General features: G+C 45.1%; 6 protein-coding genes across 7 annotated transcripts; 4 read left to right on the top strand and 2 right to left on the bottom strand.

Moving 5' to 3' along the window:
- The first annotated feature begins 9,789 nt into the window (after positions 1 to 9,789).
- SYS1 (SYS1 golgi trafficking protein) lies at positions 9,790 to 24,368 on the top strand. Its single transcript, XM_035122151.2, has 4 exons — positions 9,790 to 9,920; positions 11,248 to 11,508; positions 15,368 to 15,435; positions 16,764 to 24,368. Exons 2-4 carry the CDS (start codon positions 11,347 to 11,349, stop codon positions 17,002 to 17,004), a joined length of 471 nt encoding a protein of 156 aa, XP_034978042.1. The 5' UTR covers positions 9,790 to 9,920; positions 11,248 to 11,346; the 3' UTR covers positions 17,005 to 24,368.
- On the bottom strand, positions 24,345 to 33,859 carry LOC118088374 (neuritin-like). The gene is made up of 3 exons (XM_035121976.2): positions 33,769 to 33,859; positions 32,239 to 32,401; positions 24,345 to 24,570 (listed from the first exon to the last, which is right to left on the bottom strand). Exons 1-3 carry the CDS (start codon positions 33,809 to 33,811, stop codon positions 24,345 to 24,347), a joined length of 432 nt encoding a protein of 143 aa, XP_034977867.2. The 5' UTR covers positions 33,812 to 33,859.
- Positions 33,860 to 40,651: 6,792 nt separating this feature from the next.
- TP53TG5 (TP53 target 5) lies at positions 40,652 to 44,366 on the bottom strand. The gene is made up of 2 exons (XM_035122145.1): positions 44,254 to 44,366; positions 40,652 to 41,015 (listed from the first exon to the last, which is right to left on the bottom strand). The coding sequence occupies exons 1-2, from the start codon at positions 44,364 to 44,366 to the stop codon at positions 40,652 to 40,654; spliced, it is 477 nt and encodes a 158-aa protein (XP_034978036.1).
- A 22,197-nt stretch (positions 44,367 to 66,563) lies between these two features.
- DBNDD2 (dysbindin domain containing 2) lies at positions 66,564 to 93,290 on the top strand. Its single transcript, XM_060277274.1, has 4 exons — positions 66,564 to 67,097; positions 84,980 to 85,135; positions 85,267 to 85,413; positions 92,520 to 93,290. Exons 1-4 carry the CDS (start codon positions 67,055 to 67,057, stop codon positions 92,720 to 92,722), a joined length of 549 nt encoding a protein of 182 aa, XP_060133257.1. The 5' UTR covers positions 66,564 to 67,054; the 3' UTR covers positions 92,723 to 93,290.
- Positions 93,291 to 99,118: 5,828 nt separating this feature from the next.
- Positions 99,119 to 114,246, top strand: PIGT (phosphatidylinositol glycan anchor biosynthesis class T). The gene is made up of 12 exons (XM_035122149.2): positions 99,119 to 99,617; positions 100,387 to 100,564; positions 101,544 to 101,671; positions 102,840 to 102,940; positions 103,205 to 103,291; positions 103,926 to 104,013; positions 104,110 to 104,207; positions 105,393 to 105,558; positions 105,835 to 106,035; positions 107,842 to 108,007; positions 108,308 to 108,391; positions 110,274 to 114,246. Exons 1-12 carry the CDS (start codon positions 99,443 to 99,445, stop codon positions 110,524 to 110,526), a joined length of 1,725 nt encoding a protein of 574 aa, XP_034978040.1. The 5' UTR covers positions 99,119 to 99,442; the 3' UTR covers positions 110,527 to 114,246.
- Positions 114,247 to 114,931: 685 nt separating this feature from the next.
- Positions 114,932 to 133,550, top strand: BLCAP (BLCAP apoptosis inducing factor). Of its 2 annotated transcripts, XM_035122155.2 has the most exons (3): positions 114,932 to 115,039; positions 118,293 to 118,424; positions 130,816 to 133,550. In XM_035122155.2, the coding sequence occupies exon 3, from the start codon at positions 130,949 to 130,951 to the stop codon at positions 131,210 to 131,212; it is 264 nt and encodes an 87-aa protein (XP_034978046.1). In that variant the 5' UTR covers positions 114,932 to 115,039; positions 118,293 to 118,424; positions 130,816 to 130,948; the 3' UTR covers positions 131,213 to 133,550. The 2 variants fall into 2 exon arrangements, with proteins under 2 accessions (XP_034978046.1, XP_034978047.1); XM_035122156.2 differs by lacking the exon at positions 118,293 to 118,424 and having other exon boundaries at positions 114,935 to 115,039.
- Positions 133,551 to 142,618: the final 9,068 nt, after the last annotated feature.

The following is a 142,618-nucleotide window of genomic DNA, read 5'->3' as shown; positions in this document are numbered from 1 at the left end:
ACCCTTCGCCTTGCTCCTTGCGCCTTGGACCCTTGCTTCGCCTTCGCCTTGCTTCGTGCCCCGTGGACTTTCGCCTCTGCCTTGCTCCTCAACCCTGCTTCTTCACCACCATCTTGCCTCTGGTCCTTACGCCCGCCGACCGGACCGTGACAGGGAGATATGTGAAGTACTGTAGGTAGGTTTGATTAAGAAAACAGGATTCATCCAGATTTCCATGCTGGCACACAATGTAATATTCAAAGGCCCATTGTGAAGTTGTTGATGTTGTTTAGTCATTTAGTCGTGTCCGACTCTTCATGACCCCATGGACCATAGCACACCAGGCACTCCTGTCTTCCACTGCCTCCCGCAGTTTGGTCAAACTCATGTTTGTAGCTTTAAGAACACTGTCCAACCATCTCGTCCTCTGTCGTCCCCTTCTCCTTGTGCCCTCCATCTTTCCCAACATCAGGGTCTTTTCCAGGGAGTCTTCTCTTCTCATGAGGTGGCCAAAGCATTGTAGCCCCAGCTTCAGGATCTGTCCTTCCAGTGAGCACTCAGGGCTGATTTCCTTCAGAATGGATAGGTTTGATCTTCTTGCAGTCCATGGGATTCTCAAGAGTCTCCTCCAGCACCCAAATTCAAAAGCATCAATTCTTCGGCGAAGAATACTTCGGTGAAGTATGTCAAGTTATTCATATCTTCCACTTTGTTCAAGGACCTCAGAGTGGCAAACATAGTTCTACCTACTCACCTAGTGCTTACATGCCAATTAGGACAACTTCCAAAGATCATAGACTGCAGTAACATTTATTTTATTATCTTTCCTCCAAGGAGCTCAGTGTGGCGTACACTGGTCTCCCTCTCCTCATTTTATCCTTGCAGCAATCCTGTGAAGTAGGTTAGGCTGAAAGAGAGAGTGGCTGGGCCCAAGGCCATCCTGTGAGATTCGTTGTTGAGTGAGGAACTGAACTCTGGTCTCCCAAGTCCTAGCGACTAGTCCATCACTCTAACCACTATTCCCTAAAGATGACAGCAGTTGTCAGTTAAGTGAGACATAGCTTCAGAGGCAGCCTTCCAACATCAGTGTTGCTGCGTTTTACCTGGACATGGCACGGGTAGGGAGGGAGAGAACCATGTACAACAACTTAGAGGAAAGGTGGAATGTAAATGATGATGATGATGATGTTACTGCTGCTGCTATTTCCAGATCACTTACAGGAGGAGGGAGGACAAAACAAGGGCCATTTAGTGGATTTTTATATGACTGGTTCAGATAATGTTTATTATCATACTATAAGTTTTCATAGAGGTCCCATTTGGGAGCAAAGGGCAAGGAATAAATTTGTGGATACTGTTATAGAAAATTATATGAGGGGAGCAGGACACCATTACTAATGAACAGAGAGGGGTGACAGAATTTGACAGCTGCAACTACCCAGAATCCTGTGCAATGCCATCTTCCTCGTCTCCTCACCCCTCCCGCTAGGATGCGACCCTGCCTGAAGGAACGCTTAAGGATCTGCATATGCACACACGTCTCAACGTTAGCATAAGCTCACACATTTCTCTGTATTAGAATTGCTGTCTTATTCCTGATGTATGCTAGGATCTCTCTGTATTAGAATTGCTGTCTTATTCATGACGTATGCTAGGATCTCTCTGTATTAGAATTGCTGTTTTATGTCTCAGAACCTTTATATATCAGGACTACTACCGTACCTTTTGCATAGAATTCTCTGTATTAGATATGTCTCCTGTAAAAGGAAATGCTGCATAACCTGTGCATGACCCCAGCCCATCCTGATTCAAAAGACACACATGGACAAAGATGGATTAACTGGGACAGTTTATTCAAACCTCCAGAAGTGTCACTTTTTACATAATCCCAGGGATCATCCTTGCGTGCCCTGGGGTAAAACACCTGCCGGATGGACCCCAACCCCTCGGCAATTGCCAGGAACGCCCCCACCTCAACTCCCATCTAGACTGATCAAACAAAGGGAAACCCATCAACGGGAGGAGAGTGATTGACATCTCACCATATGAAGAAATAGCCGTCTCTGCACCCAGTTAATCCCATCACCACCCATCCTCCTTGTCCTTCCCCTCTCTCCCAGTAAAGGGATTTTCACGTGGGGACAGGAGGGTATAAGAGGGAGGTTCACCATTTCCCGGGGTTCCTTCCTACATTCTTTGAGGCAGGGATCCTACAGCTGTAGTTCTTTCTTTCCTGTAATAAAAGGATCAGTTTGTTTTTCCTGACAGCATCGTGTGGTCTCTGTCATTTCCTGGCGGAGCTGAACTCAGTGCAAATTTTGGAGCTTTCGACCCGCGTCTGTCCTTCCTAAAAGGCTGCACATTTTAGGGGCAATTTTCCATAACAATACGAAATGCAGTATGGTAAGATTTTTACTTATTTTTTAAATTGCACAGCTGCAGGATACTGGAAGTGTAAGAAACCATACTATGGAGAAAAAGGCAGCCATTGTGCTACATGCTCTGTGTGATGAAATGCCAACATTTCCTTCAGACTAAGTTGCAAACATAAATGAATCACATTGACAAAAATGTGCTCTTGGTAAACAGCCTTCTTTTTGGATTTCCCATGCCTTGCACTTCCTTAAGCCATTCCAGATTTCAACTAGAGTTCTGAACTTCGTGTGAACCACACCTTAACCACAGAGCCTATGGTCCTGCAGAAGGGTCATATGCCCACAGTCTTCTTCCAATGACACCATGTAACCACAATGGGGAAATGCCATGCCGTATATGTGGTCATTATGCTTATACTGGTTGCTGGAAACCACAGGAGGGGAAAGTGTTCTTGTGCTCAGGTCCTGCTTGTGTGCTTCCCACAGGCATGTGGTGTGCCACTGTGAGAACAGGATACTGGACTAGATGGGCCCAATCCAGCCGTCATTGGCCCGATCCAGCCGTCTACCAAAAGGTACTGTACAAAAGAGGAATCATTCCCAATTATTCTTTCAGATCGCTTGTGACGATCACCCCAAATTTAGGGACAGCATAGAAGGAGTTAAAGGGATTAGCCAGTTAGAACCCTAGGGGCGGAGTTAGGAGGACTATATAAACCCCCCCTGGGAAGAGGAGGGGGTTGGTTTTTGGAGGTTTGAGGAAGGGTGGTGGGGAGTTCTGAGAGGGGCAGGGGGGGAGAGTCTGAGGGGAGAGAGAGGTAGTGAGGTATGAAGAAGGGAGAGATATTCTAGAACTGTGATTGATTAAAAACTGTAGGTATAGGCCGGTATAAGACTTGTTATTAAAGATAATAAGAACTATTAATTTGGAAACCACATGCTTATGTACTAAACTTCAATAAACACAGTTTGTTCCAACATTATCCCTGACTGGAGTGAATGAAGAGATTATCAGGCATATACTAGTTGGTGGCAGTGGGTAATTGATCAGCGGTTGGTGCAGGTACCAACGGACCGTCAAACGTCTGGGGGTTCTGTGCAGGTGGAGTGAACCGCCACACCACTATGACTCAAGAACACATATAACTGTACGATTCATGTGCCTCTTGCACATCAGGTACATTTTTTGAGTCTTATGTTCTTATGTCAGATTGTTTGTCCTTATAGCTCAGGGCTGACTATTTTGACCTTCAATGGCTCTCCAGGATTTCAGCCAGTGGGACTTCTCATCACCTGTTTCCTGAAGCAAGACCTGCCCTACCACCAGGCAGAGTGAGCTGGCAGGTACTGGTTGGGAGAGGCAGGAAGTGGTGGCAAGATGTAGGACAGAGCTGTATGTGTGTGTGCCCTACGTGCCTTAAGATAACCTGGAAGAAGATGCTGGCCCATCACCAAGAGACAATTGCCAGTCTGGTCAAATTCCATAATGTAATAGAAAGGGGGTGATTCCTTGTTCTTCTTCTCATTGGGCCACAGAACCTGTTCTAAGGTTCTTCAATGGAAAATGCAGGCATTGAATCTTAGTGTGTGCCCTGCCACGGAATTATGGTCTGTCCCACAATCAGCCTCTAGATGCCTGGGATAAATGGGATAAAGCCTTTTGAATTTGAGCAGAAGGCACAACTGGTGGCTTGAGCCATGATATTAATTACTTCAGCTCTGACAATAGGGCTGGATTAAGACATGCTCAGAGCAGGCCCTTAGCAATGTCAAGTTTAAGAGACCCCACTGCATTAAGCCCCCCCCCCAATGTATTATTCTAATGAAAATAGAATAAATTTGCATATATGCTAGTACATACACAATGATGCAACTAAAAACTATCTTACTAGTAATACTTTTGCACTTAAGCAGCCACTCATAATCTGAGGCCCTAAACTGTAGTTTGTGCATAAAACTGACACTAACTGGCAAAGTAAATGCAAGATCAGTACAGCACAGAAGGTGGAATCATCTTCTTTGACAGTCGTCAAAGAAAGGATTAACAACATTAACAGTCTGATCCTGTGCATCTTCATTCAGAAGTCCATCCCACAGGCAGCCGCACGTAGAACATGCATGAGGTTACTTTTTCAGATGTGTCAGTCTGTGACTACCTATCTGCCAAAGGAAAGAGGAACAAGAAACAATTATTAAGGCCCAACACATTATGAGTCACAGCACTGAAAATCAAATCTCAGCAAGGAGCCGCTAAAACAATCTTGCTCAATATTGCCCAGACCACACACAATTAACATGTGAGCTTCCCCTTGATGAGATTTATTCAGCTCTCACTTCCAGGAGTCAAGTGATTCAAAATATTCAGAGAGGATAATGCTATCAATGGCTACTAATCCTGAGGGCCACTGTCAGAGGACATCACCTTGTCAAAAGCAGAGACATCACCTTGCCAACAAAGGTCCGTATAGTTAAAGCTATGGTTTTCCCAGTAGTGATGTATGGAAGTGAGAGCTGGACCATAAAGAAGGCTGATCACCAAAGAATTGATGCTTTTGAATTATGGTGCTGGAGGAGACTCTTCAGAGTCCCATGGACTGCAAGAAGATCAAACCTATCCATTCTGAAGGAAATCAGCCCTGAGTGCTCACTGGAAGGACAGATCCTGAAGCTGAGGCTCCAATACTTTGGCCAACTCATGAGAAGAGAAGACTCCCTGGAAAAGACCCTGATGTTGGGAAAGATGGAGGGCACAAGGAGAAGGGGACGACAGAGGACGAGATTGCTGGACAGTGTTCTTGAAGCTACAAACATGAGTTTGACCAGACTGCAGGAGACAGTGGAAGACAGGAGTGCCTGGCATGCTATGGTCCATGGGGTCACGAAGAGTCGGACATGACTCAACGACTAAACAACAACTGTCAGAGGAAGTATGATTCTGAATAACGGTTGCTGGAATCCACAGGAGTACCTGGGCAGTTACCTTTCCACAAGGGTTGACATTGATGCTGAAATCCAGCATCGCCTGAGCTTGGCAAGTGCAGCTTTTTCCCGAATGAAGTAAAGAGTACTTGAGGGCTGGGACAATCGCAGGGAAACCAATATACTTTTTTACAAAGCTATTGTACTACCAACCTTACTGTATGCTTGTGAAACATGGATTACTTATAAACGCCATCTCCAACTCCTCGGAAGATTCCATCAGCGATGTCTCCAAAAAATGTACCTGCCGGTATCACTTGGGAATACAGGTGAACTAATGTCAGTGTACTGCAAGAAGCAAAGATCACACATGTCGAAGCAATGATTCTTCAACATCAGCTTCGCTGGACTAGTCATGTTGTTCGGATGCCTGATTATCGTCTTTCAAAACAACTACTCTATTTAAACTTTAAAATGGAAACAGTAATGCTTGTGGTCAACAAACGAGATATAAACTCTCTCAAGGCAAATAAAAAAAATGTAGTATAAACACCAACAATTGGGAAACACTGGCCTGCGAGCGTTGCAACTGGAGAACAGCCTTTACCAAATGCGTCATGGGCTTTGAAGACGTTGGAACTCAGGACGAAAGGGAGAAATGTGCTAAGAAGGAGGCACGTTTGGCAAACCTTCACCATGATAAACTCCCACCCGGAAACCTATGTCCCCACTGTGGAAGGACGTGTGGATCCAGAACTGGCCTCCACAGTCACTTATGGACTAACCATTAAGAGCGTCTTCATGGAAGGCAATCTTACTCTGCTACGAGTGATCACCAAAGAAGAAGAAAGCTCTCTCAGCTCCAGAAGATACTGAAGTAACACTACAGAATATGGGTGTGAGCAAATGCAAAGCACCCTCTGTATTGTTCGTTCCCATTTGCCCCCACATCGGATTTATGGCTCCCTCCCCCTGCATTTTTTGTTGCAATAAAACTAACAACTGCCCATAGGAGACAACAGAGAAATCCAAAACAATACCCCAGCTATGATTCTGGAGAATTGCATCTCTCCCAAAAAAAGAATGGGGGGGGGAATAGAAGCAGAATTTCTAGGGTTGGAGGCAGTAATGCTTCTGAGTTACTGGAAACCACAGGATGGGAGAGTGCTCCTGTGCTCAGGTCCCGCTTGCAGACTTCCCACAGGCGTCTGGTTGGCCACTGTGATAACACAGTGCTGGACTAGATGGGTCATTAGCCTGATGCAGCATGCTCCTCTTATGTTCTTTTGTTAAGAGTCTTTCAAATTCAGGTCTTTTTCGGGTGGGGGTGATTGGTGAGAAAGATCCCCCACCCAATACTTCCTATACAGAAGAGAAATCAGCTGTTTGGTATTAACTGTCCTCTCTTTGCAGATGGGTGATGGTGGGTGGTGGCAGCTGAGAGATCTTATTCCTGTATTACATGCAGGTAAGGCGCTTCAGAGAGAAAAAGAGTGTCTCATGGTAACCTTGTAAAGCAGTTAATTAATAAGGCCGCAGAGCAAACAGAGTGCTGGCACTGACAGAAAGTTGTTTACAGCAGCCCTGCAATAGAGACCAGTGTTATTATCTCGAAACAGTACTGCAGTTGCAGGAGAGGGAGGGCTGAGCCTGTGTAACTTATAGCAACCCTGTAAGGTTATGTACAGTACTTAACCTTTATCAATCCCATTTTGCAGTAGGAGGGGGTGGGACTGAGAGGAAGTGGCTTACATAAGACTGTAATGCAGTAATCATACTTAAGGAAAAGGATGGAGGCGCACAAACACACTATATTATGATCTCCACATTTCAGATGGAGGCTAAAACTAACTGAAAGCTGGTGGCTTACAACAAATCTCTAATAATAGTGCTTTAAAGAACGGACAGCTGCTCAGTCTTTGCTGGTAAAACAAGACCACACATCTCAGTCTCCATTACAGTACTACAGAGTGGAGAATCATTATTCAGTAGGGCAAATGTTTCACTAACTGTGCATTCAGTGCATGCCTACTCATAGTGGAACGCATTTTTGAATAAATATGCACACGGTTATAAATCATGTGGAATCATATTTCAGTAATGTTGAAAACAAACAACAGCAATAAAAGATGATACACATGCATACAGTGAGGGGAAAAGTATTTGATCCCCTGCAAAATTTGCCACCTACAAGACACATCTGACCTCTGTAATTGCCAAGAAGGGTTTTGCCACCAAGTACTAAGTCATCTCTTGCAAAGGGATCAAATACTTATTTCACTCATTATAATGCACAACAATCTCTGACTTTTGTCTTCTGGGTTTCTGGGGTTTTTCCTGTTGTTATTCTGTCTCTCACAGCTACAATAAACCTACCATTAAATTTACGAACCGGTCAATTCTTCGTCCGGGGGCAAACGGGCAAATTTAGCGGGGGATCAAATACTTTCTCCCATCACTGTACCTCTAAGAGAGCACATCAGAATTCACAAATCCATTAAGAAGATAATGCCCTCTTCCAGATTTATTTTGTGTTCCTGTCTTCAAGGATGCTCTTACTCATTTCACTTTATAGTCCACGGAAGGGCAGGATACCGGAAATGTCTCAGACTGACTCATGCCACTATTGTGTAAACAAACCATAGAGCTCCCGATGCTCCTATAGTGCTACTGATTGTAATTTCATGGAGATTAAAGAGGGGTGGGAATGTGGGGGAGAGTGCAACCATGTGTGCCACCTCAAGTTCCTTGGAGGAAAGGTGGGATATAAATGTAATAGTAAGCAAATGATGAGAAAGATAATAAAATACGAGTTGGAGATGACCTTGGGGGGGGGGTCATCTGCATCCTCAGCTCGAGGAAGATCTGCAATGCAGGATACAGCTACAGCAACCCTGGTGGGGGGCATCAAACCACTATAACAAATACAAGAACAAACCAATACCCCCAGCCACCCATTTAAAAGAACACAGAGTGTTAATCAGTCAAAGCCAAGTTTTTGCCCGGCACCTAAAGATATGTAATGAAGGCACTAGGTGAGTCCCCCTAGGGAGAACATTCCACAAATGAGAAGCCACCACAGAAAAGGCCCATTCTTGTGTTGCCATCCTCCAGACATCTCATGGAGGAAGCATTCAAAAATGGGCTTCAAGTGATGATCTCAGGGTCCAGGTTGGTTCATATGGGGAAAGGCAGTCCTTGCATTATCGTGGTCCTTAGCTGTTTAAGGCAAAACCAACACTTTGAATTGGGCCCAGAAACTAATTGACACCAGGTGCAATTCGGCCAGGATCAGTGTGATATGCTGAAACCGTCAGCCTGGCTGCTGAATTCTAAACCAGTTGCCTTTAGAATTTTTGGTGGGGAGGGGGGGCATGCATACCCATAGGTGGAAAGGGTGAAAGCCCCCAAACAACTCAGGGAGTATATGCTCTGTGGTCACAGCATGCTGGCTGGAGATACTGGAGAATTCCTATGAAAGCAAAAACGAAGCGTAAACTGTTGTAGTTTTCCATTTCTGACCACAGATGCACATGCAAACTCAACAGTTTACGCTTCCTTTCTGCAATTGAGTATGACTGATGTTCATTCAGATTGTTGTTGCTTTAAAGCAGGCATCCCCAAACTGCGGCCCTCCAGATGTTTTGGCCTACAACTCCCATGATCCCTAGCTAACAGGACCAGTGGTCAGGGAAGATGGGGATTGTAGTCCAAAACATCAGGAGGGCCAAAGTTTGGGGATGCCTGCTAAAGCCTGCAGATGTAGCAGTTGAAGTTTCCGAAACGTCTTCAGAGGCAGCCCCATGTATAACGAGTTACTGTGATCTAACCTAGAGGGTACCTGATAGCAGAAAAAACGTAGTTTATTTATTCAATTTATATACCGCCCTTTATCAAAAGTTCCCAGGGTGGTGTGCAACATTAAAAACACATTACAGAACATCCATGATAAAATAATAAAACACAATAAAAAAGCATACTGGCAGACAGCCTAATACTGTAATAAAATATTCCTCATAATGACGCATATCACAGGTTGTCCCTGTCCAGATAGGGGCGCGGCTAGGACACCAGCTGAAGCTGATGGCAGGCACCTCAAGCTGCTTCAAAACGACTGTTTTTATTTTATTTTATTTTATTTATACACCCATACAAGTGCCCCAGCCACTCTGGGCGGCCTGTAACAACCTCCCTTCCATCGTGTCTAGGAAACTGCCTGGAAAACCTACGCCTAGTTTAGCTCGGGTAAGTTTACACCCTGAATATTATTCTTGGGGTTGTTGTTTTTTTAATGGCGTCACCTACCGAACCTGAGCATTTCAGAGGGCGTCACAGCGCGCAAACAGAGAACTACGTTTATCCGCTTATGATTATAATATGACGTCACTTCCGCCTCGTAGGGCGCCCCTCTAGGCTCACGTCGGTTTCTCCGTGACGTCACCGGCCTCCGCCGCTGTTCTAGGCATCCGGAGGCCGGCTGGCTCTATGGTCGGCCGAAAAAAAAGAGTCAGCTGAGAAGACGGGCCTGGCCGGCCGGGAATGAAGTTTGGACCCTGTGGCGGTTTCTCGAGGCTGTTTTGGGGCTGGGAAAGTGCGGGGGTGGGGGCGGCGGCGGTCCGGGGACCCTTCGGCGTTGGCGGGAGAGAGGTGAGTGACAAAAGCGGCGAGGGCTGGCTGGAAACCTGAGGGAGACGGGGCGGGAGGGGCGGGTTTGTGGGAGCCGGGTTTGAGGAAAGCCCTGTAGGTCCCTCTCTCCTCTCGGCCTCCCTCAGCGCCTGGCACAACTCTTTCAACACATTCGCGACAGGCAGAAAACCCGCAAGTCTGGTTTCTCCCCGTTAAGTGATGCAACGACGGGGGAAGCTTTACCTGTCGGGTTTCTGCCTGTTTGCGTTTAAGGAAGCCAACGCACACCCCCTGGAAGCTCTTCTCAGAAAAGGCTGGCCCATGTGTCGGCCTTAAATCTTTAACCTCAGCCCTTTTAAAGCTTCTGTTTCTGTGGATCACAGCAGCAGAGGAAGCTGCTTTATCCCCAGCCGGAACTGTTACCGGTAGGTCCACACAGCTCAGGGTTGCTGTCTACACCAGGCACCCCCAAACTTCGGCCCTCCAGATGTTTTGGACTACAATTCCCATCTTCCCTGCCCACTGGTCCTGTTAGCTAGGGATCATGGGAGTTGTAGGCCAAAACATCTGGAGGGCCGAAGTTTGGGGATGCCTGGTCTACACCGTCAGCAGCTTTCCAGGTTGAAGGGGGTTGTTGTTATTTATTTAGGTTTCATGGGGGATATCGGATCTCAGAGGATACTAGGTTATCTCAGAGGCTGCACGACACGCCTCCAGAATTGAAGGGAATTTACTTCTGAGCTGTGCTCCTGACCTGCTTGTGGGCTCCCTGTTTAGGTAACTGGTTGTGCCACTGTGGGGAATGGGATGCTGGTCTAGACATCTGACCCAGCAGGGATGTGATCCTACGATGGGCTTTAGTTATGACCCAGTAAGGCAGTTCTTATGTTCTTTGTCGAGAGAACGGGATCCTGCTCAAATATTTGCTGTACCCATTTTAACATGGCTGTCTTGTTCGTGTCAAATGTATTTTCACCTGTCCCAAACTCCTAGGGTTGGATAGGTTTAAAATCTCTTTCAGAAAACAATACTAATTCTGCAAAGCTCATCTAGTGAGTACAGTATCCATTTACTGGCTCTCTCTCCCATTTCTGTGTTATCACTCTCAGTATTATCTGTGCAACATACACTTAGGCCCGGCTTTTTGTTTTTGTTTTGTAATCTGTCTCTGTTAGGTTTCCCCGTGCCTCTCTCAGGGCTACACTTGGGAAACCACACCAAAGAATAGTAATGTGAATGCCAGAAGATGCCTAAAGTACACTTTGGGTTTTGGACAATGGGTAGCTTGGAGGGCCCTTCCATAAGCTTTGGTTGGAGTAACATGTTTTGTTTTGTTGTTCACTTTCAGGTGCTGATGCAACTGGCCTCTAGTCAGTGAGATGTGTGCTTGATGCTTTAAGACGTCGTTGGATTTTGCCTAGCCAGTGGGCAGGCCCCTGCTTCAGCAATGGCTCCACAGTTCCGCAGTTATGTTTGGGATCCTGCTCTTATCCTTTCCCAGATCACACTCATGCAGGCAATTTACTATAGCTCACTTGGGCTTTGGTTGGCTGTGGTGGACAGTCTGGTTCACAACAGCCCGTCCCTTGACCAGATTTTCAACTACGAGGTAGGACATTATTCATTTTGGGAAATCCTGACAGCTAGAAGATTTTGAAAACCAACCTTGCTGGCTTAGAGGATTGTTGTTTACGTCTCCTACTTTTTGGTATCCAGGGGAATCCTTGAGTCAGTCTTTCCCATCCCTGGGTAGAAGTTGGAGTTAAAAGTGCAGATCAGAGTGAATGGAGAAATGTTGGAAGGAAAAGGAATTGATCAGTGCAAGAGACACTGTCCCTGTTTGGGTTGTGGTGCTTGTAGATCAGGAGTGGAGGGAAGTCATGTGAGTGTGAACTCCAGTGTGAATAACAGTGGAGGGGCAGGACAGTATGTCAGACTTTCCCACCACTCTTGACAGCCTTCTTCAACCTCCAGCCACCCCTTCCTGTTCTACACACACCATGATCATCTTTATCAGCTTCTCAGTCCAGAGGAAGGGTGATCTGGATTGTGTGTTCCCCTTCTTAATCTCCAGTATTTAAACAAGTATGACATTAACAGTTTCACAGATTGCATTCTATAACATTTGTATTTAAATTTTACATACTTTTGTATGCAGATTTTTGGCTTGCAAAGATGAGTTTATTACAAGATCTGTCAGAAATGAATTTGCACTTTTGCAAATGGCTGCCTTTGCGATAGCAAAATTAAGATGATTTTGTATGATCGTTTAGATATTGTTTATTGTGGAAAGGACATGCTGGGTATTGTTATTGCTAATAGGAATTGATATTATAAACTTTATTCAAAAGTTTATTACCTTGTTTTCCCATTCAAAAAGAAAAAGGAAATGCTTATAAAACAAAGGGCACATAGTTCAGTATTAGAACTTCTGCTTTTCATATGCAGAAGGTCCCAAGTTCAATCCCCAACCCCTTAAATTATGAATGTCCCCTGTCTGGGACCCAAAGAGTCAATGCCATTTAGTGCAAACAATACTGTACTGAGTTTGATGGGCCAATGCTCTGAATCCGTATAAAACAGCTTCCTGTGTTCTTCTAACAATCCACTATTCCAACACTATTACCAAAATAGAAATAGCATCAAAGAACAAGAACCCAAAATGGTCTGTTGTGTGAGACCTTGTAAACGTTTGTATGAAGTCAGTTGAATATTTCTCCCTGAAAGGGCAGTTTCCTCCACCTACCTTCATGTGGCTTTTTCACTATAATGGTTATTCCTAGTGTTTTGTATCATTTATACAGAAGAAAACTCTGAATACAACAGGCCCCTCTGGCCACTAATTCACTTTTATCACTACCCAAAGTTTCTAGTGATGTCAGATCAAGGATTTGGATTTAAATGTTTAAGTAGAGACATTGTTACAGGGCAGATCAGCCTTGGGAAAGATCTGTGGTGTTCTTTCTTTGGAGTGAGTGAGACAGCCTGGGATGGTTACATGCCCATAAAACAGTCTCTTCGATGGAGTCTGAAAAGATAAGACAAATCTAGAGAGTCCTCTGTGCCTTTCCTTTGCCTGGCTGCATCTGTCCTTGAGCTATGATCATGCCTTTTGCTTGCCTGGGTGGACAGAAGAGTGTGTAGAAAACTCTTACCTGGATGGAACGTAGCCTACTATAAAAAGTGAGTTACATCAGTTGCTCCAACCACTTTTGTCTCCAACCACTTTTGCTCCACCACCAGCATCTGTCTCCTAGAAGGTTGCCTATGAAGGAATGTACCTTGAGGCTGAAAAAGACTCTCCTGTTACATAATTTTATCAATGGCTGTTGGCTACGGCATCAGGCTAGCCACTGTTTCAAACTGAATCCGAACTACGTGGCCCCTGATTTGATCCAATTGGGCTCCTCTTAACCTGCAACCAGCCCTGGGGGTGAAGTGGCCATGACTGGGGAAGGGAGCCAATTCATTTCAACAGCATATTCCTCCCCAACCTCTGCCATAACTTCCTCTTTCTAGCCCCAGCTGAGGCTTTGAAGTACAGTAGAGTGAACACAAGCCTTGGGTGCCCTAAATGGCAGAAGAAGACCTCTGTAGAGGCAAAAACCCAACTGCTTGTTTCTGTCCCAGTTATCTCTCTCATAAGAACACAAGAAGATTCATGCTAGGTCTTCTATTTAGTCCAGTGTCCTGTTTCCCATGGTAGCCAATCAAGAAGCCCATGAGCAGGGATATGAGAACTACTCCCCTCTCTGAAGCTACTGAGTGGAAGTGAGCCTGTAGTGGATATTGTGAAGTCATAGAAAGTGTTAGGCTGGGAGGAGAGAACCTTGTCTTAGTCCAGGGGTCGGGAACCTTTGTAAGCCCAGGAGCCACATTCCCTTTGGGAGAAGCATTCTGAGGGCCACATGCTGGTGGTGCTAGTGATGGGCAGGGTGAAAGGCAGACGTGGGCAGAGCTGTGGATGTGAGTTTTACCTTTGTATAGGAGGCTACTGTCCAGCTATACAAGGTTTCTCTCATATTTTGGGTGTGTGTGTGCATGGGACATTACAGGTGTGAAGAGAGGAAACTGAAGTCATTGGACCCCACTGGAAGCCCACTCTCACAACTGAATTCCACCCAGGGAAATTAGAGCCAGAGCTTCTCATGGCTGTCACCATCAGATTGGCTTTGAGCACCACAGTACTGTAATGTAGGTTTCATTTGGGATTGCCTGTGCTGTCTGCAACTCTGCTGTTTTCCAACTTTTGTAAGCAGAAATGACCAGCTTAGAGACTCTGTGGAGCGTGCCTTATTGCAGCCTGCTGACCTTGGCAAACTGCATGAGGTAGTGCTTTATGATAGTCTGGATTTTGGTGGCAGTTGTAAGTTTTGCTGGAGCATTTCAATTCTGAGTTGCCGAAAAACTGCAGTTAGTGTACTGTGACAGTTGGCCATATCTTCAGTCCTTTCTATGAATATAACTGGTGACAGAGGCTCATGTGGACGTTGATTTACGGTATCTTGGCTGGATTGCATATGTTGAAAACTTTAACCACTGAGTTGTATTTTAGATCAGGGGGTTCCAGACAGTGGTGTGTAGACCACCATTGGTCCACAAGCTTCTTGCAGGTTGTCAATCGTATGTTTGCATTAAATATTCATATTGATTTTTAGTTGTATTTTTAAGGCTTTTTATTTTTTATATTGTATTTTATTGTATTGCCATTTGAATTCTATGGAATTTCAATTGCAATACAGAAAACAAGAAAAGAAGCAAGAAAAGTACAATTAAAGATATCACAGTAACTTAGCAGAGTGTATTACAAATATTACAACTGGCAGGGGAAAAAAATCATTTAGTGGCCCACCAAGAACATCAGCAATTTTCAAGTGACTCAGTGCAGGGTGGGCTGCAAGTTTGGGAACCACAGCTTCAGATCCTTTGGAATTTTACAAAATCAAGAAAATGTTGTGTGTAAGTTATGCAGTTTCAGATAGGGAGGAACGAGTTTTAGCCTCAAAACATAGACTGATCTGTTCTGTGGAAGCAAATGGAACCCACTTCATCCATAGTACAACTTGTGCAAAATATATAATACCATTAGGCATTATATCAATATCCCTTGTGATTTTACTCATTTACTGGGGGGTTATTGTTTTGCTTCTAGTTATGGTACGTATTTTTGTGTTTTTATATTGTAAACTGCCTTATGATCTTCGGATAAAGGGCAGTATATAAAATTAACTAACTAACTAACTAACTACCAACAACTCCTCAGCCCTGGCTGATTTTTGTAGATATAATTAAACTTGTACATACAAACTTGTACATACTCTTAGAAAAAGAAATTATTTTTCTGCCTTGAAGGTAAATGAAGCATTATGTTGACTGGAATGCATGGATGGGGAAGAGGAGTCAAATCAATCTTGAGTTGGTTTCCAATTTATCCCAGTGGCTGTTTTTCTCCTTGTAACCCTGTGCAGGTTTTGGGGTTCTCCACCTCACCTGGCAGACTTGCCATGATGGCTTTTATCCTGAATGCACTTTCCTGGTAAGTTGGCTTTTTGGATGTGCATTTCTGACACTTCTGATCGCCATTTTGTTTCTTTCAAGTACAAACATTTTTTCCAGGAATCAAATATCCTTTGCTGAAAACCGTAGTATTCTCACAGTCTGTGTTGTAATGCAGAAGCAGGCATAGCTAACATGGTATCCTTTAGATGTTTAGAACTACTTCCAGCGGTGCCCAGCCAGCATGGCCAATGGTTGGGAATGATAGGAGCTGCAATCCACAGTGTTTGGAGGGCACCACCTTGCCTAGACCTGTGCTAAAGAACGTTGCAAGAAAGCTGCTTGTAGGGATTGACTAACCTGTCTTAAGTCTCTGGCTGCCATTGGCTGAACTGCTGAGACTCTATAGATGGACAGGGCATAAAAGTCTGTTCTTGGGGGAAATGGATGGAACATGAGGGAAAGGGAAAGAGGAAGCAGGAGCCTAAGGAGGCAACAGGCAAAAGGAAGGGGGGAGGGAATCTTGGAAAGCAGGTTTGGAAGAAAGAGCTGTTCAAAGGAATGAAAGCAAGAGAGGGCTAGAGGAAAGTCTTAGAGAGGTTTAAGAAATTTGGGGAAAGAGAATGGGCAAAAAGAGGATAAGGACACGTGATCAAGAGCTGCAGGGTTTGGAACAAGTTGGTGCTCCACATTTCTTTGAAATATCAGCCAAATAGCTGCTGTCCTTTAAGGCATATGAGCATGAGTATTTATAGTCTTCCACCTTCTCACAAGAGAGATATGTTGTACCTCAAGAGCAGCCAGGAGAGGAAGAGAAGTTGCCAGATCAAAGGTTTTCAGCCATAAATATTCCTAACAGCCTAAAAATACCTTACATGTAAATAAGAAGAACAGAGAGCTATAGCCTTAGAGTTTCAGGGTTTAAAAACTTAATTAAAAAGTCCTCACATGGAGCAAGCTTGTTTTCTCCAGCTCTGGAGGCTGGGACCCAAGCTAATGGATTTAAATTACAAGAAAAGAGATTCTGATTAATAAACACCAGGAAAAACTTTCTTACAGTAAGAGCTGTTGGAAAGTGGAACAGACTCCCTTGGGAGTGGTGGACTCTCCTTCCTTGGAGGTTTTAAAGCAGTGGTTGGGTATCCATCTGCCATGTATGATCTCATTGAGATTCCCGCATTGCAAGGGGTTGGACTAGATGACCCTCGGTATCCCTTCCAACCCTACAATTCTATGATTCTAAGATAACTCTTGTACTGCTTAGTGCAGGATAAATATAAAAATGTCCAGAAAGTTTCTGTTGCTGAATTCCTTCTTTCCTGAATTGTACAGTTTCAGGTAAAATCTTTTCTCCCCTCCCCTTTACAGTGCCATAGGCTTGCTGTATTTCATTCGGCGAGGAAAGCAGTGCTTGGATTTCACAGTCACCATTCACTTTTTCCACCTGCTGGGCTGCTGGATTTATAACGCGCACTTTCCAACTGCTTTGACGTGGTGGCTTGTACATACTGTGTGCACGGCACTCATGGCTGTGATTGGGGAATACCTTTGTATGCGAACAGAACTGAAGGAGATCCCATTAAATTCAACCCCCAAATCAAACGTATAGACTCTCGGAAGATGCTGTCTCTCTCTCTCTCTCTCTTCCCCTCGGCTTCCTCATCTTGGTGCCAACACAGGATACGTGAGAATGTATTTGAAGCAACCCAGCAGGTCTGTTCTAACTTTTAAATAATCTTGCGTGAAAGGTATGTGATACATCCATGGGTACAACATGGGACAAATCAGATTTTGATAAAGCACACTTTGTTGCTTGTGTAGGCACATCCAATTTGCCCATGCAGCTCAGAACAGATTCAGTGTTGGACAACAAAGCAACAGGAGCTGGGCTGATTTTGTGAAATGAACACTGTGTTGCCGGACCTGGAACTGTCATTATCTTCATTATGGACAATACCAAGACAGTTGACTTCACGCAATGCACAATAAAAAGCTCCATTCTGCTCCCTCCCCAGTACATCTCGTATCTATTTTCCTTCCAACTGTCTTTTGAAATTTTAAAAAAAATCAAGGAGATCAGACAAAGTAGGAAGTATTTCTCACTTGGCTGCTGTGATTATAGAAGGTTTGGCTAAAGGTGAAGAGGAAAGTGACAATATTTATTGGATTGTAGAGACTGATTTTTGGCAAAGCGAATAAAGACTCTCATTGTCCATTGCGGTTTCGGAGCTTATTGATCAGGTGGGGTTATCCTGTTATTTTATATGACAACAGGGGAGGAAAGGGAGCCATCAGACAGGAATATCGTCCAGGAAGTCACATCTCGAAACTTTAAACATACCATCTTCAAGGAAGAAATGGCATGCAACAAGTTGGCCAGCTGGTCAACAAAGAGGCTAGCTGTGGGCTGGAAATGCTTCAGATGAGCCTTCTTGTTTATAGTATTACCATGAATGTACTTCCTTTTCTCTTATCATCAGATTCTAGTATTTATAATCAAGGGCACTGTCTTTTTTTGTTATAGGAGGCTGTGTTGGCATATAAAGAACAGGACTATTAATGAGTTTTTTAAACTGAACCAGTTTAAGAGAAACATGCAGCTTCAGTTGTCTCCTATGCACAGAGGCCTAAGTAACGCCTGATGGCCTCTGTCATACACAGTCAAAACTCTCCTATTTTAAAAGGGATGGAAGGTTTGGAATAGAGAGTTAATCTGTAACAGCCGGTTGCAGCTGTCAATGGAACTATGGGTTTTTCCACAATGAACTTACTTATTTTCAGACATGCCACTGAGCCTTTCTTTGTACATAAATATTTGTTGGTGGTATTGGTTTGTATAAGTTATATTGGTAAGTTAATGCTTGGTTTGTAAATGGTTAGGGGGATAATTTTGCATATAGAACTCGATAAATGTCTCTCAAAAGCTCTTCGTTTCTGTTTATGCCTTTGCTGAATTTCATCTGGCAATCCTTTGCCCACAGAAGTTTCTCCCTGGATTAAATGCTTTTCTTCCCATCCTTGGGTATTACATTTAGCAGAAGGCAGGTCTTTTTTTATGCTGTCTTTATGATTGGGGGAAATCTCCAAGTCAAAGTGCCCCTTTTCCAGTGTTCATCATTTATTTATATATTTATTTATTTATTTATTTATTGAAATATTTTTAGACTGCGGCTTTCATAAAAAATATAGCAACGTGGTTTACAGTTCAGTGTTAGGTCACAAACATGCTGTACCCCAGGGCTGGCTAACATGGTGTCATCTTCATGTTTCTGGAGTCCATTTCCCATAATACTCAACTGGAGCTGATGGGAGTTGCAGTCTACCCACATCCAGAGCTCACCACATTTACTTTCCCTGGTACACACTGTGTTCAATAACAGTTGCATATTGCTGCTTTGCCACTAGATGGCACTGTTTGCTTTTTAGAGCCTGCTATTATGTGATGGCGCTGTGGGTTAAACTGCAGAGTCTAGGGCTTGCTGATCAGAAGGTCGGCGGTTCGAATCCCTGCAACGGGGTGAGCTCCCGTTGCTCGGTCCCAGCTCCTGCCCACCTAGCAGTTCGAAAGCACATCAAAGTGCAAGTAGATAAATAGGAACCGCTCCGGCGGGAAGGTAAACGGCGTTTCCGTGCGCTGCTCTGGTTCACCAGAAGCAGCTTTGTCATGCTGGCCACATGACCCGGAAGCTGTCTGCTGACAAACGCTGGCTCCCTCGGCCTATAGAGCGAGATGAGCGCCGCAACCCTAGAGTCGGACACGACTGGACCTGATGGTCAGGGGCCCCTTTACCTTTACTTTTTATTATGTGATAGGAAAAGCTGCAGTCTAGCATTTCTCAGGCAGTGCTTTAATGAAGTGGGGCAGACCTCCAGAGCCACCCTCCTTACATCAATGCAGCTTACCTGGATGGGGCAGGGCACCACAGGGTCTTGGCAAGGTTAGGGCTGCACACGATGGACTGGTGGGAGTGCAGGATTGGCTCCACTGTCCTGTCCTACCGCTAGGGTAAGCGGCAGCAACAGCGGGTTTGGAAGGGCAGTTCTTTTCTATCACATCAGTTGCTACTGCTTATACTGAATCCAGCTACTATGGTATTGCCAGGTAGTGGCTCTCTAGTACCCCAGCCAGAAGCATTTCCTGCTCCTGCTGCTTTGGCGGAAAGGTCAACACACTCAAAGCAGGGGAGAGAAGGAAAAGCCCTGCATTTAATACAGTCCTAAAACAGCAATGGTGGAAGCCCCGGCAGGCCAGTTGAGCTGGACTAGGCATTGTGCAGAATGCACAGGTGCATGCTGGGACTCCGAAGCCTATGGAAGGTCTCCTTTTCGAAATGTCATACCCAGCCATTTAACCTGAAATCTGCTTCAAGTGCTAATTGGAACTTGTACGCAGGCTGTGTGCCTTTTTAGTTACAGAATTCAAAACCACAGAAAGCTGGATTCTGCAATGTCTGAAAACAGAGGAAATACAGATATTTTGTATAATTCTGCCATTTTTAACCATTTTGCATAATTTGTTTAGTTTTGCATGTCAGGAAAGGGGGCAGAGAATTATACACAATGATAGGCACGCTGCTCCCAAGTCACTAACAATCATATTGAACCAGCCCTCTGACTTTTGGATACTGCAGCATGCATTTTGACCATATACATGTTCAAGCATATCTTTGCAACCATGAGGGCTAGAAACTTCTTCTTTTGAGAAAATGAAATATGTGTGCATTTGAGTGAGAGAGAATCAGACTATTGTTTTCAATTGGTTATCACTAACTGTTATTGGGGGTAAGCAGTGGCATAAGCAGAAAAACATGATTGCAGTTATTCTTAGTCTCCTACCTTCATTTCTCCTTTGGACACCCCTACCATGTCATGTTTCCACCACACTTTCATAAAGAAAGACATGTATAAAGTACTTTTCTCAGCATGCATATAATACCTTCCCTCACTGCTGAACAGTCTCCAATTTGCTCTTCCTGAAGAGCATGCAGATTCTGCCTTGCCAGCAAATGGTAGTGAGAAATGTCAAGAGAAGGATAAAAATCAGACAGAAAATTCCAGAGAACTGGAACTTTGTAAGATGTTCCTTGGAAGAACCAAACAGAATGTCCCCTGCCATGTCACTCAAGGAAATGCTCCTGAGAGCCAGTAGGGAAGCCTCCAGGGATGGAAATGGGGAAATGCAGGAATGTTTTCAGAGAAAGAACACAAGTGAAAAATAAACCATGTAGGTGCTCAGATTGTGGACAAAGATAGATGGTCATCTTTCATGGATGCTTTCATTGAGATTCCTGCATTGCAGGGGGTTGGACTACGTAGATGACCCTCAGGGTACCAACTCTGCAATTCCATGGTTCTGTAATCAGAAAGGAAAATACTTCCATTTCTATGTTGTATACATATAGGAGAGTTAATTTATCCTTGTTATGTTTGTTGCTGTTTTATGCAGAACAAACCTGGGTGCCAGCCTGTTCCTAAATGATTTTGAGTTCTGAAGCTTACTTTTGACTAGACATATAAGGGTTTGTTCTGTGAATCTGCTTTCTATCATCTTGATCCCGTGAAGCCCAGTCTCCTGTGTGTTTGTGTGTATAAGAAAGTGAGAGCAGTTATCCTCTGCACTGCCACAGAGCAAATAAATGGCAGATGGCTTCCCTTTCTTAATGAACCTGGTCTGATGTAGGCACTTGAGGGGTTGCTCCCAGAGAATGTTTCTGCAACAGCTGCTTCTAGTGCATCATCCACCAGTGAACTCAAGCTAAATTTTGTTTGGTGGTGGGTCAGAGACAGGGAGTAGCCTTGCCCAGCCAAGTGATTTGCGCTTTGATTTCTAGGGAAAGTGGGATGTGGCATTTGACAGTGTAAATGGACACAGTAGGATTTTTAACAAAATGAAAAAAATCCTTCCAGTAGCACCTTAGAGACCAACTAAGTTTGTCATTGGTATGAGCTTTTGTGTGCATGCACACTTCTTCAGATACTTTTTCAGATACTTTCGTACTTTTCTTCAGATACACTTCAGATTCTTTCAAAGCTCATACCCGTGACAAACTTAGTTGGTCTCTAAGGTGCTACTGGAAGGAATTTTTTTTATTTTGTTTCGACTACGTCAGGCCAACACGGCTACCTACCTGTAACTAGGATTTTTAAGAGCAAGAGATAATATAGTAGAATTACAATGCTAAGCAGTGTCATATTCCAGATGTCCCCCCCACCCTCCACAAAAAATGTCTCTGGATGGATGGAACCAGGGTGTCCTCCTGTTTCTGCTTTTTTAAAGTCAAGTGCAACAGAGAAGCCATGTTTCTTCAATCACATGTTTCTAGCCCACAATGTCTAATGAGGGGGGGGGGGGCTATCAGCTTTTCAGAACAAAAGCCATGCTTGATTGAGGGGGGTTGGAACTCACCCCCTCGCCTTCCTTACTTCACTGCATTCTTGAAGGAAGTACAAGATCTAGTGATGGCCACCAACTTGCATGGCTTCCAAAGGGGGTTAGACAAATTCACGGAGGCCAAAGCTTACCAATGGCTACAAACCATTGTACTACCTCCAGCATCACAAGTGCTATGCCTCTGAGTACCAGTCGTTTGGAGTCACAAGTCAGCATGTGCCCTGGTCTTGCTTTGGGGCTTCCCATAGGCATCTGGTTGGCCACTGTAAGAACAGGATTCTGGACTAGAGAAGCCTTTGGTCTGATCTAGTAGGTTTCTTATGTTCTTAATCACTTTTCTCCTAGCCTAGCTCTGACACAGTGAGTGAGCTGGGCTGGGGAGAAAAGCATTAGGATCAACACCATGCAGGGAGGAAAAATAGGAGAGGGTTCTGCTCCCCCAACTTGGATGTGCCTTTTGTGATTAAAAACCAGGTTTCCTGTAGATGCTGCTTTAGACATGGATGAGGGGGTGCGTGAATAAACAAACACGGCTGCTCTCACCATCTTTCACTAGTCCTCAGCTGGCGGTGGCCATCGGCACTTTGTAGCTGTGCATGATGCTCAGTATGAGACTGTCACCAATCCCCACCTCCATTCTAACCTTCCTCCTATGCCTGTAATAGCTATGCCAAACTGGCAGGCAGAAATGAGGAAAGCCATTGGATTAAGAGCAGGGCAGATGCTTTACATGCCAATGGTTTTAGGTCAACCCATGTTGTCTCTAGGTAAAGGGTTCTGGTAGCAGGTGGTGGGAAACTTCTGGAGAACCTAGAGAGCCACTGCCAGTCAAGAGTAGACCATAATGGGCCAAATGGGGAAATGTTGACTCATATGTTCATTACAAATTGATAGATGGAGTGTGGAAGGGGCTACAAGCAATTGGGCTGGAGGCTGGTGGGTTGGCTAGCATGGTTAACACCAGAGGTGGGGATTGGATCTGGCCAGCAGGCTAGATCCAAAACTCCCACACACACTGTGGGTCACTTTGCCACATGAGCAGGGGGCTTGATGTCATATGATGTCAGGTGAATCCACTTCAAAGGAAGAATCAGGAGCATTTTTGCAGACGGGGCTTGAAGTCAATATTTCAAAGGCTTGAACGCCAATCTTCCTTTGAAACCTTGCCATTCAAGCTGCATCTGGAAGGAAAGACAAGAAGGCTTGGCGGGCCTAATTAGGCTCATAAGCTTGAGGCTCTCCACTGCTGGTTTATACTATGCTAGAGAGGTGGAGAAACTCAAATGGGTCTTAGAGCAACAGGTATGGTACGCACAACTACTCTGCTAACAGGACTGGAATACTGCCAAATTGCAGGAGATCATTCTCGACCTCAAACACGTTCAGACATATCCCTCAGTTTCGGAAGCACTGACAGTACTTACTCTTTTCTTGCATCACATCTTGGGAAATGAAGAAAAAGTGGTTTTCGGGAGGAGGATTGACAGTTTAGATTGATCGCTTGTAAATATGTGCAAAGCCAGCATGAGTTCCTTCTTTGGCACTCAGGTGCTGTTTGTTGGCTTCCCATAGGCAACTGGCTGGCCAATGTAAGAACAAGATGCTAGAAGGCCCATATATTTTTATGTAGCCCTGAGGTTCTATCCACCAGCTTTAGGTCAGAGCTCTTGATCAGCACCTGAAACCACAATCCAACATAATATAGTGCCATTTATCTTACCATTCTTGTGCAATCATTTGTCCAAAAAACACCTTAATAAATCAAACAGGTGTGTAACCTGATTAGCATATTAAAACGGCAGAGTGTCAGTAGACATTTTGGGGATTGTTCCAGAGATGGAACGCAACCATTTGAATTTGTATCTCTGGGAAAATCTGTTCCTGGTGGGTTTCTAAGAGCTCAAACTGCCCTTTTTAGTTCCCCAATACAGTGGTACCTCTGGTTAAGAACTTAATTCGTTCTGGAGGTTCATTCTTAACCTGAAACTGTTCTTAACCTGAAGCACCACTTTAGCTAATGGGGCCTCCCGCCGCCCCCACCACCGCACGATTTCTGTGCTCATCCTGAGGCAAAGTACTTAACCAGAGGTACTATTTCTGGGTTAGCGGAGTTTGTAACCTGAAGCGTTTGTAACCTGAAGCGTTTGTAACCCGAGGTACCACTGTATTTACTGTTCTAGGAGGTTGTCCAGGATACTGTCCTTAGGAATGGTTGTGTGGGAAGAGATCAACACAATAGTTTGACTGGTAGTTTTATCAAAGAACATCCAAAACAGCAGACCAAAATAAGGAAAGTAGGGGTGCCCCTTCGCTTGTGCTGCCATTTCCTCCAAGTTCAGTGATTTAAAGCTGAGATTCACAAGCAACTTCTTGTGGGCAAAGTCAAACTGGAACACTTGCCAGGCTTGTTCTTGACAACCCAGATCACTGGAAAATGCAGTGGATTTCCCTCCATATTTATAATGTAAGCAAGCATTCACTAAACAAACACAAAACCCCTAACAGTATTTATCAAAGATCTGGAAATAAATATATGTACATATGTGGAGTGGTTCCCTTTATAAATTAAGCCAAGTGACCATCAAAGTGATGCTTAACAGCGAAATAGATGGAATCTGCAAGGAGCTGAAATTCTGGGAGTTGCTGGAGGCGCAGAGGTCAAAAAGGCTGCCTTGGAATTTGATTTTCCTAGATTCCTTTCTCAACATCTCCCAGATAGTTGCTGCCTCCCTCTGGCACTCCCAAAGGGCAGCCACGGCACAGGTGTGAAACTCTTCCCAATATCTGTAGCAGGAGAAAGAGAAGAGTTAGTTTCTTTTCATAAAACAAGGAAGCCACAGTTAGAAATCTCTTATTTGTAAAGCAGAACATATAGCAGGGATCATCAATGCAGTGCCTGTGGGTGCTCACCAATAGCTCTTATGGGACCCCATGAAATGTTTCAGTAAATATCCCCTCAAAAATCCACAAGCCACAAAAGGCATCTTGCTCTTTCTGCTCAATTCCTGTTTGCTTTGGCTTGGCCTCTCTCATATGCTCCCTACAGCAGCCATTTTGTGTAAAGCCACACCCCAATGCCAGCCATTTTGTGACTGGCACCCATGGCACTCAAAATGTTCACTGGCTCAAAGAGGTTATATCCACCCCTGACATAAACCCTGAATAGTTTGTTTGTTTGTTTGGATGGTTGGTTGGTTGGTTGGTTGGTTATGACCAGAGTAGGCACAGTTCTAGCCTTCTCAATGTGATTCTGTCCACCTTAGAGCAAGAAAAAAGGGACAATCCAAGTCCAGCAGCATTTCTGTGATATACTCACATGGCTGCCATGAATATGAATTCATGATTCCTGTGCCAAGTTTATCCCCATAGGAACAAGTTCTTCTATAGGCAGTCCTTCCTGAATAACTCCTAGGATACCTAACATTTTGCTTTTGTGCATATGAAAGCAGCCTAAGTGAGAAACATTAGGATGGATGTTGAAAGAACCAAATTTCAGGGTGCCTAAGCAGTTTTCATACAGGATAGGATACCCTGAGAAGGTTGAGCTAGCTCAAGGGTGGAGACCTTCAGGTCCTGGGAATGAATGTGGTCCTCCAAACCTCTCTCCAGGCCTCACCTCCTCTCCAGCCACCCTCTCTAGCTGGCCCTGCTCCATACCCTCCTTGAGTGTTTTTGCCTGGCTAGAATGTGTCTTTGAATGCTGATAATGCCTCTTGTTGGCTAGAGAGGGGTGTATAAGTGCACAAACTAGCCTACCATGTAAAATTAACATCAGTTTCTCCACCCACTTTTGCCTCTGGCCCCACCCCACTACAGGCACTCAAAACAGGGTGCACACTAAATTGTTGGTTAACCAATTCCAGTTCTTCCAATGAATACATGGATTCCAGACTAAATAGCTTGAGCTATAGTGGATTTTTAAAAAGTGGGCGGAAGCGGGACATAGGACAGAGTCCCGACTGTACTCCCTTGCTAGGCTGTTACTATAATAGCTTCACTGTGAAAGTGAATTGTATCCTTTTTCTGGCCTTGCTGAAACATTTTCCTTCTGGAAATGTTTGATTGTAATGTTACAATGGGTCCCTCCAGACGTCCTTTTTATTGTGCATTCATGATTTGTGCCCATGATTGTATCAGTGAGGTTATATGTGATCTCACTTTCAGTGCTATTTGTGCTATTTATTTATTTATTTATACCCCACCCATCAGCAACCGTTTCTCGGTGGGCATCCTGCTTTGTTTGCAATCGGTGCATGTCCTGTAGTGTCCAGCTGGAATCCTGTAACTTTATCCTGTAACCACAAATGTGCAAGGGTATTTGCTCCACTTTCGTTGTGCTATTGCACAAGAGTGCCTCTCCAGAAAGCAGTAAGGTGGTAACATTGGGGAAGTGTCGCTACTGAACATCTAATAAAGCTGAATGTGTGGGTGGTCCACTATAAATCCATCACTAATGCACAACTATTGCATTAATGACATGTTGCCAAACACACCCACCAAAAACCCACCAGTCTTTCTCACATAAGTGGAGCATTTTGCCCTAAGCGGACCCTGGTTATACGAAAAGCATCTTTTGTCCAAGGCATCCTTACACAATAATGAAACAAGGCTGGTGTGTGTGTGTTTGTGTCTGTGTGCATAAAATCTCAGAGAACATTTATCTGATTGCCAGCTGTAAAGAGCTCATTAAATAGAACTATTGTGGCAGAATAAATGTCCTGAGATAATAATGAGAGAAGCTGCTGCCAAACAAGGTAAACTCATTTCGCCTTAGAACAAGCCTTGCCTCTGAAACCTGCAACTGCATAATTGCAGGGGGCAAAGGAGAAATTTAGTGCGTTAACAGCTAAAAATTGTATCTGACTTCAACAAAGGCAGGAAGAGCGAGGCCTGAAAACTGAAGTGTCTACTTTGAAGGACATTTTTTGTGTGTACTGTATTTGTTTCTCTTCACTCTTTCTCCCCCCCCCCACCCTTCCCCACCTCAGTTGGGTAATCACAATCCCCAGCATGCCTCGGTTTTTGCAGCCTCCATCTGTTCACAAACACAGGCCATAATCACATGACCTGTCAGTGTTGGACTCTGGGGGAATGTTGCACAACAAAAACCAAACAACAAATACAATCAACTTCATAGCAGACTGCTTTCCGAGCCATCAGTTATTACGATCTCCATATCTGTCACTGACCAGTCTTTTCTCACTAGCAGAGAGAGGGAAACATGGAACAGGAACATCATGGGGAGACAGTATTGTTTTAATTCCATTATAGCAGGAAAAAATGGCAGGGCAGATCCAGGATGACAGTAACTCAGGTCTTGCAGCACAATGATAGGTTGTGTATATTCTGCATTAAAGCGAAACAAAACAAGAAAGCCTAGCTCCGCATCAAGAAAATGTGAATCCAATGGTCTGTATAAAGGATGTTAATTAAGGCTTGCATATGCTCATATAGTTTGCTTCATTAATTCTGCTTCTCCAATTCATGAGAAGGGGCAAAGATATGGATAGGCAGAGTGCTGAAGCCCTGGTTTCCAATCCAATAAAATGCGTCTTCCCCATATTTCATCATTTGTGGTGAACACATTTTCAGACCCAACTTCATAATCCTTAAAGGCTAGAAATTTCAATAAAAGTTGAGGTTCTCTAGGGCGGCGCTGTGGTCTAAATCACTGAGCCTCTTGGGCTTGCCAAGCAGAAGGTCGGCGGTTCGAATCCCCACAACGGGGTGAGCTCCCATTGCTCTGTCCCAGCTCCTGCCAACCTAGCAGTTCGAAAGCACGCCAAAAAAGTGCAAGTAGATACGGTAAAAAGGTACCGCTCTGGTGGGAAGGTAAATGGCGTTTCCGTGCACTGCTCTGGTTTCGCCAGAAGTGGCTTAGTTATGCTGGCCACATAACCCGGAAAAACTGTCTGCAGACAAATGTCGGCTCCCTTGGCCAGTAAAGCAAGAGGAGCGCCACAACCCCAGAGGCGTTCACAATTGGACTTAACTGTCAGGGGTCCTTTACCTTTACCTTAAATTTCACATGTGTACAGGGTAAGCACACAGAACCTCTAAATATATGTATACAGCCCTGATCTGGTTCCATTTCCTAATTCTTAAAACATGGTTGATTCTGTATAAGCTGTTGTTGTATATGTACTGATTTGTTGCGAAAGGGGGGGGGCTTGTTCCCAGGTAAGTGCAGTTAGGGTTGCATCTGAACAAATTAAATCACCCCATACCATCACCATGGGAACCCTCACCTGCAATCTAAAGTTGTACAGCCCAGATACAAAGTTTTATATTACTACCTCAGTGAGGTAATTCTCCCAAGAAAATGAGCAAAAGTGTGTGGGAGGGGGAGAATTTTTGGGGATCACTACTAGGGAGAACCAGAGCAGCCCTTTAGCTATACTACGGAGAGTTAGAAATTGGGGTTTAAAAACAGCAGCAAGAATCTGGTATGTGGCTGAGCTTGCTTGCTTGCAGTGATTAAGAAACTGAACTACAAATCGGAAGCTCCCAGTTTGACTCTCTCAGCCTCATTCCTCTCCACTTGAAATAAATATGGAGGCTAATATACTGACTTACTCTGCAAAGTTGTTGTAAGAAAGGGAAAGGCCGTACAGCATCTTATATCCTAGGGTTCAATCTCCAAAGTCTCTAGGTAGCGCTGGAAAAGGCACCGGCCTAAAACCTTGGAGAGCCACTACATCAATACATAGTCCAACTTGCTATAAGGCAGAGAGAGAGAGAGAGAGAGAGAGAGAGAGAGAGAGAGAGAGAGAGAGAGAGAGAGAGAGAGAGAGAGAGAGAGAGAAGCACTTTGAACTCTTGAAAGTTCTTTACAAATATTATAATTATGAATTCGGAGGGGGTAGGCTGTATGCCTGCGCCCCCTTCTAATTCCTGGATCCAGCATGGATTCAATTCCTCGAATAGCCAGGCTAGCTTCCTAGTGAGGTACAGGCCATTAAGGTAACAAAGGAAGTGGCTCTGTGCTGTCCCTCAACTCGCTGGTAGTTAGAAAGACAAAGACCAGGGCTGAGAGTTAAGGTGTGTGAGGTAGAAGCAAGGCTGCAGGCAGGCGGGCAGGCGGGCAGCTGGGAGACAGAACCATGCCTGATTTCTGCTGGAATCCAAGGCTGTGGCTATGGGAGAAGCAAGACCTTCTTGTTAATGCTTGGAACCCTTCCATTGTAGGCTCAGGTTGTAGATATGTGTAAATAAACCATAGATCATAAAGACACCATAGACTCTGCTGTACCTCATTCCAAAGGAAACACAAACCCTGGATGAGCGCCTGGAACCTCAAACTGCTCAGAGATTGGGGTAGCGTGCAATATTATTACAATGACTATTCCCAAGGCTCAAACTCCAATTTAGGCGCAGTGCCCCTTAGAGGTCATCTTCCCTTCATCTTTCCTCCTCCAATACTTTTCTTGTCTCCTTTATTAACCTCCTGCCCAACCCTACAATATGTCTTTGCCCTCTCCCTAATCTGGCTTCTCCTTTTTCTTATTTATTGCTTTTTCTGCCTTTCCAATCTCAGCATCTTTCCTTTTGGGGGGCTATCTGGTTTTATGCCTTCCCAGAGCTTCGCCTCTTCCTTGATTGCATTCCTGGACAATGGCACCCATTTATCTCAGCAAACTTATCTCCTCCATCTCCCTTGCTTGCTTTTAATCAGGCCCAGACCTGCTCCAGGCTGAGCTGCTTGATGCTTTGGTACCTGATTGCCTTCCCATCTATCCTGATTTGATTACAAGTAAACAAATGGCTGCATATATCCACCTTAACCTCAAGCTTCTCACTTTGAAGCTGCCCCTCCTTGAAAAGGACAAATGCATTCAAGACTGACTTGTGCCTTTTTTAGGCCTCTGCCCCGAATCAGTGCATTTCATTGATTATTACTATCCATAATGGTTACCATATGTTTTATTTGTTTGTTTGCAAGCTCTCTCATCCACCCATCACCATAAGGCCCCAATGCAGCTATAGAATGCAACTATAGAAAATACAATTATAAAAACAGATAAAACAATGGAAATGATAAAAAAACACACCACAGAAACGTTCTAAATGGAAAAGAACAGATGCAGAGGACTTTAGACATGCGTGTTGCATCATCCCAGCAAGGCAAGGCGTAGTTCCTAGCTTCTATTATCCTGATAAGCCACTGAGGGACAACCTGGACCCCTTCTTCTGCCAATGCCATTAAAGGTAAAGTGTAAAGGGACCCCTGACCATTAGGTCCAGTTGTGACCGACTCTGGGGTTGCGGCACTCATCTTGCATTATTGGCCAAGGGAGCCGGCGTACAGCTTCTTCCAGGTCATGTGGCCAGCATGACAAAGCCGCTTCTAGCGAACCAGAGCAGTGCACGGAAACGCCATTTAACTTCCCGCTTGAAGTGGTACCTATTTATCTACTTGCACTTTAACGTACTTTTGAACTGCTAGGTTGGCAGGAGCTGGGACCGAACAACAGGAGCTCATCCCACCGCAGGGATTCGAAATACTGATCTTCTGATTGGCAAGCCCTAGGCTCTGTGGTTTAACCCACAGCGCCCAATGCCATTATCCCAACTTAAATCTCCCTCTCCCCTGAAGTCTCCTCTCAACTGCAGAGGGATAAAAGATAAATAATAAAGCCCTAAACAGCCTCGGTCCAGTATACCTGAAGGAGTGTCTCCATCTCCATCACTCTGCCCGGACACTGAGGTACAGTGCTGAGGGCCTTCTGGCAGTTCCCTCGCTGCAAGAAGCCAAGTTACAGGGAACCAGGCAGAGGGCCTTCTTGGTAGTGGCACCCGCCCTGTGGAACACCCTTCCACCAGATGTCAAAGAGAAAAATAACTACCAGACTTTTAGAGGACATCTGAAGGCAGCCCTGTTTAGGGAAGCTTTTAATCTTTAATAAATTAGTGTATTCTAATATTTCTGTTGGAAGCCACCCAGAGTGGCTGGGGCAACCCAGTCAGATGGGTGGGGTACAAATAATAAATTATTATTATTATTATTATTATTATTATTATTATTATTATTATTATTCCAAATTGGGGAGGGGGGTGTCAGATCCCCAAAACAGTGTGTATGCCCCCAGCCCCACTTTTCCTGAGAACAGGCAATGGGGGGGGGGGCAATGAGCAACTTAGTAAAAGCAGGATGGAGTGAGATGGCAAGAGCTAGGATTTATTTAATGGGGCTTGGAAAGAAGGGAAGAACAAGACATGTACGGTGTGCATGAAACTGCAGCGTCAAAACAAGTGTTATCCCACACTTTCCAGTGCAATTTTCTATTTTGGAGAACCGGGTTTGTTGCCCAAGAGCTCCAAGTCTGCTTTAATTGTGCAACCTGAATTTGCCAGTGTGTGTGTGATTCGATCCCACTTGGAAAAGAGCGACTGTTTGCATGCACTCTTGAATGTTTCTCAGGCATATCTCTGCCTCTGGTGGAGGCCTCAAGCCTCTGTGAGGGTAGAACATGGCAGCTGGTCTCTCTGTGGTTCCTTCTCCTTTCCTCCTTTTCTATATGCTCTCCATTCCTCTCCCAATCTTTCTGGAATCTCCTCAGGCATGATCCTCCTCCCTCTTCCTTCAACATCTCCTCAGGCCACCAATTCTTCCTTCTCAGATAATAATTCCTGAGGGCTGCCACCCCTGGGCTATGCTTTATAGGCATCCCACAACAGGGGGTGGGCATGGGGTTGCAAAGTTATCAGGGACTAGTCTGCCCCATGTGCCGCTGAAGCAGTCCAGGAGGGGATAAACAGGATCAGAGGGAAACACCTTTCCTCCTTTACCCATCAGAGTGCTGTGAAGGGGGCAGAAATCCTAACAACCTTAGAAGGGGGAAAGTGAGATTTGGGATGTGTGCATCGAATCGCAAGGCTCCCTGACCCCAATTTCTCTGGGCGGAAGGCATGCCACATGCTTCCTTTCAGCCTAACGGGCACATAGCAGATGGAGCAGTTATACCCATGCTCTTTTCTCAAGACATCCGTGTGTATATTAAACAAGCCAATGTAAGAACACACAAATCTCCTTTATACCAAATCAGACCATTGGTCCATCAAGCTCAGTATTGTCTACACTGACCACCAGCTGCTCTCCAGGGTTTTAAATGAGTCTTTCCAACCCTACCTAGAGATGCTGGGGATGGAATCTGGGGCTTTTCTGCATGCAGAGCAGACTGCTCTACCACTGAGCTACGGTGGTGCCCCTGGATATGCAGGAAAATGTACCTACTGTCTGTGTGGAGTCTCATTTTCCTGTCCTAGATGTGGAGTAGGTACAGAGTCACCCACTTAATTATGGGAGAGGTCTATATTTGGAGTATTTAGAAAATATCTGGGGAATACTGACACCAAAATTCACAGTGGAGAACAGGATTTGGGGGAGAGTAGCACTGAATCTGTAAGCAAGATGTGTCAGCGATGGATGGATGGTGTTATGTGCATGCTCACCCGCAGACAGCAGACAGTCCTTGCATCTGGTCCCTTTCATCTTCCTCCTCCTCTTCTTCCTCATAGCTGGCCATATTTTCTCCTAGTTTTAAGATGCAGTCAGATAAATCTTGGTAAATGTTTTCACACTGGGCTTCTGCAGTCAGTGACCTGACCAGGTACCCTGCAAATGGAAAGGGGATCCATGTCACTTAATAGCATCATAGGATGATAGTGTTGGAAGGGATCCCGAGGGTCATCTAGTCCAACCCCCTGCAATGCAATGGAGGTTGGCCATCCAACCTCTGCTTAAAAGCACAGTCTGCCACCTTCTGATGGAGTTTGTTCCCCTGTCAAACAGCTCATGATGCAAGGAATCTCCTTCAGGCACCCTCGTTTCAGATTCAGACCCAATGCCTTTGAACAACCCTCCTTCCCTAAGGTTTGGATCTGTTTAATAGGCATCATATGAGAGCCGGCATGAAGTTGCTGATAGTGTGCAGGTACTTACACTTGGGGGGTCTTGATGCAAGCTGAGGATCTGGGCTGCCTCTTAGAAACTAACCTACCTCACAGCATAGGTGTACATAGCCAGGATTTATGCTAGGGAACAGGCTATATGTTGAGGGTGGACAGAACCTTGGTTAGTTAAAAAAATTTTTAAATTGATTTACTGTACTTGATTTAGGGGGAAGCAGTTGCCCTACTGCCCCCCCCCCCAATTATGCCCATGCCTCACAGAGGTGTTGTGAGGATAACATGGCAGAAAGGGGACCATTAATTCTGCCCTGAACTCTTTGGAGATCAGGCAGCATAAAAATGTAGGTGAGAAATATTTGCCGTGGAAGGCGAAATGTGACCTGCCCTGAATTTGGTTGTCTGCATTTGCAGAACCTCACAAAGTGAGTTCAGAATCATAGAATTGTAGAGTTGGAAGGGACCCTAGGGATCATCTAGTCCAACCCCCTGCAATGCAGGAATATGTGGCTGTCCCATACGGGGATCGAACTTGCAACCTTGGCATTATCAGCACCACACTCTATCCAACAGAGCCATCTAGCCCATGCAATACATGTCTAATACACGACCTGTTCATTGTGATGTTTCCTCTGGAGCTGCTGCCAAGTATTCAAATATGCCTATAACTGGAGCTTGCCCTGAGCTCCTATGCATTTAACAAGTTGCAGACATTTAGCAGGGGAAGCTTGTCCCATAATTTCCTCTCTATAGGGGAGGGGGTGTATTAATTTTTTGCCTGAAAGGTTGTTGTTAATAACGACACAGGAGCAGTGCCTGTTGCCAGTTGGCAACCTACTTAGGGCACAGCCGAGATTTTATGTCCTCTTTTACCGATGTTCAAAGCAGACGGAGGCTTAAAAGAAATGCGAGACGGTAGCTAACTAACCCTTAGAACTGGTAGAGGGTGCGCACCTCCGGGATGAAGGGAAAAGACTTTCAGCTGGGCTTGTTACCAACACCAAGCACCATGATCTGGACCGGACCCTCTCCAAATCGAAGCACGACCCCTACGCTGGGAAGGCTTGTACTCACCCAGCGCGACGAGTAGGAGCGCCGTGCCCATTCGCTGTCCCATAGCCGCCGCCTCCTGCTGCCGCCGCCCTGCTCAGGGGCTCCGGCTGGACTCCACCCCTGACATCAACAGCATGCCCCCAGGAAGCCCATTCCCCCACCAGCAGCACCCACAGGCGCCTCTTTAGCCTTCCTCCTCCCGGTGAGGAAGCAAGTCGGCGCAGGCGATCGCCGAGGTAACTTCGAGGGCTCAGCTGGCTCAGGCGCTCGGCGAGCCTTGCAAGTGCTCAGCTCCCTCCTCCCGCGCCCTCCCGGGGAGAGTCTGCTCAGTCCATCTGGAGACGCCACTTCTTTCCCTCCAGCTGCCTCCCGGGAGCCCAGACCCTTTCTCCTTTCTCCCTTCTCCCCGTGCCGAGAAAGGTGGTTTAGTCCAGGAAGGCGCAGTCACCACGCTTACCGGGGGAGAAAACAGAGGGGTCTGTCCCTTGCCATGCTTTTGTGTTTAGCAGATGTGCGAAGGGGCTAGTTTGACGCTTGCAGAGTGAAGCTCGCTCTCTCTCTCTCTCTCTCTCTCTCTCTCTCTCTCTGGCTGCATGTGGGCAAAGCAATCCTAGGAATCGCTCGGTCCTAGTAGGGCTCACTTCCAAATAACTGTGCGCAGAGGATTTCAGCCTGAAGCATTTGAAGTGGAAATCTGGGCGGATATTTTTAAAATCCGGACTAGCAACATCAGAAAGGCCACAGACCCCTCACTCCAATTCACACACGTGTGCCCTGGCTAGTAGAATAGAGGGGAACTTTCTTTCTCATATGACAGAAGGGTTACTCCAGGAAGCAATAGTGGATGGCTTGAGATGGGATGATGTCTGCTAAAAAATAAAACCAGGTCAGCTTTCTTCCCTAACCTGGCACTCTGCAGATGTTTTGGACTACCACACCCATCAGCATCTGGAGGGCACCAAGTTGGGGAATGTTGGGCTGGGTTTGCCTACTTTTAGAAACTTGTCTGTGAAACTGTCACAATGGCAAGCCCTGCTTAAGGATATTGAAAAGTTCCTTGCCCAGCGAGGCTCTGAAGATAATAAAGAACTTAGGGTCTGGGTTTCGTAAAACCTCAAGCTTACCAGTTTTATATGCATTTTCTAGGATTTAACTCTTAACTTTCAAAGTCTTTGTGACTGCATGCTTTTCATATATCCATGGTTAAAGGAGGTCCCTTCCTGCCCAATGATTGCTCTCGGCTCTGAAGTATAAGAATGCTCCTATGCTCCTATGCCTTAAATATTAGCTTGATCTGTAGATCATGCTTAAACTCTACAAAGTGAAAAGTTTCACTGGCCGATTTTTGCAGATCAAGCTGCTTAAAGACACAAGAGCATGCTAGGCTATTGTGATGTTTGTTCCATTTTTCCTTGCCAGCTGGCAGCCCTATTCTGAGGGTGTTTTTGCATAAGGTGCTTAAAATCACACTTGAGCTTCTTCGGTGCTATTTCTGTCCCAAGTGAGTGATGCTGATGTAGGAGAGAAATCAATTGTACATTCTGGTCCAAGCAATCACATTGGACAAGGCAGCTATACAGCAAGCACTGTAGCTTCTCATGTGTAAATACCCTAAAATGCTGGACAGTTTTGAAAGTGTTGTTGGAGACTTGGGACATTTTTGTCCCATTCATTTATTGATGAATAGCTTACACATTGAGCTTGGTTGTCTAGTAAGCACTCAGATGTGTAAAGGAGTATCAGTTCCTCAGGACAAATGGAGTTACAGAATCCCACAGCTCCGTCTCAAATGGTGACTGCAAAACTCAAACTTGAGGCTCTTTGGCAACTACCAAGTGCTTTTTCAGCCCCTGATTGAGACCTGGCTTGTATGCCCAGTAGTCACCAGCCACCAGTGCTAATTGAAGAAAACACATTCCAACCATCAAAGCTCATTGAGCAGCTCCTTGAGCTGAGCGCCAACTTTATTATTATTTTATTTATTGCATTTATACCCCACCATTCTTCCAATAAGTTCCAAGTGGCATTGATGCTTTTCCCTCTCTAAATTTTAGCCTTACAAAAACCCTGTGAGGTTGCTTAGGCTAAGAGATTATGAATGGCCAAGATCGCCTAGTGGGCTTCATGCCCAAGCAGGATTTTAACTCTGATGTCCCAGTTCCCAATCCAACACTCTAACCACTATGCCACACTACATCATCAACTGACAATAAACAACTTAGGACATGGCTGTCTGAAGGACCACCTTCTTCCGTACAAGCCTGCCTGCACAAATTTTAAGATCTTCGGGAGAGGCTTTTTCTCTCTGTCCTGCCAACTTCTGGAAGAATATTTGTTAGGGACTTAGAAAGGAGTGATCTAGTTCTGACAACAAGGCTGACCTGTTTTATTTGTTTCTGCTGGTGTTTTTAACCTGAATGATCTGGTGTTCTACCTGTTTGTAATGTACACAGTTTTGCTTTTTTTAAAACCGTGCACATATGCAATTACAGATAATAACAGATGCACACTGCATTTTATAGAACTGTTTTAGATTGGATTGGATTGCTTACTAATAAACATTAGTAAGCAAAGAAGCTAAATAAAAGGTGGCAATATTTTTACTTGGCATACTACAATTGTATGTTGCAAAGGATTATTGCCATCTGCTGGCTTTTTTATTGTAGTCCACCAAGAAATCCAGTTACTTTTTTCTCTATTGATTTGCGGGGGTGGGTGGTGAACAGGGTTACAAGGTATACAGCAGGGTTGGGGAACCTGTCCCTCCCCCCCCCCAAGACTGCAACTTCCATCAGCTCTAGCCAGCATGGCCAATGGTGAGGGATGATGGGAGTTTTAGTCAAGCATCATCAGGAGAGTGACAGTTTTCCTACCCCTGTTATCTAGTCATCTCAGAATTAGTACTATAATTGCTGCTCCCAGGTTCAGTCCCCAGCATCTTCTGTTAAAAACATCAGGTATCAGGTAATGGGAAAGATCTGCGTCTGAGACCTTGGGAAACAGCTGCCAGCCAAAGTAGACAATACCGGGCTGGAGGGACCTAAAGCTGAGTTGTAGCAACAGCATCACTGGTATCCTCTTACAGCCTCCAACCATCCTCTTAATTAAGCATTTCCTATCAGCCCACATTACCATGGAATGAATATAAAGAAACTCCTTCTGTGTCTCCAAGCCAGGGGTTTCTCCACATTTGGAGTCCCCAGCCATGGAACTGCTGGGCACCACAGCACCCTCAGATGCACTTTGGCACCCTCCAAGGTCCCTGACGCTCCTATTTTCTATTTTTAACAAACAAGCATTGAGGCTTTTCCTGATTTTGTGGAGAGCTGCTTGGTTGAGAAGGGATTACCAGTCTCACCCCACTCCCCGATGGATGGAATTGTAGGTTTTCTCCCTCTTTTTGGGGGGGGGGGGGTAGATGTCTGAGCATTGCCAGTTTTTCTTCTGTGAAATGTGTATTTTGTGGTGCCCTTTGATTTCCAAATGTTCCTCTGAGCATGAAAACATAGCCGACCCTTACTCCACACCATACAAGTGCTCACAGTTACTAGGATTTTGCTGTGTTTGTCTTGCCATTGGCAGGCTAGTTGAAGCCTTCATCATTTGGACCCTTTGTCATTTGCGTTTGCTGTTGTATATTTATCTCTATTGAATGTGCAGTACAGTGTTTTAACTGATGCTCCAGCTATATAACTCTTTGAGGAGGCTTCGCAGCTCCTGATTACAATATCCAGGGATGGCACACTGTCCCCTCCCCTCTTATTGTCTTTGTCCTCTCCTTTTCACCTTCATTACTTAGTTCCATCCTTTCTATTTAAAAGAGTGAGACCCAACAGAGTACATGGAATGCATGATAAATGAGGAGGTGGTGATATGTATTGTGTGGGGTCTGGAAAGAAGGTTGTGAAAGAGACTGCGAAATCTGACTCAGAGTTAGACTGAGATGACATCCCGAGTTGCTCGGAGCTGCTAGGCAAAGAGCGACATGTACGGTACATTTAAAAATGAATAAATGCTTTTCTTAGGCATCTGGTTGGCCACTGTAAGAATGGGATGCTGGTTGCGGATAAGACATTGATCCAGCAGAATTTTATTTATGTTCTCGATACATTTGCAGAAAGAACTTGCTTTCCTAGGGAATCAGATGAAAAGAACAGAGGGGATATCAAAGATTTCTTTGATGTCATATACAGTAACTACAGCCACAAAGTTTTCTGAGAAAACTGAAAATTTCTGTTGCGTTCCTGATTTCTAGGGACTAAATTAATTCACTTTGCTACAAGTGAGGTCCTTTGCTATGGCTGTGAATAAGAAGTGTTGACTAAGGTGAACTACTGGTAGCCTCTAGTTCAGTGTTTCCCAGTGTCTCCAGCTGTTTTGGGACTACAATTCCCACCATCCCTAGCTATCAGAGCCCGTGGTCAGGGATGATGGGAATTGTAGTCCAAAAATAGCTGGAGACCCAAGTTTGGGAAACACTGCTCCAGTCTCTTGCAAGACGAATGTGATTTATAGCAGAAGTCTTAGATCTTTCTCCTTACATACTTCCTCTTAACACTGATGTGTTGGTGGGGTACATGGGTGGCATAGGGAATGTCATACTAATACTAGTCTTCAGATACCGAGACAAATCATACTTTTCCACCAGTTTCAGACTGAGATCCCTTTGCTGATCCAAACAAAACTCCTGTTACCTGAATCTCTCTTAAGCATTTCACATGGCTTCATGCCAGTGTGAGTAATGTGTGCAGTGGGCCGCTTCACCCTTGGGTGGGCCTTAGTGGACAGTATTGGACAGCTACATCAGAATACATCAGATTTCTGGGTCTAGCCACCATTTTAATTTTCCCACAATGCCCCTGAAATAGTACATTGCTCTGGAGCATTGTGGGGGAAATTTAAATGGTGGCTTAGCCCAGCCATCTGCTGCTCTCAAAGCATTGTCAGTGATGGGACCTGCTGAGGTGCTTGGGTGTTACTAGCTGCCCAAAAGAAGCTGGGCGCTGATGCCTGCCCAGACTCTGTCTAAGTTGTGCTTCCTTTTGAATCATCCTCTGATTATATGGATGTTCTATATAGTTCCAACACCACAGACCTCTTGTGGAAGCCATTCAAAGTGTGAACAAAGGCAGGGCTTTTATCAATATAGCAAAGAACTGTGGTTCCTTTGTGGGTCTAAGGCATGGCTGTACAGTTATTCATTCTAGTGACATCATAACTACAGTGAGGGTGATTTCAAAATGTATTATATTGGCTGCTATTTCCCCTTTCAAATCCCCCTCTCCCCCCCCCCCGCTTTCTTCTTTAGTCATGTCTGGAGATAATCAGAGGCCTTCTCTTTACAAATATGTAATGGTAGGTCTCCTCTACTTGCAATGCAATGACAGTCCTTCCTGGAACACTATCAAGCCCCCTGGAGTTTTGAGTCTGTTCACACTAATTTCTTCTGTGTATGGAAGTCTCCCCAGGAGCAACCATGGGCAACTGTTGTTCCAACCAGATCCGTAGAAGCTGTATTTCTCCATATTTCTCCATGAGACGGGGAAAGTTGTCAATCTGCAGTTTTCATGTTTGCAAATGGAATGCATCTGCTTCCTTTCCTCATTGCTTCTCCCTGCTTCTGGCACATTGGCACATACAATCACACACACATGTTTATTTCAAGCCAGAGACGAGTTTTGTGTTTGAAGGATGCTCAATATCCCCTTTATTGCAGGAATATGAATCAACACGCAATAGATCTATGTCTTCAAGGCTCCTCTCACTATCTTCAGAACCTCTGAAATGTGCATCATTCCAGTCAGTCCCGGCTCTTAAAAGACAAGATGCATCAAGGATTTTCAAATGTAAGAACTCCCAACTTAGTATTCCAAAATACTACTATTACTTCTGTGTTATTGTTATTATTACTATTTATTACTACTGCTGCTTAAGAGGTTTTGGCCTCTTGGGATCTTCCGTTCCACTTTGGAAATCAAAATAGACTTGCCAGATGCTCATTCCGCCCTGCTTGGCCTATAAAATGCCCTAATTATCAAGTTACTACCTTACAGCAAGGCAATCCACCCAAGCCTTTCCATTTATCCCATGCTAAATAAATTGCAGGAATAAATAAATTGTGGAAAGTCTAAAGTGCAGTTGGGGGCTCCCTTAGATGGTGTCTGCAAGAAAAATCTTGCTTCCTATTGCCAATGTCATTTCAGAAATCTGTTTACTGGAAATGACCACAAACTCACAGCTCAGGGAGATAGCTAGTGGATTTCTTGCCTGGGCTTGTGACCTAAACTTTCCTAAACTTGATTTATCAAGAGTAGTGGAGGAGAGGGGATTGTGAGCTGGTATTCCCCCCCCCCCTGGTCACTTCTGCTCTGGCCACTGAATGAGGAGATGCTGAACCTTGCAAGTTTGTGACAGTTTAGCACAGTGAAAAGTCAGAGGATGAGGAGAATTATGAAGCAAAGGCTAGATACATATCTCCTTTTCTTTGATCATATTTCTACTTCAGGCCAGCAGTTTAAACTGTAATGCTTCTTTGCAAGATTGTTTTGATACTTAATTAGAGGCTAAAAGTTGCATTTTAGCTGACTGAGGATACTTTGTTAAAGCTCACATAGGATAAGCCTAGGGGGAGTCAGAAGTAAGTCCCACTGGGCTCAATGGAGTTCCCAGGAAACTATGAATGGAATGGAAGCTTCTAACACTACAGCAGTGGCTAACTGCTGTTAATTAGCCTAAATTCTGTGCTGAATTAAACCCACTTGCCTAAACTTCTGCCTACAGTTTCTGGATCCATGCAGCAGATCTGTTCAGGGCAAAGCAGGACTGCATCTGGGTTTAGATCTGGTATTTAGGAGAGACCCGATTGCATACACTCAATTGACCCAGAGGCAAAACCCCACAAATTTTATCTCTTCCCACCTCCCTGGCAAAAACAATTGCAGTTTTGATTGCTTACTGGATGCCGCTTCTGAGACTCTGAATAAGGGATGGTGACGACATGCTCCAGAGTCTCACTACATGATCGTGTGCAGCACGGCTTGACCCATCTCAAATTCGATGGTCTACAGAGCACTCTGCGCGCAGGCATGTGAATCCGCTGGGGCAGGCCTTTCAAGGAGAGCGCCTCATACAGGTCTGAAGAAGCCGCTTCTGGAGATGACGATTTAGGCTCAGCTACCTTGTCTAGAGCAACTTCCTCAACTTCCATGGCTAGCTCATCAATCACACTGACATTAGGTGCTGGAGGTTCCTCAGAGGGGATCCACACCCTGTCACATGAGCGGGATGGAAGCATTGTTATGGATTTTCATTGTTTTAGTTTTTTCTTCCATATACAGCCGTACCTTGGTTTTTGAACAGCTTAGTTCACAAACAACTTGGAACTCAAACGCTGCAAACCCGGAAGTAGGTGTTCTGGTTTGAGAACTTTGTCTCAGAAGCCGAACTTCTGGTGCGGCTTCCGATTGGCTGTAGGACGCTCCTAATCCACTCCCCCTCCCTTTAGAATTAAACAAATAGTTTAATATTTAAACTATTTTAAATTTGTGCACGGGGAGCAATTTTGGCCTTTCCCATTCATACCAGGAGACATTCCCTTTTGTGTTTCTCCCTGCCTTATAGTTTGTTGATTTTGTCATGCCAGTGAAATACTGGCATGTGCACCTTGTTCTGTTTGGTTTTGGGTTTTGTTTTGTTTTTTAAAAAATCACCGTCCAAGAAGTGTGGAAATGTATACAGATAGGCAATGGTAAATTTGCTTGTGCAGTTTTCTAGTTTTGTACAAACCTGAGGGATGAAAAGAAAAGAATAGTTTTTCCTTTCAGGGCACGCTGGAAATAATAAATAAATAAAAGCACTTAGGAAGTAGTGGGCAAGGAAGAGGGGAGCTGCAGAAAGCAGCAGTTGATCCACCCACCCAAAAACATCAAAACAAATACGGTATTTTTCGTTCCATAAGACACACTTTTTTCCTCCTAAAAAGTAAGAGGGGATGTCTGTGCGTCTTATGGAGCGAATGCATGGTCCCTGGAGCCGAATTTTAAGAAAAAGAAAGAGCTAAAGGCTAACAAGAGGGAAAGAGAAAGGAAGCCGCTCAGCAGCTGATTGCAAGAGATCTGGGAGGGAGATAAGACAGCAAGCTCCCTTCCCGGCCCCTCCCGGCCCCTTGCTTTAGGCCTCAATTGTTGTCTGCAGAGGGAGACATGTGACTGGCTGATTAGATTATCTGTCTGGAAAATGTAGAAATGCAGAGAAGCTAGAGAAGCTGCAGAACTGTGAGTTGAACCCCATAAAAACAGGATTTTTTCCCTTTGCAAGGAAACTCAGCAACTTTGAGCTGGTCCTAAAAAAATGGAGCTTTCCCCCTTTGCAAAAAAAGCTGCACAACTGTGAGCTGACCCCTCCCCCCCCCAAACAGGGCTTTTCCCATTTGCAAAAAAAGCTGCACAACTTTGAGCTGACCCTTAAAAAAATGGAGCTTTCCCCCTTTTCAAAAGAAGCTTCCTCAAATATTTAATGGGGGGCAAAGGCACCTAGGCCTCTAGGAGTTGGCTGCTATGCCTAGGACAATTCAAGAAAGCAAAATATTTTTTTTATTGTTTTCCTACTCTAAAAACTAGGTGCGTCCTATGGAGCGAAAAAATATGGTGCCGTTAATCTGTGACCTTGAGAGGAATTTGGAACCCAATTTTCCCCAACATTGAATTATTCCATATCCCAATATCAGGTAAATCAAGGGGATGATCATCGAATTGACAGATGACACCAAACTGAGAGGGGTAGCTAATGCCGCAGAAGACAAAATCATGATTCAAGATTACCTTGACAGATTGGAGAACGGGGCCAAAACTAACAACAATAATTTCAATAGAGACAAATGTCAGGTTTTGCACTCAGGCAGGAATAACTAGCTGCACAAATATAAGATGGGGGACACCTGGCTTGTTTGTAGTACATGTGAAAATGATCTAGGGGTCTTAGTAGATCACAAGCCTAACGTGAGTCAACAGCAGCAAAAAAAAAGCTAATGTTATTCTAGGCTGCATCAACAGAAGTATAGTGTCCAGATCAAGGGAAGTAATAGTACCACTTTATTCTGCCTTGATCAGACACCACACCTGGAGTATTGTGCCCAGTTCTGGGTGCCATAGTTTAAGAAGGATATGGAGAAGCTGGAACGTGTGCAGAGAAGGGCAACCAAGATGATCAAAGGTCTGGAAACCAAGACTTATAAGAAATGGTTGAAGGAGCTGGAAAAGAGGAGACTGAGAGGAGATATCATAGCCACCTTCCAATATAAAAATGCCTGCCACATGGAAGATGGAGCAACCTTGTTTTCTCCTGCTCCAGAGCCAATGGATTCAAGTTAGAAGAAAAGAGATTCCAGCTCAACATCAGGAAAAACTTTCTGACTGTAAGAGCTGTTTGGCAGTGGAATGAACTCCTTTGGGAGGTGGTGGATTCTCCTTTCTTGGAGGTTTTTAAGCAGAGGTTCAATGGCCACCTGTCATGGATGCTTTATATGAGATTCTTGCATTGCAGAGGGTTGGACTGGATGACCCTTGGGACCCTGTCAGTGAAGCTCAGATGCTGACAGGAGAAGAAGAAGCAGGCATAGAGAGAGAGAGAACACTTTAAAGCAGAAGGCAGAGAGGAGGGTGAGAGCAGCTGTAATCTGAGCTGTGAACAAAGGGGAGACGAAAGACAGGGCCAGAGTGACAGGCTGCTCCAATAGTGAGTCAGATGTTGGAATGCAGGAAGCATTCTCTCCCAAATCTCGTAGGACAGAGGTCGGCAACCTCCGGCCCATGGGCTGGATACGGCCCACAGAGGCTGTTTATCCGGCCCATGGGCTGCCCGTGAACCGAGCCGCCAGCTCGGCGAGTCCCCCATGTGCTGTGCTAAACTGGCACAGCGCAGCGCGGGGACTTGCTGAGCAGCGCCGGAAATGGCACCTGCGCAGATGCCAGAAATCATGTCTGTGCATGCCCAGACGCTGAAAATCGCTTCTGCGCAGGTGCGATTTCCGGCATCTGTGCAGCTGCAGAAGCGATTTTCAGCAATGTGGACATGCAGAGACACCATTTCCGGTGTCGTGCTGCGCCTGTCCGGCCCACAGACAACATCTGTGGGAATGATCCGGCCCATGGGCAGATAACCTTGCTGATGCCTGTCGTAGGATCTCAAAAGTGGCCAAGATACCGAAAGAGAAGGTGGGGGCTTCTGTGCTGGGGGAGGGGGAGGAGCTGAGTCCGGGCAACTCCATCTTCTGGGGAGGACCATGAGTAGAGGAGCTCCATCCTAGTTTGTTGTTTTAGCAATAAATCTGAAATAATTAACAGCCAGAGTCGTCTCGCGTTTGTGGGAGAGACCAAGCCATAACAGACCCCTTCCAGTTCTAGGATTCTATGATCATATAGTCACACACACTTTCAGAGGGCCCTGTTTGTTGTATTCTAGCAAAATAAACATATGTATGCACACAGATCTCTACCTATGGTCACTTACCCAGAGCAGGAAGGGCCTGAATCCGCAGCACCTGAATCCACAGCTAACATCTTCCTGTACTTGTGCGCTAATTCACAAAGCCACTCGATTCTGCGGTTTGGACTCTTGAGCATTTTGAGGAGAACCAGTTTCTTCATTATCTGTGCAGGTACAGAAAATAAAGAGATCACACAACATCTGAAGAGGCTGCCAAAGAGTGAGCCCAGCCTGCTTCATTATTAGTATTATATTGAGACTATTGTAGTTAACTGTTTACTTGTGTGAGGTCAACAGGAAAAAGACAGAAATATTTTTTTAAATGAAATTCATTTTTAACATTTTGTTTCAATACGATATTATACACACATGCAATTATTACAGCAGGCTCCAAAATGCCTAAGGTTTTTAAGTTTAATTTTATGTTTGCTTTTGGCCTAGTTCTTTCAGGCTGGGTGCACTGGGGAGCTACATGTTAATATAATATGTTGGTTGCCTCAGATCATCTCTGTGTTGGGTGTGTGTGTGTGTGTGTGTGTGTGTGTGCTACTTTCTTCTTGGGTTAGCATTCCATCCCTGACAAAAAAAAATATTGTACCAGTCTTTAAACCGGTAAACATGATGGGACTTTTGACAAGGAAGTTGTATCTCCCCAAATGATGCTAGCCCAGCTTTAGGCTTTAAACCTTGCAACAGGCAAACAGAATGGCATCTTACCCTCCTTAGGTGGCTCCTTACGTGTATCAAATTGCTTGTCTGAGATGCTCCACTCTCCACATCATTGATCTGAGAAAGACAGAGCAAAGTTATGGGGACAACAAAAGACGCCTTGTCCTCAATGCACTTCGTTTGTGGCACTTTGTCTGCTTCATCAAGAGGAAATACCGTATTTTTCCATCTATAAGACGCCCCCTATTTTTGGGGACTCCGATTTAAGAAAATGGGGAAAGATGTATCTGTGCATATATAAGATGCCCCCTAATTTTTGACATTATTTTTAAGGGGGGGGAAACCTAGTCTTATACATGGAAAAATACGGTAAATGCAAGTGGTCATTGAACTATATACCCTTAGGATAAAGTCCAATTGGTCAAAAATTGGGCTGGGTGGCAGTTTTAAAAATAATGCTATAATGTGGCATTGACTACTGTGGTGGGTGAATAAGCTAGACAGTGTGTAACAGGTCTCTTTTTACTGATGCTTGGACCCTACTATTGTGGGATTTTGGGGGGGAGGGGTAGGGGTACCACAAAACTTGGCCCCACGCCATCTGCTGTGCACTCACTGCCGTCCTTGTGAAATGCCTGAAGTGGGGAACCAGCAATATCAAAAAGCAAGTCTCTGGTTCATTCAGGACTTTCAGAGATTTTAGTATGTTAATCTTCATGTGTTGCATTATTCCATAAAACTTTTCATATTGTAATTGTTTCTGGCCATCGTGTTGCTTTTGATATGGCTGAGACATATTCCAAAACAGAGGGGTTTGAAGTGGGGAACCAGCTCAACTTGCGGAGGAGCCTGCATGACTTGGACTCCTGAGTCAGCCACGTCCTAATAGCCACTAACAGAGCCTACCCTTTGAATTGCAGTGTTTTTATAACTTTGTTATAAAGAGCAAGAAGCAAATATTACATAGAATGCATGAGTCGCTCAGAAGGAGCAGCCTATTTATATAACTGTTAAATCATGTCTAGAGCCATTATTATTTAGGGATGGAGAGACTGCAAATGAGAAAACAAAGATGGCCAAAGGGCAAGATCATATACAGTGGTGCCTCACTTAATGAATGCCCTGCTTAACAAAATTTTCGCTTAACGAAATGTTTTTTCTAGAGGGGGGTTGCCTCACTAGACGAATTCGTTTTACGAAAAATTCGTCTAGCGAATCGCGGTTTCCCATAGGAATGCATTGAAATTCAATTAATGCGTTCCTATGGGCAAAAATAATTTTTAAAAAATTCAATGCATTCCTATGGGATTCGCTAGACGAAGTTTTCATTATAAGAAAAAGACCCCGTGGAACGAATTAAATTCATCTAGCGAGGCACCACTGTACAGTACATGGGCCTGCTGAGTGCCTTAGAACTACGCATGAGTCTCCACCATGTGATTCAGATCACAGATCCTCCAAGTGCCCCCTATATTCTAAGGACATCCCTGATTTAGAGAAGCTGTCCTGGTTTCTGATTTGATCCCCAAAATGTCCCACTTTTTCCTTCGGATGTCCCTATTTTCATTGGAGAAATGTTGGAGGGTATGGAGTTATCGAACCCTCAAGTTGTTTGAAAGCAATCCTTTATAGGGAAGGGTTTTTTTAAAAAAAGTTTAATGTTTTATTATGTTTTTATATATGCTGGAAGCTGCCCATAGTGGATGGGACGACCCAGTAAAATGTGTGGGGTATAAATAGTAACGTTATCATTATGGAATGGAACGTCCCTATTTTCATCTGAGAAATGTTGGAGGGTATGAGATCGTTGGTGGGATGTGTGTCATGTGAGTTAGCCCCTCTCCAACATGGAAGGCCTGAAGGGGGAAAGCCTGGCAAATGCATGGTCTAATTAACAAATAATTAAATAAAATAAAAAAATTCCTTCAGTAGCACCTTAAAGACCAACTAAGTTTATATTTTGGTATGAGCTTTCGTGTGCATGCACACTTCTTCAGATACACTAGAAACAGAAGTGTCAGACCCTATATATATACAGAGGGTGGTGGGGGTGGGTGGGAATGGGAGATGGGCTGATGGGAGTGGTAAACCTGTAGATGGGTGTTAATGGCTGCTGATGGCTGCAATTAGTCCTGGGCTGAGGTGCTAAAGAAAGCTTGATCATGCATAATGAGATAAGAATCCGATATCTCTATTCATCCCAGGTGCTTTCCATGGTTTTAAGCTTGGTAATGATTTCCCAATTCAGCAAACTCTTCCCTTTCCAGTCTGTTCCTGAAATTTCTCTGTAATAAAACAGCTGCTTTGAGATCTTGTATAGAATGTCCTGGGAGATTGAAGTGTTCTCCTACTGGTTTTTCAGTCTTATGGTTCCTGATGTCAGATTTATGTCCATTTATCCTTTGGCGTAGGGTTTGGCCTGTTTGTCCAATATAGAGAGCTGAAGGGCACCGTTGGCATTTGATGGCATACACAATGTTAGATGGCATACACAATGTTCTAACAATGTTCTAACAATGTTCTACGCCAATGTTCTAACAATGTTCTACGCCAAAGGATAAATGGACATAAATCTGACATCAGGAACCATAAGACTGAAAAACCAGTAGGAGAACACTTCAATCTCCCAGGACATTCTATACAAGATCTCAAAGCAGCTGTTTTATTACAGAGAAATTTCAGGAACAGACTGGAAAGGGAAGTTGCTGAATTGGAAATCATTACCAAGCTTAAAACCATGGAAGCACCTGGGATGAATAGAGACATCGGATTCTTATCTCATTATGCATGATCAAGCTTTCTTTAGCACCTCAGCCCAGGACTAATTGCAGCCATCAGCAGCCATTAACACCCATCTACAGGTTTACCACTCCCATCAGCCCATCTCCCATTCCCACCCACCCCCCACCACCCTCTGTATATATATAGGGTCTGACACTTCTGTTTCTAGTGTATCTGAAGAAGTGTGCATGCACACGAAAGCTCATACCAAAATATAAACTTAGTTGGTCTTTAAGGTGCTACTGAAGGAATTTTTTTATTTTGCTTCGACTCAGACCAACACGGCTACCTACCTGTACCTAAAATAATTAAATAATTAGGCTTGTGGGCTGAAGGTTCCCCACCACTGAGGCAGACACTTCCCCGTGGCTGGAAGGCATGGAAATGGGGTCCAATGGGGGGGGGGCATAAACAGCAGGGGTAGGGCTAGTGTTCATATCCCGCTGCCTCTCTCCATGCAATCTGAACTGCATAAAGGCTGTGTAAATATTATCACCTTCTGAGCCTCCAGCGTGCTCCCAGCACTGGTGTTTAAAGCCATGTACATACATATGACGTTAGTCATACGGCATCTAGCACAGAACATTAGAATTGCTGCAACAGGCCTGTATAAATCATTAAGTGGTCCACCAAAGACCTCCAGCAATTTTCAGGTTGTCTATGCAGCAGGGAGGTGGGTGGGGAACCACTTCAATAATCTAATTTGCTTTCATTGTGATTGTCTGTTAGTTTTTAATAGATCTCATTTATCTGTCTGTCTGTCTATTAATGTGTAATCATTCTTTTAATGATAGTTCCCCTCAATTTTGTAACTGCTCTTATTTTTTCTGTAAGCTGCCTTGAGTCCTTGTCAAGGAAAAAGGCAAGGTAGTAGTAGTAGTAGAAGAGGAGGAGGAGGAGGAGGAGGAGGAGGAGGAGGAGGAGGAGGAGGAGGAGGAGGGAAAAGAGGAAGAACTACAACTTCTTGAGAAACAGTCCTGTTTAATGTGATTGTTATTCTAGTAACTGTTGTTTTTAACTGCTTTCTGTTCTCTTTCTATGTGAGAGAGAGGGGAATGGCTGCTGAGAGAGGCTTCTCAGGATCCTGCTGAGGACAGTGTTGTGTCAGTGTGATCTGTCTGAAGTGAAACAGACAGAGGGAGAACCCTAAATCTGTGCAGGAGCTCTCTGTAAAGAACGAAGAGAATACTGCTGAGGTGAAAGCAAAACCTTTCTTAAGAAACTGTAAGGCCCGAGTGACGTGCAAGTTTCAATGCAGTTTTGTTTATAGGTCTAAGTAAGAAGACTACAATTCAAGTGAGAACGTACCCATGTTTGAATAAGCATGAGATTTTAAATATATTCATCTCAGTTATATGTTTATGAAAATAAAGATTTTTTGAATATAGTCTGGACAATGTATAGTCTTTACAAAAAAGGCTATCACTCACCTAGAAGAGTTATTTAGCTTCCTTGCTGTAAGCTACTCTGTTACTTTGCATATCATCAAAATTTAATTTATATACATAATGCTGCAGGCTGGGGGTGTCTTGTTTTTATTGATTACCATGTAAGCCACTGTAGAATACTGTAGCATACAAATGCTTAAGTAAAATGAATAAGTAAATAGCCATCTGGATAGCCACTGTAGGGAACAAGAGGCTGGGATAGATAGGTCTATGGTTTGATCCAGCCCAGGCTCTTTTGATATTCTTAATAAAAGCCATGGCTTTAGAAGCATTTGAACTCACTGCTTGCTTTATCCTCTGAGATCTATAGCTGCTTACAAATATGTAACACTTGGATCAGTATGAAAGGCTCCTTGGCAGGGAAGGATAGATTCTCATAACATTTTTTGTAATGTACCAGAAAATTCCACCACTTTCTGTTGTTGTTGTTTTTTTTAAAAAAAAATCCACAGGCCAATTTTCAGCATTTCTCTTGCCCCCACTTCACCCCTCACTTTGAGCCTTGAGTAAATGATGCCAACTCCTGGTTTCTTAAAAAGATGAGATACCTTTGGATATTGTTTCTTCTTCTCCAAGGCCTTCATATTCACTCAGGTGTTTTCTAAGAGCTTCAACAGCAGGGTTTGTAGCAGACAGGCGAGATATCTGAGAAATAGGTGGCTGCTTTCTCTGGCTCTGAGATGCTACTGCCCCTTTCAGGGCTTGGGGAGCCATGAATGATGTGTGAAAGCTGAAGCGCTGTGACATAATTTATTTGTGATGTCAGAAACCAGTGTCAGCAATGACCGGAGAGAGTTACAGTCTTGGAGGCTGGAAGAGGGTTAGAGGAGGGGGATTGTGGGAAACATATGTCTAAACAAGGGCTTTCCTGAGGGACAGCAGAAGGTGTGAAGCAGAAGTGACCCTGGTTACTTCACATTGCATCCGGGATAGTAGTAACCCTCTGCCCTTCCTGTCCACAAATCCTTGTAAAGGATCAATCAGGGTGCAATTGTGATTGTCAGAAATGACTACTTCTCCCTGGTTTGAGATCATGGGAAATGCCTGCTGCATCAGACCAAAGGCCCATGGAGTCAAGTAATCTCTTTCCATCATGAGTGATCAAGCCAGGGGCCTCTAGGAAGCCCACAAGCAGAGTATGGAGGCTACAACCCCTCCAGCCTGGAATGTCTGCTTTTGCCCCCCAAACCGTCTGTGGGACTTTGACAAGGTGGTTGGGACAACTGACATCATAATGATGAATAGGTAGGTTGTCCCACCCACCTGTCAAAGTTGGCCCACTGGAGTAGGAACAGACAGCGATCTGGCCTGCTGGACCGATAAAATGTTCCCCATCCCTGTGCTACAACATGATTTAGTGCTATGTTGAACCACAGTGACCCTTGGGCTGGTACCCTCTCCCCCTCCTCCAGTGCAGCCATGATCATAGAATCATAGAGTTGGAAGAGACCACAAGGGCTATCCAGTCCAACCCCCTGCCAAGCAGGAAACACCATCAAAGCATTCTTGACATATGCCTGTCAAGCCTCTGCTTAAAGACCTCCAAAGAAGGAGACTCCACCACACTCCTTGGCAGCAAATTCCACTGCCGAACAGCTCTTACTGTCAGGAAGTTCTTCCTAATGTTTAGGTGGAATCTTCTTTCTTGAAGTTTGAATTCATTGCTCCGTGTCCGCTTCTCTGGAGCAGCAGAAAACAATCAGAAGCTTACATTTCCATTTTAGATTAATCACAGTTATCAATGGCTACTGTTCATGATGGCTCTGCTCTGCTTCCATGGGCAGAGGCTGTGATGGTCCTGAATACAAGTTGCTGGAAACCACAGGAGGCGAGAGTGCTCTTCTGCCTGGGTCCTGCTTGCAGCTTTCCCATGGGAATATCCACTTGGCCACTGTGAGGACAGGATGCTGGATTTGATGTCCTTGACCTGATCGAGCAAAACTCTCCTCATATTCTTAACGTTCTCTGCAGCATAGTCTCAGCCCCCACTCCTTCCGCTCAGAGTCCTTGTCGTCAAGTGCTTCTTGCTGCTGATCTGAGTCAGGGGGCTCAAAGGGACAAATATTTTATTGCTTCTCATTTGAAGCAAAACGTTTTCTTATTTTGTACGTAAGTTGGAAAAATACAACATCCATGGTGGTTGACTTGTTTTTGAGGCAGAGTGAGGCAGCTGCCTCAAATGACAAATGCCGTGGGAGGCGGTGGCATCCAGCCAGCTTTCCCCATTCTTGGATCTCCAGATGCTACTCCCATCATGCCTAGCCAGCATGACCAATGGTTAGGGACCCAATATTGGGGAAAGCTGCCCTGAGCTAGTCTGCTGTCCTCAGGTGCTGTGGCCATTAGTGTCTCATCATCCGTCCAATTGGACATGCCAGTCCAATCAAATTATGTACTTAGGTGGGAAGGTGCTGTATTGTCCATTTTTGGCCACCCCAAATTCTGTTGTGACATAGCAGGGCTGTGGAATTACCTGCTTCGGAATATAAGTACACCAGACCTTCTCAGCGACTTCAGGGAAATGTTTTCAGCTTCTTTGCTCATGCTCATCATTGAACATTGCGTTGGCTCCATCTTTGTACCTAAGCTGGGGGGGGGGAGCACTCACATTTATTATGGCTACATTCACACTATACATTTAAAGCACCTTCAAACAGTTTGGGCTTTCCCCAGATAATTCTGGAAGCTGTAGGTTGTTAGAAGTGCTGAAACCTTTTCCAGATCTCCAATTCCCAGAGTTTTCTTTGAAGAGGGATTGAATGTTGATTCTGAGAATTGTAGCTCTGGGAGGGGAATAAGGAGTCTTGCACTGCAAGGTTAACAAACTGAAGCCTCAGGATTTTTGGGGGGTGGAAACCATGACTGTGGGATCATAGTGTTTTGAATATGTGGTGTGAATGTGGCCATATGTCTGCAGTGCAGTTCTGTTGCAAAGGTAGAAGTAGCATATGTAGCTCTTATTTGAAGCCCTCTGTTTGAAGGAGTCCTCTGTTTGGAAAACTGTCTGGTCCAAGTTTGGTTTAAAGATGATGAACAACAATAAGAAGAGAGAGTGGCAGGGGCAAGTCGTGAAGTTGCCCATCAACAGTTATCACCTGACTAAGGAGGCACCTGGCCATATTCCTCCCCACTATGGCAAGTCAGGCTGTATATCTATTAAAATTATAGTAATTATTTCCAGATTTTGCATCTCCCTGTAGTACATTAGCATGCACGCTTTTTAAAAAATTCTTTTGCAAAGCTGTGGTCTCTTTTGTAGCTGTGCAAGTGGCCACCCTAGAGTGCCAACTTGGCCCCGGGGCTGTGGGTACCATGCAGTGTGCATGGCTCTGGTACCCAAATTTGTGGGTGCCCAGCCCCTTCATGGGAAATTTTGTGGGTGCTTGGGCACCCAGAGCCCCCGGGAGTTGGCACCTATGCATTGGACTGATTCTTCTCGTTTCAAATGAAGGCCCAGCAGGGTATCCTCTATGAAGAATGGGATTTGGGTTGATGGGCAATCTCATTTGCCTAGGTTTTAAGGATTCAGTGAATGGCTGAGTCTTATTTCCATTTCACTTTGTGAGTCCCTGCTTTTAAGTCCCTCTTAGGGTGCTTCCTCCTTTCAGAAGGGGGGGAAAGAAAGAAGCAAGCAGGCATGCAAGCAAATGGAGCAGAAAATCCCAAAGAAACAAATCAGGGCACATATTATTCTCAAGATCAGAGCAGTAAAAGGACCGGCCACTCTACATCTATTTGTGGTTCCTAGGGATGTGAAGCACAATTACTAGTATGCTATCAGAATGGAAACAGGTGAGCTCAAACAGGCAAATTGATTCTGATTGAAAGCGGTTTTAAGTGGCGCTGTGGTCTAAACCACTGAGCTTGCCAATCGGGTTTGAATCCCCGCGACAGGGTGAGCTCCTGTTGTTCAGTCCCAGCTCCTGCCCACCTAGCAGTTCAAAAGCATGTCAAGTGCAAGTAGATAAATAGGTACTGCTCTGGTGGAAAGGTAAACAGTGTTTCGTGCGCTGCTCTGGTTCACCAGAAGCTGCTTAGTCATTCTGGCCACATGACCCGGAAGCTGTCTGTGGCCAAACGCCGGCTCTCTCAGCCAGTAAAGCAAGATGAGCGCCGCAACCCCAGAATCGTCCGCGACTGGATTTAACGGTCAGGGGTCCCTTTACCTTTACCTATGGATGTGAAACACAATTACGAGTGTGTTATCTAGCCATATTCCCAATTATGCATTATACCCCTGTTAAAAGGACAATTTGAAGAGAAGGGAAGAGTGGCTCTCGGCATATTAGAATGGAAACGGGTGAGCTCAAACAGGCAGTGCTTTGTTATGTAAATTGATTATGATTGAAAGCAGTATTAAGTGGACCACTGAGGCTCTCTGCTAAAACCTGCAAGATGCTTCTCCATGTTTCATCAGCAGGGGGCAATATTGCTCAGTTCTAGGTCTAGCCCAAAATCACCATGGAAACTGCAATGCTTGAGTGGCAGATAAGGTAAAAAGAACTCCTGTATGCATTTTTTTAAAAAAAAGGGGCTGTCAACTAAGTAAAAAAAAAAGTTCTGTTAATGAGCTGTCTGGCTTTGAACTGATTGGTTCATTATCAGTTCAAATTCTCGCAAGAGCTGATGCTTGAAAGACATTTAAGGACATAAGCCGAGTCCTGCTGGGTAAGGCAAGGGTACCATCTAGTTCAACATTTTATCAGGCAAATGTTGCCAGGAAGCCCACAAACAAGTTTAGCATCCCTGCCCTGTTGTTTGCCTGTTAGCAACAGGCATTCAGAGGTATAGTGCCCCCCCCCCACCAAAACTGGAGGTTCCATAACTGGAGGTTAAAAAAACATTGATTGTTTTTCCCTCCATAAATTTGTCATTGGCAGCTACCTTATACTGAGTCAGATCAACAGTCCACCTACCTCAGTATTGTCTACACTGACTGGCAGCAGCTCTCCAGAGTTTCAGGCAAGGGGTGTTCTCAGCCCTGCCGGGAGGTGCCAGTAGTTTTCATCTAGGTGACTGGATTTTAGTCCTACTTGGGGGGGGGGGGGATCTGGATAATTTTGTAAACTTTACCATGCCCCTTCTTTGCTATCTTTCTCTACCGTCAAAAGCACCCAAAACAATAGCTTTGGGTTGGGTGTGCAGGGAACGTACTCTTTCCAACCCCTTCATAATTTTATTTGCCTTTTTCTAACACCTTTTCCAACTTAATGATATCATTTTGAGATGGAATATCCAGAACTATACACAGTATTCCAACTACGCTCATACCATAGCTTTACGGTATGTTATAAAGGGTGTGCTGGTTGCTTTGTTTTCAATCCACTTCCTAATACTATTTGCATGGAATTTGCCTTTTGCGCTGTCGCTGCGCACTGAACCGAGGCTTTCATTGCGTTATCCATGACAACCGTACGAGGCTATTTGGATCCTCCCACCCACTTGAGACTCCATCAGTGTACAGTGTGTGTAGTTGAGACAGATCGAGGATAACGTTGTGATGGCATAGGGCGGCAACCATGTATGTGTTTATACTCTGTCACTGGAGTGGTCTGATGCAGAAGCATCACATCACATCATGCTTTACATAAACACCCTCCCTATGTTCTTATACCATAGCACACAGGAAAAATAAGCCATGTCCTGAGCCCATGGAAAGTCAGGAAAGTGTGCCAACAACAGTGCAGGCATCCTGTCTCAGGCCTTGTTCAGTGCGAGCGATGACTGAATGGCAGCCCCGAAGCTTCACTGCTCCTGCCTTTTTGCAGCATCTTTCTGATATTGCATTGCACCGACGCAAACTTCTTTTTGCATAGGCAGTGACCCTGTGGGTCTCTAACCACAAGGCTGATGATGATTACGAGGCCCTATCCAGCTTCCAGAGCTTCTTCAATCGGAGTTGTCTTTGTTACATGTTCTCCTGGCACTATCTTTGCCATCTTTCAGGTTGCCAAGTGAAGTTTGGGCTTTTAATGACATTTCAAATCCCTTTTTTTGGGGGGGGGTGATTTTAGCTATTGGTTTTTGTTTCTTTGTTATGGACTACTTCTGCGGTTTTGTTGTTGTTGCTCTTTGTTGGTTGCCTGTATTTTATTGCTTTTATTGACTGTTGTAAAAACCATCTTGAAGGTATTTCGTTGGATGCGGTGCACATATCCTCTAGATATGACACACACAAAGTCATGTCCTATAGACATGCACAAAGATATGCCGACTGGGGCTTGAAGACACAATGGCTGGTTGAGTTATTTTTTTTATGAAAAGCATTTGTGGAGTAAAAATTAAAAAAATTAATCAGCATTTTTGTGCAGATTTCTCTTACTATATACATTTTATACGCAGTTTTGCCTAACATCAACATTGTTGCAAGATAATTTTGCAAGTTTTGTCCCTGAAAGGACATTGCAAGATAATAAGGTAGTGCATGTTATTCGTATGTTATTTTCACTATTATATGCATTTATTTGCGTTGTAGTCACCCTTTAATATATACATTTTTATACACATTGCTTGGCCGGAGAACTGCACTGCAAAATTTGGAGGTGTGTGAATTTTGAAGGATGGCTGTGTTTCAGTTCGCATGTTGCTTCAGAAAAGTATGAATTCAAATATAGACTGCATCAAATTTCTTCCCACCCCCCAGACGCATGCAAAAGGTCCCAGTTTCAATTCCTGGCATCTCCAAGCTTTGCTAGGAGAGACCCTGGAGTGCCATTGCTGGTCAGTGTAAACAACAATGAGCTAAATGGACCAGTGGTCTAAATATTAGGCAGCTTTCTATATTCCTATGAGAGAAGAATAGGATTGTCTAAACTGTTCCTTGGTGGGCCAGGTCTCTGTGTCTCTTCTCCAAATCATGGCCTTCTCCAATCCCCATAGCACCTTTCTCCTCTGACAGGTGCCAAATGTGTGTTTGGAGCACAACATCTGGCAAGGAAAAGGTTATGCATTTCTCTACCACCACCATTCCATTCTCCTCCTCCTCCTCCTCCTCCTCCTCCTCCTCCAACTTTTCACTTAGAATGCCTCCCTCCCCAAGGCAGCGTCTCTTTGCAGAAAGTGACCATCAGGGTGTCAGGACTGGGACATGGTCTGAGCTGAGAGCAGTGAGGAAAAGCAATAGCCAGGACCAGTGAATATGTTAGAACCAAAGGATGAAATCTAGAGAAGGGATGTAGCTTGGTGGTAGAGCATCCACCTTGCAATACATGCCGAAGGTCATGGGTTCAATCCCTGATGTCTCCAGGTTGGGCTGGGAAAACCTCCTGCCTGAAACCCTGTAGAGATGCTGGTAGTGAGTTAGTCAGAGTGGACAATACTGAGCTTGATGGGCCAACAATCTGATTTTGTTTTGTTTTGTTTTTAATAATTTTTATTAAGTTTTACATTTTTATCATAATAGCATCACATCAGGTAACAAAAAATATAATTCCCAAATTACCCCCCCCCCCGGCAACAACGACTTCCTCTTCTGGTTTTTTAACATATTAGCTTCTCCTGCTTGCTTTTTTATATCTTAAATTTAAAATCCTTAAATTGTATATTATTATAATTTTATCGTTTTAACATCATGTTAATAATTTCTGTACTCATTTTGTTCATTGTAAGTTTTTAGTCAAATCCTGCTAGTGAGTCCATTTCTGTACATTGTTTCTGTAGGTACAACATAAATGGTTCCCAATCTTTTTTAAAGTCTCTATTGTTTTTGTCTTTGTCTTTCAGTCTATTGTCTTTCAGTTAACTTCACCATTTTAGCGTATTCTATCAATTTCTCTTGCCATTGTTCTTTAGTTGTTATTTCATCGGTTTTCCATCTTTGGGCTAGCAATATCCTAGCCGCAGTTGTAGCATACATAAACAGTTTGTTCTTCTCTTTTGGTAAATCTTGATCTGAAATGCCTAGTAAAAAAGCTTCTGGTCTCTTAAAAAAGGTTAACTTAAACATTTTTTTCATTTCATTATAAATCATTTCCCAATAATTTTTAATTATATTACAATTCCACCACATATGAAGAATGTGCCTTCTTTACACTTCCAACACTTATTGGATCCTGTTCTACACATTTTTGCCATTTTTACAGGTGTAATATACCATTGATACATAATTTTCATATAATTCTCTTTTAACAATATACAGTCAGTAAATTTTAAGTTCACTTTCCATAGTTTCCCCCAGTCTTCCATTTGTGTGTTGTGTCCTAAATCTTGTGTCCCAATGATCTGATTTTGTAAATCAGGATGCAGAGTTGAAGAGCAAGGCAGAATCGGGGACGAAATGATACCAGAACTTGGGATGCCCTTGTTGCCCAAGCAAGGGCTCAACTGGAACATGAAGACTTCTTCTACTCCATCCTGCCCAGGAGGGTCCAGTAGCCCAACGGAGCAGGCAGAGTCAATCCAGGATACTTCACAGAGAAAATTGCCACCTCAAGCACAGCAGTTGACCACCACCTGGGGCAGATGTCCAGAGATCTCAGCAGTTACCAACATGGGTGCTCATCTGAATATAACATGTAGTGTGCCCCTTGAGCCAAAGGGGTCAGTCAGGCCACCCTGCTCACTGCCCCCCTGCCTGCCTTTTTGCTTCTTCCCACAGATCAGCGCACACAGCCTGAGGCAGCCAGCGTTGCTCCATAAGCTGCCCTTCCCCCAAATAATACTTAGTACGTTGCCTGAATGAAAAAGACGCAAATAAAAGACTTACAAAAATGTTTACGTCAGCACTGAACTTTCTCTTACAAAGGACAGCTTTGGTAAAACCTGGCTTTAATTCCACCTTTTAAACCTGTATTGAATCAATTCGTGGCTGGTGATTACCGCTTTTATGCCATTGTTAAGAGGCAGATTCTTGGCATGCTCAAAAGCGGTCGCTGCCTGCTCAGCTGTGTTTGTTGTGCATCTCGGTTCAGAAAGACCTGAGTAGGCCCAAACTGGCTCAGTCTGGAGATTCTCCTCTTGCCCATACACAACTCCTGCCTGCTCCTCTCAGTATTCTTTCCAGCTTGAGAGCACTCATGAGTTTTTGGCATCTTCCACTGGTGGCTGGTGCCCCCTGGGACTGGTAGGGCAGAAGGCAGGGAAGCCCACAGAAGCTGGCTCCACCCCCCTCCCTACAAGCACTGAGACTTAGGGAGAAGGAGGCTGATAAAGAGTGCAATCCCTTGGGCTTGTTGTAAGTAAGAAGGCAGACAGACAATGGTGACTGGCTGAGCGCAGACTGAAATTGGTGAGGCAATGCCCATTTGCCCTAAGGGCATCTTCACTTTGATCCCTACACTGCAGCCATCTTCTTTGAAACATCCCCATGTATATCTGACAGTAGAGACCTGGGTCCCTACTTTCTGAAGTCAAAGATGTACAGGCAGAGGCTAGGAGGGCCTTCTCAATGCATTTTGCAGCCTGAGGCAAAGGACAAGATGGTGCCCCAAACATTCCATGTACAGAAGCTGACTGGGCTGGAAGCTGACTCTTGCTTCAGCACTGGTGATGGGACAGTGTCCACCACCACACTTGGGAGCAGCAGGCTAGCATAAGGGCCGCAGTGCCAGCTGTCCTCCAACAGAGGGGGCTCAAGTGGAATGCCAGGGGGCTGCCACTGCTGCATTCCCACCTGAGTACCTACTGCCTGAGGCAGCCACCTCACTCTGCCTAATGATAGGGCCAGCCCTGGCAGCTTCATAGGAGCAAGCAATGAATCCAGGCCAAAATTAGGGAGGCAGCCTAAAGGAACAGAGTGGTACATAAGAAGGCAAGCAAGGAGGCACAGGAAACTCACAGGCAAGCAGATAGAAAAGAAATCTTAACCAGAGCTGGCAAAAGAGGCTGATGTTATCAGGCACTCTCCAAGGCCCACACACCTCAGCAGAGAACACCCAGAGGACACCACCAGAACCAAGAAGGACAGCAGCACCGGTAGATAACAGTTGCCAGCACGTATTGAAGGAACAATCGGGGGAATTTTAAAGGCTTCTTAATACTAATTGGGGCATTCCTGCTGCAGTGTGCCTGAAGTTCTGCTGTCTTTCTTATAACCCACAACTCTCTCCCAGAGTCCCCAGGCCATGCTGCTGCTCCTTCTGCCATTGCTGTCCGCTTTCTCCCTTCTGGCCTAAGGCCAAACAGAACTACACACAGCCAGTGATTTTCCCAGGACACAACTTCTTGTTGCTCTTACTGAAGGAGAGACCTACAGGAGACCTGGAGGTTGTATAGCAGGACCCAGAGTGACGTACTTCTGTTGGAAGCCGCCCAGAGTGGCTGGGGAAACCCAGCCAAATGGGCGGGGTATAAATAAATAAATAAATAAATAAATTATTATTATTATTATTATTATTATTATTATTATTACTGTCACATGACTCTCTGGTTTAGGAAGGTCCTTGGTTTGCAGTTTCCTAGTTGGCTTGTTTTGCCTGCAGCTCCCATCTCCTGATTAGCTATTCTGGCGACATAAAGACTAGGGAGCCAACGCCTGGATCTTAGTCTAAATTCTGTATAAACAGTGATGTTTATATGTATGCCAACTAATATGGCAGAGAGGAGGGAGACGGTGATCAGTGTGGAGTTAGAACACTGGCCAGCGGAAGAGTGCTATGAGCCCCTCCAAGATGCTGGCGGCTGGAGCCTTGTCTGTGAACCCCAGTGGGGCCATAGCTGCCAAGTTTTCACTTTTCTCTCGAGGAAGCCTATTCAGCATAAGGGAAAATCCCTGTAAAAAAGGGATAACTTGGCAGCTATGAGTGGGGCAGCTAGGCAATTTTAGACTTTATGGTTTACAGGGTACCTTCTGCACTTCTTTCAATGGGAATGTGTGTTTAAAATGTGGTTATGCAGTCATGTGGCATTTTGGGAGGGAGCCCTGCTCATTCTAAGCCCCTCTGCTCCAGAGCTTTGTTAACTACTCATTCTTAAGTTGGTAGTTACACAGGTACTGGACAATAGGTACTGTGTATGAAAAGCATGCCAAATTCTTTCATTCTCAGATAACACTAAGATGAATGTTTTTTATTTAGGGTGGGTTTTTTAAAATATAGAAACAGTAACCTGAATGGGCAATGACAATAAAAATTGATGTTAGTTTCTGAGTCGTTTTTAGTTTGATTTTCTAGCAATTGATGCAGATTCAGGGGAGAAGGAGAAATTCCTTCCAAGGACATGGTGGGGGGATCTGAGCACCCCACTCTTTGCTCCCTCCCTTGCTCCCCAAGTCTCTCAGGCAGTATAGCTTTGCTTTGAGGCCACAGAAGGCTGTGGAGGAACATCAGCAGGGGTTCCATGGCAACTGTAAATGCTCATCCTTCCACCCGCTTTGCCAATGAAAAGCCATAAATCCACACAGAATATCAGAAGTGGACATAATGGTTATGGAGCAGGCAGGCAGTGGGCTCATTACTGTATTGGGAAACTGCCACATAAGTCCCGGATCTGCTCCTTCTGAACTTCCGTATTAATTTGCAGCGTTCATTCCCACTGCCTTGCAAGTTTCATCTTGCTAATGTGCCTCGTCTGAGCCCAAGCAGTTTCCAAGGCTTCTGGTGGTATACTTTTATGTTTTTATGGTTTCCATTATTACACATTACACTGCACATTTCCTTCAAAGAGTGGCATATGTTTTTTTCTCTCCTCCCTCCCCCTCCCCATTTTATCTTCAAAACTCCCTAATTAGTTTATGCTAAGAAACAGCGACAGCTTACAGTGACTGGCCCAAGACTTTATGGCCAACGAGGAGTTTGGCAGTCCGAGTCTGACATTCTAACCCAGGCTTCCTCAACCTCGGCCCTCCAGATGTTTTTGGCCTACAACTCCCATGGGAATTGTAGTCTCAAAGCATCTGGAGGGCCGAGGTTGAGGAAGCCTGTTCTAACCACTACAATGCAGCTGCTCTTAATAGCTTTGATCATTAAAGTACTAAACAGCCTAGTACAGTACAGGGATTTCCAAAGGAAAGCGTTCTTTCATATCAGCCTGCTTGTGCATTCAGATCATCAGCTGAGCCTCTGTTTGGCCTTCCCCATCCTTTGGGGATTGGGTGGGCTATAAATGGTTATCAGGGGCAGGGCTTTCTCAGTGGGGGCACCCTGACCACAGAACATCAGCCTTCCAGACATGGTCACTTGATTGCTGCAATTGTATGCTGCATATTTATTTTTGAGCTATTTGATAGATGGTATTAATGCTGATGCCAAAGATGTGACTTTTTACTTGTGGGTTTTTAGATGCAATATAATTTATTCGTTGTTCTATTGTCTTGTAGGTCACAAACAGAATGGAGGGGCATACATTTCTTAAACAAATGAATAAATGAAACTGTACGAACCTTCTCCCACCCCTTCCTAAAAGGTAATCTCATCAAAGAGGAGTAGAAATGTTTTCACTGAGTTTCATATAGCTCTGGGCTTGATTGCCCTAAATTGCTGTGTTTTATTTTGTTTTGAAGATTAATTCCCTGCCTTACAATCAAATTGTCTTCATGGTGGCTTACAACAGTCTGCAATAATACAACAAATAAAACCCAGACATCTACCCATAAAGCTCTGGCTGAGGGATGGAGTTCAGACTGTCAAGAGTGTTCTTCCCTTTGATTCTGTGGTTCCCCCAGAACAAATCGGTTTCAAATCCCATCTGAGCCATCGTTCACTAAGCAGTGCTAGGAAAGCTGCTCTTTCTCAGCCTCTCATATGCAATGTGGAAATCATGATTCTGGCCTATGTTGAAGGGTTGTGGTGGTGGTATTTATATGTGTGAAAGCTGCCCCAGGCCATTTGACCCTTGAAAAAAGAATATAGTTCTCTTTTTCTCTCCTAGAAAAGACTGCGCAAGAGTTTAAAACATAACACGTTGCTTTACTTGGTATACGAAAACATCTTTACATGTATTTACTGTGTGTATATATATATATGGCTGGCAAACTTATGAGACTTTGCAGGCTTATTCTGAGGCACATGGCAGCATAAAACAAACTTGCAATCTGAAGTAGTACAGTCCATTCTACCACTTCATTTTATTTTATTTATTTTGGGATGCAGAAAGGAAGCTTTGGGTTTCCTGCTTATAAGCCACTAATCAACATGTGGTAAAGGAGGTTTCTCCTTTGCTGCTCTGTGTAGGGGAAAGTATATGAAGGCAGTATTGCTGCAAATTGCCCTGGAGATCTGAAAGCACAAGAAATGCATTCTGATACAAGTTTATAATGTTTTGTATTACATAAGTGTGTTATTTTAAGAATACCATTGCACACCACCCCAATCTCCTAGTGGTGCGAAATTCCAGGCATTTACCCAGGGATCGTGTTTCCTTCGGAATGAAGTACAGAAGAGACTGTGGTGTCTTTATGAGACATAGTTTATTTTGACATCTATTTATTTACCGGAGCCTACGATGAAGGGGTTTATGACATTAACACCCCAAGACGGTCTTGCTTCTGCCATAGCCCTAGCCTTGGATTTAAGCAGAAATCAGGCATGGCTCTGTCTCCCAGTTGTCCAGCCTGCAGCCTTGCTTCTTTCTAGCTTCTAGCTCACCTAACTCAACTCTCTGCCCTCGCCTTTGTCTTTCTAACTACCAGACAGTTGAGGAAAGGGGGCAGGGTCCACCTATTTGTACTCTGGCACAGAGCCACTTCCTTTGTTGCCTTAATGACCCACACTTGGGCCATTACCTCACCAGGAAGCTAGGCTGGCTATTCCAGAAATCAAATCCTTGCTTAGATTTTAACACTTGCTGGATCCAGGAATTAGAAGTGTCTTGGCATACAGCCTACCACCTCCCCCAATTTTGTGTTATTTCACGTGTTAAAGCAGTCATTTTGTGTTATGCCACAACCTCGTGACAGCCATTTTGTGACTCGTCGGCATCCATGTCACTTTCCAAATTTGGCCTGTAAAGGTTTGCAACTCTTGATCTAGATTTATTATCAGTAGTGGCTATTGTTATAACCCACACCAACACCCAGTGCTGCTGGGAGAATGGCAGTGACTTCATCTTACCATTTTTGAAAAAGCAAGAATGGAAAGAGGTTAACTTGACTGTGTTCAGCTGGGAATGCGAAGCAGGAAGTCTCTGGGATGCAGGCATGGCTTGGTAGGATAGAGGGCACCTACCTGACGTGGGTGGCGCTGTGGCCTAAACCACAGAGCCTAGGGCTTGCCAATCAGAAGGTCAGCGGTTCAAATCCCCGCGACGGGGTGAGCTCCCATTGCTCGGTCCCAGCTCCTGCCCACCTAGCAGTTCGAAAGCACGTCAAAGTGCAAGTAGATAAATAGGTACCGCTACAGCGGGAAGGTAAACGGCGTTTCCATGCACTGCTCTGGTTCGCCAGAAGCGGCTTTGTCATGCTGGCCACATGACCTGGAAGAAGCTGTACGCCGGCTCCCTCAGCCAGTAAAGCGAGATGAGTGCCGCAACCCTGGAGTCGTCCGCGGCTGGACCTAATGGTCAGGGGTCCCTTTACCTTTACCTGAAAATCCAGCACTGCCTGTCCGACAAAGCAGGAACAAAGCATAGAGGGAAGTGGATTCCTTACATCCATCCACTGTGGCTAGGAGGATAACCAACCACAAAGGCCTAGAACCGGGTGATATGGAGGAAAGCATCAGTGCCATTTATTTTTACATTTTTATTTGGCACTACCTCCCAAGCATTCAGGCGGGGCCAGCCGACCCATGAAGCAAGGGGAGGTACCTCAGGCGGCACGATTCACAAGGGCAGCAGCTGCAGCCTCCAAGGGATGAATTCTGTTGCCACTGGCAACAATGACTGCAGTGCACTCTTTGGGGGCCCAAACTGCTTCCTCCTCGGTATCCTTCCCCCAGTGCCAATTCTACAGTAACCTCTCAGTGAATAGGAGGCTCCTTCTAACACCAGGGACAAAATGGCAAAGGTTGCCCTCTGCATGATCTAGAGCAGGCTCCTTCCACCACCAACCCCATGATGGCCTTTGATCCCCACGTTAACCATCAGGGTAAGGTTGATTCCCACCTTGCTCCTGACGTAGATCTTTATTCCGCCCTCGTTCCTGGTGTAGATCTTCACTAACCCCCTTCTTCCCTGGCTAGGAGGAGCGCCATTCTGTAGTTCATCTCAGGTGCCAAAATGTCTTCAGCTGACCCTGCATTCTGGGAGACAGCAACTATTTTAGCAAGGGTGGGGGATTTTTGGCCTGTCAGATGTTACTGGGCTGCACCTCCCATCTCCACTGACCACTGGTCATTCTGGCTAGGGCTGTTTGGAGTTGGGTGTCCAGAGGGCTATAGGTCATAGCAACTTGCTGAAGGCACACAAATGTGTATGTTTTCAGCAGCAGCTATTGCATCATTTTTTCACATCCGATCCAAGTGTGTCCCTACACCAGAGGTGGAGAAAAGGCAGGTTGGGGGTCTACTGCCAGATATTTGGGTGATTTGCCAAAGATTGGCAAAGGAGTTCCACATCCCTATTTTTTTTAACAATAACAAACAAAGAAGCAGAGCCATAGCTGGGAGGCGGAGGAGAGTTAGCCAGTTGTTTGGGTTTTTGTTTTTGTTTTGCCACAGGCGAAGCCTCCAGAGGGGTGCCATTGAGGCTCCCAGTCTCTCTCTGTGTGTGTACACAAATCCTCATGGGGGGAGGGAGAGTGCCAAACGGGGTCTTTGACCCAGGTGAAATAAAGCCTAGTTTTGCCCCTGTAAAAAAGGTAGGGGTCTCCCTACCCACCCAGCTCCATATGAGGCTGCTGAAATGGATAAAACTTAACAGAAAGCCAGGAATGGATTTCAGTGTAAAAAGATTGTTCTGGTATGCGTGCATACATACTCATAAAACCTTAAAATTAACTGCATGCCACCCCCTGCCCCCCATTTTTAATTGAGGGACCTTGCTTGCGATCTATTGAAAAACTAACACAATTTCTAGGAAGCGTGAATTGTGTCCACCCCTGTAATATACCATGCTCATTCTCCCCTCTCCATGAGGGGATGGAGTTCAGGATTGGGCCCAAGGCACAGATCCCAAACAGGGATAAGTACTGTACATAAGAAGAGCTCTACCATGTTAATAAGCCCACCGAGCCTAGAATACTGTTTTCCCTCAGTGGCCAATCAAATGCCTCTTGGTAGCCCACCAGCAGGTCACAGAGGCAGTAGCCCTCTCAGGCTGTTGTCCCCCCCCCCCCGCCACAAGCGACTGGCATTCAGCGGCTTAATGCTCTGAAAAAAGGGAGCCCATATAATAGTCATAATCACTAATACCAATTGAAAGGCTTACGGTCCATTAATGTGTCTGATCTGCTTTGAAAGTGATCAAAGCTGGTGGCCATAAGCACATCTTGTGGTGCAGAATCCTCCAAATTAGGCGTGGTGGGAAGAACTTCTTCAAACCAGTCAATAATAGACTGAGGTGGTTTGTAACGAATGTAGCTCAGGAATAGGATTTCTAGGACAAGTAGGAAAGACACAAAATAGGCGATTATGTAAAAATGGACTCCCAAGGCTATTAGCTGCTTAGAACCATTGCGTATCTATCATCACATGCCCCATGTGTTTTAAGACTAAGCATTCTTTACCGATACTGTATCATCCTCAGGCAAGTGGAGAGACCTTGATTTTCCATTTACAATGTGGCGCCTGCCCTACATGCTCGAATTCCCTCTGCAATGGGGTGTGAAGAAGGTAGAAAGTGAACACCTCCCCCCCCCCCGCGGTCACCCAATAAATGTGAGACAGCTTAAATCATAACTCATGTGTTTGAAAGACTGTGCAAAACAGCATATCCCAATGTATATGTGCAGGTGCAAATTTAGGCTGACTTTCAGAGGGAAAGCTGTCCTGTTAAGCAAAGGGTTTGTGTGTGTGTGTGTGTGTGTGTGTGTGTGTCTTAAAATGTAATTTGTACAAGGGGCATACCAAGGTATTGTGGCAGAGATGGGGAACATGTCGTTTTCTCATCAGCCCCAGTCAGTATGGCCAACTATCAGGGATATTAGGAGTTGTAGCCCAGCAAAATCTTGAGGGCCACGGGTTCCCTGTCCATAAACATAGTGTGAAACAATGTGTTCGCTCATAGGCGCAGGGTGAAGGCTCACATTGGAAGCTGCATTGCATTGAGTCAGACCGCTGGGCCATCTAGCTTAGTACTGTCTACACTGGCTGGCAGCAGCTCTCCAGGATTCCACTCATGGATCTTTCTCAGTTTCTCCTTTAGATGCAGGAGATCGAATCTGAAGCGTTCTGCATGCAAAGCAAATGTTCTACCCCTGAGCGACCGCCCTTGCAAAGAGCATCACGCTGGCAGAACCACAACTACGGTTTGCCGGGGTGGGGGTGGGCATTGTCGTCAAGGACTGACAGTCAATAGACACCTCCACTAAGACCCCAATTTCTCTAATGGCTCCTGCTTCTACTCCCCCATCGGTTCCTGCCGCCAGCTCGCCTCGTTTGCGTGAATCGTGGTTTGCCTTTCGCTGCTGCCTTTCTGCTGCCGCGGAGCCGAGCCTTTTCAAGTCGCAGGGAGTGGGTGCTCTGATGTCTGTCTTAGGGGATTTCTGCGGCAGACTCAGCCGCCAGCAGTGAAACCAAAACCCCACCTCCTCCTCCCTGCCTCTTCCCCCTCGCTTCTGGTCTTGGCAATGGTACAGGCAACGTAGGGAGGTGGGGGGAAAGCCCCTTTGAGAGCTGCGCCTCCCCCCCCTCGCTGATAAACCACTTGGTACGCTCTGCCTGAAGTCCCAGCCAGCCCTTCCCAAGCCAGAGCTGGAAGGGAGACGGGCGGGCAGGCAGGCTGAGTTCGTCTGGCGGCCAGAGCAGCCCCAGAGTTGGACCACTCCTTGGGAAGATGAGAAGACTGCTGGGAGCTGCGGAAGGACCTCGCCTCTGACCTGCTTCGAGGGGCGGTTCAGGGGGATCCCCGGGACGGAGACTGATTCACTGCTTGGGCTGTCATCCTCTCTGAAGGCGATGTCAGGACCTGAAGCTCACAGCCACGGCAGGAGGCTGCCCTGTAAGTCTGGGATTTGCTGAGGGAGGGGGGCAGGAGCTGGTGGGTGCATGGGAAGAAAGGTGGGACGGGGTGGGGGTGGGAGGGAAGGCGAAGCAGCGCCCCCTCTTGCCTTCCCATCCAAAACTTTTATCCGGCGTTTCTGTGAAATGGGCTGAAGCTTTTCCGCGCTGCCGTTGTCTGAGCTGAGAGGCAAGGCACAGGCGCTTGTCAGGCGCAGCAAGGAAGGCGTAGGTAGGGCTTCTACCCGTCTCTGCGAATTGTTCCAGGCTATAGCAGGGTTGAACAGCAGCAGCCCATGGCTCAGTGGCCAGTTAGAAGCTCTTCTCTCCAGGTACACTGAAAGCAAAACAAGGGGTTTGAACCCCGAGAAGTGTAGCTCGCTGGACACCCCCCTCCCCGGTTTTACTGTTGGAAACGCGGGCTCATCAGCTTGGAGATAGATGTCAATTCTGTAGGGCTGCTCTGGGCACAGCTCAGAGGATTGACACCTCTTTGTAATGATCAACAGCTGGGAGCCATCCTATCCATTGTCTTGTAATTGTAGTCACCCATTAGTATTGTATATCATGCAAACAGCAGCCCACGGCATTCCTTTCACAAGTTGAGCTGACAAGCATGCCTGCGGTTGTTGTCCCTCTTATTTCACACACGCATGCACAATCTGTTTCTTGTGGCTTTCACCTTATGAGCAGACCTCTTCTCAACCTTGGCCTTCTGTCCCTTCCTCGTTAGCATTCTGAAAATACACCTTGGCAGAGCCTCCCCTGCAAGCCTTAAAGGAGCCTCCGTGTGTGCTTGCGCTGTATTTATGGATAAAATGGATGCATTTGATCACTTCTTGGCAATCATTCTCTCTCTCTCATGTTCCCACTAGAAGGTTTTGTTCCAGGAAAGGAGAAACTGTAGCTCTGATAGGCAGGGGGAGCATAGGTTTATATTTGGGTCTGCAAGCCACAAACTGTAGACCCCTCTCACCACTAGGGCTTACTGTTACCCCCGTGGGGAACGGGATTTGGAACTAGATGGGTTCTTGATCTGATCCAGCAGGATCAGTCCTCTTCACTTCATTTGGTTTTGTTTTAAATATTCTTCCTCTCCCGGGGGGGGGGGGGTTAGGAAGCCAGAACTATGCTCCTAAGCATGCTGATTTGCAAGGTTCCTGTGGTGGTGGCTTGCTTCCAAGTGAACGCTTGCATTATAACCAAATCACACACACCCAATAGCCCTCTTAAAAACAGCACCTAAGGAGGCCAAAGGGAAGGGGTTAGGACATGCACCCTGCTGTAATATGACCGAGCATTCCTCTAGAGGTCATAATCCCTCTGGGCCCCACATGCCCATCAGTATTTTTCTTTAGTGAACACCGAGAGCTCTGCTGGAGCTGAGCAGGGGTATACCTAGTCCAATTTCTGCTCCCCACAGTGGGATTTTCCAATGGGGAATCCACAGGCAGGCCGTGGGCGGAACAGTGGCACTGCACTGTTGTTTGTCAGCACTGGCATTCCGTATTCATGTTCCCTCTGATTTCCAGCCTATATCCATCACGACACAATGACTGTTATCCTCCATGCTTGTTAAGCTGTAAAGGACGTGCCACAGCCACCCCCAACATGGTGCTTTCTCTATGTGTCTCGGACTACAACTCCCATCAGCCCCAGGCGGCCCAGACTGGAGGTGATGGGACGTGCTATCCAAAGCATCCAGAGGGCACTACGTTGGGGAAAGCTGCTCCAGGAGCTGTTGCCAGGGTACCGATACCATTGCTTACTACAATAACACCCCCGTGAAAAGATGCCAGGCGGGCGACATCCTTCCTCATTTGCCCCGCTCGACACTTTCCCTTGTGAAATATGTCATCCGCCATCCCCACAACCCACATGCCAGTCGCATGACCCCCCCCACACCCCTTGCGTGGTGTGCTGCCAGCTTTCTTTGCCACGCAGTGCCCATCTTCACGTCATTTCATGCACAGGCAGGCTCAGCACTCTGCCGCCTCCCCACCTCCCCGTGTATCCCTGCACATGCATTACATTCTGCTGCCCCATCAGATTTTTTTTAAAAAAATAGGAGAAGAGACTGAAGATTAAATGCAAGGACGTATTTAACATCACACTGAGTAACGGTGCTGTTGGAATTATTCTTCGGTGCATGTTTGTCAGCAGGGCTGTTGTTTTTCTGAGATGGGTTATCCGGCATCTCTTCCGGTCCAGGCTGAAGGCCTATATTCCTTGAAGGATAGGCTGCAAAGAGCAATGCCGTAACATTGGCGCCGAGGGATCTACTGCTTATGTCATTCCTGGGGAAACGTAGCTGAGCAAGAGAGGTTGCGGACTTCCTAAACTGTCTTCTGCTCATGGGGATGAGGAGAAGGGGAACTTGGGAACAGTGGAGAGATAAGAGTATTTGAGGATGAGTTGGCCTGAAACCAGAGGCCCAGCCAGAATCCATCAAAGACTCTTGTACAAACGCTCCAACCAGCCTTCCTCTGGGATATGATACTGCAGCAAAAGCATAAAATAATCCAAACCACTGTGGGAAGAATTGTAGGAGGGAGGAGGGCAGGAAGGCAATCGAGGCAGCGGCTTTTGGCACGGATAGACAGAGGGCTGAGAGGAAGAGAATGGGGGCGAGGAGGTGTCACCCTATGACTCTTCTTTCCGTCACAAATTCATAATAAAAAGCTAGACCAACCAATCCCCAAATCCCTCGAGTCTCAAAGCTAAAAATATCCCCACAGATCCCTCTCCAGCAGAGAATACATCATAAGACCCTGCTATTTACAGGGCCAGGAGCTGCTTTATATAGAACGACGAGTAGGATAAAACCATGAGTGCATTAGAGGGGATGACGGGAGGACAAGAGGCTCTCCAAGCACCAAGGACAACAAACTGTGACAGCTTCTGCGTAATTCCTTAACCAGACTGAATGAAGTCATCATCACCACCATCATTTCCACCTAAGTTCAACCTAATTGCTGTTTACCTTCCCTGAACAGTTTGTAAAAGGATACTTTGGGGCTTGGCTACTGAGCAAAAGAAGGTTTCAAATGAGTTCCCCTGTGGGAGAGATTTCCTGAATCTTGCGGTTCTCTTGAAAGGTCTCACACAGGCCACAGGAACAGCCTTAATGCGGATTAAACCAGTAGCCTAAATACAGTCCTTAGGGAAAGAATGGTGTCTGAACTCAAATTTGGATGGAAGCCACACCCTTTGGTGAGAAAAACCTTGATGTTTAATCCCAAGCACATGTGGTTATGTGCAATGAGGGCAAGGCATTCTGCATATGCTCAGATGAACTGCCCTCTCCAGCTACTTTACAAATGCAGAACCAAACAGACCCCAGTGATGCATAAACTCATGAACCGTTGGTGAAAATAACTACTGCAGTTGAGCAGGTTGAATAAACCTAGCCGGAGCGATATAGGATGCTCCTCTATATGACACATGATCTCTGAACTACATACCTGTAGTTTCAGGAATATATTATAGTATATTTTTGTGGAATATTCATGGCTGTGTGTGTTCTGTAATCATATTTATGAGTGTCAAATCTGGTATGGAATGCAGAATTTACCAAATTCAAAGCAGCCGAGTTTCCTTTTTATTTTTAAAACAAGCTTCTAGCCCCTTAGGTTTCAAATATAAACTTGAAAGTCCTTGTGCAATGCCTTGGGGGATCTTAGAAGCCTGAAGTGGATGTGAGTAAGATTCTGGTACAGCTCTTTGCAATTGTCTTTGACCAGCAAAAGAAGAATAAATCATGCAAAATAAATGTGCACAATTTATATATTATATGCACTTCTTGGCCCATCTGCTGATGAAACCAGTTGTTTGGCAGAACTACAGAGAATATCCCTTCCATGTTCCTGGAAGACAGAGAAATATATATTTTTAAGACATCTTTATTGAAAGTTAGAAAACATGGTTGTTTAGTCATTTAGTCGTGTCCGACTCTTCGTGACCTCATGGACCATAGCACGCCAGGCACTCCTGTCTTGCACTGCCTCCCGCAGTTTGGTCAGACTCATGTTCGTAGCTTCGAGAACACTGTCCAACCGTCTCGTCCTCTGTCATCCCCTTCTCCTAGTGCCCTCAATCTTTCCCAACATCAGGTTCTTTTCCAGGGAGTCTTCTCTTCTCATGAGGTGGCCAAAGTATTGGAGCCTCAGCTTCACGATCTGTCCTTCCAGTGAGCACTCAGGGCTGATTTCCTTCAGAATGGATAGGTTTGATCTTCTTGCAGTCCATGGGACTCTCAAGAGTCTCCTCCAGCACCATAATTCAAAAGCATCAATTCTTCGGCGATCAGCCTTCTTTATGGTCCAGCTCTCACTGGTCCAGCTCTCACAGAAAACATGGTACCATGCACTAAACATGGTAAGTAAAAGAGAGTAAAAGAAAAAGAGAAATAGCACCTGTGTAGAAGGCAAAGCAAAAGGGGGGGGGAGAGAAAACCAAAACTGTATACTTTACAAAGTTTTTATTGTAGTTCACCAGATCTTAACCTTCTACAGTATTTGTAAGAATGGATTCCAAATATCATTGAATATGTCCATGGCAAGTCTGCAATAATATGCAAGTTGTTCATATGTTGTGAGTTTGTATAAGTCTTCAATACAATCGTAGAAGGGAGCTGCATTTTTATTTTCCCAATTCATCAATATGAATCTTTTTGCTGTGGTAAGGGCATTGAGAGTCCACTGTCCTTTTGTGTCCTGGATATATAATTCAAAAGGATATTTTACACTGTAAATGTAAGATTATTCCGTACAGTTCTGTTGATAGTTTCAGTTACCTTCTGCCAGAAATCTTTCAATATAGGACAATGGGGGGGGGGACATACGTTTTAGAGAAGACAGAGATCTTAAACTCTGAGCATAGTGGAAGCGCTAAGCATGTAAGCTGAAAAACCCAGATTTCACTTCAGCCATGAACTCAGAAGGTGGTTTCTTTAAGCAAGTCACCATTGCTGAACTTCACTTTCCATCTGCAATATGAGAATAACAATGCTAATCTACTTGCATAGTTGTTGTAAAGATTAATTTATGCAAGGTCCTTTAAATACCTGAAATGTAGCAATGCATGGTTACTAGATCCACTATTGAGGTGCAACCTGGCAAGGATATTTCTGATGCTGTTAAATTACACTGGTGCCAGTGGCTTTCTCCCTGCAAAGAAAATCTCAGCTGCAAATGATAATTTTTTATCAGACTGCAGTAAGGGATAGAAGGGTTACATTTCTACCATGCCTTCTGCCACCCCCATAATTACCAGCTCTCAGCTGGTAATTTTTAAAATCCTGCTTGCTAAATCGACATCTTTGGAATGTGTGTCTGCTGTCAGGAGGAGGGAATATTTTTCAAAGGTGTGTTGTAAATGTGTTAAAACCAGATCATATGTGAGCATACAGCTCTCCAGGGGCCTGGAGGAAGAAGGAAGTAGGAATAAAAGTTGTTCAGGTAGTCCTTATTTGCAAAATGAGACGGGTAGGGCTCAAACATTATTTAGAAGCTGTTGCCTTTAATCTGCAAATATTTACCCTTCTCAGTCCTAGATATGCAAAGGCTGGCTGGTAGGCATTTTGTACATGCTCAGACGCTGTGGGCAGGTGCTGTATAGAAAACATTCCGGCAAGTTGTATGGCAGCTATGAGTGCTGTTTTTGAACCAGAGTCTGGGTGGGGTTTGAACCCTGGTTCAGATTTAGCCCTGCATGAAGAGGAAAGGTCCCCTACACTAGTTCCTTTTGGTTTTTGAACCTTCCTATCTGAACATTTTCCATTTGTCTTCCATGCTTGAACCACGAGATCTAGAAACTTGATGGGAGCCTGAGGAAGCAGAATTCTGCACCATGTGTGTTGACTGTGAACAGTTATGAGCATAATAAAAAAAGAAGGCCAAAGGGTTGCGATGGCAACCGTAATGGAGTCTGGGAAAACAGTCTCTTTCTCACACATGCAAGCATTTTGTTTTACACTGTGGCCGGGTGGGCAGCCCATAAACCATGGGTTAGAAATCCAAATGTGGTTTGCATTTCCCATCCCAACCCCAGAATCTGTGGCCTTCATTGGACCCAATGAGTTATACCGCTGTTCTTCCAATCTTGCAAATGTGGTTGTGGCTGTTCCTTAGGCCCCAGCTCTATTCCGAGTTTTTTACGCTTTTAAACAGTTGGGAGCTTTTCGTGGACCTTAAAGAGCCTGGAAATGAATAAAAGCCTCCCGCCCCCATCTTCTCTTGGATTTATGCCTACATTAACAATCCTCCCCCTCCATCCCATTCTTTCATTTGTGTTGCCTGGCGCATAGAGAGCGCTTTGTATTCGGCATCCAGCAGGACAAGGGATAATGACAAATGCCACCACTCCCAGCAGAAATGCAACCAGACAATCCTGTCAACTCTCTTGACCAGAATAGGGCATTGCCTGCATTCTCCAGAACTCTTGGCTCCACCCCATCCTCTGTTCCCAATACTTCCATGTAGATTCTCTCCACTGTCTGGCAGCATCTCCTACAGCCATTGCTTTCTGTGACGAGATAGAGAAGGTTTTGCTGTAAGTTCTGTGCTTTTCATTATTTAGCCACAATAACTATCTAGTGCCTCTTCCTTCAGAAGGAGTCGGTCACTAAATACCAGGTATTGGGGGAAACAGCATGGGAGGGCTGTTGATTTCATACCTGCTGCCTATAGGCTTTCAGTTGATGTCTGGTTGGCCTCTGTAGGAAACAGGATTCTGGACTAGATCTGAACGTTTCATCTGATCCAGCAGGGCAATTAGAATCATTGGAAGGTGCCTCAAGGCTCACCTAGTCTGACGACCAGCAATGCAGGAATCTCAGCTAAAGCATCCAAGACAAGTGACCATCCAACCTCTGCTTAAAAATCTCCAAATGAAGGAGAGCCCACAGCCTCCTGAGGGAAGCCATTCCACGGTTGAATAGCTCTTACTGTCAGAAAGTTCTTCCTGAGGTTTAGTTGGAATCTCTTTTCTTGTAACTTGAAGACATTAGTTTGTCCTGTCCTCAAGAGCAGGAGAAAAGAAGCTTGCTCCGTCTTCCATGTGACAGTCCTTTAGAGATACTGTAAGGTGGCTATGAGGGACGCGGGTGGCGCTGTGCTCTAAACCAGGGGTGGCCAACTCCCAAGACACTGCGATCCACTCACAGAGTTAAAAACTGGCAGGAGCAGGGACCGAGCAACAGGAGCTCACCCCATTGCGGGGATTCAAACCGCTAACCTTCTGATTGGCAAGCCCTAGGCTCTGTGGTTTAACCCACAGCACCATTCCTGGTAGGTCACTCTTATTTCTACTTTACAGGTGGGAAGCGAAGAGATAAGCAACTTGCACAACATACCCAAGGAAATCCATGCCTAAAATGGGACTTGAGTCCTCAAGTTCAGCTCCAGCTCTCCTTCCAGTGGAGTTCCCAGGCTGAAATGCTGTCTGCGGGCCACAGTTATTAACTCAAAATAGCCAGGGATTCCGTATGCCAGGGTATTTCAAAATGGGAAGCACACCATGTAGGGGAAAGAGGAAACCATTTTGGACATCTCAGTAGTACTAGGCAGGCAAACATTCCGGGCTTCAGCAGGGGTGGACTTTGGTAATCTTTTGTAATATGATGCTCCCTGGCAGGCCAAAATTCGGCGCCCCAAAATAGATCATCTCAATTTTGCACCCCCTCAGCTTGGTGCCTTGTGCTGGGAAACCACCCTAAATCCGGTGCTGAATTGGGAGGTGGGCAAGTATGTGGGTCAGCGCCCCGTAAGGGTTGCTGAAATGGATATTTGTGGTCATAAGCCCCATCACTGCCGTAGAGGTCAGTTCCCAAACACTGGAGTTGGGAGGGGGCACAGAATGGAGACCAGTGCAGTACAGCGAATTGTAAGAGTTAGAAGCAACCTCAGATATAATATTATTTAAACCACCTGCTGATGCAGGGAACCTGCTAACTTCATCCTTTATTGTGGGACTGGCCCTACCATTAGGCAAAGCGAGGAGGCTGCCTCTGTTAGTGTATGCTGTATGGGTGTGGATATGTGGTGAGGTTTCATTGCCTGCTTTGGGCCTTCCAAGCTAATCCACTGCCCAAGATACTATGGACAGCACTGTCCTGTTACCAGTTTTGAAGTAAGTTGTGCCTGCCAATCCACTCAGCTTCTCTCTACAGAATGGAAGGGGACACCAGATGAAGAATAAGGGATGAAGAATAAGGGAGCACTTGAGTGGATGTACAAACTAGCCTACTGCACAAAATGTAAAAATTGGTTGCTCCACTCATTCTCATCTCTGGCTCCATCCACCACTGGCAGGTGGCCCTCAAAAGCTTGCCCAGGAGGGAATGTGGCCCTTGCTCTGAAAAAGTTCCCCCACTCCTGCCTGAGAGAAAAAGCACACTAAAAATGCAATCTTGTAAATAATAATGTGATCTGTGTGGCACCGAGGAGGAAGAAATGGCAGGAGGCTCTAGAGCCTTCCTTTGATTTATTAAAAGAGTTGCCGATTTATAGCCCACCTTCCTATGACTCAGACCTCCAAGGGGGCTTTCTCCTCCTGTTCCCTTGAGAACATGTGAAGCCACTGATGGCGCGGCCAACCCACCTGCTTCCAACTTTTTCCCGTTTGCCAATATCTTCCCTGCATGTACACTGAATAGAGGAATTAGTAGGAGGGAAAACCCCAGGTCTCTTTTTTTCCTTCCCTTCGGTCCCCACACTTGCATTCAGGCCCCGTCTTCGTTGTGTAATGAATGAACCATGAGAGCCGGAAGGATTAAGCAGGCGGTGGGGAGCCCTGTTGCCCATTTGATGGTCTCGGTGGCAGCCGGGTTGGGAGGTCGGCGTTTCGGGGACAGGGATGACCGGGGGGGGGGGAAGAGGGAGTGGGGCTGCATTCTCCCAGCTGTGAATGAGTTCAAGCCCCCATTGGCTGGTTGCCATGGGAAAGAGACCCCAGCAGCAGGGGCAGGTATTTCTCTTTCCCCTCCCCTCCTTAAAGACAGATTGTAGCACACAGGGGCAGCATTGTGTGTGGATGCCTAACAGTCTTGGGGAACATGCCATCCCAATGAGGCAATCTCAGCAGTGTGTGTGAGATGGTGAGACCATCAGTCACAGGGGGAAAAGGGGAATGGTACGTTCTCTTCTTTTCTGCTCCTGTCGTAGCCTGCTTGCACACCATCTATTTAAAGCACATTCCCCCTGCCCGGCAAGAATCCTGGGAACCGTAGTTTCCCTATCACAGAGCTATATTTTCCAGCCTCTTTAGCCAATGACGGTTCCCGGTATTCTTTGGTGGGTATGCTTTAAATGTGCAGTGTGTACGCAGCTTTAGCAAATAAGAAGGAAAAGTGTGCATAAATGAACATAATAGTAAACATTGCCAAATAAAAAGAGGAAGGGAGGTGGCGAACAAGACACTGTCTCTGACCCTCCCTGTAGTCATGGGGCGGTCAGGACCCATCACCAGCTGCTCATCTCGCCCGCTGGCTATCTGTGCGAGTTACATAATGGCATTTCAGTGTCAGTGGCCGGCTGCCCAGATGGCTAATGAAATCTCATCAGGGAATTTATCAGCAGGTTTGTTAATTTACCCCGGGGAATCAATCCTGACACGTCTCTCCGATGCTAACATAAGACATTCTGTGCAAGCTCTGGCATGTACTGACACAGTACCCATCAGTCCCGTCTCTCTTTGTCTGGACGCCTGACCCTTTCTGTGGCCTGGCTTCCTGGCGCATTTCCTTGGTGTTTGTGTGTGTGTGTGTGCTAGGAACAAGGAAGAGGAGGAGCAGACACGGAGCAATGGGCCCGAATGCTGTGTGAGCTGATACAGGATTCCACAATTGTGAAATAAGAACAGAGATTTAATTTCAGTTGCAGTAAGCCCACAACTTATGTGCATTTAATCTGTGTGCATTGTGTGCATGACAAAAATATATCAAAAAAATAAAAGGGATGGAAAGGGAGCGGGGTTCCAGGGAAAGACTTTGGCAATCCCACCCGCCATTGAACCCAGTGGGCTTTGACTATACACAATTTTGGCTTTAGATGCGATCCCTGGAATGTTAACCCCTGTGTACGTTGTGGGTTTACCGTACTAGGGTGGATAGAGAAAAGTTTTTCTTCCTCCCCCATAACACTAGAAATTGAATGTTGGAAGTTTCAGGACAGATAAAAAGGAAGTACTGATTCAAAGTTATTCTGTGGAACTCACCTCCATAGAAGGCAGTGATGGCCACCAATGGCTTTAAAAGAGGATTTGACAAATTCATGGAAGGCAAGGCTATTAGTGACTACTAGCTACAATGAATAGGTCCTGCCTCCACTGTCGGAGAGAATTGCTGGGAAAGACAGGTGGGTAGTGTTCTTGTTCTCATGTCCATCTTGCACACTTCCCACAGGCATCTGGCTGGCCACTGTGAGATCAGGATGCTGGCCTAAATGGGTAATTGGCTTGATTAGCAGAGTTGTCTTATTTTCGTCTGTTGTCCCGTTGAAGCAGAAAACTGGAAAACATTGGCTGTATCAGAGTTCAAAGAACGGTGTTGTTTTTGCTAATATTCTTGGCCAGAATTCAAGCCAATTGAATATGGTTCTTTGTCCGGAGTAATACCACGGATGCAAATGGCGCTACTTAAAGCAACGTGACCACATAGTGATAGCCACCAACTTGGATGTCTTTGAAAGAGGATTAGACACATTCATGGAGGATAGGGCTGTCAGTGGCTACCAACCACAATGGCTATGCTCCACCCTCACAGCCAGAGAGAGAATGCTTCTGAATACCGGTTGCTGAGAATTCCAAGTAGGGAGAATGCTCTTGCACCCAGGTCCTACTTACTGGTTTCCTACAGGCATTGGTTGGTCACTGGGAGAAAAGGATGCTGGACTAAACAGACCTTTGGTGTGATCCAGCAGGGCTCATAATACATACACAAAGGTGCCTGGACACACACACATATCCTGCATAGGAGGGCTCAGAGAGGCCTTGGGCAAGATGCTTTCAGTGGAGCCATTACTGTTGCTACTGACCATTACTGGTTCTCCTGCTGGTCCTCATCTGTACTTCCTTCCAAAGGGGAGAGGACAAGGTGAACGGAGATTAGAAAGGTGCCTTATACTGAGTCAGACCATTGGCCAATCTAGCTCATATATGTTGCAATATTCAGCCTTTCTTGGTGCCGAATTTGGGTTACCATGGCTTGGAAGTTTTGATTTTTGTAGAGCAGAACCCCAGTATTGGTCTCTTACTATGCTAGTTCGATCTGGGGAACTTTGCAGGAGTTGAATTCTTGTGGGAAATGAATGTCACACACACACACACACACACACACACACACACACACACACACACTGTTGGAATGAAGTTTTGTAGCTTTGCCATTAGAGAACACACAACAGGTGTCCTAACCAAGTCGATGGCTTTGTGTGAAATCCAACAACTTTGCCTCCAGTGTTTAGCCTTGGGAGGGCCTGTTATTAGAGCAGTCTCTCCCCACAAGCCCTATTCATCACTCATTTGCTCTTGTTTTAATTGCTGGCTGCTTTCTGTGGGAAAACTCAGCTAAGCAGCTGACTGGTCTGGCCTGTTAGTAAAGGATTCCAGTTGTGATACAGCTGGGGCTTTGCTGGAATAAAAGGAAATGGCCCACCATGGTGGAAGAGGCATGCAGAAACACTTCCTAGGCATGCTTACTTGGATATAAGAACATACAAAACTGCTTTATTCCAGGTCAGACTGGAATTTTAACCCATTAATGTCAAGGGTGCTCCCCAGTCAAAGAAATGCACACAGTAGCTAGTTTACTCTTTATTGTCAAAGCTGACAGTCGTTTCTACTGCTCCAAATACCCATGCACACCCGTCTAGCATCTGGGCAGCTATTCCCAGGTCTGCGCTATATGGAGCAGTTGCAGCAACAGGAGGTCATGCCTCCTCCACCGGCTTATGCATCTTCCCCCAACGGGCTGTGCATGCAGCCGGAGACTATGCCTGCGTGCAAGCTGCCTCTGCTCTTTCCACTTCAATTCTCCCCTGCTTCTGGGAGACAGTGTTGCAGGAAAGGGTGGGGAAGCACCCACCCCTTCACTTGCCTTTCCTGCTTCTGCCTCCTGTGCTCCACCCTCCAGCTCTGAAGCTCCCCCTACCTCTGCCTCTTGCCTCCTGGTTGGTACAGGTCTCCACAAATCACTGACCCCCCTCTCCTGAGTCAGGCTCCTGCCACCCTTCCCCCAATGCACACTTGTCAGTGTCCTGCCAGTCCTTGAAAATGAAGCACAGTATTGTCTATTCTGATTGGCAGCAGATATTCCAGGGTCTTGGCCAAAGGGCTTTCCCATCATCTGTTCCCTGGTTCCTTTAGCTCAGGCATGGCCAGACTTGGCCCTCCAGCTGTTTTGGGACTACAACTCCCATCATCCCTAGCTAACAGGACCAGTGGTCAGGGATGATGGGAATTGTAGTCCCAAAATAGCTGGAGGGCCAAGTTTGGCCATGCCTGCCTTAGCTGAAGATGGCAGGGATTGAACTTGGGACCTTGTCCCTGAAAAGCAGGTGCTCTACCACTGAGCTGTAGCCCTTTCACATGAGTAAGTTCCATCCATGACTACTTCTTCTTTGGGAGTATGCTGGACTCACTGCACAATACACACTTGTGCATCCTTACTACTATTAGTCACTGTGAAAACTGCCAGGGGTGGTGATGGTGGTGGCTGGCAGAATAGTCTCCATGGAGATATATATCTTCCCTTCCTCCAGAGTTCCCCCATTCTTGGAATCAAACGACATGATTAGCCTTCCAGATCAGCTAGTTGGGAAAATAAGGAAGCTGACGTCTACTGGTTTGTGCTTCTAGCTCAGTATTGTCCACACTGGCAGGCCGTGGCTCTTCATGGTTTCAGACCAAACACACGCCCAGCCCTACCAAGAGAAGCTGGGGGTTGGAACTGGGATGTTCTGCGTGCTCAGCAGATGCTTTGCTACTGAGCTGTGGCTTCTGTTTCCTGTGCTTCAGCACACATTCCAGTGTTGACTGATGACCTAGGAAAGCCACTGTCAGCAGCCGGAGTCAGGTGCAGGTCAGCAATAAAAAACAACAACACTGTGTCTGTGAAGTCAACTCTTTATTCAAAGGAACCAAAACAACACAGAAACATTTGCTTGTAGGTTTTGTCCCAATGAGGCAGTTGCAAGGACTGAAGGTCCCTGCCTTCCCATAGCTGTCCAAGTCCCAGGGAAACAAAATAAAAAAATTCCTTCAGTAGCACCTTGAAGACCAACTAAGTTTTTATTTTGGTATGAGCTTTCGTGTGCATGCACACTTCGTCAGATACACTGAAACAGAATCCACCAGACCCTTATGTATATTCAGAGGGTGGGGGGTGGGGGTGATGGGAATGGGTGATAGGAGTGGTAAACCTCTTGATGACTGTTAACGACTGTTAATGACTGTAATTGGTCTTGCGGGGGGGGGAGCAAGGGCTGAGGTGCTAAGGAAAGCTTGATCATGTATAATGAGATAAGAATCCTATGTCTTTGTTCATTCCAGGTGGCTCCATGGTTTTAAGCTTGCTAATGAGTTGCAATTCAGCAACTTCTCTTTCCAGTCTGTTTCTGAAATTTTTCTGTAATAAAACAGCTGCTTTGAGATCTTGTATAGAATGTCCTGGGAGATTGTCCCAGGGGTTTGTTCCCCCAAGCAGTCATAGACTGCATCTGCGTGCAACCAATCTTTCCTTTGCCCTTTTCATTTCTCGCTAGGTTCTAGGTGACCAGAGGGAAGGGGAGCTAGTTGCAGCAGGAAGGGGAGACCCCCTGGATTCTTCAGCAACCTGCATCATGGATCCTCTCCTCTCCAGCCTCTTCTTCTGCCTCTGAGTCTGGACTGCTCTCTGCCACAGCCCCTTCCTGCTTACTAAACCCTGTTACCCCTTCAGCTTCCAACACCACCTCCTGCCAGTCTGCTCCCTCTTCTCCCTATGACCACTCATCTTCATCCCACCACCACTCCCATGGCTCTGAGCCTTCTTCCCCTGGGGGTTCCCCAGCTGTTGCCTCCCACCACTCATCTGCATTCAAGCAGTCCATGACTGCCATGTTTGTTAGCTGATGGACATGTGTTAAGAAGGCTGCATGAGCCTTGCTTAGCCCAGCATCTGTATCCCCCTTTTCTGGTAGCTGCTGCAAGATCTCCTGAGTTTTCTCTTGAAACTTGGCACTGAATACCTTGGTCCCAGTAGAGAGAGACACAGCCTTGTCTGGTTCCTCCTACTTCTTTTTTTCCACAGCCAACACAAAGTTCAACAGTTGCTGCTGTTTGGCTGAAATTCCCCCTGAAGCAACAGACAAGGCTGCTGAGCCTGAGACAGAGACAATTAAAATGTTCTCTGTTTGTTTGGTTTCCTTGGTTATGGCACTGCCCAACTCAGTAATCACATTTTCCTTATACCAGCCAGACTGGTCCCTGCATCGATGGCTATTGAGTCAAGAAGCTTGGAGGCATCTGAGATTTGCTGCAGAAAATCTCAAAGGCAAAGTCCGATGGCTACCCAGTTTTGTTGTTGTTCCTCTGTTGCTTTGATCATTGACCTCTGGATTTCTCCCCAAAATGGGAGATTGGCTCAACCCTTGTCCTGTTCATAACAGGCTTCGAATGATTGTTGAGCTTTTTGGCTGGTACTTTCCCCTCTTCTGTGGTTTTCATCATGGAAAGAATTAAAAGAATCATTTTTTGTTGTTAAGAAAAAAAACTGAGCAGGAACTGAGTTATTTGTGTTCAAGAGGAAATCTTTTTATGGGTTTGGGGAAGTATGCTGATGGACTGAAGAGAAGTATGAGCATGAAACAAAAGAAGCAATAAGCAGACTTGGGAACTTTTCTACTTCAAGTGGGTACCCAAGGGCTCACCTCCTTCCTTCCCTTTAAAATTATAGGGATGGAGGGGAAATTCATTTGGGAACCTACTTAATCCACACTTCTTGAACCAATTGGGAACTGAAATAAAGCTTATCCTTCAAAATTCTCCAAATTTTGCAGTGCAGTTCTCCAGGCAAGAAAACACGTACCAAAAAACCCCTTATTTGACAGAGTATTTATTGTTGTGAACTGATGCAGAAATGAGGTGAATTGAATTTAAGATTGGGAAAATGAGAAACCAGAATTGACAGACTCATTCTTCCCTAATCCTAATGCCAATTTTTAAAATATTCTGGCCAGGTCCCTTATCTCATATTATTGACAATTTAGTTGCCCAGTACTAGATCAAAGTGAAGCACTTTGTAACCCAGCTCTGCCCTTATGTAAGTCCACTTAGATTACAAGGGAGCTGACTCTTTGCTTTGATCTAGCAATTTCATAAACCCGGCAGAACCTGGATTGCTTTTTAGCACATATCTAAAAATACTGTCTGAATGAATGCAGATGCTAAATTTGCAAATATTAAAACGTCTACCACTGTTTTATGCTTTCGTCATGGATCAAAGCAGTAGAAACTGGAGGTATTGCTCCCATCCAGTACTGTGAGGGAAAGATTTAAACCTCTCCCCTTGATAATTTCAAAAAATGGTTACATATGGAACAGGGCTACTAGATAACAAACTGTGAAGATGGCGTAGATAGCAGAGGAGGATGAGCCTCTGTGAGCCCAAGCTTCCTTCAGTCTACTGATTCGCAGGATGGCTGAGTCTGAATCAACCTTCCCCCAACCTGAGTCCCTCCATATCATTTTGGACTACAACTCCCATTATCCCTGACCACTGACCATTCTGGCTGGGGCTGATGGGAGTTGTGGTAAAAAGTATCTGGGCACCTGGTTGGGGAAGACTGGTTTCGAGCATAGATTCTCAAAATGTGGACTGTGGTCCTTTGGCGGTCCATAGCTCCATCCAAGTGGTCCACAGAAAGGGACACTTGAGAATATCTATACAGTACTTGGCCCTGCACTTTATTTATTCTTTTCCAATTGTGGAGATCGAGGACTCTTTTTTTGCCAAGGCTAGCTCACTTAACAAGGCAAGTGATTTTCATAACACTGCCTTGGTACAATCTCCTAATTTTTTTATAACAATTTGCCAGTTAAAGAAACCCTTCTCAGTGACTAGGGCTCATATTCTTCACAGTACTATATTGGTTTTGACAATGATGCCTGTGCTTAAGTGGGGGGAAAGTGTGGTTAAAATATGAGCTCTTTATGTGGTTTGACTGGTAGAACAACTTCCTTATTATGTGGCCTGTCAAGATCCCCAGCAATTTTCCAATGATCCATGGAAGAAAGAAAGAAAGAATTCAGAACCAATGTTTTAGAATATACTTAAGCCTAATGACTGCTCTCCATGCTGTTTACTGTCAGGCTTGTTCAGAGCAGAGATTATCATTCTAAAACAGTATCACCCCAGACTTCCTCAGTAGATAGACTCAGGGCATGGCCTCAGAGGAAGATCTAAGTGTCTGGGTAGATTTCTTAAGCAAAACCTGTTTATCAAAGGTGAAAACAGAATGACCATGCAGTTCACAGGCAGCATTCTGTTTTTCAAGCTACCTCAAACTCCGGGGGTAGGAGGAACCTCCTGCTTCTGTCTAACCAAACCAGCCACACTACTTGCTGCAGAGCTATAGCATGGTAGTTGGGAGAAAGGTGATTGAAAACAGAGAGGCATTGGGCTCTTATCTACCCTTGTCAGCCGCCTTTCTTTCCAAGCTGACGAATAAGTTGTATCCCTTTCTTGGGTGTGTTTGTTCACATTTCTCCCACCTATGAAGAGTTGTCAGAGGCCATGCATAACCTCTCTAGACAACAGCCTTTTGCACTTCAGGCTTTTTGTAGGTTTCCTAGGCTGGGGGTATCAAACCTGGTGTTCTCCTGACGTTGTGTGTGGAAACTCCCATCAGCCTCAGCCAGCATGGTCAGGGATCAAGGATAGTGGGAGTTTCTGAGCACAACATCGGGAGGACCCCTGGTTGGCATTCCACAGGGATGGCAAGGGAAATGGCCTTTTCAGTTCTCCCCAGTGAGGTCCGCCTGGGGCTCTCACTAACAACTTCCTGGTGTCAGATTAAAACCCATGATGTTGGTTGTGCTTGATGATTTGTTGCTGATGAATTGTTTGCTGAGGTTTATTGAGGACTGTCACTGGATCTTTTTATGAACTGCTACATGTGGCGCTGTGGGTTAAACCACAGAGCCTAGGGCTTGCCGATCAGAAGGTCGGCAGTTCGAATCCCCGCGACGGGGGGAGCTCCCGTTGCTCGGTCCCAGCTCCTGCCAACCTAGCAGTTTGAAAGCACGTCAAAATGCAAGTAGATAAATAGGTACCGCTGCAGCGGGAAGGTAAAAGGCATTTCCGTGTGCTGCTCTGGTTCGCCAGAAGCAGCTTAGTCATGCTGGCCACATGACCTGGAAGCTGTACGCCGGCTCCCTCGGCCAATAACACGAGATGAGCACCGCAACCCCAGAGTCAGTCACGACTGGACCTAATGGTCAGGGGTTCCTTTACATCTTTTTATTATAATGTCTTCATTTTATGCTTGCTTTCTTGTTTATTTTGTATACTTCCCTATACCCGCAGGTCTCATGGCGGTTCACACTTTAAAAAAACGCGTAAGACCCCTGGAGACTTTTTTTTTTTTTTGCATAGCAAGTGATTGATAACTCACTCATAAGTTCAAATCATCATCGGTAATAATAATAAAATACTTATTGAAGAGCAGTGACATTATGGCAAAGAAATGTGTGCAGACTGAACCTTCTCTCAAAGCAGTTTAAACTCTCATTAAAATACTGCCTGCCCACCTAACCTGCATTTGGCTCTGGGAAGTGTTTCCCTTCAGATAAGAAAGGAGAGGAAGCTGCTTCTGATTTCTTTTCCTCTCTCTGGTTCCTTTGCAGCCGACATGGACAAAGGGCCGCGAGGGCTGGATGCAGAGCAGATGCAGCAACAGCAGCTCAAGCTAAGGGAGAGGCAGAGATTCTTTGAGGAGGTTTTCCAACATGACGTAGATTTCTTCTTCCCAGTATCACATCTGCAGATAGAGCACAGGAGACGTAAGTACCATTGGGGAGGCGTCATAGGCAGTACATTAGACTATGGAACAGAGTTGCCCCACTTGCATGTAAAAAATTAACAGGTGATGGCCATGCAGCATGACATCTGATGGCTTCTGTCTCTTTGCTAGCTCCCTTAGGCAGCATTTCCTCCATGGAGGTGAATGTGGACATGCTGGAACAGATGGACATGATGGACCTTTCCGACCAAGACACTGTGGACGTGTTTCTCAGCTGCGGGGCGGAGGACAATAACAACGTAGCTGCTCTTTTGCCAGGTATGTTCAGTTCCCATTAACCGACCCACATCGACTTCTAGCCGCATCCAACTCTTTCTGTGACCTGTTGGAATATAACTGCTTCTTAAAGGGGAATGGCTGGAATGGGATTTGGAGTGTGAATTGGACCAATCGCTGTTCATTGCTGACACCAATGGAGGAAGCTGCAATGAGGAAAGAACATTTAGAGTGGCTGGGGAAACCCAGCCAGATGGGCAGGGTAAAATATTATTATTATTATTATTATTATTATTATTATTAGAAGTGTGTGTGTGTGTGTGTGTTGTCACACTGTGCTTTTAAGGCTACTTAGGGTGTTCTGGTGGCAGCCTTCTGATTTCTGGTAGGTAATTGCAGACCAACTAAATTGCAGAGCTACTAAAGGGGATCCGAAGAGCTGAGATTAGGAATGAGCCTAGTGAGCCCTTGGACCATAACTCCCCTTGCTAGTAGAGAGAATTGATCTAGTAGCCTATCTGAGATACTGGCACAGGCTAAACGCCTTCGAGGATCATACCCCTACTAAGCTCTGCTGGTTAGAGCAACTAAGGACAGGGGACTTGGCTCAAAAGTGCCAAGATAAACTTAAGGTTTATAATCTTCAAATGGAGAACTACTTAGCCCACGTGACCTTAGAAAATGGATTTTTGATCAGGATGCCAACCAAGAAAGAGCATCCATCATTGCCGCCCTTACTCTGCTTGTTGCACCCAAATTAAGACCAAAACTAAGATTCCAATGCCCTCAGCATATTGAGAGGGGAGATATCGGGAGATTCCCCCTATGGATGGCAAATGTATATATGGATGCAATCAGGTAGAGGACATCACACACGATCTGCTGATTTGCCCCTGTATACAACACCCAGAGGAAATTTTATATCACCAATTTTTAATTGGCTTCCAGGTCGATCCACACAGGAAGTGACAGTTGAACAGCTAGCAGATAAACATCTATATATTACATACCAGGTAGCCAAATGTGTGCTGGCAGCCAAGAAGCTCCATTCCAGCTATGTGAATGCACTCCAATATTAAAATTTAATGTGTAAATTTCTTTTTATGTTACACACTGCTACAGGCTATGTTGTATGATTTTAGAGGAAAGTTTTCCTTTTATTTTCTGTCATTCATTGTAAAGGCCTTTGGCTACATACAATAAGAATGGACTTGACTTGACTCAGGATCCTCTCGGGTCAAGTGGGGCCAAGGTTACTTCCTACAACAGCATCATTAACAGGCACGTGCTAAGGTTGCACCTGTGCAAGTTGCTCCACCTGCGTTTCTTACCAAGGCAAGGTGGAGCAGACTATCCCTCTGCAGCCTACTGTTCGCATTTTTGTGTGCAAAGGGGTGATATAGGAATTGCTTGAGAATAAGCACCCCAACATACTATCCTGGGAGAGGGAGAGTGGGATGCTCAGTTGACCAACTGCAGGTACTTATGAGTAGCTCTGCCATTGGGTCGGTCTGCCATCTTGCTGCTTGGGAAGGAGAAGCAATAGTTTGGAGGAGAGGCAAGAGAAATAGAGGAGAGACACTGAGCTAAGCAGAAGCCTGGTCTACTGCTTACTAGAAGTACTGCCTAGTGCCACCTTTAACTTGTATGCCTTTGGCAGATCATGCCAAATCCATATTTTTCTTCATAATCACAAGGGCTAGAGGTTCAAAACTAGCTAAACTCTGCCTGGTTTTGGAATATGGTTGGGTGTTATGGGGATCACACTCACAAATACCCTGCTTTTAGGATTTATGGAACTCATTCAGGGACCAGCAATACTCTGTTGAAATGATCTGCATCCACACATACACTAGTGAAAAATAAAAATGAAGTCTATGCACTTTCTACTTACCTGTTTGGTGTGTCATGCTTGTATCAGTTTGGCTTCTTTTTCTGTGCAACGTGCACATTAAATGTGGCAGCAAACAGTGAAAATTCTCTTTTATTATGTGTTTAAACGGTGATGGTGCAAGTCAGGGTCAAACCGAACACATTCCGTTTCTGAGAATGTGCTCTTCAAACTGAAATTGTGCTGCCTCTTAGTGGGATTTATAATTTAGGAGGTGCAACCATTGCCACTGCCAAAACAGATTATCAAACAGTCAGCGGAGAAGACCAAAACCTTTATGGGTTGTGTGCCAAAAAATTGATTGGCTTTTTCTCCGTAGCAGAGAAATCCAGATGCTTGAAATTAATTGTGTTGGTGTGTTAGTTAAAAAGCCATCACAATATCAACTCAAATTCTGCTACTAGCACACAGAAACAACGTTAGCCTACCTGCTGATTCCACCCCCACCTGGACCTCTCCCTGCTCCCTATTACTAACTATTCTTCTGTTTTCAAACCCTTCAAATCCTAAGTCAGTAAAAAGTACATTTTTTCCCCTTCTCTGGGTCCTACATGCTCATTTGAATCTTTCCAAACAAGAATAGATGAGGGAGCAAGCACCAAATGTGACAGATCTAATGCTGGCTGATGGATAGATCTGACATTTTATTCAAATGTCACAGAGGTTCCCATGGATTGGGGGCAAAACAAGTAGCTTGCTTTGCCATTTACAGTGTTTTGGCTGTATGCTCTTCTGAGCCTGAGCGATGGGGACTTTGATGCCTAAGATTCCTAAGACTAAGTACAGGTGAAATGCTCTCTGGTTAAAGGGGGAATGAAACTGGGACTAACCTCCGTCTACTACAGGGGTAGTCAACCTTTTTATACCTACCGCCCACTAATGCATCTTTCTTGATGGTAAAATTTCCTTACCACCCACCAGTGCTTGATGGAAGGAGGATTCAGCTGGTGCCGTAGAACCCCCTACCGCCCACCTAGAATCCTGAAATGCCCACTAGTGGCTGGTAGGGACCAGGTTGACAACTCCTGGTCTACTAGTAGAAAGGCTGAAAGAATAAGTCCTGGAAGGAAACTGTGAAATAGGATGGTGATTTATGTCTCACCCTGAAACAAAAGAAGCATGCCACCAAAAAAAACCCGAGGGCACAGTCTTGCATAAAAATTGCATGAAATAACTTACTGTATATGTATGGTTGCAAATTTTGGAATGAGTAATATAATCTGAATAAACATACAGTCCATTTCACTATAGTGGAGAACACTGCGCCTAGGGGAATTTTTGTGCCTGCTCAGTCTTCTGCCCATGTATTAACAGCTGGTGGGTGAGACTCAGGGCTTTTCCACATCTCTGCTTGCCCCTGGAGGCATGGAGGACCTTTAGAGCCGAATCAGAACAAACTGCAATTGCCATTTGCTCTGATTTAGCGTGAAAGAGCCGGTTTTCTGGGGGAGAGTGGCAAGTCCAAGGCAAAACAGCTGAGACCAATGCCTAGAAAGCACAGGAAAAGTGGGGAACCGCTTGGACCCATGCTCTCCAGGCACAGGGGAAGTGGAAGTGTGGACAAGCCCTCATACTCTTTGTTCTTAAGGTTTAAACCAAACTTGAACCAGGCAGCCTCTCAAATAGAGCAGGGATGGACAACTAATCACCTTCCAGACGTTGTTGGACTACAACTCCCACCAGCCCCAACAGTATGGCCAGTAGTCAGGGATGATGGGGCATGTAGTTGCAGTCGAAACATCCCAGGTTAGCCACTCCTCAAAAAGGGGATCAATGCAAGGAGGAGGGGGGTGTCATTCCATCTGCCAAGCTGCATGCAGCATGGCTGGAGGAGCACAACTTTAAATTCCACCCAATGGATCTACTGAGTAGAACTTACCATAGGCTGGGATTCAGCTAATGAGCTCCGTCCAAGGCAGAGAGAGCCCTGTGGAAGAACTTCTGCTTATGCAATGGGCTTCCAGGTTTGCCGGCCCCACACCTGACATTCTATTATGTTAGGTGATGCGGTTTGGGACAAACTATGCCACGGGCCAAATGTGGAGGCCTGGCAGGCTTAAACAGCCCACAGGCTAGATGTTGCCTACCACATCTATCCCATCACTCCGTGACCTCAGTTAATCTTACTGCATGGTGCAATATGAATGCGGCACCATAACTTTGGAATAAATGTTATGGGGTGGGGACAGGACACAGAAAGACTGGCCACGCACCCTACTTTGTGAAGTTTAGTGCCTTTTCTGGAAAAGCAGTACCACCAGCAGAAGGCTGCTTGTTCCCACAGAACAAACTAAGCTAATTAAAACTATTTTGGAAACGAACTGCCAAACCAAACCACCAACCAAAACCCGGCACACCATTGAATCAGCTTTTATTATTCTGCAAGTATGGGCCAGTTGTCCCTAAATGGACAACATCACTGACCCGTCTCCCAAAGTATTTGAATTTATGTTGATTGCATTTTTTAAAATACAGCTCTCCGCATCCCTGCTCTGTTCACTCTCAGACTGGAAGGCTCTTTGCCCTGTGCAGGAGGTCAAAGAGAAGGTGACGAGACCCCACTATTATGCAGTGATTCAGACAGAGTGAGATTCAAGCATTTTACCGGCACAGCCTCCTACATTCCAGTTAAACGGCCTCACTGATGATGTCTCCAAGCCACAAGCCATGCACAAAAGCTCCCGTTGCCAAACATGGAGAAGGAATGTGAGGCACGTGGTTTGTACAATGACACGGCCAGGGATTCACGGAGGGGATCTGGCCAGCCAGGCTCTTGACGGAATGGGTTTACGGGGTCAACCTGCTCCCGCTGTCATGGAGTTACACGCTGCGCTGCATGTTCAGCGGTGTCTTTGGCTAATGATTTATTAGCAGGGAAGATAATACCATCCACGCATCGTAACTTTCGAGCAGAAGCACGGGAGGCTGTTTCTAAACAGGACCAGGAGTTAATGAACCATACGGCTGCCAAGTTCTGTGCAGAAGCAGCAAAAGGGAAGGAAGATGTAAATTAAGCAAAATCCCATATGTTGTATTGCATAACTCATTCTAGTTTTGAAAATGCAAGTCTTCAAATAGTAGTCCTGTTAACTTGGCAACGAGCGGTGGAATAGAAGGAAGAAGGGGGCCTGTAGACTTTATGAGCATTAGCAGGCATGGAGCATAAGAACCACAAAGGGAGCACAGGCCCAGCTTTCAGCAGCTGCTGTGGGCTGATGGCCCCACCAAGGCCCCACTACTGCTGATAGCTGTGCCAGATAGCTGTGTCTGCGAGTCCCCATTATACGATGTTCTGGTAAGTTTTTTTTTAGAAAATTACCCTGCAAGGTGACAGAGAGTGTTGTGGCTGGCCAGCTGCAGGTGTGCCTGGAAGCATTTTATCTGGATCCATTCTTTGTTTCAGGACTGGTTTTGGTACCCAGGCAACCAGATTGATGGCCTCTGTCAGACAAGAGATGGGGAATGCAAACCTGCTCCTTTTCCTTGACCTCTCAGCAGCTTTCAGAAGAAGGAGCTACTCTCACCCCACCCCAGAGGGTGTTTTGTCCCATGTCTCCTAAAGCTTGGAGCTAACTGATGTAGCAAAAGGGAGCGACTGAGCATTTCATGTTGGATCCCTGGGTGCTCTGCAATCTCAAATTTTACCCCAACACCTCTCTTGTTTTGCAAGCCTTTCTCCAGAGCCGTAAGGGAGAAGGCATCGGTTTCTTTTCTTCTTAAGCTGAGATTTCGGGAGAGCTAGGTTTTGCACCCTACAAGGTTGTGCTTGTGTAGCGACTTCAATGGCATGCAAAAAGTAGCCGCATTTCTCTCTGTCCCTGCAGCTGCTCCAGAACAATTACTGTATATAGTGTCCTTTTTGTAACTTCAGCCAATTCCACACCTGAAATCTCCTCATTGCAAACAGCCGAGTCAAACTGGTGGGCAGCAGTCAGTTGTATTAATTTGACAGGCTCCAGCAATGGGAAATATGGCTGCTCAAGGCACTGGGCAATTTTTTAAAGTAACAAAACTAAACGAAATAGAAAGGCATTCTCTGGGCAGCTTTTCAGATTACATTTTGCTGTTTACAATCTAAAAAAGCAAACAAACTATGTGTGCAACAGTCAGAAAATGCCCAGAGATGCTAATCTTTAGAATACCTTAAATTATGTCAAGCATGGTGAGATGCAGAGAGAGTCTTAACTTGTGTCTGACTCCTCTGACACTACAAAAACTTATCTAGACAGGAAGTTGCCAGCATGTCCCACCCCAATTTAGGCTTTGCAGAATGGCTGCAAGAAATAATTGTCCGAGATCCTTGTATTTGGGTAGCCTGTCTGTGAGATGAAGGGGTGAGTCTTGTGTGTATATGAAATTGTATGTATTTTAATGCGCTGTTATGGAACTTGCCCCCACAAGAAGCAGTGATGGCCACCAACATGGATGGCTTTAAAGGAGGATTAGACAAATTCATGAAGGGTAAGGCTCTCAGTGTCTGCTAGCCACGATGACTAGGCTCCGCCTCCAAAGTTGGGAGGCAGTAATGCTTCTGAATGCCAGCTGCTGGAAACTGCAGGAGGGCAAAGGGCTCTTAGGCTCAGGTCCTGCTTGCAGGTATCCCAGAAACATCTGGTTGGCCATTGCAACCATCTGGGTGAATGGGTTGCTGGGTGAATGGGTTGTTTGCCTGATCCAGCAGGCTCTTCCTATAATCTATGCGAGTCATTATCCTAGGACAGGCATAGGCGAACCCGGCCCTCCAGATGTTTTGGGACTACAACTCCCATCATCCCTGACCACTGGTCCTGTTAGCTAGGGGTGATGGGAGTTGTAGTTCCAAAACGTCTGGAGGGCCGTGTTTGCCTACGCCTGCCCTAGAATACCTAGAATATCAGCGTAGGTGTCGATACGTTGGTGTTGTGTTTACAATACCCTTGCAGCAACTTGCATGGAGTATATTTAGGAATGGAGCAGAGGGAATAGGCATGTGGCATCATACTGCCCTCGGTGCTGCAGAAATTATTAAAAAAAACTTGCCACATTATAATAGAAAATGCAAATGTTTCATGCATGTATCTGCTAACTAGTTTCAATAACCAATGGTGGGAAACAGCAGCAAAGCTTAGGTTTTCTTCTGCTCTAATATAGGGAGAGCCAGCATAGCTTAACAGGCCAGAAATGTTGCGGAAACAGCTTCACATCGGTATAGAGGGCAGCAAAATGTTGGCCAGCCTCATCATGCGCTTGTTCTCTTTTTGTCTTCCTCCTTGGCCAGATTCCAACCGTTACGAGGAGGAAATTTCTTTGCAAGTGCCCAACTCAACTGAAATCAAATCCCGGATCTCGTCCACGTCCTCTGCCTCTACAGACCTGAACAGCCTAGACACAAGTGAGGAAGGGGCCGAGACCCCTGTGGTGCAGTCAGATGAAGAAGAGCTGCAGCAGGATGGCCCCGAGGAGCAGGAGAGCAGCAGCTAGCGGTGTGTGTGCGTGCGCTTGTGTGTATGTTGCCAATCCACCGCATTGACTCTGCCAGCTGACGTGATGATGAAGGAATTTGGCTGTCTGGCTCCGTGACTAAACCTCACAGCGGTTCCCTATCTCATTTCTTGTACTTGGGGAGAATTAGGAATAAGCCTTCTCCCTGCAAGATGGTCAATGCATGGAGAAGGTAAAGAGCATAGGGAGAAAGGGGTGAGGCAAAGGGACTGTAGTTTTGTTTTTTTTAACTAACTCTCCAGCCTTTTACAGCTAATGTTCTTGGTTCACTCACCCTGACTACTCAAGTTAGCCATGACCTTGGCTGCAATTATTTCAGGCAAGGCATTTGTGCAGGCTTAGAGTCTTTCCGATTCCAGCACATCACATACACACAACAAATGTCTTAGTTGTAACATAAAAGAAAATTATATTCCTTTCAAACAAGCAGATGGTCATGTATGATCTAGTTGAGACCCCTACATAGCTGGGGTTGGGCTAGATGACTCTCGAGGTCCCTTCTAACTGCAATTCTGAGTCTACAACTGGGAGGATGTGCATTATTGGGGGGGAAAGGGCCAGTAAGGCATTGTGGATCAAGAAGAGATGCCTGAAAAGGATTAGATTCCTGGGGGAGGCACTGAGAAGCATTGGAGCAGAATTGTTCATTCTTCCTCCCCTAAGAATATAATTTTGCATTCTTACAGTGCAAATGTGCAGCGTATATTGGGAAGGTAAGAAGCAGAGGAATGACTAATGATGAGAAAAATGGGCTTCAGAAAAGGGGTGCAGCAGTAATAACATCTACTTAGTGTAGGCCCGCATAACTTCTGACACACAGAGCACAATGCAACCTACCCCAACCATGTCTGCTCCCCCTTCTGATGTTTCCAAGTGATTACAAAACAGGTTCTCACACTCCTGGTGTGCTGTAATTGGTGGTTGGTGGTTGCATTCAGCTTGATGGGTGACAAAGTTGTGTAGACCTTCCCTAGGTAGCAAAGTTGCCTCGGGCTGCTGCTATGTGGCTAGTTTTTCAATGACGCAATAGAATTCACTTGGTGCAGAAGCTAAGAATACAGGGTGCATGAGATTAGTCTCAAAGAGTCCTTGGTTCAAATCTTTCCTCTGACATGAACTAGCACAGTGGCCCTGTCCTCCTCCTTCAATAGGCGGAATAACAGCAATGACCCACCTTACAAGAATATTGAAAGGGTTTCTGAAACAAGGTACATGAAGAGCTTTGAACACTAAATGCTAAGTATTTTTATAATTCATCATGTTTCTCAACTGTCGGGCTCAACACCAATTCATAGGGAATGTTCAAGAGGCACACCTGAAAACGAACTGATAGCAAAATGGTGGTTTAGGGAGGAGCTACAGCTTTTCGGTAGAGTGCAGGCATTGTGCAGGAAGTCCTTTTCCAGTTGAAATGATCTCGGCTAGCAGAACAGGGGAAGATTTCTGCCTATGGCTTTCCCATGCAACTGCCACTCAAAGCAGACTGCATGTTCAGGTGTGTTTGTCCCCCACCAATTTGGGGTTCATGGTGCCATCGTTAGACACTGCTTAAGTCACACTTACTCATAACTAGATCTCTTTCTTTCCCTCTTCTAACATTAACAGTGAGCAGTCTGATTGTAAAACAGAAGCCAAAATGAACTAGGATGCAAACATGCATAGGAGATGGGATAATGAATCAAAAGAAACATCTCACAGTACAGAATGAATAGTGGAGCTCTGAATATCCATGACATTTTAGGTCAGGGATGGGGAACCTGTGCAGCCACTTCCAGATGTTGTTGGGACTCCCAAGTCCCATGGTCAGGGATGATGGGAGTCGTATCCCAACAACATCTGGAGGACCACACATTCCCCACCCAAGCTTTAGACTACTTGCCTAATGTATTTTATCTGTTGATAACCTCACTGTGTAAAATTGCTACTATCACAGATGGAGCACTACATTATCAATGAATTGGTTAGATTAACTGATTAAACATCATGATTGACTAAAAAAGAAAGGTGTCCCCAATTAAATCTTCACTGCATCAGGTGTTTTGAAAGTAGATGAATGGCATCTGGGTTGCAGGCTGGCAACACTACTTGCACACACAACTGATCGCTTGTGATCAAGACACAAATAGTTGCACGACCCAACTTCTAGCATCCCCTTGGTATATGCAGCAACAGATGCAAAAAAGTGAGCCATAAAGTGTGCAATAAGCTGAGGGGGTTGGACTCAACTGACAGAATGAGAGGGACACACACAGGAAAACCACATAGACAATACCATATGAGAATAACCATCCATGTGGCTCATCGTCAAGTCAGTTTTGAAGACAAGTAATTATAATGTTAGTTTACAGGTGGGTAATTGAGGCTTAGAGGCATTTTAAAAGCCACTTGTTCTCAGCTGAGGTTCCAAGCTCTGTCGTCCCCTTCTCCTAGTGCCCGCAATCTTTCCCAACATCAGGGTCTTTTCCAAGGATTCTTCTCTTCTCATGTAAATTAGCATGTCAAATTAATGTTGGGAGCAGCACTCAAGCGATTTGAAGTCTTCAGTCTGCTTTAAACCAGACAGGTGCTGGCCCTGTTGTAAACTGAACAAGAAAACCACTCCGGTTGTGAAACTGGAAGAATCCCAAGAAGAAATAAAAGGAGCCTGGTGTATAAATAACCTTGGGCCAGCCCAGTTCCTGGGGAGCTCCCTTTAGCTGCCTGGCATCGGCATTGACTCAACACATCAGCCAGCCCTCTTGGGTCCTGGCAATAACATCTAGCATTTGAGCTTGCATCCAGGTGCAAGTGAGTCATAGTTTCTCCATTTGCAAACAACTCCAGCAACTGCTTTTCAGCGAGAGGTCTGAATAGAGGGTGAAGGACTGAGAGGAGGAAGTGACTCAAGGAACTAACAGCACAGGTGGGTGGGGAGAGACCAGTGATAGAGATCTAGCAGCCACAGGGACAACCCACCCTAAGCAATAAAAGAAACCAGTGGAAAAATACCAATGGAAAGAGGGTGAACTGCCAACACAGAAAACAACTCTTAGCAACTGTGCGGGGGGGGGGGGGGGACAAACTCCTGACAGGAACCTGTTTGAGCACCAAGTGCACTGCTTTTCACAGAAAAACAAAGTCTTATAGCAACTTAAAGAATAACAAATTTATTGTGGCACAAGCTTCTGTGAGTTCGTGTCTGTCCATGTCATCAGATGCATAAAGTGTTATCCTCACTCAGGTGAGGATCCTTTTCTCAGGTGAACCAGAAAATGCTTAATGACTGGGTAGCTGAGAAGGGCTCTCTCCTCTGAAAACAAACAGAAACATGCATTCCCCCCCCCCAAAAAAAAAACTCTGAGGGGAAATTTTCAACTGGACAGGATTTTTTCCCCATTGCTGTTGATGATCCAACTAGGGTTATTATCCCCTTTTTCTGGACATGCTCTTGTGCCTTTAACAACAAGTGACAACAGAATATTCCAGGGATGGGGAATATGTGGCCTTCCAGATGTTGTTGGACTACCAATCCCATCATCCCCTGACTACTGACTGGGTTGACTGGGAGTTATAATTTATCAGGAATTGAAGGGCCACAATTCTGAAATTTAAAACCAGTGGGACTTCTCTGGCTATTTCAAGTGAAGGTTGCATTAAGTATGTGATTAGGCGTTAGATAAAAGGAAGGAAATTCAACACTGCATTCCTGGGCTCTAGAAGAAAATGACAGGAATCTGAAAAAGGTTGTGCCTGCCCTCTAGTGGGGAAATTTTCCTATCAAGTTGGGGGAAATTAAGCAACTTAGTTAAGGCAAGAAGCCTTTGTGTAACTTCAAGCCTTACAAGACTGGCTCAAAACAGTTGACTGCCTGAGGCAGGGGTCAGCAAACTTTTTCAGCAGGTGGGCCGGTGCACTGTCCCTCAGACCTTGTGGGGGGGCCAGACTATATTTTGAAAAAAAATATGAACAAATTCCTATGCCCCACAAATAACCCAGAGATGCATTTCAAATAAAAGGACACATTTCTACTCATGTAAAAACACCAGGCAGGACCCACAAATAACCCAGAAATGCATTTTTAATAAAAGGACACATTCTACTCTTGTAAAAACATGCTGATTCCCGGACCGTCCACGGGCCAGATTTAGAAGGTGATTGGGCCGCATCCGGCCCCCGGGCCTTAGTTTGGGGACCCCTGGTGAGGCAATCAACAAGATTGTACCCCCACCATCTCATGTGAAGAAGCTGACAAGATTGACAGGCAAATCTTACTTCAATGCTGGTGACTGGACGTCTGCACTGTATCTAGGGGCTGTGGGATAGCTTAGAACAGGCAGGTCCAACCGGTCAATCGTGATCTACTGCTTCGATTGCGAGGTGTTCCTGGTTGATCCCAATCACCACCACCCCCCAAAAAAACCTCTGTCCTCCCCCCCCAAAAAAGCTCAACAACTCTGGGCAATAAAAATGAGTAGATCACTGCCAGTTTTATTATACCGGCAGTAGATCGCAGTCTCAGAGAGTTGGACGTCCCTGGCTTAGAAGGTACAGGGCAGGTCATGCGGCAAAGACTCTTCTGTTTTCTAAAACCTCAGCACTCCTCCCACACACCCCAAATCTGCCACTTGACAGCCACCTCATTCTCCCTAATGGTAGGGCCAGCCCCACTATCAGGGATGCAATAGCAGATTTCCTGCCTAAGCAGGAAGCTGGAATAATTAGTTTGGGAAGTCACTTCTAACTCTATGTTTCGTTGCACTGTGAATTAGCCTCTCTTCTGTGCCCCCTCCCAACTCGTGTCAGAGGACTGACCCACAGCAGTTGGGGTCCAAATGCCCATTTCAGCAGCCCCAGAGAGAGCTGGACATGAACATGGCAGTTTAAATCCCATTTCAGACTTGGACTCACTTATCTATGATTGGCAAGATAAAATATTGCATAGGAAGCTGGTATGGTTTAGGATGTTAAAGCAATGAATTAGGGGTCATTTGGTCCCTAGTTCAAATCTCTGCTCACTCATGAGCTGCTATACTAAAGGTTGTCAGAACCACTCACATAGGGGTCACATTTGCTGAAAATGATAAGCCAACCAACCATACTGTGCACAAACTACATACTAGAGCACAATGATTGCTGTCACTTTACTTCTATCTTTGCATGAACAAGTAAATGCATCACAAAAGGGATAGCTTAGTGTTATTTTGATCCATGGATCATGGAATTTTTCCTTCTGAAAAGCCAGGATTGCTAGGTTATTTGGCTTATTGTCACGTGTGATTAACAAGGCTACATAAACTCTACTTAATATTAGGAAGTGTTTAAACTTCAAAAATACAAAGTGTTTAGTGAGGACATAAGAAGAGCCCTGAGGAATCACATCAACCATTTATCTAGTTCAGCATCCACCAGTGGCCAATCCGATGTCTATGGAAAGAGCCCTCCCAAGGAACTGACACCAATTCCAAACGAAGAGGCTCCATTTAGCCATCACAGCTTAGTAATAAAAAGCACTGGGTGCAGGGAGGTTACAGTAATGGCCATCTTTCAGAAAGAAATGGTTGCAGAGACCCCTGCCAGAAAACTACTTAAGCCATGGCCCAGCTTTGACATAATGAAGGCTGCAGTTCTCAATAGTTTTGCCACAGAGATAATGGAACAAATCTGCTTGCTCTGGAACAGGGATGGGGAACCTGTGGCCCTCCAGATGTTTTTTGGACTACAATTCCAGTCATCCCTGACCATTGGCCATACAGGCTGGTGCCGATGGAAGTTGCAGAGAAAAGAAAGAAGGGCTAATAAATAAGCACTTCCAGCTTGCATGAACAATCAAAGTAGTTATTCTGGCCTATTCCCTTGTCCTGAGAAACAACATCCTATACCTCTGTGATCCCCAACAGATGCCTGTAAACTAAAGGGGTGGCTAACCTGTAATCATCTGTGTTACTGACTATGACTCCCATTTATCCTGACTATTGGTCAGGCTGGCTGGGGCTGGTGAGAGTTGTAGTCAGACAACCCCTGGAATGCTACAGCTTAGTCTTGGTGTATTATTCTTACCTTGGCTCAAAGAGGTCCTGGGTTCAAATTCCCAGACCAGGAGAACTGGGTCCAGACTTTGGGGGAGGGGCTCTAGCTCAGTGGCAGAAGAGGGTGCCTTCCATGCAAAAGGTCCCAGCTGCAATTCCTAGCATCTCCAGGTATGAGCTAGGAACGAACCTTGGAGTGCAAATATCCAGGTAGAGAAGAATCAAAGGTCTGGCTCAACATAACGCAACTCTCTGTGTTGTTTTTTTAAAGAAATGATTTTATATGTCACAAAGCATAATACTTATATTAGGCATGTAAAAGGATATTAAACGAAATGAGGACCAAGCTACAAAGAGCATATCGGTTCCCCCTCCTGCTGTTTCTTCTATTACCTTCTGCCTCTGACTGTCTGGGCACGTGGGGCGCCCAACCGCAGCCACTGCAGGAAACCTGCCCCTGCAGGCTCCTTCCGACATCCCTTGCCTCCGACCCGGAAGCAGATTTAAGAACAACAAGGCAACGGGAAGTGCCGCTCTAGCCTCGTCTCTGTCCCTTCCTGAAAAGCCTCCATTGGCTCACAGGGTGAATGGAGGCAGGGCTCCATGGAACCTCTTTCCTCTGCTCCCCATTGGCTAACACTCGTCCGGGGCAGTGGGCGGAGCCGCTCCGCTTTGCCGTGAGCGCAGCGGAGGAATGGAGCGACTCGGGCCGCTGCTGCTGCTGCTGCTCTTCTTGGCGACGAGCGGGGCGGAACAGCCGCGGGACTCCCTGCGAGAAGAGCTGCTGCTCAGCCCGCTCCCATCGGGGGACGTAGCCGCCACCTTCCAGTTCCGGACGCGCTGGGATTCCGACTTGCAGCGGGAGGGCGGTAAGGGGCGGGGCCTGTCGCGACAGAGGGGTTTTTTGTGGCGGGAGCGAAGCATTATCTGGAAAGGGGGTTCCTGTAGAAGGGAACACCAGAGACAGGGCTTCTCCTGGGCCAGTTGTGTGGGTGGACGGACTACAATTCCCATCAGCCCCAGGAAGCATGTGGGAGTTGTATTTCCACAACAGCTGGAGAGCCAAAGGTTCCCTCACACACCTGATGCCTTTTCCCTTTGGGGTTAAATACATACATACATACTGTACATTCATTCATTCATTCATTCTGTTGTGGGTGCTTTATAGTCGAGGTTCTTTCATTGCAGGGGATTGGACTCTTGGGTTCCTTTCTAACTCCACAATTCTGGGATTCTAGCACATGGATGCAAGAGCACTCTCCCCTCCTATGTTTTCCAGCAACTGGTATCTGGAAGCATTGCTGGCACCGACTGCGAGGGTAGAGGATCATGTCTAGTAGCCATTGGGGTGCGGTGGGGACTCTGAACTGCCGGGGGTGCAAGCCAGTCTCACTGGGAAAGCATAAAAGGCCTGAGGTAGCAAATGGAAAATGAGTGCAGCAAAGGGGCAAGGAACCATGGGGGCCTGGGCAATAATAGATTGAGGGATAGGCTACTGGGTGACTTGCAGGACTGCAGCAGCATTCCTCTTAAATGGAGCAGGAGAAGGGAAAGTGAATTGGGGAATGGGGCAGGTGGAGAGGTTGATGTGAAGATATGCTGCTATAATGCTCCTATTTTCCCCCCTGCTCCCTACAGTCTCTCATTACCGGCTATTCCCCAAAGCCCTTGGCCAGCTCATTTCCAAGTACTCGGTGCGCGAATTGCATCTCTCCCTCACTCAGGGCTTCTGGCGGACACGGAGCTGGGGACAGCCTTACTTGCAAGCTCCAGCTGGGGCTGAGCTCTGGGTTTGGTTTCAGGAGTCTGTCTCTGAGTAAGTAAGCCTGAGCTGATTTTACTTGGTTGAAGGGCTCTCAAGTAAACCATAAGAAGGCTGTTGCACTCTACTTTTCTCGCCTGCCCACCTCCTCATGGCATAAGTGCATAAACAAGATAAACTTCAAAGATCCATTCCATGAAGGCAATCATATGGTTTAAATGAGCAGACGTTCCTTCACCTTCAAATTCTGATGTCTCTCGGGTCTTTCATTTGCATTGAACAATTTTGCCAAAGGCTGCCAAGGCCCACTGGGACATCCCAACACCTAAATCAGTGGGAGCCTCTAGAAGGGCCATAGTTCTTCTACCTTGCTGTTTCATCAGAATAGGCATGGGGTGGTGGTCCCTGGACCCTGAGGTGCCAAATGTAGCCCTCTAAGCTTCTCTGTCTGGCTCTCGGGACTCTCTGTGCCAAATAGCCAATTTTCAGGCCATACCCCTCACAGTCCCTGCTTCACAGCCTCTTTGAGTCCTTTTTGCCAGACTGGAATGTGCTCTTGGAGTTTGAGAATACCTCTTGCTTGCTTGGTTGAAGGAAACTGGTGTGTTTCCCACAATGCAAAGGTAAAATGTGTGTTCATTTCTCTGTCCACTTTTCCCTCTGGCCTCACCCACAAGTATGTGGTCCCCAGAAGGGAATGCAGTTCTTCTCTTTAAAAAGGTTCCCATTCCTGGAGTAGGCCAACAGGTGCTAGATGGTGCTTGTAGCTGTGGGTTGTGAACATTTCCATCTACAGTGCTGCCGTGTTAATGTAGTACTGAAGCAAAACCCAAGCTATTCATTATTTTATTTTTGAATTTTATAGAAAGCCTCTCCTGCCACTAGAATGGCACCTGAAGTGATGTACAACTGCAAACATAGTCTATGACTCCATGACTTGAAAACACATTTGCTTTCCAAATGGCATCTTGCAAGTTTCAGGCAAATCATTCACAGTAAATGTTTGTTAAATGTGTATATTTTTCATCTTCAGTGTTGACAAAGCTTGGAAAGATCTCAGCAACCTCCTCTCAGGAATATTCTGTGCATCACTGAACTTCATTGATTCCACCAACACTGTCGTCCCAACAGCATCCTTCAAACCTCTGGGATTGGCAAATGGTAGGAGATTGAGCTATTCTGGCCTGGAAGGGCTTGTTTTTCAAGAACGGGCACCACTGAATTGCAACTTGTTCTAAATACTTAAATGACAAAGAGTTGTGTCCATCGTAGCACTTATGTTGTTCCATCAGTGCAATGATATTTCCCCCCTCCTCTACCCGCTGAATATTTTCTCTGGGTTCCCAAGCCCTCTGGAACAGATTTGGTGAGAGTGCAGGGTACATGCAGGGGAAGGAGAGAGAAAAGTCACATTGTGCAAGTGGGAATCCTTGTGTTGTTGGCATGTATTATTTGGTGAAATTAAAGGGAGACCGGAACTTCTTAGAAACACCCAAGTATCTTGTGGCCACTTAAAAATTAACAAATATATTCTGGCATAAGATTTTCAGAAAGTTTTGGGGGTGCTGAGAGGCTTGACATTTTTGGAACATCTGCCCATCTCCTTGTTTGTTATGCTGATTAGGGTTGCTGGTTTTGTAATTAATCTGTGTTTCTTGAGAGCATTGTAAGGATTGTTTGGGCTGACTGGGTAATAAGAATTAATTGGCATTGGAATTGGGCCAATGCCATAGGTTTTGACTTAGTTTTTAAATGTGTTTATTGATTCCCTTTGACTGTTTTGTTTATATTACTTTGAACCGTTAGGATAGCTCAGACAATAAATCACACAATAAGTGCTTTGTGTGATTATAATACCTAGCTTTTAATAGTAGAATCAAAGAATTTTAGAGTTGGAAGGGACCATGAGGGTCATCTAGTCCAACCCCCTGCAAAGCGGGAATCTCTTGCCTGACGTGTGGCTCAAACTCACAACCCTGAGATTGAGTCTCACACTCTACAGTAGTTCCAAGTATTCCGCGCATGTGACCTCAGTAATCCTTAAAGGAATTCAATCTAGTAGTACCCTTTATGTCAGATACCTGCTTTTCTTAAGGCTAGCTAGTGATTTCATGGCAGAGGCAAGATTTGAAGCCAGGTGATTTCTAGAAGCCGACTTCCATCATCATATTGAGAGCGTTTTATTTTATTTTATTTTAAATTTTATATACCACCAATGGGCACCCAATCATTTCCTGGAATTCACCATGCTGTCTCGGGCTGTTGGAAATTTCACCAACATCAAGAGGAGGAGGGCCATATGTTCTAACCCTTCCTTTCCCTCCTTCAGTTACAGACCACCATTTCCTACGATATGCCGTCTTGCCCCGTGAAGTTGTCTGCACTGAGAACCTCACTCCCTGGAAGAAGCTGCTGCCATGCAGCTCAAAGGTGAGGCACATTCCTGTGATCATGCAGGTGGAGCCTTGTCATTGTTGATGACACATTGTGGAGCATGTGTCATTGTTCTGGATTCCCTCATCCTAGCCCACCCCACCCCAGCTTCCGCATCTGAAGCTTTGGGGCCTTGTTCACAATTGGAGCAAGTACTTTGGAGGAGAGCAAACTACATGTACACTGTTGCATGGCGCTTGGGCTTGTTTCTAGCTATACTACGGAGCAAAGGTTCAGCCATATTTTCTTTTTTCTTCCTAGGCTGGCCTGGCTGTTCTGCTGAAGGCTGAGCGCTTGTTCCACAGCAGTTACCACTCCCAAGCTGTGCACATCCGCCCCATTTGCAGGGTGAGTCCTTGGAAGGATTTGCTGCTGCGTCGTAAATTGGTTGAAAGAGCTGGAGACGGGATTCCCCACTCACCTATGATCTGCCAAAACCTATGGTCACATTTCACAAGCCTTACCTTAGAGCAGGCATCCCCAAACTCAGCCCTCCAGATGTTTTGGGATTACAACTCCCATCATCCCTAGCTAACAGGGCCAGTGGTCAGGGATGATGGGAATTGTGTGAGGAGTAGACAGAGCTGAAAGGGTTAACAGCTCTGCTGGTACACGCTGGGAGAGGGGAAGGAGAAGAATCCTACATACGGGTTTTCTCTTTGTTCTGTATTACACAGTTAGTTTCGATTTCCAAGTCAGGAGCAGCCATGGAATGCTGCAGTCCCAGGAAAAGATTTATTGTTTTGTAAATAAACACAGTAGCTTAGAAGAAGAAAGCTGTGTCGCTGTGATTTAGCAGAAGCTGCGCAGCACTAAAGGAGCGTGCTGGACTCCGGCTTTATTTATGAGCAATTCCGCTCATTACTTCAAAAATTGTAGTCCCAAAACATCTGGAGGGCCGAGTTTGGGGATGCCTGCCTTAGAGCTGCCCTTGCTCCTGCTTGAAGCCTGCCATTTCTGATGCTTTGTCCTTCTCTCTCAGGATGCCTCATGCTTGAGCATGTCCTGGGAGCTCAGACAGACTCTCACGGTTGTCTTTGATTCCTTTGCCAGTGGTCATGGAAAGAAAGGTAACTCGAATCGCCCTGTAGCACATCACCACTCTGCTATGGTTACGGGGGTTTACTCACTTCTTAATAATGACCTTTGTGCCATTCTCCCGCCAGACTGGTCCCTCTTCAAGATCTTCTCCCGCACTCTTACTGAAGCGTGCCCGCTGGCATCTCAAAGCAAAGTCTACGTTGACATTTCCAGTAAAGGCCAGGTAACCTTTCCCTTTCCCAGTTATATTCCAATAGGGCTAGAACATCAGGACCTTTAGGAGATGCCCACCTTACTCAGAGCTCTCTCTGGGTGAACGAAGCTTGATGGAAACCCCAGATGTAACTGAGCGGCTTTACAGTTCTTTACGTGCTTTGTGTCTCCAGTAATATTAGAGTCTTGAGAGTAGAGGGTTACTCAAATCATCTCCATGTATGTATCCAGTGCATGGATAATGGAATGGGACCCCCACCCCACTGGCTGTACCCTCAAACACCAGTCTTTAGCAGTAATTGGGAGGAGAAACTACATGCCTGCATCCGTAAGGCATGTAGGTTCTTCACCTAATTAGGAACCCTCTGCAATTGTTAATACAGCTTTATATAGGCTTTCTTTTCCGTTGTTGTGCTGGGTGCACAGATTGTTTCTTTCTGGGTGAGATCCAATGTTCGTTATACTCAAGAGTAGATCCATTGAAATAAATGGACCTAAGTTTTTCGCCACCCTGGGCTCCTTTTGCAGGGAAGGGATGTGACGGGTATAGGGCTCCATTGAGTTGTTTATGACTCAATTAGGAGCCACTAATTATCGCCCGGCGCGCTTTCTCTAGCGCTTCTCTGCTCCCGTAGATCCGGGCTGGCAGTAAAACACACACAGCAGAGTTCTTCTTCTTCTCACACAGCGAAAGCTTGTATAGCCGTTGGATAAAAAGCCTCTTAAGAACACACAGAGTCCAAGGTGTTCTAATAACTACTTAAGTTTATTCTAGAGAGAAAATAACAAACAACCTGGTGAGAGCGCAGACATCTTGCGACCGTCTCCCAGGCAGAAACGAAACCAACTGAAACATACAGAAACACTTCTGGTACATTCTGTAACATGATATTCCTCAGTGGTCAGGTGCTATACAGAACACAGTTAACCCCTTCGGTTACTTGTTACTCCTCACAAGGGAGGGATATCGCCCTCTGCATTTCAAAGTATGTTGTAATGCGCTCTGCAGAGATGTTTTTATCCTGTAAAACAGGCCAGAAAGCTTTTAAATAAATATTAGAATTGGGGCCAGTTGAAGGTAGTCTCCCCCACATACCCTGCCCATGTGCTGAATATGCACAAAAATATGACGTGGATGGGCTGGTTATCATTTTGATGGCTAATGATGATTTTGTTTTATTTTGTTTGTTTCCAGGAGAAAGAGTTACTTGAAGTTTCCCCAGCTCCCTTGTCTGTACATGAAGCATCTGTCCAAGGAGACAGGAGAACGTACGCAGTCTATGATCTCCTGAACCCAGGACTTTTCAATGGCTCCCGCAGCCTCAATGTGCAACTAAAATGGAAGCGCCCTCAGGATGGCTGTGAGTTATCAATGGCTTTCCTGTCCCTAATGCGTTGTCCTCTCTTAGATCGGTAGAAAATAGACACCCTTTGAATGCGAGAGACTCGTGCTATGCATCATTTAAGCTTGTTCATTTATGAACCGGGACACATCTAGTGGTAGTCACAGCAGAAAAATAGTACATCTACCAGACTTGTTTTAGTTCAGAACTCACATTATCCCAGGGATAATATTCTTACATTTGGTGGTGCTCCTGTAGTTTGACTCCTAACCTGGTCTCTTTTCCTTCCTGCAGTGGATCTGGCAGTTCCTGTGCTCCATGCCCAGCGCTATGTGAGTGGCTATGGCCTTGAGACAGGAGAAATCAGCACCCTGATCTATAACACACACCCATACCGAGCTTTCCCTGTGCTTCTGCTGGAGACTGTGCCCTGGTATCTGCGACTCTACATCCACACGCTGACCATTATCACCAAGGGCAAGGAAAACAAACCAAGTAAGGAGGAGCCTCCTAGTAATACTCCCTTTCCCAACCTGATGCCCTCCAGATGTTTGAGACGGCAACTTCCACCATCCCCAGAAAACGTTGCAGTGAAGAGCTTCTGTGTGTCAGTGCAGGCAGCTTTCTGTGTTCCATTATATGTACTGGATCATGTTCTAAGTTGATTTGCCAAGGAAATGGAGCAGATTCAGAAAGGGAGGCCTGAGTTCAAAAGCACAAAGTTTTGCCTTCATATACCCCTTAAGGAGCCTCTCTTTAAGTACATCTGGCATTAAATAAGCATTTCCCACAACTGGATATGTAGGCTAGCCATAGTAATTTGCTTTTTCTATGTGTTCAGTGATTTGGCTTGCTGAGCTCCAAAGCCCACCCCCTTTTGATGCAGTTTATCATTAAGCTATGCACAAAGCTTAGCATGATAATAGACCGTGGTAGGGATGTAGTAGCAGAAATGTGTACGGTGGCAACTCGACTTACGAACAACTCGACAACAGAATTTTTCGACTTACGAATTTTTCCGTTTCCAATGCATTCCTATGGGAAATTGCGTTTCCAGTGGCGTTTTTCGACTTACGAATTTTTCAACCTATGAAGGTGCCTTCGGAATGGATTAAATTCATAAGTCGAGGCACCACTGTATTTGGAAGGCTTTCTGTAAGCCATAAATGTTTGACTTCCTCAAAAGGAAATGAGTTTTAGTGGTGGAATTTGCAGTCACTTCTCAAGGAGAAGTGAAGCATGTTACCCTGTTGATGGTTTCTTATATTATTTGTTTATTCCAACACTTTGTCTACTTCACTGTACTGTCCCGAGGTTCTGAGAGCCCCATGCTATGTATATTTATTCAAAAGAAAGTTCCATTTTATACAGTGGGTGTGCATAGGATTGCAGCTCTGTAGTGCAATCTTGTGCATATCTATTCCAAAGTAAGCTCCTTAGAATTCAATGGGGCTTTCGCCCAGGTAAGTGGATATAGGACAAGGGTTCCCTGCATTAGTTGTTAAGCAGGGAGCATCTGACAGAGAAAAGGAGCATTGATGCTGTGCAAAGTTTGCAGCTGCAGCTCCTTTCTCTGCAAAAGCTGCTGCAAAAAAAGGAGAGAGGGAAATGCTTCAGCAAATGTACGAAAAGTGGCCTTGCAGCTTGCAGTTGCACGCTTACAATTTTGAGGATGTAATTGCATTTTAAAACTTAAAGCTGTGAATAGCTGTGCTTGCAGTTGAGCTGCGCATTGAGTAATTTGCATTCTTCTGCTAGGATTCCTGAGTTCTTCCTGCCTTTTTCACAGTCAGAACTAAAAAAGGGAGCTGAAGAGCTGCCTTTTCTTTTTAAAGATACTTTGGTTAAAAAACAACAACAGGAGGAAAATGGAAGGTGAAACTTGAGTGGTTATGAATTATATATGTCTCTGTTCCCATGGGAAATGGCTGCGTGATTGTGAGAGATTGTAGATGGATCTGGCCTCATCCACCACTGGAATGCAGCTTCCTGCAGCTTTTATTGGTAATGCTGCCTTGGCCAAAAAAGGTTCCCCGCCCCTCGGATACGGGACTACAGTCTTAACATACAGCATTCTGACTGATCTCGGTGCGTAAGAGCTCGTGTTCTAGACACAAGAAATAGAGGCAGTTGGAGAAATATTTTGTGATCCGAGTTTGTTTTCCTCCCCAGAGTTGCTGGGGAGATCAGTTGGGCCTAAATAAGAGGGTTCCTCAAGGCATTATGTAAACGTTAAGGAAAGGTTTTACTAATTCATGTTGACCCAAGTGGTGTGCGATGATAGCATGTCTTTGGTGCTAGGTTATATCCACTATCAGCCAGCTCAGGACCGACAGCGGCCCCATCTCCTGGAAATGCTTATTCAGCTGCCGGCAAACTCTGTCACAAAGATCACCATCCAGTTTGAGAGAGCCTTGCTGAAGTGGACAGAATACACTCCTGACCCCAACCACGGGTTTTATGTGAGGTAAGGCTGCAGCTGTCCTTGAGCCACTCGCCATCAGAGTTTGTCGGCCTTGGGTTTGTCTGTATTGCATCCCTTGTGACCAGGTTCATAACCCCCTCTCCTCCAAGAGGGACCCATGAAGGGATGGGGAACCTATATGGCTCTCCAAATGTGGTTGGACTCCAACTCCCATCACCCCCAACCAGCATGATGAGTAGCTGGAGATGATGGAAACTGGGAGCCCAGCAGCATTTAAAGGGCCACACATTCCCCCATCCTTGGGCAGAAGCTCTAAGTAATCTCTGTTTGTTTGGTTTGTAGCCCATCTGTTCTGAGTGCCCTAGTGCCCAGTGTCATTGCGATGAAAGAGGAAGATGAAGATCAAAGTCCACTCTTTGCTTCACTGTGAGTGCATTTGATGAGATGTGTGGGATTGATATTGTAGTTCTGTTGATTATTGGAAACGGCTTCATACCAGATGTTTCAGATGAATCTAGCAAAGGCTGTAGCTAGACCACCATGACAGAAGTCTGTGCAAACGTTGATATCAAAGACTTTTCAGGAACTGTTTTCAGAAATGAAAACCTTGGTTAATCTGAAATTTAGTTCCGAACTGAATGTAAAATTTTGATCAGATCAAGAAGTAAATTATTTATTTGGCTGCTTCTACACTGGCATTTACTGTGAAATAGCCATGTTTTGTTGATCTACATTTTACAGGGCAACCACATGATGTCATGAACAAAACACTCTCTTCACATCTTTCCTTCTTCAGTTTGTTCTCCCACTCCCTACTCAAAAAATTGTATTGCTTTTTTCTTCTTCAAATCAAGCACTCAGCAAAGTAGCTGTGCAATTTCCCCAGGTGTAAATGGGCTATCACGCTCCTAATCTACCCTGTTTCTCATATTTTAAGACATACCCATAAAATAAGCCATAGCAGGATTTTTAAGCATTCAAGGAATATAAGCCATACCCCGAAAATAAAACATAGTGATAGGCACAGCAGCAATGCCGGCCGCGGCAGGAGGAGGAGGAAAAAAATAAGACATCCCTCGAAAATAAGCCATAGTGTGTTTTTTTGAGGAAAAAATAAATATAAGACGTGTCTTATAATATGAGAAACACGGTAGTATGTTTGTTTTGTTTCTTTTTCTCCCCTAAACTGTAGCAGGGGAGGCAATCATGATTTGAAGTGCAGTGAAGGGAGGGAAAGGTAGCATTTAACCCTTTCACAACAAGGGTCTCTATGAAAATCTCCCTTCCTACCCTGGACATTCATTGCTGGGGAAAAGGAGATTGCCCACTGGGTAAACTACAGCAGTACCTCCACTTACGAATAACTCTACTTACGAATGTTTCTACTTACGAATGGAGCTCCATCCGCCATCTTGGATGTGGTTTAGATAGGATTTTTCTACTTACGAATTTTTAGATAGGGTTGCTTCGACTTATGATTTTTTTATCCCAATGCATTCCTATGGGATTCAACTTACGATTTTTTTCAACTTACAAATGTGTGTTCGGAAAGCATTAAATTCGTAAGTAGAGGTACTACTGTACATTAGTCAAAATATAGTGTTATAAATGCATTATAACACCGTGACACCAGATGGCGCTGTAGAGCTGAAATCACAACTCAATGATATTTTCAATTGTGAACTTTGCAACGTTTTTTTGCAGAGCATTTTCAGAGGATTTTTATAGCTCTGTGTAGATCTAGCCTTGGTTTCAAAGTGTCAGAAATCTGGAAACAGAGTTGCCGTTATACTTCCAACTTAAAACCAAATAGCAGTGATCAGTTAGTGCTGATTTTGTAAGCAACTTTTGCATTCAAATAGCATTAACGTTGTGGTAAGTTTAAGGTTGTAAGGTTGCATGAGACAGAGGCATTAGCCGAGGTTGCAAGACTTCTGCATGCTGCCTAACCCTGGTACATTGCAATGAAGGCTTGTCTTCAGACCTCTCCACAAGTATGGGATGCGTGAAAATGTGTGTGTATGCACATGTAGTATTGCATGGGAATCTGCATAGAGGGAATTGCAGAAGACTGAGAACCAGTTGAGTTCTTCATGTGGCGCAGTGTACAAGGGGTGTTGCTTATTTGAAAAGCACTTGCACATCAAAACCTTTCATATGAATATTCCATTTGTGATCTGCAATTTGAGGCTGCCCTCCTTCACTCTTGCCTTATCTCCTGATCTGATATGCTTGGAGGCAAGGGTGGTGACACATCATTATCTGAATCAGCCCTTAGAGCTCTGCTGATCTCCTCCCTTATCCCTAGGTTTCCTTCCTTGGACGGCTCCAGCTACTTTGTGCGCCTCTATACAGAACCGCTGCTGGTGAACCTGCCAACGCCAGACTTCAGCATGCCGTATAATGTCATTTGCTTGACCTGCACAGTCGTAGCTGTTTGCTATGGCTCCTTCTATAACCTGCTGACCAGAACCTTCCATGTAGAAGAACCTAACAGAGGAGGCTTAGCCAAGCGACTGGCGAACGTAATCCGTAAAATGAGAGGCGTCCCACTTCTTTGAGGGCAGGCAATGTAGCCGCTTCTTCAAGGATCTCTACAGCCAAGACTTGCTGGGACAAAGCTGCAAGAGGATAGGTGGGCTTAAGGCAGCTGTAACACCTTTTTTGCCCTCTAGTTCTTTCACAGCCAGTAAATCTGCTGTTTGTGCCTGCCTGCCACCAGCAAGGGAAGCTAATCACTGGGACTGGGATTGCAAGAGCAAAATGCCCAGGGATGAAGCTTGCTAATTTAAGGGGAACTTGCATTTGCTGGAAAAGCACTGGAAATAAACATGACCTGTTTCTGAACTATGACGCCTTGGCCTTGCTCAAACACTAGAGCCTGCACCACTTAACTCGTTTTTCATTTTCTTCCACAGCAACTGATTGCTGTGCTAATTTAATTATCCTTTTTTGAGCTGCCGTGTAATGGATGTAGTTGGAACACTGAACCTTTTTTCAGGTCAGAAAACAAAAAAAAGCTCTCAGAAAAAATGCTTGGGGAAATGGCAAAACTGAAGGCAACTAGAGAGAGTGCAACAGAGAGAATAAATAGCATTTTAGGCCTCAGACTGACCTGCATTGCTATCTAATTTTAGCATGCTGTCTCTTGCTGTTTTGGAGAAGAGAATAAGTGAGGATTTGAGGAGGCAGCTATGATTGGGGAAAGAAAAATGTTAGGGGGGTTCATTTGGGACTGTGGGATTTGGGGTGGTCAGGCTGGGCACAGGGGACACTATGAAATAAAAGAGAAGCCATGCTGTGTGAGTCGATGCCAATTTGATTTGTGTTTGTATCTGCTGGTGATGGGAATAACCACTGTTTGCTGCATAAGAGAGGAAGAAGACAAAAAAACACCTGTCAGAGATGACAGGAATTCAATAAAAAAATGTCGTGTGGTGATTATGTCTTCCGTAACACAGGTTTTAATCAGCTTTGTACTTAACATGTCCCCTGGTAGCTATACGTGGCCAGGTATTCCATGCAGATGAATGCATAAAATTCCATTCAGGTAAGTTAATAGGCCGGCACTGGTGGAGGGAAAACAGAGAGCTTCACACCTCCAATTTGCTTTCTGTCCTTGCTGGCTGTGGAGGATAGTGTCAGATGATGAAGGGGTAACACGGCTTAGTGAATTGGGGGAGTGTGTGTCAGAGAGAAGTCAATAATCGGGGGCAGAAGATAAAGCAGGTGAGTGGGAAGAGGGAGGCCAAGAGACACAGATTAGTCAGGCTGGTGAAGAGTCGCAGGCATCTCCCCCTCCTGCGACACGCTGCCCACCTCGTCTCCCATAACCAGGAGAGGGCTAAAACGGTTTTAGCAGCAATAGGCTACACAGGGCCGTCTTGAGTATATTTGGCGCCGTGGTGCGGCGGATCGCTCCGGCGCCCTGCCGCCGTGGTGCGGTGGGTCACTCCAGCGCCCCGTTTCCCAGCACGGCGGGCGGCCGGAGCTGCGCAGCCAGGCGGGCACAGCGCGGCTGCCGGGGGTGCAGCTCCGCGGCAGGTGGGCAGGCGCAGCTGTGCAGCGCCACCCAGCCTGGCCGTAGGGCCGGCCCTGAGGCTACATGTAGGCACAGTCTGATTGTTGGGGGGAAAACCCTGGAGAGGAGGGGGGGCTTAAACAGCTGTGGGGAGGTAGGAACTTTCAGTTGTATAGTTGTAATTGCACAATCCAGGGATGGTGAATTGAATCTGGTCAGCAGACCAGATTGTTCATCTCTTCCTACCCCTTGCTTGCCAAGTTTGACAGATGGGTGTTGTCACAATGGCAAGTGACCCCCCCCCCCAGGTTCTTGTGAAGCCCCTTTAAAAACTCTGCAAGACCTGACAATCGGCAGATAGCTGGGTCTTGCATATTACTTTTCCAAGTTGCACCGATCAGCTGATTGGCACTGCCCCCAGGCCCCCTTTCGGCTAAGCCCAGTCCTTAATTGTCTTAAACCTGACACCAGCTGTAGGATAGATGGCATTGGCTCAGTTTGCCTGGCCTCCTGGGCCAAATGTAGGGAGGCCCTAATATACATCACAATCTGTTTTCTCCAACTTGGATAAATTGGGGGAGTGGTTTGTGTGCAGTTGGTTAGTTACATGCATGAATGTACATATCAAGAGTCAGGCCATCAGTTTGCCAAATGGGAGAGTGCCTTCCTCCCTAATGCTCAGACATGGTAGTGAAACACAGTTGTACCGTGGTTCTCGAACTTAATCCATTCTAGGAGTCCGTTTGACTCACAAAACGGTTTGAAAACCAAGGCATGGCTTCAGATTGGGTGCAGGAGCTTCCTGCACTCAATCAGAAGCAGCATCGGACATTTGGCTTCCGAAACACGTTCGCAAACTGGAACACTCACGTCTGGGTTTGCGGTGTTCGGGAGCTGAAACGTCCGAGTACTAAGGCATTTGAGAACCAAGGTACGACTGTATCTCTGATTTAATGCCTTTTTCTGATCTTTTTCTAGTTGAGTGCAGTGTCTCCTACTAACCAGCAGGTGTTCCTAAATCACTCTCATAAGTAGCATTTATACAAAGTCTGACTTGCTGCATCTTTCTTGGCATCCACTGGCAACAGTGGATTTCAGAGAAGGATTTTTACCAACCTTACCTGTAGCTGCCTAGGGTTCAACCTGTGTTCTGCATGCAAACCATCTGATCTAGCACTGACCTAGAGCCCTTCCCCATCCCCATTGTATTCCACCATAAATATATATTTATCTTGGGGACTCTTAACATTTTTAGCACATGCATTTTACAGTCCAGCTAGTATTCATGTACAAGGCTGGGTCGTACAATGAAGTGTATGCATACCACATTGAATTCAATGGAACCTAGTTGCAGCGAAGCATGTGTGGGTTTGCAGCATTAGGCTGTGCAGAAATGTTGCAAGACTTGAATGTCCATGTCTCTTGCCATGGTGAAGATCCAGCAGTCTGGAAAAGGCAAATCTGATTGGGTGCTCCTAGTTGGTACAGTAGGGCACAAACTCAAATTGTGAGAAGCCGACAATGACAGAAAGGTACCCTGCTGTGTGTTTTATTATACTGACTGACCTGGAGTGAATATTGCACCATTTTCATCGCCACCTGCTTTCATTGCTGTCGCCCTATTGCAGATCAAGCAGGTGCTGCCTGCGGGTCTCTACTGTGCTGCTCTGGAGCTGCTGAGTAGTCTAAAAAAACCCTATCACCTGAAGGCTTCTCACATTGCATAAACTTGCCCCCACAGCAGGTGTGTTACCTTAGCTGCTGACATTAGCATTCTTGTCTGATAGCAGAGGCAGCAAAAATATTTAGCTCAACTATATGATTAGCAATGATGGTGGCTTTTCTCACATGCTTTTTGCAACCTGACTTGCAAGCATACAATAAAAATAGGTTTTTTAAACATTGGGGGGGGGGAGACATCCGAGGCAGAAAGACCTTAAAAATAAAAATTCAGCCAGTTTGAAAAGTTTACTGAAACCCAAATGCCTTCCAATTGCTTCTGAAAACTATATACTGTAGTATATACAGTACAGCGGGTGCCCATTGCATCTCAAAAGGGGATGCTGTCCCACAAAACCGGGAACAGCATTTCAGACTGCAGGTACCGCGTTTCCCATCGCTTCGCTTCGCTTCCCGCTTCAAAAAGCTTTAGCAACCAGAACAGGAGCGCGCCAGGCAGAGAGAGGGCTTGGTTAGAACCGTGTCGATTCACTTTTTCTTTTCTTTTTTTGCAAGGTGGGGTTTTTTTTTTTGCACAGACAACAGAAGCATTCAAAAGTAGATGGTGCGGCTAAGAGAGGAAATGATCAACACATGTTTGCAACAGGATCAGGAAACCTGATTTTAAGAAATTGTAATAAAGTAATTTGGTTTGATTTGTAATAATTTGGAAGATTAATAAAAAATAATTTGAAAGAAGCATTCAAAAGCACCATCTATGACTGCCTCATGAAGTGGTCGGAATCCATCCTGGGCCCAGCCTCTTGGTAACAAAATTATTTTTCTGGGAGCGCAGGAGCAGAAACTTTGGCTGCTTATTCAGGCTACTGCTTCCGCACCCGTGTAAACACGAGGAACCAACTTCGGCTGCCCGTTTCGCGCACGAGCCGCCCTCCTGCCGGCAACGAAGTCCGGGCCCCGCCCCCTTAATGCATATTTATCATCGTGGAATTGTCGAGCCAGCCGGTACGCCCTCTCCGCACCGTTACGCTGACGGGCTAGAGCCGAACTGAAGGGGCTGTCTACTGCAATGCCTGTTTCGAACACAACGGGACGGTTGAGCCGGCGAACCGGCGCCGCTTCGCCGGATGGAATAAGACCCGCCTTTAAAGCAGGCCGCCCAGCCCTTCGGTAAGGGGGTGAGTGGGTGCATAGCGCTGCTTGCGCCTTGAAAGGAGGCAGCGGCGAGGGCGGCCCGCGTCTGGTCCTGAGTAGGCAGTTGGAGAGGAGGAGGGGTCCTGCGGGGAGTGACAGACGCAGAGACGGAGCCGAGGGCGTCGAGGAGGGAGGGAGAGCGGCCCAGCGGCAAGGCAGCGCTATGGCGAGGAGCGCAGGTAATGCGTCTGAGGGGGACGGAGAAGGGGCGCCTGAGGCGGCAGGGGGCAGCTCCTGCCGGAGCCGTTCTGCTCTCCGCGTCTGATCTGAGGGTGGAACCGTCCCTCGGAGATCACGGGGTGGGGGTGGGGAAGTGCCGTTTTTCCCAAACCCAACAAGGAGCCCGGAAGGGTTCGGTCGTGGGGGGCGGCGAGGAATCCCCGTTGAATGTCTGCCTCCTTTCTATTCGCTTCTCCCCATCCCAACCCCAGCCTCGTCTTTTGTGCCCCAGGGGAGCGCCACCCCCTCATTTCCACCCCCCCCCCGGTGTTTTTGAACCGAGGCCTCCTTTAAGCTCATTGGAAGCTACGCCGTGTTCACAGGTGTGGACTGGACACAGCCCAGGCGCCGATCCTGCCCCCTCTCCGCTCCCTCTGCGCCCAGTGAAAATTGACATGCAGTGTGGGGTGGACCAGATGAATTGCTCCTTTGCCCTCCCCCCCCCGGCTGTTTAAAAGTGATGATCGGCTCGTGTCAGGTGTTGTGGACCCTCCAGGTGTCGTTGCCCTGTGGATTCCTGGGCCCTTGGATGTGCTGACAGAGCCTGGTGGGAATTGGGAGTTCAGCAGCATCTGGAGGGCCACACGCAGGTTAGCAACCTCTGGCATATCGAATTCCCCGCTGTGTGCTTGGATTATTAAGCCCACTCTCTATCTGGTGGGAAATTCGTGGCCTTCCAGGGCATAGCTGCCAAGTTTTCCCTTTTCTCGCGAGGAAGCCTATTCAGCATAAGGGAAAATCCCTTAAAAAAAGCGATAACTTGGCAGCTATGTTCCAGGGGTTGTTGGGACTCCCATCAGCCCCCAGCCACCGTAGGTGATAATCAGTGGTGCTGGGTGTTCCAATAGTATCTGAAGGGGCTGCAAGACATGAAGGACCGAGGCTTAAATGCTGCTTTCCCATTCAAAAGAAATGGCTCAAGTAGCTTGCATGGGGAGTAAGATAAACAGCAGCATGCCAGTATACTACAGCTGCCTAGATTTCATTTAAAACACAAATTAAATTGTAACTTTTAAGGTGTGTGTGTTAGTGCATGTGTATATAAATGGTTTTGGTTTTCTTTTTAAAAAAAGGAATAGACAAACCTGTGGGTCTGTCACTGCCTGTTGGCCATGATAGTTAAATGGAACCTTGATGTACCAGGTGCTGGAGAAGAGCAACATCTTCATATATTGCCTGTGTGCTGTTTAGAGGCATCTGGCAGGGAAATGATAAAATGAGGAGGGTGGACTGTCACTAGATGACCATGGACTGATGTTGTCAAGTAGCAGTACTTTTCTAATCTTAAAATATTACTCATTAAATCAGGGGTGGTGAGACTTTTTTTCAGTTGTCCAAATTCCATTGTGTGTGATCTGTCAGAAACTAAATGCCAGTAGTGGGCGGGCCTGAATGAACAGTGGGTGTGGCACTACTCTTCTCTTTTCCTCTGCCCTGTTTTTTCTCTCCTTTTGCCATCCCTCCTCCCCATTTCCCCCTCTCATGGCCATGCATGCATGGCATTAGGCCAAGGGCTGCAAGTTCTCTCTCTCCCCCTCCCTCCCCAGTCACTGCCAGTAGCAGCTGGTGTGGTGGATCTGCCTGCCGTCCTGACACCAGTGTCACTGCACTGGTCCTGTTAGCTAGGGATGATGGGAGTTATAGTCCCAAAACATTTGGAGGGCCGAGTTTGCCTATTCCTGATGTGGACATAGGGCAGAGTGACAGCTAGTCTGAGTGGGAGCACCAGCGTAGCTTTGTCAATGCATCTGTGTAGCCCCAATCTCATTGCTGTCATGCCCCACCCTAGCACTGTCCAAGTAAACTGCAACAGCACCAGTGCTGAGCTCCATAGCTCACCACACTGGCAGCTGCTACACAACCCCCTCAATAAATTATTGTCCTTATGCATAGTAACTTCCTTTCTGATCACTGTCTATGTTCTGTACAGGGCCCCATGCACAGTTGGCACCAAAAGTATGAATACTTCAAAACTAAATGGATTGTAGAAATGGCAGAATCTGTTTGGTAAAACTTTCCTGTGTTTTCTGGAGTCAAGGCAATACTTGATTTGGGCAGCCTTTGCAATAATGATGACCACAGCGGGTGGTGCTGTGGGTTAAACCACAGAGCCTAGGGCTTGCTGATCAGAAGGTTGGCGGTTCGAATCCCCGCGACAGGGTGAGCTCCCGTTGCTCGGTCCCAGCTCCTGCCAACCTAGCAGTTTGAAAACACGTCAAAGTGCAAGTAGATAAATAGGTACCGCTACAGCGGGAAGGTAAACGGCGTTTCCGTGTGCTGCTCTGGTTCACCAAAAGCGGCTTTGTCATGCTGGCCACATGACCTGGAAGCTGTACGCCGGCTCCCTCGACCAATCACGCGAGATGAGCGCCGCAACCCTTTACCCTAAAGGGGTCCCTTTACCTTTAATTGAAGAGCTCACTGAACATTAGATTTGCTTCTAGCTCATTTTCTGAGTACTTTTTCTTCTCATCAGAGTGTGTTTGTGGCTCAGTAGGTATATAATGGGTTGGGAATGAGAATATATTTTTAGTGCCCCCACCTGTTCAAAAGCACTAAAGTTCTTAAAAGGAAGAAATTTTCCTTTAACTGCAAAATGGCGGCAAACAGCTTTCTGCAACTAGGGTAACGTGGCTTTTAGTTCTTTGGCTGGTAAGTCTTAATGCTTTCTTGAAAACATAAGAAGCATGAAATAACTCTTCTGCTACATCTTCATTCCATATTGGTTCATTTTGTGGTACCTATGTTTTAGCTAGTTACTTGTGAAGCCTCTATGCAAATATGATGGATAAACAGCCTGAAGCCTATACTGTACAAGAGTTGCTGTCTAAAATGTTGCTGCTTGAGATACCAGGAAGAAAATTCTAGAGGCCACACAAGACAGTTTAGTTTGAAGTGGTGGGCTTGAACCTGGGAGATTCAAGTTTGATTCTCTCCATCATAAACATCCTTGGTGATATTTTCTCAGACTTGGCTCTTTAAAATAGGAGGAGAGGGAGGCTTGTCCACCTCACAAGTTGCTGAGGATGAACAAAGTAAATACTGTGGTGCACTTCAGTAGCAATTCTTTATTATTATAGAGTAAAAAAAAATTAAAATCTGGAATGTCACTATTTGCTTTACTTCCTTTCTGAGGAGAAATCTCCTTTCCATGCTTGTGCAATTCCCAGTCAGTTTTTAAATTACATTTACTTTGTATATTTTCTCTTCCAGTTTCCCTTGCCTCTTTCACCCTCCCCCGAGTGACCTTCTTCAGCACAGAAGTATATCAGCCTGCAAAAATCTCTTCCTTGGATGCCAGGTTGAAGTTGACAATTGTGTAACAGTTGTCTCTCTCCTCCTGAGGTACTCTGAAGCAGCACTTTTGCTGAACCATGCATGCACTTAACACATTCAGTAAATCAGCCTTTAGCAATGTGGTGCTCTCCAGATGTGTGCAATCCTGGCTGGGACTGATGAGAGTTGTAGTCCAAAATATCTGGAGAGTATCAGATTGCTGAAGGCTGCAGCACATTAAAATATTTTTTTAGTGGTGATCAATGTGGTGTCCTCCAGATGTTATGGACTACAACTCCCATCAGTCCCAGATAGCGTAGCCAAGAGTTAGGGATTGGAGTTGGTCCACAACATCTGGAGAGCACCCAGTTGCCTATTTTGATAGCACAATTTGTTTGCTGGTGATTGTCACAGAGCGAGCCGGCCAGTAAATCACACAATTCAAATTTGGAGCTAACTCTTTATTAGGAAAAACACGATCTCCACAGACTTGGCTAAGTGTCAGGCCTAACGAGCACAGCAACCCATTCCCTGTGGGTCTTAAAGCAGTTGCTGAGACTGAAAGCCCCTGCCTCCCCATAGCTGTCTAAGTTTGCTCCTCTTCAGGGTTTTTTCCAGGGAATTGGAGACTGCACCTGTGGGCATCCTGTCGCTGCTCTGCCCCTTTCAGCCCTCTTCTGGTTCTGAGAGACAGAGGGGGAAGGGAGCTTTTTGCAGTAGGAGTGGGAAACAACCATGATTCTTCAGCAGCCTGACTCATACCTGCCTCTTGACCTCCCTCCTCCCACTCACCAGGTTTAGCTACTGATTCTTGACTTCACTCTGCCGCAGACTCCCCCAGCTCGCTAAGCCCCGTTACCCATTCAGCTACTGACACCTTCTCTTCCTAGTCTTCTCCCTCTGACCACTCATCGTTGTCCCACTACCACTCCCTGAGCTCTGAGCCTTCTTCCCTTGGTGGCTCCCCAACTGGTTCCTCCCACCAATCCTCTGCATCCAACTACAATGCTACCCCCCACAGCCAGCAAGCACTCTAAGCAAATTGGAGGTACAAATATCTCCATTTTCCCTCCACCTGTGCCAGCCCATTAGCTTACCTTCATTCATTTTGACACAGGTAAACTACTTTGCATTATGCCACTGTCAGCTGCTACTGTATAAATGGGGAAAATGTGAAGGGAAATTTCAACTTGCCTATAAATCCTTGAAGTCAATCTTTGTATAAAGCCCATAGGATTCAAAGCATTTCTCCATTGTTCCCTTTGAGGTTTATCTGGTGAAGAAAGTCACTCAAGATAGATACTTTGCTGTAATTGCAAAGCAGGTTAATACAGGTTTTTGTTCTCTTTTATCCAAAAAGTTTATATTGCTGAATAACACGATGCCCCTTTTTTTAGGAGTGCTTTACTAACTAGTGATCCATCATCCTTATAGTTCATAGAAGTTAGAGAACAGTTATTTGGGTATTAAAGTCCACATCTTACACCCATAATTGTTCTTCCTGCTTTTTCTGAAATCTCGGTCTCTTACTGTGTGGTTGTCACAGTAAAACAGCATCCTCTAAACTTCTAAGAATGCAATTGCTAAAGGAAAAAGGGGGAAACCTTTGAGGCTGAATATTTTGTTTTGCTAATTGAAGTATACTGACATGAAAACCTGTAGAGAGAATGTAGTAAAAGCTATGGGTAATCTCAGAGTGACGTGACTCCCAGAAACCTCACCAAAGAGAATAGGGAAATGGAAGCAGCAGGGAAAGAGACATCATTTATGATGAAGCTGAGCATGCTTTTATCTACCTTGTCTATTCCCCTGCTAGTATTAAACATACTTTACTTACAGTCCAGGTGACCTTGGTGGTAGATTTTAATAAGTGGGCTCCAGCTACAATTGCTAAAGTGTTTTTTATTTATTATTTTACAAGCTGCATAAGAACAGCAAGGTTTGTTCAGATGATAATTTTTGGAGCAACAGGGATTACTTGAGGGCTGTAGAGGCTCTATCCTTTGCACATTCCTAGTTGCTGAATTTTGTTTTGACAGAGTTGTTTCCTGTCATCAGTTGTACAGGTGAAACTCAGAAAATTAGAATATCGTCAAAAAGTGCATTCATTTCAGTAATGCAACTTATTATTTTTTATTTTAATTTTTACAAATGCTTTCTTTTGGAAATTCCACAGTAATAAAACAAGTAGTTACAATAATACAAAAATAAACATCGCTATTACATTTCATTAATTACATTTCATTTATAATTGACCCGCCTAACGACAGATAATTACAATTAATAAAGGCTTGACATATATTGCTTTGCATGTCATGCATCTATCTCATATATTGGTTTCACCTTTTAAGTTGCATTACTGAAATAAATGCACTTTTTGACGATGTTTTAATTTTCCGAGTTTCACCTGTATTTATTAATGGTGCATGAACGTGAAGATCCTAATTTCTTTCATCAAGCCAGCAGAGAATAATTTTAGTTATCAGTAAAACAGTGATCTTTTTATTGTTTCCACCTTAAAGTATTGAAAGTGCTGAACTGGATTTGTGTGTGTTTCGAAAGTGAACAGGATGTCGTTTTTAAGGGCTTTTGTTGTACAGGTATCTCTTTTCCAGATAATCTGGAATCAATAAGCATGGTTAGTTTTGCAATCCTCAATTTTTCTTTCCTCATAGATATTGAGTAGGGGACTCTGTGAGAGGGTTGGCTACAACCTGTTCCATATCACTCCCACATGCTGCTCTCATGTAGTTGGCATGTGACTGCTTCTAAATGGTAAGGGGAATAGAAAAGTGGTTCTGGGGAATGGTGAGATAAGTGTTGAGGCAGAAGCCTAAAATTGCCATTTTCAGTTTCTTGTACTTTGATGCTATTGCAGTTGTGAGAGCTATCACATAATTTCTTCTCAGTGATTTGAATGGAAGGGTTTGATTAAAATGCAAGTCATAGCCCTAATATGTGCTGGCCAACATAGCATAGGCAATATCGGTGACAATTGACAAAGGTTATCGTGGCACCTAGCATCACCATGATCTTGGCATTAGCAGGAGATGTGGTTGTTCAGTGTATTTCTTACTTCTCCTACAGCACTTGCACAATTAACTTTTCCCATTCTCTTGTTTGCCCTTTGACCTTATTCCATACTGGAAAGCTGTATAGATCTAAACCTGAAGGTGTGCCTTGCGCCTTTTAAATACGGTAATCAGCTTTGTATTAAGTCAGTCCATTGTTCCAACTAGCTTGGTATCATCCACTCTGACTAGCATTGCTTCCCTAGGGTCTCAGGTGGAAGGCCTTCCCCACCCTATTGTCAAAGATCCTTTCATAACACGGGGTGTCTGCAACTGAACATGGAACATTTGCATGCACAGTATGTGCTGTATCACTGAGCTGTGAGTCTTCCTTTCTCTAAACAGAGCAATATATGGGAGAGTGCTGGACAGTTTTTGGCAAGATGACTAGAAATGACTGATTTAAAGCCTACTGAAATTAAAATGTCATATGCTAAGGGAAATAATTCAGCCTGGTGAAGACACTCAAGCCAAGAAAAAGTGCAGTAAAGAAAGCATTTATTTTAGATGCTGTATAAATCTGTAGATTAGCCTATATCATATATAAACTGCTTCTGACTTGGGAAGCAGTCATGTAACGTATGACAGACTCTCATTCCCACTTCAGCAGCCTCCTGCCTGTGAGACCCTGGATAGCAGAATGATCTACAACAGGCACCCCCAAACTTCGGCCCTCCAGATGTTTTGGACTACAATTCCCATCTTCACCAACCACTGGTCCTGTTAGCTAGGGATCATGGGAGTTGTAGGCCAAAACATCTGGAGGGCCGCAGTTTGGAGATGCCTGATCTACAGGAACGAGCAGCTGCATCTCACAAGTGAAAAACTACTTCAGACTATGTTCTGAAAAACATAGTACTGTATCTCAAGAATGATAGTACAAAGAGCCAACTCATGGAGTCCTTGGCAAGAGAGAGAGTACCTGGGAAGAGTGGTATCACAGCTGAGGTTCGTGGGAGTGGAAAAGTCAGACAGTCCATTATGACTAGTTCTGCTGCTGGAGGAAAGAAATAGTTCTACTGAACATGTGGTTCTAACATTATCATGCTGTGTAAGAATGAAGACAACCCCAGAGGCATTGGAATCTCTCTCATCTGCACCCTAAGGAGAGTATTTGCCAGAATGATTTTTTGAGGGTACTCTCAGTAACTTTATGCTTCAGTGCTTTGGTAGGCACAGTCCAACTTCTGTGCAAGCAGATCAAAAACAAATATGATCTTCTCTCAGCACCAGCTATGAGAGAAATGCAGAGAACAAAGTAAGCCACTCTACCTCAGTTCTGTTGATCTTAGCAAGGTATTTGATGTAGTCAGCGGAGTAGGATTCTACAAGATCGTCAGATGTCCTCAAGCTGGTCTTATCTGATGTTTCCATGGCAATGTGCATAATACTGCCACAGCTCAACAGAGCCATGTATGATAGATTTTCAACTGAGAGTTAAGCGAAACAGCATTGCATCCCTTTGCTAGTTCTTTGTCATCTCTCTCTCAGTGTTCCCGAGAGGCACTCTTTGCTGCCACAAAGGAGAAATTCATATTCACAGTCTTTTGCTACTTACCTTCAAATGAATCTTGGGCAGATTTTGCCATGTGTATCTCATGTTTTGTTATGACTAGCATTAAGAAAGCCATTGTCAAGGAGCACTATAAAATTTCTTCTGAAGTTGGTAACTTTGTTCTGTTAAATTCATGATAACAACTTTGCACCCGAACAATATTTGCACTTAAACAACTGATCAATATTGTTGTTTGTTCATCTATCCCACCTTTTCTCCCATGGGAACCCAGGCTGGGTAACAATGAGCATAAAATACAAACATGATAAAGCAATAAATAAAACATTAAAATCTGTATCAAGAACTAAAAACAGTACAAGGGCAATAAAACTTTGCTGGGGTAGAGTCCAATGCATAATGTTGCAAACCCAGACAAAGAAATACATTTTCAGTTGGCACCTGAATCTTATAAACATGTGGGATACTGTAGTTGAATTTCCCCTGGATAGGAGTTCCACAATGCTGCACAAAACTACTGAGAAAACCCTGTCTTGTGTCACCATCCCATTAAGCTACCCCATTTATTAAACTTTTTTAAACTATGGTTTATTAAATTGTGGTTAAAGTTAAATTGTGGGATGGGTTGTCATTCCTTTTTTGTTGTTGACAGTACTGGTATGTGTGATGCATTGAGAAGGCTGTACAACCTGATCTGCCATGTTTTGTTGCCTTCGTTCATGCCACATACCTGATAAAGGAAAATTGAATCCATCCCTGGGTGGGGGAAATTTCACTGCCTAGATTCTACAAATTTATGGCTAAATTCTCTTTAACATGGGTTTTCCAAAAGACCTTGGCCTTTATGTTGAGCTGTAAATCATTTTTTAGAAAGAAAGAAAGAACAGTTCTTGATTAGTCTGTCATTAAAAGTTTTTTATTCCTTCAGACTGAAGTACTTTAGACACAGTCCATGATTATCCTCTTCTATGCATCTCCCAGCAAGCAAGTGACTGTGGGTAAATGCCAGGATCTGTCCAGGTCTTCTTAGGCCCCTATGCCTGGGCAGGACGTCTGGAACACCTTCAGCATACACCCGGGAATCATGGACTCATAACTGGGCTTTATGAGCACCAAATCAGCAGTGAACAGCAGAAGCATTTGTAGAGGTTTCAAAACATTCCTCATTTATTTCTATTAACTACTGAATATTTACAGATCTGGCTTTGTGAGTGTTACAGCCTCTCACTTAGCCATCTTGTCTACAGAAGATATTAAACTGCACACAGCACACAGCAGAGAGCAGAGTCAGGAATGAAAAACAACAAAGTAACAATTCCTAACTGTTCCCTCCCAACAGCAGATATCACCAGATTTTCAGAATGGGAGGGGTGAAAATGCTCACAACCTCCCCCTTTTCATTCTGACCATTATGAAAATCTAGCACAAAAGCAATTTCTTTACATATATACCAAGTTGTTCCTTATTAACAGCTTTAGTCAAAGCATCAGCAGGTATTTCTTTCCCTGGCATATATGAGACTTTTACAACTCCTTTCTGAATGCATTCTCTGGCACGGTGCAATTTGATTAGCAAATGTTTTGTTCTTTGCTTGCACCCTTCTGAATGGATTAGTTCTATGCAGGCTTTGTTGTCCTGATAAACTTGAACTGGACAACAAATTTTTACTCTCATATCCTCACATAGTTGCAACAACCACTCTACATTCATGAGGGAAAAATTTAAAGCGTTGAGTTCTGCTTCACATGAACTCATGCTTATTGTTGCCTGTTTCTTACAAGACCAATCAAATAGGCACTGATTGTACAAATAACACACACCTGAGGTGCTCTTGCCATCAGTTGTATCACTACCAAAACTGGCATCGGCATAGATCTCAAGACCTCCAGAGTTTTGGCTAGTAAGCTTCAACCTGTAATGCATAGTGCCTTTTAAATACCTAACTATGCGTTTCAGCGCCTTCCAGTCTTGCACTGTAGGTTTATTTACATATCTGCTGAGCAAATTTACGCTAACAGCAATGTCTGGTCTTGTGCACCTTGCTATAAAACTAAGTTTACCCAACACACTTCTGAACAATGTAGTGTCAGGAAAAACATTAGCATTAGTATCATGTTGGTACCCTGTGACCATGGGGGTGTCTACAGAATTGGCATCTGTCAGATTTAATTTTTCAATCACATCATTTATCTTACGTGATTGATGCAGCAAAACATCACCTTGCTTATTTCTCTCTACTTCCAGTGAGAGATAATTGCTGACTTCCCCTAGGTCTTTCATATCAAAATGCTTTTGCAGCTTTGCAAGAGTGGTTTTGTAAATATTTGCATCCTTCCAGAAAAACAAAATATCATCCACAAAACAAATGCAGTACAATTTGTGCTGGTTAGATTCTTTAACAAAAACACAAGAATCAGCCTTTCCTTGCTGGAAACCTAAGGAAAACAGCACGTCTGTCAGCTTAGTGTGCCAGCATCGAGCGCTTTGTTTTAGACCATACAGGGATTTTTTTAATTTACACACCATTCCCTTTTTTATCTGCACTCCATCTGGCGGTGACATGTAAATACTCTCATTGAGAATTCCGTACAAAAACGCAGTATTTACGTCGTGATGAGATATGGTCATGCCCTCTTCTGCAGCAATTTTCATCAACAGCCTAACTGTCTCAAATTTGACTGTCGGTGAATATGTCTCATGATAGTCCTGATCAGGAACTTGAGAAAAACCACGTGCAACTAATCTGGCTTTATATCTGACCACTTTACCAGTCTGATCAGTCTTGGTTTTGTAAATCCACCTGCTGTCTACAAGTTTCATGCCTGGTTCTACTGGAACCAATTCCCACGTGTCATTTTGCTTTAGGGAATTCAATTCAGCTTTCATGGCATTAAGCCAAGGTTCGGCATCTTTTTCAGGTAAATTTTGAACCTCTTTGTAGTTAGTTGGTTCAAAAACTGAGTTTGGATTGCTAGTGGCAGCCATATCTGAAATAGCAGCTTTAGCAAATTCTTTAGAAAATCGTTTAGGTGCTTGTCCCTTGGTAGTTCTCTCAGATCTACGCAATACTCTGGGATCCTCTGGGTCTGGTTCCTCCTCCTTGGGAGAATGGTGACCTGTATCTGGCAAAGATTCTACCTCTAGATCAGTGTCAGACCCATCTGATTTCTTAAAAGAGGTCTTTTCATTCTGATCATCTGTATCAGTGTCAGAATCTGTGCTACCATCAGCATCAATTACAGGTTTTGCCTCTTTGTTAATTGGTTTCACCACCTCATCATCTGAAATGGGATGACATTGAAAAATGCCAACTTTGTCCCATTTTGGATTACAATCCATGCTTCTGGTCAGCCTAATTGTGTTTGTGTCTGTCATCAGCACACGATAAGAACCTTTTTCATAACCTAGAAAAATGCCATGTTGACCAGATTTGCTCAGTTTGTCACCTTGCAGAGTGTGCACCCAAACTTCAGAACCGAAAATTTTTAAATGTTTTACAAACGGTTTCCTTTTGAACAGCATTTCGTATGGGGTGCAATCAATGGCTGATTGATATCTGCGGTTGTAAATATAGGTGAAACACGATAGAGCTTCAGCCCAAAAGGGGTTGGGTAGGCCTGAATCATGCAACAGAGTTTTAATTCCTTGTTGCAAGGTCTGGTTTACTCTTTCACATAAACCATTCTGCCATGGAGATCTGGGCGTGGCAGTCATGTGCTCTATGCCCTGTTCTGCAGTAAAGTTTTCAAACTGTTCTGAACAAAATTCTCCACCCCTGTCAGTGAAAAGACAACGTACATGCTCATCGTGAACATTCCTGAGCCATGCACAAAATTTTTGAAACTTAGAGAAGGCTTCAGACTTCTTTTGTAACATATAGACCCAAACATATCTAGAATAGGCATCTATCAGAACCAAAAAATAACATGAGTTTCCTCTAGAGAGCGCTAGAGGTCCAACCAAGTCTGCATGCACAATCTCATAAGGTTTCTTAACCTCCCTCCCAGATTTTGTACCTTTGGGAGCTTGCTTAATTTTGTTCTCTGCACATGAGACACATTTCATATGATAAGGACACTTTTGAACTTTCATGCCCTCAACCATATTTTGCATTTTACCTACTGCCTGGAAATGCAAATGACCAAACAAACGATGATAATCATGAATACAATGGTTATGCAATTTCTCATTCTTATCTACTGATATATTACAGCACGCCTTTTCAGTTTCTTTAGTTGCTCCAGCAGCTGTACCTGTAACAAAAGGCAATACATATAAACCATCAACACACTTAGCATAAAGAATGAGTTTGTTGTCTCGAAGAATTTCACACCGAGAGTTTGCAAACACCACTTTAAATCCTTGAGCGTCTAGCTGAGAAACACTCAAGAGATTATCCTGCAAATGAGGAGCATACATAACATTTTTAACTGTTGCATTAAGGCTCTGCAAAGAAACCGTTCCCTGAGCCAAACTTTTAATAGTCGTTCCATCCGCTTGATGAATTGCTCCTCCCTGTTTCTCAAGATGAAGAAAGAGATTTTTATCATTGGCCACGTGCCTTGTGGCTCCTGAGTCGACAACAAAAACAGAACGTGTGAGTTGATTAGAACTGCGTGAAATCAAAGCCTTTGATGCAGCTGGCCCTTGGGGTTTTCGGCCTCCTCCCCCTTTGCCTTTGAAGTTGCCCTTCTTCTTTGAAGAGTTTTTACACTGATTTTTAAAATGGCCGACCTCTCCGCAAGAAAAACAGCGGCGCATTTTAAGAGCTTTTGCAACACTTTCACTTTCCCCTGTTGAAGGCTTGTAGGCATTTCCAACAGCCTTGTCCCTGCTTTCTCTAGCAGTCTGTCTGCGATCCCACTCATTCAAGAGCACGCTAGACACATAATCTTCTGTTAGACGGTCATTGGGCAAAGACGACAATTGAGCAGCTACAGCATCATAAGATTCATCCAAACTGTTTATGATAAGCATTGCAAAAACAGCTTCTGAAATATTTAAGTCTCGCTGGACAAGATCCTGTCTGAGACGTTTTAATTGGGCTAGATGGCTGGGCAAATCACCATCTTTCTGCAATTCCAGCCTACACAGCTTTTTAAAGAAAAGCACACTGGATCCTGCATTTTGTCTTAGATGCATATCTCGAAGTTTATTCCAAACAGCCCGTGCAGTCTGCTGGTTCTCCAAGTTGACCAACAACTGGTCCTGGACACTCAGAATAATTGTCCCCCTGGCTCTCATGTCTGCCTCATGCCACGCTGGCCATCCATCATCATCCTCATTAGGGGGGTCATCTTCTATAATATGGTAAAGCTTTTCCCTTTGTAAAAGTGCTTTCATTTTGACCTGCCATGTAGGATAGGTCTCTGGTGTAAGGAGAGGAAAAGATAGAGACATCTGGCCAGAATGTGCAGAAGCCATGCCTGTGTTTAGTTAACAGCAAGACACTTCCCTTCATGCACCCCAAATACTCTTGACTCTCTCAGCAACTTCTCTCCCCACTCAGCACAATTAACAGGCAAACTGGAAAAGCGTCTCTGCTGTCTTCTTGGCAGCCAGCAACATACCTTTCTGTAAATCAAACAGCAGCTTGAAAAACAGCTTCAGCTCACAGCTCAACTCCGATGTGCAGCATCAGATGGAAATGGATCAGAAACATCCAATTATCCAACCATCAATAGCCATCTGCAACCACCAGTCTGCTACCAGCAACCATCCGCCTGCTACCATATGTGGGTAAATGCCAGGATCTGTCCAGGTCTTCTTAGGCCCCTATGCCTGGGCAGGACGTCTGGAACACCTTCAGCATACACCCGGGAATCATGGACTCATAACTGGGCTTTATGAGCACCAAATCAGCAGTGAACAGCAGAAGCATTTGTAGAGGTTTCAAAACATTCCTCATTTATTTCTATTAACTACTGAATATTTACAGATCTGGCTTTGTGAGTGTTACAGCCTCTCACTTAGCCATCTTGTCTACAGAAGATATTAAACTGCACACAGCACACAGCAGAGAGCAGAGTCAGGAATGAAAAACAACAAAGTAACAATTCCTAACTGTTCCCTCCCAACAGCAGATATCACCAGATTTTCAGAATGGGAGGGGTGAAAATGCTCACAGTGACATCAGACAAATTCTTCACAATGGAGTATATATAGAAAATCCACCTGGATTGAGCCCAGAATATCCTGGTCTCTCTCTTTTCCTATGGTTGGCCTTCAGAAAATAAAGAATTATTCTTTTCCTTCCTTGCTTAACAATTAGCTGTTTGCTGGAAGGGCTACAGTAAGTTTTCCTCTTAGTTGTTCAACGTTCATAATGCAAAAACATAGTTGCTTCCTCTTGTCTGAAGCTCAAGTGACAGGGCATGGAGTTCTAGGCTTTGCTTTGCATTTGTCTCTGTAGTGGCCATAGCCTTAGTGATACTTGTATTCGGGGAAGCTGTGTATTATTTGAACTGTGCTTTTTCAGTAGTTCTCTTTCCGACTCTCTTGCTTCTGCCTCCTGTTTGTAGATGAAGCAATGATGACTGAGAGCTGCAGCTTATCAGGAGAAGGCAAGAAGCCTTTGAAGGTGGGGAGGGCAGTGAAAGGTGTCTGAAAGTAGGAAGTTCCCCTGGATATAATTAGCCAAGAATGTAGGGTTCGTAATCATGGCTCTAACAAATCTCTGGTTTACCCACTAAACATATTTGATAGGGAATGTCACTAGTTGAAAGTGCTTCATATACATTTTCAGCGGTCCCTACAACAGAGTCAGAGAGGTAGCAACATTGGGCAAGTAACTTGGTGAATTCAAGACTGAGGCAAGATTTGAAGCAGATACAGTGGTACCTTGGTGCTCGAACGACTGGGTTCCCTACAAATCGGCTCCTGAACACTGCAAACCTGGAAGTGGGTGTTCCGGTTTGCGAACATTTTTTGGAAGCTGGGCGTCCGACACAGCTTCCGCTTTTTCTGATCAAGTGCCGGAAGCTCCTGCAGCAATTGGAAGCCGCGCCTTGCTTTTTGAACCGTTTCAGGAGTCGAACAGACTCCCGGAATGGATTAAGTTCGAGAACCAAGGTACCACTGTACTTGCACACTTGGACAATATAGCACAACAGTGGTCTCGAAATAATGAAGAAAATAAAATCAAGAAGAACTCTGAAGATGTGCTGATCTTTTCATGTTCCAACTTTATTGCAGTGTCTGTGTGAGCAAGGGAGAGAGAGGAGTGTGTGTGAATGAATTCAGTTGTTGTGTGTGTTCAGATGCTGTGTTCTCAAGTACTGACAACATTGTAGAATGAAATTGACCTTGGTTGCATAATGGTTTTCAAACTACATAGAGGAACACCTGTGACAATCACCTGTACATGGGATAGAAGAAGGCCACAAGTGATTTGTGCATCTTCTGTCTCTTCCCACATAGGCTACAAGAAGGAACCAATAGAGCAGGGGTAGGCAACCTAAGGCCCGGGGGCTGGATACGGCCCATTCGCCTTCTCAATCCGGCCTGCAGACGGTCCGGGAATCAGTGTGTTTTACATGAGTAGAATGTGTGCTTTTATTTAAAATGCATCTGTGGGTTATTTGTGGGGCATAGGAATTCATTCATTTTTTTCCTTCAAAATATAGTCTGGCCCACCACATGGTCTGAGGGACTGAAAAAGGTTGCTGACCCCTGCACTAGAGCTTGGGATGGCATGGACCTAGGGGAGTGGCAGCTGGGGGAATGAGGATTTGGGATTTGGAGTGTGAAAACTACAGTAGGGTTTGGGGAACTGGGTTGGATTACTACACAATGCAAATTTAAAACACCTGGAAAATCCAACTTGCTGACTTGTCCCTTCTTTTTTTTCCTCCCCCCCCCCAACCTTTCTGTTAAGACTTGCTCATATATCACCACACATTTTTATGAAGTCACATCTGATTCTGGAAGAGTTGAATGCACAGAGGAGACGTTTTACACTGCCGTTTTGGATTGCTGCCATCACTGTGACGCCCTGATCGCTAGACACCATGTACTGCCTCCAGTGGTTACTGCCTGTTCTCCTCATCCCAAAGCCCCTCAACCCAGCCTTGTGGTTCAGTCACTCAGTGTTCATGGGCTTCTACCTACTGAGCTTTCTGTTGGAGCGGAAACCTTGCACAATCTGTGCCTTGGTCTTCTTGGCCGCCTTGTTCCTCATCTGCTACAGTTGCTGGGGGAATTGTTTCTTGTATCACTGCTCTGGCTCCCAGCTGCCGGACTCTGCTCATGATCCCAATGTGGTTGGCACCTAAAACCCTCCACCTGGTTGCAAGCTCCTTATTTCTTTTTCCTTTAAAAGGACGGTTTTATGGGAAGGAGGGGTTCTAAGGCATGTGATTAGAGTACAAGCAACCTGTTTGTATGTCTGGATTAAAGTGTTTCATTCATGATCACCTGCCCTTCCACCTGCCTGTAAAATTTTACAAAAGCTGTTTATGGTGATAACGTTGTCCTGGGGTTGAAACAGAGCAGTTGGTGGGTGGCCTTTTCCCACCCCATTTTTCCTGCCCTGTATTACCTGCGTTTGGTCCTTCTGTTTCCGACTTGGTGGTGAAGAGACGTTTTGCGTGTTGCCTGATGCCGGAGTGGTCTTGCCTAGTTGAGGATGCAGCCATCAGTACTCTGGAACATGTGTCATCTGATCCTGTTGAAACTGGAAAGCCTCTCCATTTTGCTTTTGATAAAGAGCTAGTGTTCCTCGGTCCGAACATCCGGGGAGGGGGGGATTTGCAAATGGCTAATAAAGTTTAAAAGCTGTTGGAGCCAGGAGGCTGCTGATTCATCACAGCAGGCCAAACTGGAATGTGTGCACTGCCTGAGTCCTTTCCAAAATACTTATCTGCATAGATCATAGCTCAAAAATCCCAGAGTTGTCATGATGCCACTTTTACTACACAGGCACTGGAGCCTGTCTCACCACCCCACCCAGCCAAATATCAACAGTTTACCAGTGGTCTTGAATTGGAAAAGAAGCATGCTCCGTTGTAATGTTATGGGATCCCTCTTAATATTTTTGCTGTTGACTTTTAAGCTCTCAGTGTTTCTAACCTGAAAAGGCGAACGGCAAGTGCAAGTAGAGAAGCTTGTATGTGCTAAGCCTGACATGAGAGGTATGGGCTGCCTCTGGATACTGGATTGGAGTTGTCACTTGAGTGACCTGCTGCTTTTCTTTCTTTTCCTTTTGAGGCCAAGAGTATTATTACTATCGCTCATCACAAGTAAATGAGCCTGTGCATGAATGCATGGGAGGAAGAAAGCAACTAATGGTTAAGCTGCAGCTCTTCATGTGGTTCTGGGAAACCTTTTTGTGGTGATGCCTGGATCGTAGCTTTATCCCCACCCCCAGGCTTTCACTCTCTTGCACATCAGTAATTTCCAGAAAATATATATGTTTCTCCCTTAGGAAACGTTTGCTTCACTGAAGCATAAGCTAGTCCTTTGGGGGAAGCAGGCATATACTTTTTGGATAACATTTCAAGGTTATGCTCTTGTTTTGCCACCTGTTTAGCTCTGCACAATCTTTCCCTGGAAGAGCATTGCTGAAAATGCTTTTTCTTTCCAGGGGAGTTGGAACTAAGAAACCAATCGTGAAAACTCCACAGAGATTTTTTTTGGTTGTTTTGTTTGTTTGTTCATTGCACAGCTGTTCAACAGGTTTAATAAAGCTTTATAAACTTTGGTCTGTGGACTAGTGCCATTTATGATGCAGTAACTCTCGTTGGACTAAGGCCTTCGGATTTGCAGAATTTTAACTCCTCTTCCCCCCTACCCGCTTCTGTTCCCAGGACAATTTTATTGGAAGCCAAAGCAAAGAATAGAGTTCAAAGCTCTTGTTTCATTCACTTTCATGTGGCAGTCACTGACCTCCTGACCCTTCTCACAAAGTGTTTTGATGACCATTTTTTGAGTTCAGAAAGCACTATAGTTTTTTGGAAATAACTTACCACCTAGGCTATGTCAGTGCTTGCAGAACTATAAAATTGGAATGGAGGTGGGAAACAATAAGCAAGAAACCAGAGGGGAGGTTACAGCGGAAAGGATAGTTGGGGAAAGTGGCAGCAGCCAGACTAGATGACAACACAGCTTAAAAGAAAGAGAGAACACCATCTGGAAATTGGGATGGGATGAGGTGATTTGGGGTGAAGATGAAGCTTCTTTTAGTCCATCGAACCCCAAAGTATTTACTGGGTTTCCCCCCCTTAGTAGAATAACACAGCTAATGTGCAAGTCTTTGGAACTTGTATATATGGGTAAGTTCTGTGTTTTAGACTACTGATTGACTTTCTGAGCTCCTATATCTGATACTGCAATTCTCTCTACACAAGAACTGTGATCCAGCTGGGAACTGGCAACCCTTTCTATTACTATTGTTGGAGCTGCATTCTTTCTTGGTTGCAAGAGATGCTTTTACAAGCTAGTGGAGACGGTGGAGTTCAAAACTATTTGTTTGAAATTATCTATGGCTTCAACACCAAGCGGCTTTTCTCCCTCTCTGCTGCCCACTTTGCTTGACATTCACCCTAATGAATGTGTGCTCACTATTTTGTGACATATTGGTTGGCCCTAATAAATGAATTGTCTGACTCTGGATTCTGGCATTTTTCTTACGGATTTACCCATGTAACTTTTATGTTTTGCTTTCTGTGTATGGGTTATAGTTATGCTTTGGGCTTTGATTGCAGCCATTGCCAAGGTTAGCTTTCACATTTTGTTTCTCTCCCCATTGCAGTTATATTTCCTGGCCATTGGCATGGGGCACTATGGGTTTTTTGTGTGCTCTTTCTGCTGCTGGTTACTATCTGGATGCCATTGGATCAGTTTGACATTATGTACGATCAAAGCTGGGCTGTGTAAACTTCCTTATTTTTAACATTAAAACCACACACATGTGGAACCCAAAAGACAATTTGTGTTCCTGAAATTAACAGGGCAAGTTTAAACTCTCTTGTAGAACAGAAAAAGTTAGTAAGTTTAACGTAAATGCCAAAATCCAGGAATGTGGAATGAACAAATATTTTCATCAAGCCTCAAACTTGAAGGCTTAGTGGGCAGCAGAGTGGGGAGAATTAGCTGATATGCAAGTGAAATGTTTGGCGAAAACTCAGAATGGTAGAGGCAAAGAAAAGAGAGTTGTTAGAAAGTGGCAGTAGGTGGTCAGCCATGTAAGACTGACAAACAAGCAATAACAAAATAGTTTGTAATGTAAGCTATTAGAGACAAGTAGATTCTGGTTGCCTCACCTCAAAAACGATATTGTAGAATTGGAACAGGTTCAGAAAAGCACAACCAAAATAAAAAATGGGATTTGATTACTGTGAGGAAAGGTTACAACATCTGGAGCTATTTACAGTAGTTTAGAAAAAGGTGTGTAAGAGGTGACAAAAGAAGTGTATAAAATTATTACATGGGATAGGGATAGGGAAAGGCATTTCTCCCCCATACTAGAACTCGTGGAAGCTGAATGCTAGAATATTCAAGACGGGGGAAATACTTACCGTATTCACATAGTGCAAAAACTCTGGGATTTTGCTCCCACAAGAGGCAGTGATGGCCACAAACCTGGATGGCTTTGAAATAGGATTAGACAAATTCATTGAGGAGAAGACTATCAGTGGCTGCACAGACCTTCACAAAAAATGGTAGTGACCTGAAACTTCTTGGCATGTGAGGGTGAAAAATTGAAGAGCAAAAAGCTGTTGCTATTGTGCAACAGTGGAGCCTGGCCTTGTGCACTTCCCTTCCCTTCTTCCTTGCTTTTTCTCCAGCTTGTCACTTTTACTTTGTATTCGGAAACACTCCACTTGATGGCACAAGCTTGCCTGCTGCTCTGCAATTACATTGACAAGCTAATGTGCCCTTTGACTCAGCCTGTGGAGGACTCCCGTGAGGGGTGTAACAAGCAGTGATGCAGCCAAAAGCACACCAGACAGAATTTTTAAAACTATGGGAGGGGGCACAGGAGCATGGAGGCACAACACTTCTGCTCTGCTGCTCTAGTCTCTGTCCTTGAACATTTCAGTTAAAATGCAGCCCACTAAACCCTTCCGTAGACACTAGGATCCAAAGAACTGAAACCAGTGTCCTAAGGGGCTTTCCCATGCAGGAGCTTTCCACGAAATGCCGTAGAACAGTCATTGGACTGCAGGGAATGGGTTTCAAAAGTAGCTTGCAGGATAGGAGTCAGCTGTTCAAAGAGAAGAAAAAAAGGTCAACATGTTTCACTAGGTTAGCTGTTTTTTTGTTTAATTCTGGCCCACATTTTCACATATACTCCCTAACTTTGGCTCTGCAAGAACGAAATCATCCTAGGTCCCTTCCATCTCTAAACCTGCCACTTGTGCCTTCAGGTGCCCTTTAATTTTGGAGGAATTATTGCTGTTTTCACTTCTCCATAGCCATTTCTTATTCCTGAGCTGTAAAGGTAGGGAGGCACAATTTAGGTTTAGGCCAGGGGCTTCTTGCCAGTCTTCAAGCACCAATGGTAGCTCCAGCTTTCCTCTTGTGTCCAGGGCAGCTGTCTATCAGCTCCATCTGGTACGCAGGCTGAGACCCTACCTGCCTGCAGACTGTCTAGCCAGAGTGGTGCATGCTCTAGTTATCTCCCGCTTGGACTACTGCAATGCGCTCTACGTGGGGCTACCTTTGAAGGTGACTCGGAAACAACAACTAATCCAGAATGCGGCAGCTAGAGTGGTGACTGGGAGCGGCCGCTGAGACCACATAACACCGGTCTTGAAAGATCTATATTGGCTCCCAGTACGTTTCCGAGCACAATTCAAAGTGTTGGTGCTGACCTTTAAAGCCCTAAATGGCCTCAGGAGACCTGAAGGAGTGTCTCCACCTCCATCATTCTGCCCGGACATTGAGGTCCAGCACTGAGGGCCTTCTGGCGGTTCCCTCGTTGCGAGAAGCTAAGTTGCACAGAACTAGGCAGAGGGCCTTCTCGGTGGTGGCGCCTGCCCTGTGGAACGCCCTCCCAACAGATGTCAAAGAGGAAAACAACTACCTGACTTTTAGAAGACATCTGAAGGCAGCCCTGTTCAGGGAGGCTTTTAATGTTTAATAGATTACTGTGTTCTATTTTTCTGTTGGAAGCCGCCCAGAGTGGCTGGGGAAACCCAGCCAGATGGGCGGGGTATGTATGTATGTATGTATGTATGTATGTATAAATAAATAAATAAATAAATAATACAGTCGTACCTCGGGTTACGACCACCTCAGTTTGCGAACAGTTCGGGTTACGAACTGCGCAACCCCGGAAGTGTTTTCGCCGCGCGCGCGCGTGCGCAGAAGCGGCGCGATCGCGCGATCTGCGCATGCGCAAAATGGCGGCGCCCATCGCGTTCGGTTTACGAACTATTCGGGTTACGAACTGCGATCCGGAACGGATCGCGTTCGTAACCCGAGGTATTACTGTAATAAAGAAAGAGTGTCCTCAATATCTGCTTGTAATTGGAATACTGATGGGTACTCTGTCCTCAATGGACAAGTAATTTGACCTGGTATAAGGCAGCTTCTTAGGTTCCTATGAGCAGATGTTCCTGTTCCATGATGACCTGCACATTATGCTTACTGCAGGAAGCTCATGAAGTCTGGAAATAAAGTGTCCATACACATCTATGAAACCTAATTGGCTGCTCGCTCTCACAGTTTGTGAAGAAACTATTGCTGAAGCAAACTGTATTAGAGGGACATCTGGTGGCAGAAAATTACAACAAACCATATGGAGAAGTTCTCTAGTGAGCTCAAATCACTTTTCATGTGGGTCCTGGGAGGGGGTGTGTCTTGGAAAACCACAGAACTAGACTTGTTTGGCTTCAGCAGTAGAGCTGTCTAATATTCTTTTGGACCTTCATTGTGTTCTATTCCACAGGCTTTATACAATTTCACAAATATTTTATCCCTAGCACAGGTCATTGAAGTCCATATGCTGCTTAAGTTATCTCTCCCCACTGTGAGGCTGGGTAGCTCAGAAGGTCGCGCATGAGACTCTAAAAGCCAGGGTTGTGGGTTTGAGCCCCACTTTGTGCGAAAGATTGGACTAGATAACCCTTGTAGCCTCTTCCAGCTCCTCAATTCTATGATTCCATTATTTTAGTAACTGGGGTGTTTATCTGAATTCTTGGTTTTATATCCCTTTTCTGTTCACTTTGCTTTCTTGCCATGCAAGGGAATGTAATGCAACTGTGGACAAGGACAAATAAAATCCCACCAAGACTTCTGAGCTCTTAGATGCCTGCTTTAAGAAGTGGCCTTTGCAGCCACAGTAACACAGCTGATCAACTTCTTGTAGTGTTGCCTCTTGCTCACCTTAAGTGGTATCATGACCTTCTGTGTCATGACTGATAGCCTCATTAACACATCAGCAGCCTGACTAGTAAGCTTGAGTGAAATGAGGAAGGATTCGACCTGAAGGACAGGACTGAGGAAGGTGTGGGGAGAAAGAGACTGTTTCAAATGACGTTTGACTTGCAAGCCTATAAATGGGTGAGTAAATGAGAAGTCTTGGTGCTGTAAGAGAATCTGAAAAGGGGTGTAATTGCAAGTTAGTGTAATTTCCATTGCATTTGACAATTTAAGACTGACAGCCAGGCTGCCTGTAATTGTACGGCTAGTGTTGTGATCTCACAGATAGGAATCCTGGAGAATCATAGGGCGTAGTGAGATAGTAAACTTGTATTTTTCCTGTACTGCTGCAGGTAAATGCTCACATCACTGAAAGCTCCTCAGTATCAAAATACCATCAGTGTAGAAAACTAGATCTCAGTGAAGTCTTGGAGAACACTGCTCTGTATGGAAGATTTTAAATTTATTTATTTTGCATGGGGAAAACATATTTTAGAACTACACCTGGGAACCACCAGTGTTCCTGGCTTACAACTCCCACCATCCTTGAGCACTGCCCATTCTGGATGGAGCTGATGGGAGTTGTAGTACAATGTCCGCATGAGCTGGGGGCTACAAGTACCCGCTCTGCACTCTGATGGGTTTCAGAAAGCAGCACTGGCCTTGTTTACTGCAGTATCTTCTGGCCCTCTGTGAGTTCTTCCCACACGACTGATTCACAAATGATTCCATCTACCCTTTGCAATTTCCCCTCTGTGTCATGGCTCACTGCTGCCAACTAAGAGCATTCTCATGTTCAGTTTCTCTCTTCAAGACACTTCCTCCCTTGCCATTTCTCAGCATGCAAACTGATTTTTGAAAGAAAACAAAAGCCCATCTAAAACAAGTGTTTAAAGCTGTCATTGTCTTAAATAAGGAGGGTGGGAGGAACTGTTCTCACATAATTGGAATAGTAAGTTATAGCCATGGAAAGAGTACCGTATATTCCGGCGTACAAGGCGACTGGGCATATAAGACTACCCCCAAATTTTTGAGTTAAAGTATAGAATTTGGGATATACTCTATATTTTAACTCAAAAATGTCTGCAGCCATTTCTGATGCTGCGCTGCCCATATCCAAAATGTCCACAGTGCAAGAAATCACTTCTGAGCATGTGCAGACATGCGGACATGCTCAGAAGTGATTTCTGGCGCTGCTCGAGTCCCTGCACTGCTCAGCAAGTCCCCGGTTTAGTGCAGTGCGCGGGGGACTTGCCGAGCGGGCAGTACCCGGCGTATAAGATGACCCCCAAATTTTGAGATGATTTCCCGGTGTTAAAAAGTCGTCTTATATGCCGGAATATACGGTATTTTAAAATCAGCAAGCAGGGGCAAACCAAATGCTACCCCCATTTCCAAAATTAACATATACCTACTCTTCAGGCCACCTGATAGCTCTCCCTGATATAGGATTGCCCCTATTTTCAGAAAGGATATCCATGGGTGGTGGGGATGGTTGCTGTTGCTGTTTCTTTCCCTTAGAATCATAGAATTGTAGAGTTGGAAAGGGTAATATGGGTCCAGCCCCCTGCAATGCAGGAATCACACAGTTAAAGAATCCAATCCAACATCTGTTTAAAAAACCTCTAATGATCCTCCACCACCTTCTGTGGTAGTTCATTGCACTGTTGAACAGCTCTCATAATCAGAAAGTACTTCCTTGGAGTATGGAGAATGCCACTGCTGCTACTGGGAGTCAAGCCTGCTGCCAAGGCTGCATCTCTTTTCTCCCTCAATAAAGATTTCTTTTTTACATTCAGATAAGAGCCTCTATCATCATAGGCTGGCCAGGAATCAGGACAGTCCCTTTCTTCAGTATAGAGCAGGGGTGAGAAACAGGCTGTGACTGATGAGCCAGATGGTTATCTTCCCCACCCTTTATGGACCAGGTTTGACAGGTGGGCAGAGCTTCTGGCAAGGCCAGAAGTAGGGCATGAACACAGTAGCCCTCTCCTGCTTTTGTTCCCTAGCAACTGGTATTCAGATACTGGCTGCTTTTGATCCTTGAGGTACCTATAATAACTAGGGCTAAGAGCCTTATCCTCCATTTAGCTTAACCCCCTTTTAAACACATTGAAGCTAGTAGAAATCACAGGGAACATTCTTCCCCATAAGCCAATTTCCCCACTCAACGTGTGTGTGCATACGTGCACACATGCATGCATGCATGCATGGACACAGGCACATGCACACCTGTACAGTGCAGAAATAAATAATTGCATGTATCTGCAGAATCCCTACAGAAATAAATAATACAACTCACTTGTTCATGCACAACATAAGGAGTTTGAGAACTGCTAGACACCTCTTTTGCTTCTGTGATCTTCTCAGGCCAATAATTTTCACACCCTACCCCTAGATTCCAAAGTGATCAAATACTAACACAAACAAGAAGATTAGTTAGCCAATTAACATAATCCCCTAAACTAAAGGCACATCAGCCAGCTCAGATCTAGATTAGCAACTGTCCTGACCTGTGGCTGATATATTACTATGGTGCTATGTGAAATGAGGTCAGTAGGCTCTGGGGTTGGTGGGAAATTTCTCTCTTCAGCAACTTCTTCCCTGCAAGTCCCTGACACATAGACTGATTGCTTAATTGGTGCATCTACTGGGGAAAAGGTAAAAATACATAGGTAACTGAGGTTCTGCCCCCCCCAAAAAAACAAAAGGCCTACTCTCCCAACAAAAATCCTGGCTATGCCCATGCCTCCAGATGTTGTTGGACATTGTGACCATTGACCATGCTGCCTGGAGCTGTTGGGAATTGGAGTCCAACCTTCATTTGGAGAATGCAGTTTCCGCATCCCTGAAGTACCTGTACTGTATAATATATTCCCCACCACCCTCTCACAGTATAGTTTGCTACTGTCAAAAGCAACAACTGATAATTCCTAAGAAGCCTCTGAATTGCAAAGCGTTTCATGGTGGTTAAGGAAAACCTTCTTTATGACATCTCCTGTATGAGACAGCTGTGCTCAGCATTGTGCCCTACTTTCTTCCCAGCCTCATGCTGCCTCAGTGTTTTTTTAGATTTCAGAGGAATAATGGCTGGCAGAAATCTTCTTTTACCTTTTCCCCAGTAGAAATGGAAGCACCAATTAAGCAATCAGTCCATGTGTCAGGGACTTGCAGGGAAGATGTTGCTGAAGAGAGAAATTCCCTTTCATTTTGTAAGCTGCTTTAAAGAGGGTGTGTAATACAAAATATTAAACATTTAAAAAAGGAGTATGACTCACTTACCAGCTTGGTAGATCAGAGGAACAGGGGGAAAGAAACAAGCTGGTGGAAGTTTGGAAATCAATGGTTGCAAACTGAGCAAGTAACAGGGCTCCGGGGCTTGGTGGCTTTTCAGACGTGAGGCTTTGTAGAGAGAATTATGTATGAAGTGCAACATGAGCGAACTATGACACATCATTTGGTGCCTTGATAACTGTATGAATTTAAACAAGACAGAGCTGCCTCAAGGCCCATGGAAGTCAATGCATTAGTGAGGTTGGCTGGAAATTTCCTAGGGGCCCACGGAAAAAGGAAATGTATGGAGGTTCTCTTGACCTCCTAAGCTGATTTGGGTGTGATGGAGTAGAGACAGGAGAGATGGAAAGTCCCATTGCACTAGTGCAGTGTTTCCCAACCAGTGTGCCTCCAGATGTTTTGGGACTACAACTCCCATCATTCCTGACCACTGGTCTTGCTAGCTAGGGATGATGGGAGTTGTAGTCCCAAAACATCTGGAGGCACACTGGTTGGGAAACACTGCACTAGTGGAAGCCCTTGTGTGGGCTTCTGCTAGTGGGACTGGTCTGATGAGATGAAATAACCCTAAAGTATGCCGCTCTTTTAGGGAAAGGATGCAGATATAAATGTAAGATATAATACAGTAGTACCTCAGTTTACGAACAGTCTTGTTTACAAATTATTCAGTTTACAAACGCCGTAGAAGTCGTGTTCCGGTTTGTGAACGAACGGAACGGTGGAAGGGCACCAGCGGCGGAAGGCCTCATTAGGGAAAACGCACCTCGGTTTAAGAACGGATTTGGTTTAAGAATGGACTTCAGGAACGGATTAAGTTCGTAAACCGAGGTACCACTGTACAGGCAAGATTCTGGACACCTACATCTAGCTGACCCTCTTTGGTTATCACGCTTAGGAAAGGTTGACACTTTAGAGGAAGAGGGATATATTTGGGAAAATTTTTGCACTATGTCTGGGCACCAGGTGGCAGCAGGCAAATACAGAAGCAGAACTGCAGGGATCCAGAATCTGCATTTTTAAGAGAGACAGATAATCTCAAAAGAGGAGTTTGAACAGGTAAAAACTTAGTATCAAGGAAAGTCAGGTTTCAGCCAAATAGGGTTGTAAAACACAGTACAAAGGAGAGCGCCCTAAAACCACAACTTGCCAGATAAGGCAAATCACACAAGAAAGATTTGGATAATGATTGAAAACCTGTGGCCCTCTAGATGTCAGAACTCCAACTCCCATCAGCCCCAGCCAACATGATCAATGGTCAGGAGTGATGGGAATTGTAGTCTAGCACCATTAGGAGCTCCACAGGCTTCCCATCACTAGTTTAGGCTATTATTTTTGATGACTTGAAGGTTCTTGAAAGTGCCAGAAAAAAACATCTGATCCAGCTTTTAAAAATCTGGCATGGCACTCATATTAACAGGCCCAGAGAAACATATTATAGCACAGAAGCAAAGACACTTCTCTTAGCCAACATCCATTTCATTAAGATAGCTCATAATAGTTTGCCTATACTGTATGCAGAAATCTTTGGCAGTGGCTGAAGTTCACTGACTGATTGAGACGACCAAGTCAATGTCATTCTCTTCCCATGGATTCTGTTTCTGCAGGCTAACAGGGTTGCTTGCACTTTGCAGTCTTGATATATAAAGCAGATGTGAAAGGGGCTTTGGGTAGGCTAAGATAAGACAAAGCGAGCCTCTGACCCCAAAGCAAATGAGACATGTTGATGAGAATTAAAACCAGCTCCAGCCACAAAATGTTGGTGTCCTGAAGAAGAATCTTTGCAAAGCCATTGCTCTTACACAGAGAAATGTTTCTGTACTCAGGCCCACCCGGCTTTGCTATGGAATGTGCAGGTTATATGTATTTCACATGTTCACAATGTCATCGTGCAAATGCAGCAATTGATACCTGGTAGTGAAATAATCCTGAACAAATGAAGAGAGTTATTGTAGTTTTAAGTTCAGGAGGCAACAGGAAGTGAAACGAGACTTCCAGAGGCCAGGGAGGGAAATCTCAAG

This window comes from Zootoca vivipara, chromosome 7 (assembly GCF_963506605.1).
Source record: "Zootoca vivipara chromosome 7, rZooViv1.1, whole genome shotgun sequence".
Lineage (NCBI taxonomy): Eukaryota > Metazoa > Chordata > Lepidosauria > Squamata > Lacertidae > Zootoca > Zootoca vivipara.
This window is presented reverse-complemented; position numbering and strand designations above follow the sequence as displayed.

Bases quoted from the DNA above. Each gene is read 5' to 3' on its own strand.
- PIGT (XM_035122149.2), top strand. From the start codon at position 99,443: ATGGAGCGACTCGGGCCGCTGCTGCTGCTGCTGCTCTTCTTGGCGACG. The intron at 100,565-101,543 runs GTAAGTAAGCCT...TTTCATCTTCAG, and splicing joins TTTCAGGAGTCTGTCTCTGA to TGTTGACAAAGCTTGGAAAG. The intron at 103,292-103,925 runs GTGAGTCCTTGG...CTTCTCTCTCAG, and splicing joins ACATCCGCCCCATTTGCAGG to GATGCCTCATGCTTGAGCAT.
- DBNDD2 (XM_060277274.1), top strand. From the start codon at position 67,055: ATGTCAGGACCTGAAGCTCACAGCCACGGCAGGAGGCTGCCCT. The intron at 85,136-85,266 runs GTAAGTACCATT...TCTCTTTGCTAG, and splicing joins GCAGATAGAGCACAGGAGAC to CTCCCTTAGGCAGCATTTCC. The intron at 85,414-92,519 runs GTATGTTCAGTT...CTCCTTGGCCAG, and splicing joins CGTAGCTGCTCTTTTGCCAG to ATTCCAACCGTTACGAGGAG.
- BLCAP (XM_035122155.2), top strand. From the start codon at position 130,949: ATGTACTGCCTCCAGTGGTTACTGCCTGTTCTCCTCATCCCAAAGCCC.
- SYS1 (XM_035122151.2), top strand. From the start codon at position 11,347: ATGGCTCCACAGTTCCGCAGTTATGTTTGGGATCCTGCTCTTATCCTT. The intron at 11,509-15,367 runs GTAGGACATTAT...AACCCTGTGCAG, and splicing joins ACCAGATTTTCAACTACGAG to GTTTTGGGGTTCTCCACCTC. The intron at 15,436-16,763 runs GTAAGTTGGCTT...TCCCCTTTACAG, and splicing joins ATCCTGAATGCACTTTCCTG to TGCCATAGGCTTGCTGTATT.
- LOC118088374 (XM_035121976.2), bottom strand. From the start codon at position 33,811: ATGGGACAGCGAATGGGCACGGCGCTCCTACTCGTCGCGCTGG. The intron at 32,402-33,768 runs GTGAGTACAAGC...TTCCATTTGCAG, and splicing joins GCTCCTACTCGTCGCGCTGG to GGTACCTGGTCAGGTCACTG. The intron at 24,571-32,238 runs GTGAGCATGCAC...CTCCTGCTACAG, and splicing joins GGACTGTCTGCTGTCTGCGG to ATATTGGGAAGAGTTTCACA.
- TP53TG5 (XM_035122145.1), bottom strand. From the start codon at position 44,366: ATGCTCAAGAGTCCAAACCGCAGAATCGAGTGGCTTTGTGAATTAGCG. The intron at 41,016-44,253 runs GTAAGTGACCAT...CTCATGTGACAG, and splicing joins TCAGGCCCTTCCTGCTCTGG to GGTGTGGATCCCCTCTGAGG.